Here is a 144,179-nt window from a genome sequence, read left to right on the forward strand (position 1 = left end):
ATTGGCAGCTAGGAAGAGCAGAATACAATTGATAAAAGTGTTAATAACAAAAGACTCAGGAGGCAGTGTTATTTTACACAAAATACATCTGTCTATATTCTGCAATAATTTGATATACATGACATCTGGCGTCCAATGCATTGAGAAGACAACGAAAGTGAAGTCTGGAATGTCAGGGCCAGAAATTACTTTGTTTCGTTTTGTTATGCAAAACAAAAACATTCTCAATTAGCGGAACTAATGTAAGTGATGATTGACGTAATTTACTCACTGGACGTCTGATGAGTGCCCTTATCATATGTTGGTCATACAACAGCCAGCGAACTTCAACACGCACAGCAGTCATTCATTTTCAGAAATGAGGAAACCACCGGTTTTGCTGTTGAAAGAGATTTACCATCCACTTCTTGCAGCTGTTAGTTTTCCAGGTAACCCCTTGATCTTGTTTATTTCTGGTTGATTTTGTAAGCGTCGAATACTCTAATTTTCCACGGTCAGTGTTCACAGAAGATTCCTGAAGAAAGGCCTGTGCCCGAAACGTCGAATCTTCTGTTCCCTAGATGCTGCCTGACCTGCTGTGCTGTTCCAGCAATAAAGTTTCAGCTTTGATCTCCAGCGTCTGCAGACCTCACTTTCTCCTTCACAGAAGATTATCAAACTAGCGTCTGAACACCTTCGACTTCACCATTTTATATGGAAGCATAACTAGTGTAACAACAATTGTCCACGAAGTGCTTCCTGCAAAGAGTCCTGTTGTTCTTCAGACATTCTGATAATACCAAACAAAATGATGACTACAGCAACATATTAGACATTTGCGTCAAGTTAATGTTTTGTAAATCACTCAGAATGTTTTCACTTCTTCTTAATAAATAACTTCACCTCTATTTCAATCATGCATTACAATATTGCCGACACTGTCTCTTATATATTTCTCTATTGCAACTAACATGATGACTGTTTTAATTCTTTTACGAGGAAACTGTGGTCTTTCCAAATGCATCTCTGCTTATATAGTGGCCATAGCGACATCGGATCTATTGGTCGTTATCAATAATGTCGTATTATATCGCGTTTTCAGTTATAACTTTCCATTTTCCTTCTTTTCCCATACGCCTGTTTGTACTCTCATTATATACATGACTGCCATCAGTCTCGATTTAACTGTTTGGTTCACTGTGTCCTTCACATTTGACAGATTTGTGATGATCTGCTGCCAGAGGTTTAAAACATTATATTGTAACGAAAAAAGTGCAACTACTGTATTAATAATCGTTTCGGTCTTGATCTTGTCAAAGAATATTCCAGTCTTGTTTGCATATGAGCCACAACAAATCATTAATAAAATCCAGTGGGGCTGCTGATCAAATATAAATTCAACTGCATGGATCGCGTTTAACTGGTTTTATAGCGTCTGGATTGGTTGGCTTCCATTTCTTTTAATTTTCTCGTTTAATTCTCTCACCATCCTTTGTATTGTGATGGCGAATAGAACTCGCGTTAGACTCCGTGGTCACAGAAAGAACAATGAAAGCAATGCAGAGACGGAGAACCGGAGGAAGTCCATCGTTTTATTATTCTCAGTATCTGTCAGTTTCATGTTGCTTTGGTTGACATATTCTGCTTCTTTGGTCATTACCAGACTGTTAAACCCGAATTATTACAGAGGTGACTTTAACGACTCTGAATATATTGCAACAGAAACAGGAAATATCCTCAAGTTGTTGAGTTGTTTCCTGAATCCCTGTATTTATGCCACAACCCAGAAAAAGATCAGAGCTGAACTGAATAATACAATGGAATCGCTATTGGAACCAGCTCTCAGATTAGTTATAAAAACTTCGGACAGGCGAAACATATTTTAATGGAATCCCTTTGTAGCTGAGGATGGATTTCACCCTGTATTCCGCAATGGGACACCCTTACTTCCCCGGGCAGTTCAAAATGTTTTTCATTGTTATTTCTTAGATTTTCAATCAGACATTTGATGTGTGCTATTTTCTGTTTTGTCCGATTTTTGTTTGAAATATACAGATTGCATATCCATTGAAAAGTGCATCAGGAGTCAATGTTCTAAAACATCTCTTGAGCAGTGATATTTTACACATAAATACATGAAAATAAAATGGGCACAGTAATCAAATACGTCATTTTAAAATCGTACTCATGTTTACTGCTGTCAGTAGAAATAATCAAAGATATTGTTGCTTCAAATTTGAAACTGGTTATTTTTGTTTAAATTTTGCAAGAAAGAGAATTGATATTCTGAAAAAATTATACATTGTAAGGCCATAGTCGACAACATCAAACAGATAAAAAGAAATAAAGGAAATGTTCGTTCGTGTGGTCGTGGCTCTTGTATGATACAGAACGGAGCATGAATTCATAAACAGACGGACCAGATAACCTTTGTCAATCAGTCCACTTTGTACACAGGAATGGTGCCGATAACACTCAGTGATGAGTACACTAACGTAGATTCATAGAGATATCAAAATTAAGGGAGATCATCCCTCTCAAGTCTGCTTTTTTTTTCGTAGTCTGTGCATGCATAAGCATCCCTGGAGCCCTCTGAAATACGCATTGCTATTTCTTTAATATATTTAATGAAATGACCACAACTGGTCTCTGGGACAGAGAACTCCACAGTCTCTGTTTGAAACCTCGCTCTAGATCCAGGGTGGCATGATGGCAGAGTGGTTAGTACTCCTGCCCCACAGTGCCAACGACCCGGGTTTATGGCCCGCCTAAGGTGACTCTGTGTGGAGTTTGAACATTTCCCCCGTGTCTGCGTGGGTTTATTCCAGCTTCCTCCTACAATCCAAAAAATGTGCAGGTAAGAATAATCGGACATGCTAAATTGCCCATAGTGTCAGGTGAAGGGGTAAATGTATGGGTCTGCGTGGGTTGTGCTTCGGTGTGGACTTGTTGGGCCGAAGGGCCTGTTTCCACACTGCAAGTAACCTAATCCCAGTCGTGAATATTCTGTCTCATTTTCTGAGACTGTGACACATGGCTCCAGCTCGCAGTAGCATTGTGGAATCTGATGGACCCTCCTTTTTTTGTTCTCAAACATAAAGAAAGGGTATCTAATGCAAACCCTAATACTTGATATTTTAGTCAAGTAGGCGAATTTCCAATCACTGTCTAAGACAAATGTAATTTCTCACGTTTTTTGCCTGCCTGAAAGTACATTGTACATTCTTCTTTTACTTCTGAAATTGTTATGGGAATACCAAATATGCTCATGCAGGGTCTTCAGATGGAGGAAAGGCATTTAGCGTTATTTCCCTTTATCTTTACATGCAGATAAAAATATCAATGAACGGTTGCTCTCAGACCATGAAAACATGATCACATAAATAATGCATAGTATCAGTCATATAGCACAAACGCAGAATCGTTCATCCAGCCAATTCATGCCAACCATAATCAAAACTAAACTAGTGCCACTTGTCTATGCTTGGCCCATCTACCTTCAAACAATTGTTATTATCATACTGACATAAATGACTTTCAAAAGTCGTCACTAGACGTCCAACTCTCCATGTCGAAGTTAATTCCATAAACGAACCACTCTTTGTGTAAAGAAATACCAGCATGTAATTTTAAATTTTACTCCTCTCACCTTAAGAATATGCGACGTTGTCTTAAACTTCCCCACATGATGGAAAACGCACCTGAAATTCTCCTCATCTATGCACCTCATGATTTTATAAACCTCTCTAATGTCATCTCTCAACGGCACAAACGTGATTGAAAATATTCCTGCATATCCCGTGAATACCGAAAAGTTAAACCCTTCATTTCCAGTAACGTCCCAGTTAATCCATTCTGCCCACTCTGCAGCTGAGCTACTAATCATACCCGGGTGCTTTGACTGGCTGAAACTGAGTACTCATTCTCTCAACATTACAGTCGTGGTAGACTTGTCAAACGAAGATTGTGAATTAATCGGTACCCAATTTCACGTGATGTACGTTGGCAGGACCAACCTCGACCCTCCTGAAAATAAGGTAAGGGGTCTATTCTGCTGTGATTCTAGTCAGCATTAACGGATCATCTCCAGTTGTAAATTTTAACACATCCAGGGCTACATTGTTAACCAATCGCATGATGATTTCGGTAAGATGACAGTTCACTTCCTCATTCATTGATGGAACTTTCGATGATGGATTGGGAATTGGTTCCCCATATCCTAACTTCTAAATAAAGGGGTATCTCAGGTATTGATTGGAGAGGAATTCTCCTTCTTTTGACGAAAATGCTATCAATGTTGAAAGAGACTGAGTAATGTTTCCTGATTTCTTTCTGTCATTTGTGGTAAAACTGCAATTCCTTACTTTCATACCTGACTCCTCATCGATCAATCACCTCTCTCCGCAGGGAGAGGAGATGCTGAAGGATTATCTCCCTTGCAAGAAACTGTTACGAAAACTCCACATAAAACAGGAAGCAGGAACGGTATTGGCCAATAAACTGAATAATATTGAGTGTTTGGTGGGCTCTCAGAATTGGATCAATGAAAAGTATGTTGTTGAGGTACGTTACTGGTGGTGTAGGGTCGTGGAAATTGTTTGGTTGAAGTTTTTTCTGTGTTGGCGAAAGGATTTTCATGTTATGTGGAGCGTGAAATATCGCTTTTAATATTGTATCAGTTATGGGTTATTATATTGGTGAAGGGGCATGTGACATGGCGTAGGGAGAAGGGTCTGTCCTGTTCGTTTGAGTACTTTGCATAACACACTTTTGCAGCAGAGATGTGAACAGGGCAAAACTCGGGATCTCCAAGAAGATCAAAGCAAATTTTCGACAGAGAACAAGGTAATCACAAGGTGTTGCCTTCATAAATAAAAAAAAAAATCACGCCGAATTCTTGATTCATTCTGTCAATGGATAAGGCCGAGGAATGGACGAATTCGTCTCTGTTAAATTACTTTGAAAACATATTATAATATGGGTCGAATGGCAGGTTGTTTTGAAGAAAATATAGGGAATATATTTAATGTCGTTCTCCAGAAGAAGATCATCTTGCCTCGTCTTTCAACTAAAACAGGAATAAAATGTATTTTTATAACTGTTTTGAAGGCATGAAACTCAACAGAGAATTCAGAGAGGATTTTATCCTCTCGGAGCTCACTGAGACTGTGAGGTTGGGAGACTGCAGAGGGAATAAATTTGATATATCTGTATTAGAATGTTGCCAGTATGTTGGAGGGAATATAATTGGAACAAGGGCCTGAATCATGAAGATTGTCGCATAGTAGCGCATAACTGGAAGAGGGGGTTCTGGATGAAGTCTGAATAAGCTCGTGTTTCTTGCCATGGAGCAACTTGGTGGAGAAATAACTGTCTATGCGAGGCATGGTCATGGTGATAAGGAAGTCGGTGACTCCTTTCGATCAAAGGACAATACAAAGGGGCACAGTTATCTTGGAAAACAGAATGTTTACCGGGAAATTGATGGCTAATCATTTAAACCCAGAAATTCTGGTATTTTCGAAATGATTGCCTCGGAGTTTATTTCAGAATGGTATCATTTAAACTTTTAGGGATACTTGCGTGAATACTTACAGTGCCATGACGTCCATGCCTGTTGACCAGGTCCGTAAGTTGGATATCTGTAGGTATGTCATAGTTAAGGTAGAGTTGAATCGATGGTCCGAAGTGACTCTTCTGCACTATGTTATTCCAAAATTCCGTAGAAGAGTTTGGGAGACATGGGATTGTGCATGAGCAAGGACTCACACTATATCAACACAGGTTGGAACATATTTGACGAAATTGTTGTTGTAAATTAAATGATGTTTGAAGAGGTAATACAATACAAAACCAAGAGTCTGAATATGCAAATAAACAAAATATCTTCTGTACCACAGAAAATGACATAAAGTATTCGGCTCACAGATATTAAAAGTTATCATAAAAAAACGTTGCACAGAGCAGTCACGTGCAAATTGCTCGAAAATTCAATTCAACTTTTCATTTGTTACAAGCTAGACTCTGGAAATGAAAATAAAGCTAATCAGAAAAAAATGCATTTTTCTCGTTGCTGAGATACCACAAGGGCAAAGGAATTTGACAATTCATTCTGAAAGGCAATCTTAATTGTTCAGACGCTGTATCAATACTTTTAACTGTATCCTTAACGTTATCTTTACTAAGACGTTGAAAGTCATAGATGCAATAGATAGACATAGACTGTTTCCCAAGATAGGCATATCTATCAAGAGGGGGAATACTTATCAGGCATTTCCACACAAGGCAATACTTCAGCCAGATGATGACCTTGAGATCATTGCCGATTTTCAGGCGAAAAAGAAACCAATTAAATCCTATTGACTGTTGTCCTTTAGGAAGGCATTAGCTGTTCTTGCCTGCAGGTTATACAAGTTCATTAACACTTTACTTAATTCTAAACACATCTATTGGCAAAATGGGTCTGGCAATCACTTCTGGAATAGGCAGCGACACACATGTCAGAGCAATAAGTAACAAGAAAAAGGAAACTATGGAGTTAGAATTCATGTAAGAGGCACGGCAGCACACCAGATGGGTACTATCGAAGTGACATGAGTTCTTCACTCGTCCCATGAGCTCCAATGTTATCGCATGTAAAGAAATCATACTAATATTTTCAATCAATGTCAGGTTTGGACCTCTGCGATCCGGTTGGCAATGCATTCCAAACACCCATGATACTCTGTGTGAAAAGTACTTTTCTTCAAAGCCCCTTCAAATCTGCTGCCATATTAAACGATGGCCCCTTGCTAAGCTCTCTTAAAATAAGATGAACAGCTGCGTCTCATGCACTCTGCCATTGCACCTCATAATATTATATTGTTGTATCAGGTCTTCACACTCTCAACTTCGCTTTTCCATAGAAGGTTATCTTGTGCCATCTCTGATGATGAATGACCTGTGCAACACATGGCTGAATTTGGTGTACACCAACTCCAGTGCAATCACATCCTTACCGTCAAGGTGTTATCAGCAATGCACGAAATACTCCAGTTGTTGTCTATTCAAAGTCCAATGCAACTCAAATATAATATCTCTGCTGAAAGTCTATGTCACATCTGAGTGTGCAGAAAAGGTTTCAACTGTGTAAGATTGGAGGAATTGAGTTATAAGAAGAAGCAGGATAGGTGGGGATAGCTTTCCCTTGGGGAGCAGAGGCTAAGGGAGGGTTTTATAGATTCGAAGAAATGATTAGATTTTTAAATGGCCAAGATATTTAAATTAATTATGGCATTCTTATCCTAGATGTCACGGAGTTAAGGGGAGAGAGGAGAAAATTAAGATATCTAAGGGACCAAGACGGCGGTCTGTATGCGGAACGAACTGATAAAGAAAGTGATAAATGCGAGTACAATGACAACATCTATGGAAAACAACTATACACATACATGGATAGGAAAAGCCTAGAGGAATTTTGGCCAAATGCAGACAAGGCTCGGTATGGAGTTGTTGGGGCGAAGGGCCTTTTTTCTACTCTGCATGTAATCTAATCTAACCTAATCTAAGTACGAATATTTCAGTTGAGATAGCCTGGAAAATCTTGTCTGAACAGTCTGTTTCCAAGTTTTATGAATCTGGGACTGTACTATTCTAAATGTATATGCAAGTTATAGCTGACAGCAAACTAGACATGCGACCAAGTAAGATGGCACTCATGAGCACAACTGTTATACATTTTCTGTTTCAATACACGCATAGTGGCTGTCAAAGTACTGCATTGTCTATTAGAGTCATACAGTGACAGAGATGTACAGCATGGAAATATATTAATGATATTGACTGCAGTCACAAGGTGTATCTGACGAATGTGATTGACATGATTTGGACATGCCAGTGTTGGACCGGGGTGTACAAAGTTAAAAATCAGACAACACCGGGTAAAGTCCAACAGGTTTATTGGACGCACACTAGCTTTCGGAGCGACGCTCCTTCATCAGGTGATTGTGGAGGGCTCGATCGTAACACAGAATTTATTGCAAAAATTTGAAGTGTGATGTAACTGAAATTATACATTGAAAAATTGATTGTCTGTTAAGCCTTTCATCTGTTAGAATACAGTGATAGTTTCACTTCTTTCATGTGTAAATCACAAAACCCTTTTTTTTAAAGTTGCATTCTCGGGTTAGCTGTTAACAATATTGATAGCTAGAAAATATGTTGAAGGTGTTAAACCCCTGTGTTCTCTGTCTATGACCTGATGTTTAGATTGATTCTAATCGAAAAAGTGAGATAACAGAGTTTTACATAAATTCATGCAGTTTTTGAGCTCAGAGTTCTACACGAATGTATACAGTTTTTGAGCAAAGTGCAATGTAACTCTGTAAGTACAAATTCACCACACAAAATATATGTATGCATGTGGGTCTTTGTCTGTCTCTGTGTGTGAGTCTGTCTGGGGTGGGGGTTGTGAGTGTGAGAACGTGTGTGTGTGTGCGTGTAATGCAGGGAGTGCAGAGTGTCTTAAGTCTGTGAGGGGGTGCATGTATGAGTATGGGCGTGTGCGTCTATAAGGAGAAAATGAGGACTGCAGATGCTGGAGATCATAGCTGCAATATGTGTTGCTTGAAAAGCGCAGCAGGTCAGGCAGCATCCAAGGAGCAGGAGAATCGACGTTTCGGACATTTTCAGCTCTGATCTCCTGCATCTGCAGTCTTCACTTTCTCCTCGAAGATTTTAACCTACTGTGAATTCTCTTGCAAGGATGCCTTCCTTGAAGAACTTCTCTTCCTCCCTCTACAAGGATTAAAAAAAAACTTCATTCCTGAAGAAGGGCTCATGCCCGAAACGTCGATTCTCTTGCTCCTTGGATTTTGCCTGATCTGCTGCGCTTTTCCAGCAACACATTTTCAGCTGTATGTCTATAAGGGTGTGTGTGGGTGTCTGTGTGCGCATCTGTGTGTACCTGTGTCCGTGTGTATCTGAGAGTGTTTGTGTGTGTAGGAATATCTGTGTGTTTGTAGTGCAATGGTGTGTAGTGGAATGTGACATGAACCCAAGGTCCCGGTTGAGGCCCTTCCTATGGGTACCGAACTTAGCTATCAGCCTATTCATGTAGAACTCTGAGCTCAAAAACTGCATGAATTTATGTAAAACACTGTTATCTCACTTTTTAGATGAGAATCAATTGAAACATCAAGTCATAGACAGAGAACACAGGGATCTAAAACCTTCAACATATTGTCTAGCTATCACCATTGTTAACAGCTAACCCGAGAATGCAACTTTAAAACAAAAGGGTTTTGTGATTTACACATGAAAGAAGTGAAACTATCACTGTATTCTAACAGATGAAAGGCTTAACAGACAATCAATTTTTCATTGTATAATTTCAGAAACATCAGACTGCAAATTTTTGCTACAAATTCTGTGTTACGATCGAGCACACGACAATCACCTGATGAAGGAGCGTCGCTCCGAAAGCTAGTGTGCTTCCAAAGAAACCTGTTGGACTATAACCTGGTGTTGTGTGATTTTTAACTGTGATTGACATGGTTAGAGTAACATAAGGACACAAGAACGGAGAGAAGAAGTCGGTCATCAGTCACCCCCGGATTCTGTGATTTACATTGAAAGAAATGAAACCAACATTGTCATTCTAAAAGATGAACGACTTAAAAAAACAATCCAGATGTTTTTCAATATGTCATTTCATTTGCATCGCACTGTAACGTTTTGTAATAATTTTTTTCCATTGCAACCTCAAAGTTCACAGCCACCTGATGAAGGAGGAACGCTCCTTCTTGGAATGCTCGTGCTTCCTAATAAAGGTTTGGGAGTATAACCTTGTATTCCGTGATGTTTAACTGAGTAAACCGTGGTCAAACACTTGCACCTCCAAATCATGACTGCACGGTCACGTTGCGTTCTTGGTTGTTCTGAAGTTCACCTTGGATGGTAATCACCCGAAAGTCTGAGACTGAATGTCGACTGGGAAGAAACACCTCTGCCTAGTGATTGTTGTGCGGTGTTCATTCATCAGTTGTCTGCTCCGTCTCACCAATGTACATTCCTCTATCGCAAATTGAAACAATCGCCAAATCACAAGGAGATCATTGTTCACAGCAAACTGCTCAGCTTTCAGGACGACATCGACCACAAAATCTTAAAAGACTGTCAGGGCAGACGCTGCAAAACGTGTCAGGATGTCGATACAGATCCCACAATTATACATGGTGACCTTCGCATCACCATCGTCCAAGGCACTCTTTGGAGGAAAAAAACAACCACGTTAAGTAACCGAGCAGAGGTTGATAGCCAAGTTGGTAACCTCAGAATGGTCTCAACAGGCAGTTTGGGTTCATGTCACACTACAGGTGACCCCACTGCATGATACACACACTCTTTCTTTCTCTCTCTCTCTCTCTCTCACACACACACACACACACACACACACACACACACACACACACACACACACACACACACACACACACACACACACACACACACACACACACACACACACACACACACACACACACACACACACACACACACGCTCACACACTTACTTACACACAAATGCTTACCACATGGAAACACTCAGATGCACACTCTGTGCCCCATGCACGCACACACGTGTAAGTCTATGGGCTGTATTTTATTTTTGCAGAATCTGTATTTTATTTTGCTCAAAATGAATAAGGTACTATCAATCCTTGTAAGATTCTATAAATTCTGACTCAAGATTTGAATTCAAACAGACTATAACGTCACACCTTTAATGGATTGTCTGAACTGAGATTACACTATTTGTTAGAAAATTTGAAGTTATCTTGAGAATATGACATAAAATGAGTTTTGGAATTTGAATATTGATGAACAGAAACTAGAAATCCTATTCCACATGCGATCAATATTTTTGAGCTGGATTTCAATTTTGTGTCTTTACGTGCAGTTCCACAAATACCTGATGAAGAGATAGCGCTTCGAAAGCTCGTGCTTACAAATACATCTGTTGTACTACATTCGAATGTTGTGTGATTGTTAACGTTATATGGTGACCAAAACTCTACGCAGCAATCCAGATGCAAATAAACCAATCCCTTGCATAGTTCAAAGAAAATTATTTGGTTTATGTTTACTTTCTTCTGCAATAATTTTATCTTCTTTCCTTTTCATCCATCGGACGATAATAATGTCGTGAACACTGAGAAATTCAGGATTATATTTCGGCAGACTTTGGCTGTTTCACAAAATGCGTAACCAAAAAGAAGATGACTGTTTTAACCTGGTTCTACATGTATGTAATCGATGGAACGTCGGAAAGAAATGCTGCAACTTCAAAAAACAAGAGAGAACAGGACGTCACGGGCCAATGTCAGCCTTTGCCAGGCATATAGGAGGAAGTGAGGACTGCAGATGCTGGAGATCAGACTCTTTGTCCATCATACGACTGGTCATATTGAAAAAAAGATAAAATGAAACATTCAGGATTTTTTATAAATATAAATAGGAGAAAAATTAAAATGTATGGTAATTCTGGATCGTTATTCTGAAGCTGTGTGATATGCTGCTGAAGGTTCTGTGATCTAACTCCAGAGCTGAGGAACGAATCTTATTGTCAAGTAATTAAATATTTTAGGCCCATACACTCTTGAGTTTTGAAGAATGAGAGAACATATAATTGAGATGATTAATGTGCTAAAGGAGTTAGCATAGTTCATAGTGTGTATTGACTTCATGTTTGGTAACCAGAACAATAAGGGTTAATGGGCATGACAATGAATATTTAATACATAGTGGAAAATTCACAAAAGTAGAACTGCTGAAATAAATAAAACATCCTGTTTTCAATAAGGTGTGGTTGGGGAAGCAAGTGCAACTGTATAATTTTGATAATCCATCGAAGTATTTCTTTTCATACTTTTCACAGAACCAACTGGAGTTAGTTGCACCTTGATTTCTGCAAAATAGAATATTCAAAATGGACTATAAGTGCAAAGAAACAGTAATACTGCACATATCTTGGTCTCAATAGAGTGGCTGTCGAAGGAGTGCAATGAATGTTTGCCAGTTTGTTTCCAGGGAGGCTGGCACTGATGTATGAGGAGAGATTGTTTGGTTAGGATTGTTTCACAAAGGTTCAAACGAATGAGGGGGGGGATGTCTCACAGAGTTATAAAATTCTACTAGAACTAGACAGGATAGATACAGGGAGGATGCTCCCGATGTTGTGTGTATGTGTTTCGAAAACACAGAGATCACAATCTGAGGGTCCAGGGTAAACTGTACCCCATCAGAGAAGAACGGGTACAGTTTACCCTGGACCCTCAGATTGTGATCTCTGTGTTTTCGAAACACATACACACAACATCGGGAGCATCTTCCCTGTATCTATCCTGTCTAGTTCTAGTAGAATTTTATAACTCTGTGAGACATCCCCCTTGTGGGAAGTTATTGTCTGTCTGTATCCAAATCTTGAGTCAGACTAGTTCTGCTTCTAAAGTGGAACTTACAGAATCTTTCAAGCATTGACGAGGACATAGACCCTCACAAGTTTGCACGATTCTCCTTGCATACATTTTGTGAAAACCTTAAGGAACCCATTCAGTCTGCCAGTACAGAACGTAAACATGTGAAAAAAATGGAGGAGGATGGCAGCCTGAAAACTAAGGTGAGGATGAATTGCCGTTCCAAAATGGTTGTAAAATTGCGGAATTCACTGGAGCATATTGAGGTGGCTTGTGCAATATTGAGACAATAGAAGGAGGAGTTTGACAGAATTGCAATTAGCAATTGGTTGAGGTGTTGCTAAGGGTGGTGAGGAAGGTGGACTTAGGTCTAGGGAGGAAGTGAGGACGGCAGATACTGGAGATCAGAATCGAGAAGGTAGTTCAGGCAAAGCATGGCAGCTCGGCCAACATCCAAGGAACAGGAGAATGGATGTTTCGGCAATAAGCGCTTCATCAGGAATGAGCTTTTGTTTCAGGGCTGAGAGATAACTGAGAGGGTGTGGTGTTGCGGGGAGGTAGTTGCAAAAGCGATTGGATGGTGAAGATGAAGTCAGATGGGGAGTGATGGACTGGTCTGGAGGGTGGTGCCGATTTAGATACTTGAGACTGAGATAATGTCGGGAGTCGGGAAGTGAGGAAGCTGTTGAAATCCACATTTATTCGTGTGGTTGTAGGGTCCCAAGGCCAAATTTGAGGCGTTGTTCTTCCAGGCCTCGGATGGTAATGGTTTGGTGGTGCAGGAGGCCAGCACCTGCATGTCATTGACGGAGTGGAAGGGGGAGTTCAAGTGCTCCATCTCGGGGCAATGGGGTTGCGAGTTGCGGGAGTGCCATTGAGGTTCTCTGAAACGATCCGCATGAAGGCTTCCTGGCTCCCCGATTTAGAGGAGACCACACCAGGTTACGTTTCAGTATCACGCCCTTTTGCAGAACTTGGCTGCCTCAGATACTCAAGAACTGGTTTGTGCATTCAGCAGACACAGGAATAGTCGAGCAGAGAGGCAACTACATGTAATGCATGGCAGCTCGTAAGGCTTAGAACCCGGTACTGAGACTTACCGTGGACGCCAAAAACAGCGAGAGTGTAATGATGAAAAAAAGGATAATCAGACGAGCAAACTCAATGCCATCTTCTAGCGTCGACCAATCTGCCCAAACATGATCAGACAAACAGGATACACTCCAGTATATTTCCTTGGAACTCGAGTTAAAGTCTCAAACTCTGACCCCTCGTGTAAACGTCTCAGTTTATGGCTCTCAGGTTTCAAGACCATCAAATCCCAGGAGCTGATAACTGACACGACACAATGTGAGTTATTATTGCAAGAATTGCCCACAAATGTAAGAGTAATACATTACGTGACTTAAGTGGAATGCTACAAGGTTAATTGCAACATGTTTTTTTGAGACCAGTAAATTAGTTTATAACTCATGCATCCACTAAAGTTCGCGACTGTTGTAAAATGCAACATGTGCCACCTGCTTGTGAAATCTAATTAGATGATTTTGTCAATGAATACTGCCAATTATGGAAGTAATAGTCAACAATTTCCAATTCAGATTAATTGGTGGAGAACGTGCAAGTGCATAAAAAGTGCAGAAGGGAGTAACCCTGTACATGGTGGTCGCAAATTCAAATTGAAAATGCACCCATAGTAAGTTAAAAGGGAACATCTAACGAGAAATGCTGATTTAAAATGTATTACAATATACTATTAAAATGAATATTGCACTCATTTTATAAGGGATGTCATAAAAGATCAGGATGAGAAATCAGAAAGTGTAAAGAGGCTGTCATGAAATAGTGTTCCCAATGGAATCGCTGGAAATATGTTGGATGTTATTATCAAGTAAACCTCAGCAAAACTCTATGTTCCAAAACAAGTGATACAAAGTCCTTCTAATTATGCGAACATAGTTTAACAGGCTTATAAGAGTATCTGTTGTTTTTATGGGGAAATAGCTTACCATACTTGCAAAGGTGTCCTGTGATCTTAGTTTGTATCATAATTATAAATCGCATTCAAAAAGTCACATCGATTATTTGCTGGGTCATTAACACATCTCGGTTTTGATTTTGCTGTAAATGTCAATGATGTCTATGATGTACTTGCAGAATATGAATTAAATGAACATTCCACAACCCTTACAAATTGTACGCTTACGGTAATATATGTTTACAATCAACGATGGACTATAACATTAGCAGAAAGGACAGAGTACCTTATCTTGCAATCATCACTTCTCGGATGCAAGGAAATAAAATTAGAATTTCCAATTTGATTCATGAACTATGAGATATTGGTGCAGAATAGATGTGTCACGGTTGACCTAGCGATGCGTTAGAAGACGAAAACGGTATATCCTAATTGCAGAAATGAAAGTACGACTGCTTTGATAGGGGACTGTATATTTTGTGCATGGCTTTCTTGCTTCTGAATTCTGAATCCTGCTTTGTGTGCGGTCTTACTCATTTTCCAAACTCTTAAAAACACGAGGCTTGTTTCATTTTGTTCCATTTCTAGTGATAACTTTAAATCTGGAAATTGTATCGCTTCTCCACAATCTTTGACCCAAATGTAACCTCCATGAAATTTCCTATGCCATTTCCACGTTTTTTTGGTCGCACACAAACAGGTTTCTGGGTCCGAATACAATATTATTATTAAGTTGCTTTGATGAAATTTCTCACTTTGATTCATCAGCTGTTCTATTATCTAATTCAGAGGCTAATCTAATTCACAAATGTCACTGTTAATTCTCTGTCGTTTTTACTTTCTTCAGTTAGCATGCGTACTTTTGATTTCGATAATCAATGCAAAAAGAAATATCAGACATGGGATACCGGAAACAATGTTTTAAATGACATCTCTGTACTGTCTGGTTCGGTTCATCAGCAGCTATTTTCAATGCTTTATTCTATACTCCCTACAGCATGACCACCAAAACAGACAACAAAGAACTGATGCAATCATAGCTGGAGAAAACAGATCCTGACACAATGTATGCAATGATTTAAGCATTCAATCTTCATCTGAAAACAGTAAGCTGGAATTTGCTGGCAATATGAGCTTGGACATTGGTTTATACTCAGTTCATTTTTTGATTTTTAAAATTTTAAATAATAATACCAATAACTCCGACGTACACAATCTTTTACCCTTAAGACGATTAAGTACTTAATCGCATCATGTCTGCCTTGTGTGCCCCTTTCAAATATCACCTGAAAAAAAATTAACAAGATCCAAACATTCTTGTAATTTGCTTCGACTCTACGTCTTTGTGGTGTCATTGTGAATATGTTTTCTGGTCGTTAATTGCATTTGAAAACAATATACAAAAAATGTTGCTCCAAACCCTTTGCAAAGACGGAAACCATTCAGATTTGTCCCTGTCAGAAGCCACGCAAAAGCCACCCACCCAATGATGAAGATTTTCACAGGAGGAAACCAAAACATTCAGAAACTTAATGATCTGTTCGACAGTGTCCTGAATTCCATGTTCTGTCCTGTTCAGAATTAATGCTGTCTTCTCCCATCTCTGTATTCTCGCACCCCATCTCAATTCATGAGGTGCATAAAGCCGCAGGGACGCCTTAGTTCAGCAGAGCTGAGAGGTAATGGTATTCCAATGATCTCCAAACCAAATTCCCATTTAACATTCCGTTTATAATTGCTAAGAAATTCATATCAGTTATGAAACACGTGTTCCTTGATCGACACAGTTTTTAATCCTGATCAAACGTAATATTCGGATGCTTGTAATGACGTTTCAAATTGACATCAACTTCAGTTTGAATTCTTATGTATTCTTTTCCATGTCTATTTCACATCATATTGCATTTGAGAAGAAATTGTGGTATGACATGTTGCTTTGCCCACTTAATTTCTATCACAAGTTATGCCAACCCGAAACAGATTTTTAACGATACTTGTTTGTAATTCGGGGGGTTTGGAAGATATTTGGAAGGGTGGAAACGTTGCTTCATCTGCTTTAGATCATTTATTCTGCGTGGCATGACACTGATGCCCTTCAGGTCTGATCATATATTCTGAAGAACGGAATCGGTGTTCAAAACATTAGGGGTGGCTTCTCTCCAAAAGAATTTGCTAGAACAGCTGAGTTTCATCAGGTTAACTTGTTTTTTTGTTTCGCCTATGTCTCCTACCATGCAGCAAATGCAATCAAAATCATTGATTTCACTGTCATGTGCCACACAATTATATCAAACTGACACACCTGTGTGCGTGTGCTTGCCTACTTTGATTCATTCTAAAGCAAGGTACTGTTTTACCAAGAAGTATTTCACTTTAAAAGTACGCCATTGTCTCATTGACATCTCGACGAAGGAGAAAAGTTTTTGTTTAACCGAGTCAATGCCATTCAAAATCGTGCATGCCTCTATCAGAGTCCCCACTCATGCTTCTCTGCTGCATTCCCAACCACAGATTACCCAGTACAAACCTTACCTGTGTCTCATCTAGCCATACGTCTTACTTATTGCACAATATTAAATTATGTGGGAAGATCAGAAGTTAAGTGAAGTTCCTTACCTTTGATGCATCAGATATGAGTGCTCGGTCCAATTTGGCAATGTCATATCCTGTCATTCCTGCATAGATTCCCATGTCGTGACCCATGCAGAGAGACTTACAAAGTTGGAATCACATTCCATAGATTGGTGTGTATATTCAACGATTTTTCGCTAAAGGGAAAGAATCGGAAAGCCATGCTCACTGCTCACATATCAGTTGACATGTTTCTGAGATGCATAGTGTCATGGGTAAAACAGCAATGAAAATGAACTTACGAAAATGTTCCTGCACTGTCCTATTGTCACTAATCCCACATTCCAACACTTGTCTGCCACCAGAGTTCAAGTGTTCCTGCTATAATTTTTAATATTGGTGAGGTTAAGCACTTTGAATGACCCCCACAATTTGGGGCAGCCACTTTCAGATATCCAAAACCCTTTGGCTGCGAAAAACAATCCTTGATGGCCTCTAAACACTTAACGTAAAATTATGTCCTCTTCGTTATTCACCCAAAAGTTGAATAAACAGCTACTTCATTCCACCACTCCCTTGCCTCTCATAACCTCGTAACCGTCAATGTGGAACCGCACAGCTCTCTCTGCTCTAAAGAAACCCCCCACGTCTATCCAAACTGTCTTTCTGGCTAACTTTCGTCTGTCCAGCTAATCCTTGGTGAATATGTGTTGCACCCCCGCCAGGGAATTCAAATCATCATAAAGCATGGCTAATGGAACTGCATACTGCAATCGAGCTCTGGCATATGCGAAGATTTGTACAATTCTAATAGAACGTCCCTGCTCTCTGCGTTGACGTGCACATGGCAGGAAAATGCAGCAGCTTTATTTGTTTTCTGAAATACACTTTCAACGTTTGGTTCAACTCGGAGAAAGTGAGGACTGCAGATGCTGGTGTACCAGAGTTGAAAAATGTGGTGCTGGAAAAAACACAGCAAGCCAGGCAGCATCCGACGAGCAGGAGAATCGACGTTTCGGGGATAACCCCTTCTTCAGAAATGAGGCTGGTGTGCCAAGCGGGCTGTGACAAAAGGTAGGGCGTAGGGAATTTGGGGGTGGGACGCTGGGAATACGATAAGTGGAAGGAGGTGAGGGTGAGCGTGATAGGCCAGAGAGGGGGTGGGGTCTGAGAGGTCGGGAAGAAGATTGCACATCAAGAAGGCGGTGCTGAATCCGAGGGTTGGGACTGAGATAAGATGGCGGGAGGGGAAATGAGGAAGCTGGAGAAATCTACATTCATCCCGTGTGGTTGAAGGGTTCCGAAGCGGAAGATGAGGCACTCTTCCTCCAGGCGTCATGTGGTTAAGGTCTGGCGATGGAGGAGGCCAAGTACCTGCATGTCATTGGCCGAGTGGGTCCCTCGTCAGGTCCACACCCCTCACCAACCCAACCTCCACTCCGGGCACCTTCCCCTGCAACCGCAAGTTGTCCACTCCTCCCCCTAACCTCCCTTCAAGGCCCCAATGGATCCTCCTATATCCATCGCAAATTCACCTGCACCTCCACGCACATCAATTACTGTAACCGCTGCACCCGATGTGGTCTCCTCTACATTGTGGAGACAGGCCGCCTACTTGCGGAACATTTCAGGGAACACCTCTGGACCCGCACCAACCAACCCAACCGCCGCGTGGCTGAACACTTTAACTCCCCCTCCCACTCCTCCAATGACATGCAGGTCATTGGCCTCCTCCATCGCCAGACTCTGGCCACACGACGCCCGGAGGAAGAGTACCTCATTTTCCGCCTAGGAACCCTCCAACTATAAGAGATGAAAATAGATTTCTCCAGCTTCCACATTTCCCCTACCCCCACCTTATCTCAGTCCCAACCCTCGGATTAGGCACCGCCCTCTTGACCTTCAGTCTTCTTCCCGACCTCTCCGCCCCCACCCCCTCTCTGGCCTATCACCCTCACCCTCACCTCCTTCCACCTAGCGTATTCTCAGCGCCCATCCCCCAAATTCCCTCCCCACCTATCTTTTATCTCAGCCCGCTTGGCACACCAGCCTCATTCCTGAAGAAGGGCTTATGTCCGAAACGTCGATTCTCCTGCTCCTCGGATGCTGCCTGGACTGCTGTGTTTTTCCAGCATCACATTTTTCAACGTTTGGTGCCAATTTCAATTATCAATGGACAAGGACCCCGAGCTCCCTTTGTTACTCAAAGCTTTCTAACGTCCTGCCATTTATTGAGTAATTGCTTGTCGTGTTACATCTTGCCAAGTGTATTATCTCACAGTTTTCATGGCAAATGTCGACCGCCTACCCATTTGACCAACCCGTGTAAAACTTCCTTGAACCTAACATCTGCTACTGCACATTTGACCACCCACAACGTCCTGCCATTTGCAAACCCATTTATTATCCCCATCCTCAACTTATCTATATCTTCCAAAAAATATTTTGTGTACTGTTTCGAAGTTGCACAGAACTATGCATCTGTGCAAATTAGTTTGGCATATTTCACTTGGTTGCTGGACTAGCAGGCTGAGTGATGCTACAAACGTCTCTGAACTATTCACCTTACCATTAAACGTTACATTCACGGCACTAGCTGAAAACACATAACTAGTTTTCTTTCTTCATCAAGTTATTGCTTTTGAGAGAGTTGAAGCAACTCTTGCTTTTGTGAAGATCTGATTACCTCTGAACGCTTTGTTCACAACCCAATCAGTTTAGCTTTTCACAGCCATAACATAGTTACTCTCAGCCAGAAGAATTTTGTCAACAATATATCAGAAATCCGCCGTTTAATCAGTTCTTACTTGTAAGGAGAAACTCCACATGTGCGCAGACTCAAGTTCCTCCCCATCGTAACGCTATCATGAACCAGGAGCTGCAAAACACAGGGCTGACAACGTGTGTCAAAAATGTGCATCAATCGTAACTTGAAGAAGGCTTCTTTTATTTTGGTTTAATGATTTGTTTTCCCAGTTCATCCGATAAACAAAGTGCAAATTAATATAAAATAGCTACCTTTTCAATGAGGGGAAGTTCAAGCAAAATTTCGGAGCTGGGGATGGAGTATAGAAAGTTGGAAGATCTGTATGGAGAACATGACTGAAGCTGGAGAGCATCCAAACGCTCCTCTCTCCTCCTCTACGAAAAGGGTATTACTGAATAGTATTGACCATTCTTTGTTATTCTGCTGACGAGGCATATCGAATTGGAAACGTTACCTCATTTCTCTTTGCATTGATCCTGCCACATCTGCTGGTTCACCAACTTTCCCCACGTTTCATCTCTCTGTTATCTGCTGTATTTCATTTAAATTTTCTTAGTGTTGTTTAGCTAATGCTTGTCTTATGGAAGGGAACCAGACGTGTTACATCTGTTTTAGGGTCGTGATAAAAATCTCAAAATCAAATTTGAGGAATAAACATTTTCCTACAACTTACTCACGCAAAAAAATATCCTTTTCTCATAAATAAACACCTTCAAAGCATTTGAAGAACGTGGCCCAAGCCCTAACTTTGCGACTTGTTTTAAGGAGGTTTACGGCGGATATCCCAAGAGGAATGCAGCTGGTTAAACCACTTAGTTTTAAACAAAACATAATTTATTTCTATAATTACTGAAGGAAACAAAAAAACAAAAGAGAACAGAACACAGAAACTCCAAATGTTTATCACAACATTCTCTTGTTGTTTCAATTGATTGCAACAATACCTTACATACCCCTTGACATAAAAGATAAAATCAAACAAAAGATCTCACAGGAGATAGGGCACAGAGAGTTGACAAGAATGGACCAGCAGCTTTTAATCTGTCTCACTGCTTTTAGCGAACAACGACACGACCAAACACTAAATGAAACCAGAGAAAAGCCCAGCTGGATAAAGAGGAACAACCGTTTACTCCACTTTCATTGTGCAGGTGTTTCTTCTAAAATCAAAGCATTTTTGCGTTCGGTGGTATCTGTTAGCTGTGGCCCTAAAAACCTTGAAACTTAAACGTTTTGTAGTCTATGTCCATGACAACCTCTCACTACCTTGTAGCCATGGCAGCAGCCGATCTCTTTGTTATTGTCACTGAGGACATCTTGAGTTATGTTAGTAATGATTGCGTCCCATTGTCCTTCCTGGATATCACTCTTGTGTGAGGTTTATTGCAGACCTTCTTCCTGCAGCCACAGGTTGTTTACTGTTATGTTTTCGTTAGAATGATTTGTTGTCATTTGTTGCCAGCAACTAAAAACAAGATATTCCAAGGCGACAAGAGTAGCTGGTGTTCTCGCACCAACGAGTGTTCTACACTGTTTGAAAAACATTGCTTTCTACTTTATATTTGATCTTCGGGTGATAATCAAAAATGTACACTGGTTCTGTTCTGCAAGCCAAGCTAATATACTAAACGTGGACGGATGTTTTTTTTTTCCGTTGCTTCTTTTTAAGAATTTAACTCACTCTCTACCATTCAATTTGGTGCTCTCGATTAATGCTCTGACAGTCAGACATGTTTGAGTAAGCAGTAGAGCCCGTAAGGGACTGAGGGGTCAAAGCAATGGAGTGAATCGTCGTGAAACAGAGATGGACAGAAGAAGGAAATCTGTAAATTTACATTTCAGCAAAATTCACATTGGTACCTTCTTGTGGTATATGTGTGCAACAGAAGTCATATAATAGTACATAGATGGAAGAGACCCCAGGGATTACTCACAATCTGAAATTAAATTTCAACATGTCAGAGGGATGGTGCTGAATTTGGACAACTGTACAAATATGTTTATTTATACACTGACACAGTTACGTTTCGGGAATTGCTCCAGTGTGTACTGAAATGTCCAGTCACATCTCTTTTTGAAATACAAAATAAACATCAAACCTGAACAACACTTCGTGGCATATTCCACCGTTAGCGAGCTCGCTCAAATGATTTGTTTGCAACCTCGCCGAAACGAAAATCTCCTCCTGTTGACTGACAGTTGCATCAGCAAATCAGGTACATAAGTCAATTCACGTTTTCTTACTGGGCTTACTTAGGAATCCATTCGATCAAGTTGTGATCGAACAAATGGAAAGTGCCATGTTTGAGAACACATCTTCCCGATTGTTTTTTTTTAATCCTCAATCTGTGCGTTCGAACTGACCGAATGAATGCCTGATCAAATGAATGGTTTGAAACTTTACTAAAAGTCCTGGAATTAAGTAAAAATAAAATCAAAATCAAAATTCCGAATTGTGGCTGAGCGTTTCACTGGATCACCAAAGCCCATGCCTGCCCAATTTGTTACAGATATTCCATTCAATCCATCGACGATCTTTCTTACTTATCTTTGATAAATCGCACTGTTCTGATGCTAAATCTGTCCACAGAGTCTTCTTCGTTGTCTCTGCATCTGGTTAGCATCCGTTTGTGTTGTTGCTGTCTCTGTGTGCACGTTTATAATCATGACGAATTATTTTGACTCTGCATTTGTAAGTGCATATCTTTGTCTTACTATGTGTTTTTACTTTATATTTATGTATGAGTTTATATCGCTGGTTCAATATTTACATGTCTGTGATAATGTAGCTTTGCCTGTGAATATACATATATATTTCACATTTATTGATGATTAATACTTTGCATATATCAGTATTCGATGTGAGACTGCGTGATATTGTCTCTGGTGTTTTATGTTTGTCTATGACTGTGTCATTTTTTTGAATGTTTAATAATGTTTATGCATATGTCTGTGTGTATCTTTGTTTCTCGCTATTTACATCCATGTATGTTTGTTCACACATATCCTTGCATATATTTGTGGATCCGTGTGTTTTCAGAAGATTTGTAGCTCAGGTTGAAGGTCTGGATGTCCGTTTGCTTGCTGAACTCGACGCTTCGTATTCATACGTTCTGTCACCATACTCGGTAACATCTTCAGTGAGCCTCCGAATGAAGCACTGGTGGTGTACCCCGTTTTCTATTTACATGTTTGAGTTTCCTAGGGATGGCGATATCATTTGCAGTGATGACATCATTTCCTATGGTGATATCATTTGCTGTTCTTTTTCTCAACGGGTAGTAAATGGGATCCATGTCAATGTGATCGTTGATAAAGCTCCCGTTGGCATTTCCGAACGTGTCTCTATTTGATTTGTTCAACAATGGCTGTGTTATCCCGGTCGATGTGGTGTCCATCCTCATCTGTATGTAAAGGGTAGTAGTGAGAGTGAGTATTGCCTTTTTTTGGACATTTAAATGTTAATTTTCTCGTCTGCACACATACGAAAGTGTCTGCATTTTAACGCACTTTTTCTTGTGTTTGTGGGTTTATACACAAAGGAAGAGAGAGCTGAAATCAGTCAGTCTTTCTCTTTTTGCATTCACAACACCGTCAAATTACAAAATTTCGCTATCCTCAAATGTATGAATAAGTTTCCAAACTAGACTTTAAAATCGCAAATCTCAGTCTTTGCTAGCACTCAATTCTAGACTTTTGTTTGTACCTTAAGCAAAATACTTAGCAATTTCTCCCAACCAGACCACATTCAGCTGGGTAAAATTAAACAACAACGTCACCTAATTGGTCAATGCAATGAACCAAAAAGGCTTTATTACCAGCAATATTCATTCAAGACAGGAAAATACACAATCATGTCAATAGATGAATGAAATAAAAGTATACACAAATTCGAACTCAGTACTTGGCCGTTTTGCACGATACATCATTCCGCAGGCATAGATAACCGTTTCCTGGTTGATTTTCTGAAGGAAATCTTTACAGTTCAACCAATACAAAGGGCATAAAACAAATATGGTAATTTTCTTTTCTCTGAAACTCCAAGATTCGTTCGGGGGATGTTAAACAAGGATCTTTCAAGGTTTTATGCTGCATCGAAAGCAAGGAATTGCTCTTATTAGAGGAACATATCCAAAAATCGTTTAAAAGCTTGCCGACTTACTGAGAGACTGACCATCTTCTGCACGAGTTTTCTTCCACCATTCATCATCTGTCATTTCCTTTATAATAAGGTCTTTTCTGGACGCAATTCCTGCTTAGGTCTTTTGTACAGGAAACAATCCGCGTTGGACGTTCAGCATGCACACCCAAATAGGCAAAAGCATGTTTGGTCTCTGTTCCTTTTAAGAGTTGCTGTTGTACATAGTCCAAACAGATCTTTAGCTAATTCTGTAGAGTTATCAGCTGCAAACCAAAATTGATTTTAAAAAGGCCAATGAGTTCTCCAATAGTATGTTTGTTTCCATTTCTATTTCGGCATGGCTCTCTTTTCCTGTGAGTTGATATATATTTTTGTGAATGTGTGTTCCTGTTGCTGAGCATTGCCCGTTTTCTGTCTGTGAATCTTTGACGCTGATTTTTTGAGTGTGTGTTAATGTGTGTGCAATTACATGGATCTTCATCGTGCTGTCTCTGTGTATGCATCTGGTCTGTCTGAGTATGGGAGTGTGTAAGTTTGTGAATGAATCTATGTCTCCATATCTGCCAGTGTCTGTGCCATGAGAGATAATGGGGATGATGGAAGAAGGTAAAAACAATGACTGCAGATGCTGGAAACCAGATTCTGGATCAGTGGTGCTGGAAGAGCACAGCAATTCAGGCAGCATCCGAGGACAGGCAAAATCGACTTTTCGGGCAAAGATGAAGGGCCTTTGCCCGAAACGTCGATTTTGCCTGTCCTCGGATGCTGCCTGATTTGCTGTGCTCTTCCAGCACCACTGATCCAGGATCCATGATGGAAGAACACAAGCGAGACAGCATCAGCAGGCAGATAATTCAACTTTTCGAGTGTAACCTTTCTTCTGGACTGGCTGTGGGTGAAACGGGCGTTGCACATAACGTGTTTGGGGTGGGCAGGATGGTGAAGTGGGGATGGGTAACCACGGGTAGAGGACATGACATCTTTGGCCGCTTAGAGAAAGAATCAGGTTGGTTCATGGAAGGGAGAACCGATGAGACGAATGAAAGTGAGGAGGAAGAAGACCCGGTGGGTATTGGTTTATGGGAAAGGACGTTATTTGAAATTGGAAAACTCAGCTGTGTGTAATCCTGACTGAATGATGCCGAGGTGGAAGATGAGGTGTTGTTCCCCCAATTTGCGTTTGATTTGTTGTGGCAATGGACCAGGTCAAGGCTGGTCATGTGGGAAGATAAACTAAAACTGGACCTGATTTGGAGATCATATCGGCCCGTGCAGGCCTGGCTGAGATCTTTGGTGAAACTTTCCGATAGTTTACGTTTTGTCCTCCAACAGAGAGAAGACGACATCGGGAGCGCCTGATGCAGTAAATTAGACGAGAAGAGATGCAGGTGAACCTTTGTCTAACTTGGAAAGGCAGTATCCGTCTATAGATGAAGCAAATGGGTGTAGTGTGCTGTCTAACCATGCCTTACAGTCTATGGTAGTGGGAAGCAATGGTTCAGAGACACTTTCCTGGTAAAATGTGATAGCTCTAAAACAGTCAGGCTAGAGGAGGTACACGCATTAGCAAAGTACATGCGGGACGAATGTTGGATGGTGAATCAGACTGGAAGTTTCTAAAGCAGTATAAAGCATCTGAGCAATTGTAGATTTATCACAGAGGAACTCCTTCTCCCAAAATATGAGAGATCTGTGGAATTCGCTGCACCAAAGTGCGATGGATGCTGGGACAGTGAGTCAATTTAATGACGAGTTAGGCGTGTTGTGCCATGATAATGGATTGAATGAATATGGAGAGAATGCAGAAAAATAAGAGTGGTGAAGGTATCAGCCATGATCCAATGGCGGAGCAGACTGGATAGACCGAATGGCCTAATTCTTCTCCATTATCTTATGAACTTATGCACTTATGTGAGAAGGGATGAGAAAAAATGGAAATATCGAGTGAAGGCCTGTCAAAATTGACTTTTCTTTTGGAAGGGGGACGAACAGACGGGAAAATGCATTCATTTTAAAAAATTCTCCCTGTATACCGTTCTCGCCATGACTATACAATTAAATGTTGGAAAGTACAAATCCCTTGTTTTCACAAACCATTTTGCTTTAACATTTGCCTCAAATTTGACAACAGGTCTGTTCTTCCATTTCTCACGGGCTGTTGTGGATGTTTGTAATACATTGCTGTTTCCTTTTTTTTTCAAACTTTTATGTATATGAGTTCAGCTGAGGAAATTTCAAAGATTCATCCCTTTGCTTTGCTGACATAAATTGTCTGATCAAGTTGACGTCACCTCATAAGATACGTTACGACATATTCTCACAGCTATTAAACTAATAGTGGCTCAGTGATGAGCACTGCTGCCTCATAGCATCAGGTTCGATTCCAGACTCGGTTGACTCTCGGTGTGAAGTTTGCACATGCTCCCCCTATCTGCGGGGGTTTCCTCTGGTTTCCTCCCACAGTCCAAAGATGTGCAGGTCAGGTGAATTGGCCATGCTAAGTTGCTCATAGTGCTACGTGCATCACTCATAGGGAAATGGGTCTGGATTGGATACCGTTCGGAGGTTCAGTGTGGACAGATTGTGCAGAAGGGTCTGCTTCCACACTGGAGGGAATCTAGCCTAAGTGGAAATGGACAGTGCGAAACAAAAGAGTTGACATCTAGCAAATCGTGTTTGAAAGGGAAGTGGATTATTTAAATGCATGTGGGGAGTTTCTCAAAGCACATATACAACAAATGCAAGCAGTCGCAAATTCTTTACACTAAATACAGTTGTACCGCCCATTCAGAAACATAGACGGAATTATAGAATCCCCAGAGCATGCAAATAGGCCATTCAGCCCCAAAATCCACACACACTATCCGGACAGCATCACACCCATGATCATCCCCACACTTCATCACAGTAAAGCTGCATTTCCACTGGTTGTAGTACCTAATATACACAGCCATGAACACTATTACCAACTTTACATGGCTAATTCAACTATCTTTCACCTCTTTGGACTGTGGGAGTAAAGTGGAATTTCCATTCAATCTGCTTATGCCTCTCCCTGGTGAACGCATTTTGCAACTGCGACTTGAAAAATTAAACCTGTCTATTGAGGAGCCTTAAACACCTTAGCATGTGACGACACTCCTGATATTAATGGATAAACTGAAATATTTCCATACGGGATCACAAAGCCGATCTGAAGGCCGACATTTCTCACCAGCTATCCTGAAACTTTAGTCCCCATGTGTCTGAAATTGAAAGCACATCCATAACCTCACGAATTTGACGTAGATGGACCAAAATCTTCAACAGAAGCCCGAATTAACTTAGTTTTGTATTTATAACGCGCAAAGAAGCCGCCACATTTCCCCCATCCCCCGCAAAATCTGCCTGACCAACCGCCCTGAAATTAGATGTTTATTGTCTTATTTCCCTTCTGTCTGGCCAGTTTACCAAAGTTGAAAGTGTCATTCATTGTGTTGTGAATTTCTTGCTCTCAGACATCTATCTTAATTGAATACTTAAGATGCAAGCAAAGAACGCTCTGTCCCCAGGAGCCTATTCAACGACTCAATATGATTATGGCTGTTTAACCAATACGTGAGATATTCAAAACATATAAGACTTGATTGAATTGGTGGAACTGGACAAAATGTTTCCTATTCGAAGGACAAAAGGTTCCATGAGCACTTGTTTTAAATTGGGCGACCATTTAAGATAGAAAAAAGGCATGTTCTGGTTGTGAAATCATAGGCCAGTGAGTCTTCGTTTTATTCCTTCCTCAAAGGTGATTGGATGTAGGCAATTTCAATATTTTGTTGAATGCTTATTGAATACTGAATGGATGAAAGATTACCAGAGGAATTTTGACCTGAGGTTAAAATCAGATCCGGGGAAAACATTGAATTGTTCAACAGGCTCAATTGACATCCTGGTTTGTTCGCTGGTTTGTTAAAATGGCCATCCATGTTCAAATGCGGCACATGATACGGAAAACATACTCAACAATAGAATAATTAAGAACTTTTCTATTCAAATCAGAACCCATTACTAATTGCTTGATCTGATTAGGTCGGAAGTATCAAGGCCAATCCAATAACAACTCCGTGATTATCGTGGCAAGGTGGTTCCCGGGTTTCAGGGACTCATGAATACGCTCAGTTTACTTCAGGTTCTGAAGCGAACACAGCCAAGCAATATGGCTCATCATGGACCAATTCCACATCGCGAGCGGCTCGCTCATTGATGATCTACTTAAGTTGCAGTGCACAGTGAAAAACAAGGTGTTTATATTCAGGATAGGAGATGAAGCAGAGTCAGAGATATGGTCAAAAGGAGGCCGGGGTCGGGAGGGGAATAAGGTAGGTTGTGAAGCTGAAAGTGTGATCTGGTATGAGAGACTGAGACAAGGAGTGTAGAAGAAAGAGGGGCAACGGCAGGATTTCGTAAAATCAGTGATTAGCCAAGAAACCTGCTTGAGAAACATACAGAAGTGGTGAGCGTGACCATAAATGCAAGATAAATAGAACACAAGAGTTGACAGGGGATTTAAAGCATCAAAACAAAAGAAAAAATGAATGACATTTAGCTCTCCTCTCGATTCAGCTCCATACGAAAAGTGCTGCTGCATGCAGCCATATCAACATCTTCAGCCTTAAGGAGGATCTTCGAACCCTCGAAGGACAGTACCTCTTTTGCTCAATCAATGTTTGGGTCCGTGTGACGCAAACGTACGACACGTTTATAATTGCTGAGCCCCTGCCTCCAAACAGTGATTGTGTACTGTGGTTGGTGGGAGTGTGGGAGTGCCACCTTGTGGGGTGGCACTGGGTGTGTTGAATCTGTGCTGCCCTCTTTGTTTGTGAAATCTCTTGCATTCATCATCGCGAATTTCTTCAGCACTTTAATGTCAATCTCTGCCTCCGAGGTGATCACCACATTAAACCACTGATGCGGAGTACCTTAATGCAATATTTACAACGTCAAACAAATCACACACACACACACACACATAGCTCAGGTCAGGGAATAGCGCTGATTTAAACGAAAGTTCCTCATCTGATTTGATTCACTTTCATCCTGCTCGGGAATTGTTTCTTCTCTCTGTATATCTGTTTATTGTTACTCTGGCTTCCATTCAATATTCTTATCTCCTCCTCTCTAATCTCTCAATTACTATTCTTCACTCTCTGCTTCTAAAGGGCTACTTTTCATTGCTTAAATTTCACAAGCATTTTATTTCCATCTGTACAATTCCTGACTTCAGTTTTTTCCCATCGTCTCGTGTTTGGAGTGATCAATAAAAGACACATGGGGCCATGGAGACACAGTTGGAGAGAGAAATATAAAGATGGGAAGACAAAATAGGGAGGATTTCTAAAGAAAGGACAGAACGTGGCTTTTGACAGTAAAGACAAAGCTTCGTGCACCGTTTTTAACGTTCTACAATAACCGTTCCACACTGCAGTATGTGCCCCAGTCAATATATTTGATTGCATTGCATTGATGTTCCAGCAGTCATTGCAAGGATACAGATGATACAAATGAATCAATGATTGTCAGAATGCAACCTCAGTCACTCCACCCTGGTACATTGGTGAATGTTCAAGAAACCAATGAAAGGAGCAAATCATCGGCATGAAAAAACACTGGTGATCCACTTACAGGTTAATCCAAAGATATTCCACAAATATATCAAGATGAAGCGAATAACCAGGGAATGATCAGTCCCGAATATGGAACAAATTGACAACATTTGCGACAACGTGGCACTCACCGGAAGGGTGTTAAATGAAACATATTTTTTGAATATGCAAGTCCACATAACCTTGCGAGCTGGAAGTCATGGCTAAGAAAGCTGGTTAATTATTTTCAGTTGGAAACCAAATGTTTGGCAGTTAATCGATTAATCGCCATTTCAGCAATAAATCTGATACAATCCAAAATGTAAGAAAGGCAAGAAGCTAAAATCGCAGAGGATCCAGAGGTCTTTGGGAATATCGATTTAAAAAAGCTCAGAATCAGACGCGATTGTTATGGTAAAGGACAGTTTATGAAACTGGCATTAATGGATACCACAGTGTCATTTTTGTGTCACTTAATCTTCGTGATATTCATAAATAACTGACATGAGGAGATGAGAACTTCGGAGTTGGATTACAATGCCATGCAAATTAAGGTTGCAGAGTATACAAAGATTAGCCAAGTAGCTGACAATTAATATAGTTTAAAAATTATTAGATGAATCGATTTTGCCTATTTGAATTTAAACCTGATACACAATGACGAATGAACAGACAAGGTGTTATGTATTGAATGGCAAGACAACTGGTTTCAGAGAGGCGAAAATTCATCTTGGTGCTCCTGAACACAGATCGAAGAATGTAACAGGAGAGTTCACGAGAGTAATTGAGAAGGGGTATAAGAGTCTTGCCATTTTGAGGCGTGCCACTGTTAGAACAACACGTTGGTCAATTTGGAGCTGCAAAAACATTTGCTTAGGTCATTGCTGAAGTTTGTGTGTAGATTTGGAAGCTGTGGGGGGTGAAAAGAATATGTTTCAGGAATATGTTGCCTTTGATGAAACTACATATGGATAATGAAATGTTTTTCTTTGAGCGTCGGTGGTCAAATGGGGACCACGGGCAGGTGGATGAGCGTAGCACAGGCATGAACAGGGTGAAGTCAAGGACGCTGTTTCTCTTCGTCGAAATATAAACATCAAGCGAAATAAATTTTTAAGTGTGAGGCAGAAGGCTGACAGAAACCTAAAGCTATCTATTGGTATGCGAGGAATTAAAGAATGACTCATGTCGGAATACGGCCAGCCAAAGACAGAAGTGGGGAGTTGTGTGTGGTCACTGTGGAGATCGCAGAGCTGCTAAGCATATATTTCTCATCAGATTTCACCCAGGAAAAGGAGCATATGGTAGAAGACAAGACTGTGATACGTGCTATTGAACTACAAATAATTGAGGTTAGTAAGGAGGACGTGTTATCGATTCTACAAGGTGTAAAAGTGCATAAGTTTACTGGGCTGTAAGGGATTTATCCGAGGATTCTCTGAGAATCAAGGGAGGAGATGACGGAGCCTTTAACCTTGATATTTGTGTCGTCATCTTCTGCAGGTTTCGAGGACTGAAGAACTGCAAATGTTGTGACCTTGCACACGAAGTATGGAGAGATGGCCCAGGCTATTATAGACCAGTAAGCATTACTCCTGTTGTCGTAAAAATGTTGGAAAGAATTACAAGAGATAGGATTCGTAATCATCGAACAAGCATCAATTTGATTGGAGACAGTCAACATGGTTTCGTCAAGGGCGGTCGTGTCTCACAAACTTCGTTGAGATTTTTCAGAAGGTGACCGAGTATATGAATGAGGGTAGGGTAGTTCATGTGCTGAACATAGACTTCAGTAAAGTCTTTTATATGGTTCCACGTGATAGGCTTTTGGAGAAAATGCGAAACCATGCGATTGAGGGTTATTTAGCAGTTTGGATTAGAAACTGGCTTTCCGTAAGAAGGCAGCAAGTGGTAGTTGATTGAAAATATTCATTCTGGATTCCGGTTACGAGCAATGTGCCACAAGGATCTGTTTTGGGCCCAATGATGTTTGTCATTTTTTTGTAAATGACTTGGCCGCTGGCCTATGTGGATGGATTAGTAAATGTTGCAGATGACACGAAAGTCCATGGAGTAATGGACAGTGTGGAAGAATGTGGCAAGTTGCAGGGTGATTTGGATAAACTGCAGAATTGGGCTGAGAAGTGCCAAAAGGAGTTCAAATGCAGATAAATATGAGTTGATTCACTCTTAGAAGGACAAAGGGAAGAGAGATACTGGGGCAATGGAAAGATTATTGGGAGTCTAGATCTGCAGACGGATTTTATTGCCCAGGTACAGAGGTCTCTGAAAGTTGCCAACCAGATTCATAGTGCTCTTAAAAGGCATACGATGAGTTAGGTTTTGTTAGGAGAAAGATTGAGGTCATGCTGCGACTGTACGAAATACTAATACGGCTTCCCCTGGAATATTACACCCAGTTCTTGAAGCCCCATTACAGGAAGGATGTGGAAGCATCGGAAAAAGAGTAGAGGTGATTTACCAGGACGTTGCCTCGTCTGGCGAGAAAATCTTATGAGTAATGTCTGGAGAGAAGAAGGCTAAGAGGGGATTTAATAGAGACATACAAGATGATCAGAGGATTCGTTAGGGCGGAATATGAAAAACTGTTCCCTCGGATGATGACGTCGGTTTGTACAAGGCGAAATAGGTACAAACTAAGGTATGAAAGATTTACGACAGATGTCAGAGGCAGGTTCTTTACTTAGATACTGGTAAGAACGTGGAACGGCATGTCTGTCAGTGTAGATAACTCAGAAACAATAGGGGTGTTTAAACAGTCCTTGGATAAGCATATGGATGACGATGGGACAGGGTAGGGAGATGGACTACGTTTCGTTCAAAGGTCGGCGCAACCTCGCGGGTTAAAGGGAGGGTTCTGCGTTGTATTGTTCTATGTTCTCTGTTCTGTTGTCCATGTTCGACGATTAAGACGGAATATAGTTTTCACCGGAGTGTCATTGCCGATTTGATTGCACTGTCAGCGAAGATAGTACTAGTGGGAAACGTAACAATCATTCGAAAGTATTTAGAGGATCACTCAAAGTGTCAAATGATTCAATACATGCGCCCAGTGCGGGAACGTTGCACTTGTGAAGTTGGTATTATTACTATTGTCAGTACCGATTTGAAGTGTCAAATAGGCTCTTGTATAATCTTTCATTCCCGTCTCCACTACTCTGAATCATTACTTTCTACACGCCTCAAATAATACTTTTCAAACTGCTCAGACATTAAATCGAACTGCACTTAGTCACTACATCCTACTTCCCTCAGTCACTGTCCAATCACCTTACTCACAACTTTCCAAGTCAGTTCAGCCAGTCAAGGAATCACTCTGGTAAAGTCACTGGCACTGCCTTTACAGCAAGTCCATCCTTTATCAGTTAAGTAGACCAAAACTGCATGCAGTATTCATTCGTGATCTCTTTTAAGCCGTATGCATTTGGCGCAAGATGTCGCTGACACTGCATTCGGTACTGTTTGCTCTGAAAGCCGACGTTACATTTTCCTTCTTCTTGTCCTACCTGCATGCTTTGCTTTTGCAACAAGGACAAGTAAGTGTCTTTGGACATCACACTTTCTCAATTTATCGCCATTTTGATTTAAAACTGTCTTCCCCCGTTTTGTTACCACAATGGATTTCATTCTGTATTCTTTTGTCCAATCATTCAACTTGTGCAACTGGTACGAAAGCTCTCTGCATCTTTTCCACAGGTCTCTCGCGCCTCACAGCTTTGGTGTTCAGATACTTTCCCTGAATTTTTACATAATCCAAAATTTCCTCAACTTGCTCAGAATCAATCTGAAGATTATATGCTTCTGCTGTGTTAGGTTGAGGAGTAAACGATTTCAAAGTCAAGGTCTCAGATCCTGTACAGATAGTCGAGGCAATGTCAATCAAAAATGTTGTCAATATGTCCTCGGATCAATGAGTTCGGAATGGGAATATTTGGCGTCGCCAGTTTGGCGCCGATCATTTGGCCCCGCCGTTTTGCCTCTGAACTGTTTTCGTGCTCTTTACTTTGGCGCAGAGCTGTTTTGGCGCCAATACATTTGGATAACCATCATGTGAAAATATTGGTTTGTCTCTCTTGCTTAGAATATTTTCAATGTTAAGACAGATAAGCTTAAGTATCGTCAAGGCAGTAGATGACTATTAACAATAGTTAAATGAGAAAATGATTACATAATGAGACTTGAATCTACAGCGGGCCATTACAGCTTTGACTATCAACTCTTGCAATTTGATAAAATCACATCGGGTCTCTTCTTTAACTAAACAAGACGTATTTTTTAATTCTGAATTGGCGCCAAAGTAATGAGCGCCCAAAAAAGTTTACAACCAAAACGGTGGGGCCAAATGATCGGCGCCAAAAGGGCAGTACCAAACCATACCCGACCCCCTGAGTTGTCTCTGTCTCTGCAATGGAAAGAAATGAAGGTGGCATATCATCTTTAAAAAAGGGTACAGTGTACGATTTTAGAGGAACACAAAACGATTATGTACTGCATTAATTTCTCAAAGAAATGCATCGTGTGTCTCATTAATGCACTGTCTGTGGGCGGTGTGATAGGATCTGATGAGTCATCACAACAGCACAAGTTGACAAGAAGTTCCCGGAAGCAAATGAACGCCTAAACAATTAAACGCTCGATAGATAAGTATGTAAAGAATTTACAGGGAGAGGCAAGTGGATAGAATAACGCTGACGGGTAGCATTAAGGAGAATATTCACGTATTTTACGATTATATCAAAAGGAACATTCAGGTAGGATTTGGTCCTGCTGAGTTCACAGAGCGCAATTGTTGCTTCAACTGAAGCACATTTATAAAATGTGAAGACATTACTTCGTAGTTGACTTTATTTCCAAGAAGAACAGCAGGTCAGGCAGCATCCGTGGAGAAGGAAAATCGATGTTTCAGTCCAGACCCCTTCATCGGGTCTTCTTTATAGAGAGAGAAGGAGAACTTCTTCAAGGTAGGCATCCTTGGAAGAGGCTTGGCAGTAAGGTTGAAATCGACTCGGAGACGATGGGGTCTGCAGATGGTAGAGATCAGGGTTCGGAGTGTGTTGCTGGAGAAGCACAGCAGGTCAGGCAGCATTCGAGGATCAGGAACATCGACCTTATGGGCCGGAGCCCTTCATCAGGAATATCAGCCTGAAAAGTCGATTTTTTTGATACTTGGATGCTGCCTGACCGGTTCTGCTTTTCCAGGAACGGACTCTTAACTGTAATCTCCAGCATCGGCAGACCTCACTGTCTCCTCCTTTATTCTGGAAAAGTAGAATGCAAGCAGAGAATGTTGTTGAATGGACTTCCCAGTTATTGATCAGATTTATGTTAAGATTGCGGAGGTCCAACGATTGGCCAAGTAACTACAGTGACGGGCAAGCTATTTGGTGACAAGTGGATACAAATGATTTCTCAGGGGGACGGTTGTGTACCAGACGAAATGTTACAGAGATATTTGTGTAATGATACAATTTCGAAGAAGGAAGAATGAATGGCTGGAAATTCGAAATCAGAGAGGAGCTGACATGTCTTGCTGTGTGTAGACACAGATTCGTGAATGTGTCAAGGCAGGTTCAGAAGGCAATTGATGAAGCACTTCGGATGGTTCCATTTCCCATGTGTCCTTTTCGCTCATAAACGCAGGGAAATTAAGTTTCGTCTGCAAATAACTTTGCTTGGGACATTCCTGGAGTTCTCAGAACAGCCTGCTCAATGCACAGCAAAAAGATTTGACAACAGTGGAGGGAGTGCACAGAAAATTTACCACGAATTTGCCTGAAATGGAGATTTGAAGGAGGGTGGGAATTGTCCGAGTCATCTTCTCTGGAGAGGAAGATATTGCTTGTAGGCCTGGCAGCGGAGTAGAAATTAGAAAGAGCATGGACATGCTGAAAGAATAAAACAAAACCTGTTTCCATTGATCGAAACTAATATAACAAAAAAAGCAATTTTGAAGGGAAAGATAGGAGTCTCATGAGGCTTTTCGAGTAAAAGCATATTTGCAGAAGCGGTATTGGTGTTTGTGCTGCATTAGCTGGGAGGACAGTTCAGGTGGGAAACATTTCAAACAGTAAAATATAGTGAAGCAACACTTGAAGTATCATAATATCCAAGACTATCGGTTTATTTGGAGAAAGTGAGATTTATGAAAGTGGTAGTATACCGTTGGTCGAATGGCCTCTTCATTACGACTGGAATCTAAAACTCTGTGTTCTCTCTCTTGAGTCATTACATTCAATTCACCTTTTTCACTGCATCCCGATCACCTCAGTCATTAAGTTCCACTCCATTGGGACACTACATCGCATTTCTCTCAGACGTGACTTCCCACCATTACCCACTCAGTTAAGTTTGCTCGCTGAGCTGGTAGGTTTGTTCTCAGAAGTTTAGGTCACCATTTGAGGGAACATCATCACTGAGCTCTGTTGAAGCGCTGGTGTTCTATCCTGTCTTCTATTTATTTATCTTCGTCTGTTAAGGTGGGTGATATCTTTTCTGGTTCTTTTTCTCAGAAGGTGGTAAATGGGATCCATTCAGATGTATTAAATGATGGAGTTCCGGTTTGAATGCCAGAGTTCAGAGAATTCCCATGCGTGTTACTGTTTAGCCTGTCCGAGGATGGATGTGATGTCCCAGTTGAAGGAGTGTCTTTCTTCGTCTGCGTATAAGGATACCAGTGATAGCTAGTCATGTCTTCTCGTGGCTAGTTGGTGTTAATGTATCCTTGAGTTTAGATGTCTGACTGTTTCTCCAACATAACGTTTCATGCTGTCCCTACAGTGCTTTTTGGAAATGGCATTCGTTTTGCTCGTTGTTTCTCAAGGGTGCTTTAGGCTCAAAAGTAGCAGTTTCATTTTGTTAGTAGATTTGTCGCTACCAGCACGCTATCGGACAGGCGGGAAACTAGCCACCAGGATACATGAACACTAAGTAGCAATCAAAACGCATGATCAGCTATCACTACTTTCCTGAAACAGAGATGAAGTAGGACATCACTACGATTTGACATCACATCCCATTCGGGGACAGGCTAAACAGAGACATGAACGGGAGTGCCTAATGGGCGTGGCATTCAAACAGCAACTCCATCAATAAACACATCGATTTGGATCCCATTTACCAACCTCTGAATAAAAGAAAACGAACCGGAATTTGTATCACTCACATTGGCAGACCAAGAGACAGAAATAAATAGCGCAGGTTATTACGAGCGTTTCACCTGAGGGTCACTGATGATGTTACCAAACATTGTGACGAAACGTCTGTGGACAAAGCCACCCTTTCAGCGAGCAAGTTACAACTTTACCCTTTTTCTCTGCTGTAATCTGTAGTGTGCCTCGGAGATGGAGTGTGAGTGACATGGAGAACAAATTATTTCCTCCGGAAAGTAGGAATAGGTTCATATCGTGACTAATCTCATTTTCGTGTGCTCATATGCAGGATGAAGGGTGTATGTAATATTGCAATGGCAAGACGTGATATCTCAGAATCATAGTGTGGGTGATTAATTTGATACGATGTACTTGCAAAATATCGAACATTACAGAACGGTGTCGGCTTCAACTCACACACAATGGAAGTGGAACAGTTCTTAATGATAATGTGAGAGACAGAGCTCATAGTATAATAAACTTCAGTCCGAGTCAAAATCTGAAGCAGCGAATTTTATTGAAACCTTCTTGCAAGAAGGGGTGACCAGTGGGCACACACATTCAGGGATTGCTTTACAATTTATTCAGTTTTAATTTTTGGTACTCTCCCTTTACCTCATAGGTCTTCATAGCTATCAATCTCCCTTATTGTGTTCTGCCACTACATAGCTGCGCTTCGCACTTATTTCTTCCCCTTCTCCAAGTTAGCGACCCTCCCCTCTGTAAGTGCTGACATAAGGGAGAGTTTGCTAAACTTGGATCTTGATGTCCTTTTCACTTTGTCTGTTTGCTTATAACATCTTCCATTGTTCATAGGTACATTGCATTCCTGAATATGCATTTGAACAATGTGTCTTTTCTTGCCTCGTTTATGCGTTTCAGTTATCTCAGCTAATTTGCTGAGACTGTAAATTATTTAAACTACTACGATGAAAGAAATTATTTGCTAGAATAATTATGCACTAAAGTTAGTCCCCAATTATCCAGTTATACACGAAAGTTAGTAAATATTTATCTAAATCCCACAATTATACACTAAAGTTAGTACTCAACTATACTTGCAGAGGTAACATTGTTTTACCTATATCCCACAATTTCCCCCTTGCTTTTTTATTATCTTTTGTTATCTTCTGCATCGTTGTTTTAATATGTTGCTTCCAAACTGACCCACAAATTTTCCCGAAATTTCATTTATTCTGGAATTCTTCCCGGGGTCACTTATTCCCTCATTGTTCAACAGGTAGAGCCCTTCCACCCGATTGTTCTTTAAAGGCATTCGTGTGGCTAAAATTGTTTCAATCAACCTTAGAATTAACCCCCGTGCGCAGGGTAAGATACAGCACCCTAGTGCATTTAGTACTCCCACCACTACGATCAAAGAGGCAAAGAGGTAAGGACTGAAACCACCACACCCTTCCATTTTCCAAACAACGATTCCAGCCACCCAGTGAATGATGTGCTCACTCCTGAATTTTCAGCTAGTTCTTCGGCTAGTGTTGTCAGACATTGCAGGGCTCGAGTAATCGATCCATCTGGGGCTGCGTTATTTGGAATATAAGTACAACAGCTTCCTCCTAACATTACACTTTTTCTGCTAGGAAGATATCAAGGGCCATTCTATTCTCCCATGCCATTCGTCTGGTTGCATCAAGTTGTTCAGCTATTCATTTAATTGCATCTCTCGTGTGATTGATAAACCTTTGCCTATTATAGAAAATATAATTTATCCAATCCACATTTTTGTTAACCGTTACCCACCAAAAGAGAACTGATTCAAAGCCTGCTGTGATCTGGTTATGAGCCTTGAACTCATCAAGTCACCCTGTTGGGACTCCTATAGGGTTTGGATATACCTGATCATCAAACAAAGTACCCAATAGTGAGCTCTTACTTCGTCCCCCTCCCTTTGCTATCTCTTCCTTTTCAAATGTCAGGGTGAATGGAATTGCCAATTGTACAATTGCACACATGCCCCTCCAATCTGGAAGTAGGTTGGGTCTCAATATTAGGTAAAAACAATGACTGCAGATGTTGGAAACCAGATTCTGGATTAGTGGTACTGGAAGACCACATCAGTTCAGGCAGCATCCAAGCAGCAGTAAAATCGACGTTTCGGGCAAAAGCCCTTCATCAGGTCTCAATATTATCCCTCCGCAGTCCCACCACAGATCCGCTCAGGGAATCCTTAATGCTGAGTAGTTCCCTGCCTCTTCCGTCACGTACTCATTCTCGGTACATGATTTAACTCCGCCAAATATCTGGATCGGTCGGTTCCTCGCCTGTTTATACACTATGTGTGATTTCCGACCACGGCGGAAAGCATGGGGTGAGGCGTCTTCAAGACTTGCTCCTTTAGAGGAAGGAACTTTAATAAAAGGGGCATGCAATCTTTATTACTTCATGTAGTTTCATCCTGATAAGGGCGATCATGCATGTCATGCCCCTCCTGTCTCGTTTCCACCCGAGCAGAAAGGGGAACACTTGGGCCATTGGTCTCTCAGAGGCACATGCAAAACAATTGATTTTATTCAAACTTTACACAGTGTACTTTACCCATTGAACCCAGACATTTGTATCCCCATATCATGTTTCTACTTCAATGGTCTGCTTTAAGTCCTATACCTCTACAATTTTTATCACCTTTAGGTCAGAGTGAGGGACTTTACTATTCCTTTCTCCTACTCGGGTTCTGTCTTTCACCTGTATTTTAAAACAACATCCCAGGAAATTCTTCCCGTCTGCTTTCATCTCTATCCCAAATATTTGGTCTAATTGGACCTAATGGGTTTCTCCCATAAAACTGTTTCATTCCATGAGGTTTTCTTTATTGTTAAATATATTGGGTTATACTTTTAAGCGGGACAGTCAAGAGCTGGCCGGAAGAGTCCTCGGTGTACTGTAACGAATGGATTATTTAAGAGATCACCTCTGAGATCTTCCTGCCTCCACCATTCTTTACTTTCTTAATCCCAAATATATCCCTTACACTTCTCTCTCCGGGACACTTTCATCCCGTTAGTTTTATCCCATGCACCCCAACCCCCACCTTTCGGGACCTTTTTCATAGAACCTGAGATGTATCTCTGAATTACTGTGTTCCCTTTGATTTTTTCTACATCTCCACAATCCACCGGGCTGCAGGCATCTGTTTCTACGACTTGTGCATTTGTACTTTGTGGAAACGTTATCACCAAGTAAGACGACCACACCATGGTCTGACAGAATCCAACGACTAGAAAAGCTAATATAGTGTACGTAAAGATTCTTCCCATTTTACAGTGGTATTGAAGCACCGAGAGAATTATTTCAGTCCTCCATCTTATGTTGTAACTTAGTTAATTTTTCTGAATGAAAAACATTATCTTTGTCCTCCACCTGTTCATGAGATGGCTCAAACATCCCACCAAACACGATTAAACACAGCTGTGGTTCTGTTCGCCGAGCTGGAAGTTTTTGTTGCAAACGTTTCGTCCCCTATCTAGGTTACATCCTCAGTGCTTGGGAACCTCCTGTGAAGGACTTTAGCTACGATGAATTTGCTCAACATCACTAACTTCTTAATTAAGTCTATCTTTCAACTTCACCTTCACCTATTTACGTCAACTTTCCCTCCAAAGTGCCAAATTGTGAAGACCAAACTCAATCCCTTTCTCCCCATTCTTTCTCTCTCTGTTCTCTTTCTTCTGTGAGGGCACTCTTCTCTTCTTTTCTTTTTCTGTGAGAGTGATTCGTTCCTTTTACTTTTTCTCCTGCCTTGAACTTAAGGCAAATTATTTCAGTTCAGGTTCATGTTCAACTTTCTTCATATGCAAGTGAATTCTAGTCAATTCCAAATTTTCCAACAAATTTAAATTTTTGGCTATTGCTGTAATTACCTCTCCTTTTCTCACAGACGAATGTGAAAACATTCCACCTTGTCTGTCCATTGCAGTCAGCCAGTTTCAGTACCTTTAATTTTATCTTTACCTTCTGTAACATCACCAAATCACTTCATTCTCCCCGCCGAAAATTCTCACTGACAGAAAGAGCCATTGCAGTTTAAAGCACTATTTAAACTCCGCGCATTGAAAACGCAGATCAAAAGAAACCGTCATCTACCACTCGCTTTTGAGGCCAACTACTCGAAAACCAAATTGAAATTAACAAAACATCGCAACAAAACGACCCAAGTGCAATGCACCATGCTTAACCCCCTCGAAGATTTTTTAGAAGGTGGTCCTGACTCGTTTTTTTTTTAAAAGGTTGATGTGAAGTGGTTGTTACAATCTGATACAAGTCTTCAAAGCACTCGATATTAAGAAAAACGAAGTCATTTAAGCATAACAGTTGAAGCACAAACAAAGGGAAACTGAATTTCGAATAACTTAACTGTTGAAAAACGTCACAAATCCGCTCCAACAGGTCTGAGTAATTAACTGTTCTAATACTTTAGCAGCCCATAAACATGCCCAAAACCTTCAATACAAAGTCTGAAAAATTCTTTCATGAAGTTTACAACTTCCCTGCACTCCACCATCTTGTGTCTGCTGCAGCTGAAACAAAGTGAAAAAAAAGGCATGAACTGAGAGAACCGGCCACTCCTTTTCCAGTGTTAAACTGAATGCTAATGCATCCAAATATATCTGTTGGACTATAACCTGGTGTTGTAGTCCAACAGCAACCCCTCCACCTCTGCCTTTCTGACCACTTTAGACAAAAGGACAGAATATAATTTATAAAGTGACAGCATTGTCACCAGCACAATACGTTTTTTTTCTGATTCTGCTTCTCTCGCAATGGTATTGGTATTTAATTCCAATACCATATACTTTATGATAAATAGTTTGCTTGAAGATTGTAGAACCCATGTATGTTTTCAGAAAGGAAAGTTGATATTCATTCAGTGCTCTGTGTCCACTCCCAGGCCTTCAGATGAGCCATAGTAAATTTTCAGCTGGTATGGAATATGCTACTGGCTACGAGCATGGCATTCATCACATGTGATGCATGAAAAAAATCTCCAATATGGTAAGTCAATCTCTTCGTGTTCATTTTTCCTCTATTCGTCACTAAGTATGCAATTTCAAAAACCTGAGAAATGTTCGAATTTGATGAGCTACAATAATTTGATATACATGACATCTGGCGTCCAATGCATTGAGAAGACAACGAAAGTGAAGTCTGGAATGTCAGAGCCAGATATTACTTTGTTTCGTTTTGTTATGCAAAACATAAACATTCTCAATTAGCGGAACTAATGTAAGTGATGATTTACGTAATTTACTCACTGGACGTCTGATGAGTGCCTAAATACAGGTTACCCTTTTCATATGTTGGTCATACAACAGCCAGCGAACTTCAACACGCACAGCAGTCATTCATTTTCAGAAATGAGGAAACCACCGGTTTTGCTGTTGAAAGAGATTTACCATCCACTTCTTGCAGCTGTTAGTTTTCCAGGTAACCCCTTGATCTTGTTTATTTCTGGTTGATTTTGTAAGCGTCGAATACTCTAATTTTCCACGGTCAGTGTTCACAGAAGATTATCAAACTAGTGTCTGAACACCTTCGACCTCACCATTTTATATGGAAGCATAACTAGTGTAACAACAATTGTCCATGAAGTGCTTCCTGCAAAGAGTCCTGTTGTTCTTCAGGCAGTCTGATAATACCAAACAAAATGATGACTACAGCAACATATTAGACATTTGCGTCAATTTAATGTTTTGTAAATCACTCAGAATGTTTTCACTTCTTCTTAATAAATAACTTCACCTCTATTTCAATCATGCATTACAATATTGCCGACACTGTCTCTTATATATTTCTCTATTGCAGCTAACATGATGACTGTTTTAATTCTTTTACGAGGAAACTGTGGTCTTTCCAAATGCATCTCTGCTTATATAGTGGCCATAGCGACATCGGATCTATTGGTCGTTATCAATAATGTCGTATTATATCGCGTTTTCAGTTATAACTTTCCATTTTCCTTCTTTTCCCATACGCCTGTTTGTACTCTCATTATATACATGACTGCCATCAGTCTCGATTTAACTGTTTGGTTCACTGTGTCCTTCACATTTGACAGATTTGTGATGATCTGCTGCCAGAGGTTTAAAACATTATATTGTAACGAAAAAAGTGCAACTACTGTATTAATAATCATTTCGGTCTTGATCATGTCAAAGAATATTCCAGTCTTATTTGCATATGAGCCACAACAAATCATTAATAAAATCCAGTGGGGCTGCTGATCAAATATAAATTCAACTGCATGGATAGCGTTTAACTGGTTTTATAGCGTCTGGATTGGTTGGCTTCCATTTCTTTTAATTTTCTCGTTTAATTCTCTCACCATCCTTTGTATTGTGATGGCGAATAGAACGCGCGTTAGACTCCGTGGTCACAGAAAGAACAATGAAAGCAATGCAGAGACGGAGAACCGGAGGAAGTCCATCGTTTTATTATTCTCAGTATCTGTCAGTTTCATGTTGCTTTGGTTGACATATTCTGCTTCTTTGGTCATTACCAGACTGTTAAACCCGAATTATTACAGAGGTGACTTTAACGACTCTGAATATATTGCAACAGAAACAGGAAATATCCTCAAGTTGTTGAGTTGTTTCCTGAATCCCTGTATTTATGCCACAACCCAGAAAAAGATCAGAGCTGAACTGAATAATACAATGGAATCGCTATTGGAACCAGCTCTCAGATTAGTTATAAAAACTTCGGACAGGAGAAACATATTTTAATGGTATCCCTTTGTAGCTGAGGATGGATTTCACCCTGTATTCCGCAATGGGACACCCTTACTTCCCCGGGCAGTTCAAAATGTTATTCATTGTTATTTCTTAGATTTTCAATCAGACATTTGATGTGTGCTATTTTCTGGTTTGTCCGATTTTTGTTTGAAATATACAGATTGCATATCCATTGAAAAGTGCACTCAGGAGTCAATGTTCTAAAACATCTCTTGAGCAGTGATATTTTACACATAATTACATGAAAATAAAATGGGCACAGTAATCAAATACGTCATTTTAAAATCGTACTCATGTTTACTGCTGTCAGTAGAAATAATCAAAGATATTGTTGCTTCAAATTTGAAACTGGCTATTTTTGTTTAAATTTTGCAAGAAAGAGAATTGATATTCTGAAAAAATTATACATTGTAAGGCCATTGTCGACAACATCAAACAGATAAAAAGAAATAAAGGAAATGTTCGTTCGTGTGGTCGTGGCTCTTGTATGATACAGAACGGAGCATGAACTCATACAACAGAGGGACCAGATAACCTTTGTCAATCAGTCCACTTTGTACACAGGAATGGTGCCGATAACACTCAGTGATGAGTACACTAACGTAGATTCATAGAGATATCAAAATTAAGGGAGATCATCCCTCTCAAGTCTGCTTTTTGTTCGGAGTCTGTGCATGCAGAATCATCCCTGGAGCCCTCAGAAATACGCATTGCTATTTCTTTAATATATTTAATGAAATGACCACAACTGGTCTCTGGGACAGAGAACTCCACAGTCTCTGTTTGAAACCTCGCTCTAGATCCAGGGTGGCATGATGGCAGAGTGTTTAGTACTCCTGCCTCACAGTGCCAACGACCCTGTGTGGAGTTTGAACATTTCCCCCGTGTCTGCGTGGGTTTATTCCAGCTTCCTCCCACAATCCAAAAAATGTGCAGTTAAGAATAATCGGACTTGCTAAATTGCCCATAGTGTCAGGTGAAGGGGTAAATGTATGGGTCTGCGTGGGTTGTGCTTCGGTGTGGACTTGTTGGGCCGAAGGGCCTGTTTCCACACTGCAAGTACCTAATCCCAGTCGTGAATATTCTATCTCATCTTCTGAGACTGTGACACATGGCTCCAGCTCGCAGTAGCATTGTGGAATCTGATGGACCATCCTTTTTTTTGTTCTCAAACATAAAGAAAGGGTATCTAATGCAAACCCTAATACTTGATATTTTAGTCAATTAGGCGAATTTCCAATCACTGTCTAAGACAAATGTAATTTCTCACGTTTTTTGCCTGCCTGAAAGTACATTGTACATTCTTCTTTTACTTCTGAAATTGTTATGGGAATACCAAATATGCTAATGCAGGGTCTTCAGATGGAGGAAAGGCATTTAGCGTTATTTCCCTTTATCTTTACATGCAGATAAAAATATCAATGAACGGTTGCTCTCAGACCATGAAAACATGATCACATAAATAATGCATAGTATCAGTCATATAGCACAAACGCAGAATCGTTTATCCAGCCAATTCATGCCAACCATAATCAAAACTAAACTAGTGCTACTTGTCTATGCTTGGCCCATCTACCTTCAAACAATTGTTATTATCATACTGACATAAATGACCTTCAAAAGTCGTCACTAGACGTCCAACTCTCCATGTCGAAGTTAATTCCACAAACGAACCACTCTTTGTGTAAAGAAATACCAGCATGTAATTTTAAATTTTACTCCTCTCACCTTAAGAATATGCGACGTTGTCTTAAACTTCCCCAGATGATGGAAAACGCACCTGAAATTCTCCTCATCTATGCACCTCATGATTTTATAAACCTCTCTAATGTCATCTCTCAACGGCACAAACTTGATTGAAAATATTCCTGCATATCCCGTGAATACCGAACAGTTCAACCCTTCATTTCCAGTAAAGTCCCAGTTAATCCCTTCTGCCCACTCTGCAGCTGAGCTACTAATCATACCCGGGTGCTTTGACTGGCTGAAACTGAGTACTCATTCTCTCAACATTACAGTCGTGGTAGACTTGTCAAACGAAGATTGTGAACTAATCGGTACCCAATTCCACGTGATGTACGTTGGCAGGACCAACCTCGACCCTCCTGAAAATAAGGTAAGGGGTCTATTCTGCTGTGATTCTAGTCATCATTAACGGATCATCTCCAGTTGTAAATTTTAACACATCCACGGCTACATTGTTAACCAATGGCATGATGATTTCGGGAAGATGACAGTTCACTTCCTCATTCATTGATGGAACTTTCGATGATGGATTGGGAATTGGTTCCACATATCCTAACTTCTAAAGAAACGGGTATCTCAGGTATTGATTGGGCAGGAATTCTCCTTCTTTTGACGAAAATGCTACCAATGTTGAAAGAGACTGATAATGTTTCCTGATTTCTTTCTGTCATTTGTGGTAAAACTGCAATTCCTTACTTTCATACCTAACTCCTCATCGATCAATCACCTCTCTCCGCAGGGAGAGGAGATGCTGAAGGATTATCTCCCTTGCAAGAAACTGTTACGAAAACTCCACATAAAACAGGAAGCAGGAACGGTATTGGACAATAAACTGAATAATATTGAGTGTTTGGTGGGCTCTCAGAATTGGATCAATGAAAAGTATGTTGTTGAGGTACGTTACTGGTGGTGTAGGGTCGTGGAAATTGTTTGGTTGAAGTTTTTTTCTGTGTTGGCGAAAGGATTTTCATGTTATGTGGAGCGTGAAATATCGCTTTTAATATTGTATCAGTTATGGGTTATTATATTGGTGAAGGGGCATGTGACATGGCGTAGGGAGAAGGGTCTGTCCTGTTCGTTTGAGTACTTTGCATAACACACTTTTGCAACAGAGATGTGAACAGGGCAAAACTCGGGATCTCAAAGAAGATCAAAGCAAATTTTCGACAGAGAACAATGTAATCACAAGGTGTTGCCTTCATAAATAAAAAAAAAAAATCACGCCGAATTCTTGATTCATTCTGTCAATGGATAAGGCCGAGGAATGGACGAATTCGTCTCTGTTAAATTACTTTGGAAACATATTATAATATGGGTCGAATGGCAGGTTTGTTTGAAGAAAATATAGGGAATATATTTAATGTCGTTCTCCAGAAGAAGATCATCTTGCCTCGTCTTTCAACTAAAAGAGGAATAAAATGTATTTTTATAACTGTTTTGAAGGCATGAAACTCAACAGAGAATTCAGAGAGGATTTTATCCTCTCGGAGCTCACTGAGACTGTGAGGTTGGGAGACTGCAGAGGGAATAAATTTGATATATCTGTATTAGAATGTTGCCAGTATGTTGGAGGGAATATAATTGGAACAAGGGCCTGAATCATGACGATTGTCGCATAGTAGCGCATAACTGGAAGAGGGGGCTCTGGATGAAGTCTGAATAAGCTCGTGTTTCTTGCCATGGAGCAACTTGGTGGAGAAATAACTGTCTATGCGAGGCATGGTCATGGTGATAAGGAAGTCGTTGACTCCTTTCGATCAAAGGACAATATAAAGGGGTACAGTTATCTTGGAAAACAGAATGTTTACCGGGAAATTGATGGCTAATCATTTAAACCCAGAAATTCTGGTATTTTCGAAATGATTGCCTCGGAGTTTATTTCAGAATGGTATCATTTAAACTTTTAGAGATACTTGCGTGAATACTTACAGCGCCATAACGTCCATGCCTGTTGACCAGGTCCGTAAGTTGGATATCTGTAGGTATGTCATAGTTAAGGTAGAGTAGAATCGATGGTCCGAAGTGACTCTTCTGCACTATGTTATTCCAAAATTCCGGAGAAGAGTTTGGGAGACATGGGATTGTGCATGAGCAAGGACTCACATTATATCAACACAGGTTGGAACATATTTGAGGAAATTGTTGTTGTAAATTAAATGATGGTTGAAGAGGTAATACAATACAAAACCAAGAGTTTGAATCAGCAAATAAACAAAATATCTTCTGTACCACAGAAAATGACATAAAGTATTCGGCTCACAGATATTAAAAGTTATCATAAAAAAACGTTGCACAGAGCAGTCACGTGCAAATTGCTCGAAAATTCAATTCAACTTTTCATTTGTTACATGGTTTGTTACTCTGGAAATGAAAATAAAGCTAATCAGAAAAAAAATGCATTTTTATAGTTGCTGAGATACCACAAGCGCAAAGGAATTTGACAATTCATTCTGAAAGGCAATCTTAATTGTTCAGACGCTGTATCAATACTTTTAACTGTATCCTTAACATTATCTTTACTAAGAAAATTCAGCAAATTGACAAAATCCTTCCATACTTTGGAAAATGTAATGTGGAATTCGTAATTTTGATGAACATCTTTAACATTTCTCTCAAAGTGACATGAACACTAATCGAAAGATAACGAACTAAAAATGCAAATTTCACATAATTTTATGGATTTTTGGTTATTTGCGTGGTTTGTTTATTTTGATGAATAGATTAATGAAGTCTCATGTTCAGTTCAGCAACTAACTTTGTATTGAAGCTATATTACTTAGAGATGATGTGCATGAAACGAAGCAAGGCGTTTACAAATGTTTACCATGGCAGGCTCATTCAGAAATTACGAGGCATTGGATACAGGGAAAGCTGTCTGCCTGGATGCCGAATTGGATGGCCCATAAAAGACAAAATGCAGACTTATATGTAAACTTTACTGGCTGGAGCTCGTTAACCAGTGCTGTTCCACAGGCTTCGGTTCAGGAACCTCTGTTCTTTCTGATTTTATTAATGACTTGGATGAGGAACTGGAAGGAAGGATTAGTTCGTTTGCCCATAACACGAAGATTCGTGGAATTGTGGGTAGTGTGTAGGGCTGCAGTAGGTTGGAAGAGAACATTAACAGATTGCAGAACTGGGCTGATCAGTGGCAGGTGGAGTGCAACGTCGAAACATCTGAAATTTTTCACATTGGAAGGTCGAATTTGAATGCAGAATACATGGTTCAATGCAACGTTCTTGACAGTGTGGAGTTAACAGAGGGATCTTAGGTCCATATTCATACATCCCTAAAAGTTGTTACTCATGTTAATTGGATTGTTAGGACGACATATGGGGTGCTGGTATTGATTCACAAGGGGGATTTTGTTTTAGATTTGCGAGGTTATGCTGCAGATCTGTAGAGTTTAGTTTGAACGCACTTAGAATACTGTGTTCAGTTGTGGTCACCTCATAACAGGAAAGATGTCGAAGCTTTCAGCAGGTACAGAGGAGATATAATGTTATGCTGCCTGGACTGGATGGCATGTCTTATGAAGAAAGGTTGAGCAAAAGAGGGCTATTCTCATCGGAGCGAAGGGGGATGAGAGATGATTTTATAGAGGTGTAGAAGACGTTGAAAGTCATAGATGCAATAGATAGACAGAGACTGTTTCCCAAGATAGGCATATCTATCAAGACGGGGAATACTTATCAGGCATTTCAACACAAGGAAATACTTCAGCCAGATGATGACCTTGAGACCATTGCCGATTTTCAGGCGAAAAAGAAACCAATTAAATCCTATTGACTGTTGTCCTTTAGGAAGGCATTAGCTGCTCTTGCCTGCAGGTTATACAAGATCATTATCACTTTACTTAATTCTAAACACATCTATTGGCAAAATGGGTCTGGCAATCACTTCTGGAATAGGCAGCGACACACATGTCAGATCAATAAGTAACAAGAAAAAGGAAACCATGGAGTGAGAATTCATGTAAGAGGCATGGCAGCACACCAGATGGGTACTATCGAAGTGACATGAGTTCTTCACTCGTCCCATGAGCTCCAATGTTATCACATGTGAAGAAATCATACTAATATTTTCAATCACTGTCAGGTTTGGACCTCTGCGATCCGGTTGGCAATGCATTCCAAACACCCATGATACTCTGTGTGAAAAGTACTTTTCTTCAAAGCCCCTTCAAATGTCCTGCCATATTAAACGATGGCCCCTTGCTAAGCTCTCTTCAAATAAGATGAACAGCTGCGTCTCATGCACTCTGCCGTTGCACCTCATAATATTATATTGTTGTATCAGGTCTTCACACTCTCAACTTCGCTTTTCCATAGAAGGTTATCTCGTGCCATCTCTGATGATGAATGACCTGTGCAACACATGGCTGAATTTGGTGTACACCAACTCCAGTGCAATCACATCCTTACCGTCAAGGTGTTATCAGGAATGCACGAAATACTCCAGTTGTTGTCTATTCAAAGTCCAATGCAACTCAAATATAATATCTCTGCTGAAAGTCTATGTCACATCTGAGTATGCAGAAAAACTTTCAACTGTGTAGTATTGGAGGAATTGAGTTATAAGAAGAAGCAGGATAGGTGGGGATAGCTTTCCCTTGGGGAGTAGAGGCTAAGGGAGGGTTTTATAGATTCGAAGAAATGATTAGATTTTTAAATGGCCAAGATACTTAAATTAATTATGGCATTCTTATCCTAGATGTCACGGAGTTAAGGGGAGAGAGGAGAAAATTAAGATATCTAAGGGACCAAGACGGCGGTCTGTATGCGGAACGAACTGATAAAGGAAGTGATAAATGCGAGTACAATAACAACATCTATGGAAAACAACTATACACATACATGGATAGGAAAAGCTTAGAGGAATCTTGGCCAAATGCAGACAAGGCTCGGTATGGAGTTGTTGGGGCGAAGGGCCTTTTTCTACTCTGCATGTAATCTAATCTAACCTAATCTAAGTACGAATATTTCAGTTGAGATAGCCTGGAAAATCTTGTCTGAACAGTCTGTTTCCAAGTTGTATGAATCTGGGACTGTACTATTCTAAATGTATATGCAAGTTATAGCTGACAGCAAGCTAGACATGCGACCAAGTAAGATGGCACTCATGAGCACAACTGTTATACATTTTCTGATTCAATACACGCATAGTGGCTGTCAAAGTACTGCATTGTCTATTCGAGTCATACAGTGACAGAGATGTACAGTATGGAAATATATTAATGATATTGACTGCAGTCACAAGGTGTATCTGACGAATGTGATTGACATGATTTGGACATGCCAGTGTTGGACTGGGGTGTACAAAGTTAAAAATCAGACAACACCGGGTAAAGTCCAACAGGTTTATTGGACGCACACTAGCTTTCGGAGCAACGCTCCTTCATCAGGTGATTGTGGAGGGCTCGATCGTAACACAGAATTTATTGCAAAAATTTGAAGTGTGATGTAACTGAAATTATACATTGAACAATTGATTGTCTGTTAAGCCTTTCATCTGTTAGAATACAGTGATAGTTTCACTTCTTTCATGTGTAAATCACAAAACCCTTTTTTTAAAAGTTGCATTCTCGGGTTAGCTGTTAACAATGTTGATAGCTAGAAAATATGTTGAAGGTGTTAAACCCCTGTGTTCTCTGTCTATGACCTGATGTTTAGATTGATTCTAATCGAAAAAGTGAGATCACAGAGTTTTACATAAATTCATGCAGTTTTTGAGCTCAGAGTTCTACATGAATGTATACAGTTTTTGAGCAAAGTGCAATGTAACTCTGCAAGTACAAATTCACCACACAAAATATATGTATGCATGTGGGTCTTTGTCTGTCTCTGTGTGTGCGTCTGTCTGGGATGGGGGTTGTGAGTGTGAGAAAGTGTGTGTGTGTGCGTGTAATGTAGTGAGTGCAGAGTGTCTTAAGTCTGTGAGGGGATGCATGTATGAGTGTGGGCGTGTGCGTGTATAAGGAGAAAATGAGGACTGCAGATGCTGGAGATCATAGCTGCAATATGTGTTGCTGGAAAAGCGCAGCAGGTCAGGCAGCATCCAAGGAGCAGGAGAATCGATGTTTCGGACATTTTCAGCTCTGATCTCCTGCATCTGCAGTCTTCACTTTCTCCTCGAAGATTTTAACCTACTGTGAATTCTCTTGCAAGGATGCCTTCCTTGAAGAAGCTCTCTTCCTCCCTCTACAAGGATTAAAAAAACTTCATTCCTGAAGAAGGGCTCATGCCCGAAACGTCGATTCTCTTGCTCCTTGGACTTTGCCTGATCTGCTGCGCTTTTCCAGCAACACATTTTCAGCTGTATGTCTATAAGGGTGTGTGTGGGTGTCTGTGTGCGCATCTGTGTGTACCTGTGTCCGTGTGTATGTGAGAGTGTTTGTGTGTGTAGGAATATCTGAGTGTTTGTAGTGCAATGGTGTGTAGTGGAATGCGACATGAACCCAAGGTCCCGGTTGAGGCCCTTCCTATGGGTAACGAACTTAGCTATCAGCCTTTTCATGTAGAACTCTGAGCTCAAAAACTGCATGAATTTATGTAAAACACTGTTATCTCACTTTTTAGATGAGAATCAATTGAAACATCAGGTCATAGACAGAGAACACAGGGATCTAAAACCTTCAACATATTGTCTAGCTATCACCATTGTTAACAGCTAACACGAGAAAGCAACTTTAAAACAAAAGGGTTTGTGATTTACACATGAAAGAAGTGAAACTATCACCGTATTCTAACAGATGAAAGGCTTAAAAGACAATCAATTTTTCATTTTATTATTTCAGAAACATCAGACTGCAAATTTTTGCTACAAATTCTGTGTTACGATCGAGCACACGACAATCACTCGATGAAGGAGCGTCGCTCCGAAAGCTAGTGTGCTTCCAATTAAACCTGTTGGACTATAACCTGGTGTTGTGTGATTTTTAACTGTGATTGACATGGTTAGAGTAACATAAGGACACAAGAACTGAGAGAAGAAGTAGGTCATCAGTCACCCCGGATTCTGTGATTTACATTGAAAGAAATGAAACCAACATTGTCATTCTAAAAGATGAACGACTTAAAAAAAAACAATCCAATTCAATATGTCATTTCATTTGCATCGCACTGTAACGTTTTGAAATATTTTTTTTCCATTGCGACCTCAAACTTCACAGCCACCTGATGAAGGAGGAACGCTCCTTCTTGGAATGCTCGTGCTTCCTAATCAAGGTTTGGGAGTATAACCTTGTATTCCGTGATGTTTAACTGAGTAAACCGTGGTCAAACACTTGCACCTCCAAATCATGACTGCACGGTCACGTTGCGTTCTTGGTTGTTCTGAAGTTCACCTTGGATGGTAATCACCCGAAAGTCTGAGACTGAATGTCGGCTGGGAGGAAACACCTCTGCCTAGTGATTGTTGTGCGGTGTTCATTCACCAGTTGTCTGCTCCGTCTCACCAATGTACATTCCTCTATCGCAAATTTAAACAATCGCCAAATCACAAGGAGATCATTGTTCACAGCAAACTGCTCAGCTTTCAGGACGACATCGACCACAACATCTTAAAAGACTGTCAGGGCAGACGCTGCAAAACGTGTCAGGATGTCGATACAGATCCCACAATTATACATGGTGACCTTCGCATCACCATCGTCCAAGGCACTCTTTGGAGGAAAAAAACAACCACGTTAAGTAACCGAGCAGCGGTTGATAGCCAAGTTGGTAACCTCAGAATGATCTCAACAGGCAGTTTGGGTTCATGTCACACTACAGGTGACCCCACTGCATGATACACACACTCTTTCTTTCTCTCTCTCTCTCTCTCTCTCTCTCTCTCTCTCTCTCTCTCTCTCACACACACACACACACACACACACACACACACACACACACACACACACACACACACACACACACACACACACACACACACACACACAAATGCTTACCACATGGAAACACTCAGATGCACACTCTGTGCCACATGCACGCACACACGTGTAAGTTTATGGGCTGTATTTTATTTTTGCAGAATCTGTATTTTATTTTGCTCAAAATGCATAAGGTACTATCAATCCTTGTAAGATTCTATAAATTCTGACTCAAGATTTGAATTCAAACAGACTATAACGTCACACCTTTAATGGATTGTCTGAACTGAGATTACACTATTTGTAAGAAAATTTGTAGTTATCTTGAGAATGTGACATAAAATGAGTTTTGGAATTTGCATATTGATGAACAGAAACTAGAAAATCCTATTCCACATGCGATCAATATATTTGAGCTGGATTTCAATTTTGTGTCTTTACGTGCAGCTCCACAAATACCTGAAGAAGAGATAGCGCTCCGAAAGCTCGTGCTTACAAATACATCTGTTGTACTACATTCGAATGTTGTGTGATTGTTAACGTTATATGGTGACCAAAACTCTTCGCAGCAATCCAGATGCAAATAAACCAATCCCTTGCATAGTTCAAAGAAAATTATTTGGTTTATGTTTACTTTCTTCTGCAATAATTTTATCTTCTTTCCTTTTCATCCAATGGACGATAATAATGTCGTGAACACTGAGAAATTCAGGATTATATTTCGGCAGACTTTGGCTGTTTCACAAAATGCGTAACCAAAAAGAAGATGACTGTTTTAACCTGGTTCTACATGTACGTAATCGATGGAACGTCGGAAAGAAATGCTGCAACTTCAAAAAACAAGAGAGAACAGGACGTCACGGACCAATGTCAGCCTTTGCCAGGCATATAGGAGGAAGTGAGGACTGCAGATGCTGGAGATCAGACTCTTTGTCCATCATACGACTGGTCATATTGAAAAAAAGATAAAATGAAACATTCAGGATTTTTTATAAATATAAATAGTAGAAAAATTAAAATGCATGGTAATTCTGGATCGTTATTCTGAAGCTGTGTGATATGCTGCTGAAGGTTCTCTGCTGTAACTCCAGAGCTGAGGAACGAATCTTATTGTCAAGTAATTAAATATTTTAGGCCCATACACTCTTGAGTTTTGAAGAATGAGAGAACATATAATTGAGATGATTAATGTGCTGAAGGAGTTAGCATAGTTCATAGTGTGTATTGACTTCATGTCTGGTAACCAGAACAATAAGGGTTAATGGGCATGACAATGAATATTTAATACGTAGTGGAAAATTCACAAAAGTAGAACTGCTGAAATAAATAAAACATCCTGTTTTCAATAAGGTGTGGTTGGGGAAGCAAGTGCAACTGTATAATTTTGATAATCCATCGAAGTATTTCTTTTCATACTTTTCACAGAACCAACTGGAGTTAGTTGCACCTTGATTTCTGCAAAAGAGAATATTCAAAATGGACTGTAAGTGCAAAGAAACAGTAATACTGCACATACCTTGGTCTCAATAGAATGGCTGTCGAAGGAGTGCAATGAATGTTTGCCAGTTTGTTTCCATGGAGGCTGGCACTGATGTATAAGGAGAGATTGTTTGGTTAGGATTGTTTCACAAAGGTTCAAGCGAATGATGGGGGAATGTCTCACAGAGTTATAAAATTCTACCAGAACTAGACAGGATAGATACAGGGAGGATGCTCCCGACGTTGTGTGTATGTGTTTCGAAAACACAGAGATCACAATCTGAGGGTCCAGGGTAAACTGTACCCCATCAGAGTAGAACGGGTTATATTCTGTTTGTGGGAAGTTATTGTCTGTCTGTATCCAAATCTTGAGTCAGACTACTTCTGCTTCTAAAGTGGAACTTACAGAATCTTTCAAGCATTGACGAGGACATAGACCCTCACAAGTTTGCTCGATTCTCCTTGCATGCATTTTGTGAAAACCTTAAGGAACCCATTCAGTCTGCCAGTACAGAAAGTAAACATGTGAAAAAAATGGAGGAGGATGGCAGCCTGAAAACTAAGGTGAGGATGAATTGCCGTTCCAAAATGGTTGTAAAATTGCGGAATTCACTGGAGCATATTGAGGTGGCTTGTGCAATATTGAGACAATAGAAGGAGGAGTTTGACGGAATTGCAATTAGCAATTGGTTGAGGTGTTGCTAAGGGTGGTGAGGAAGGTGGACTTAGGTCTAGGGAGGAAGTGAGGACGGCAGATACTGGAGATCAGAATCGAGAAGGTAGTTCAGGCAAAGCATCGCAGCTCGGCCAACATCCAAGGAACAGGAGAATGGATATTTCGGCAATAAGCGCTTCATCAGGAATGAGCTTTTGTTTCAGGGCTGAGAGATAACTGGGAGGGTGTGGTGTTGCGGGAAGGTAGTTGCAAAAGCGATTGGATGGTGAAGATGAAGTCAGATGGGGAGTGATGGACTGGTCTGGAGGGTGGTGCCGATTTAGATACTTGAGACTGGGATAATGTCGGGAGTCGGGAAGTGAAGAAGCTGTTGAAATCCACATTTATTCGTGTGGTTGTAGGGTCCCAAGGCCAAATTTGAGGCGTTGTTCTTCCAGGCCTCGGATGGTAATGGCTTGGTGGTGCAGGAGGCCAGCACCTGCATGTCATTGACGGAGTGGAAGGGGGAGTTCAAGTGCTCCATCTCGGGGCAATGGGGTTGCGAGTTGCGGGAGTGCCATTGAGGTTCTCTGAAACGATCCGCATGAAGGCTTCCTGGCTCCCCGATTTAGAGGAGACCACACCAGGTTACGTTTCGGTATCACGCCCTTTTGCAGGACTTGGCTGCCTCAGATACTCAAGAACTGGTTTGTGCATTCAGCAGACACAGGAATAGTCGAGCAGAGAGGCAACTACATGTAATGCATGGCAGCTCGTAAGGTTTAGAACCCGGTACTGAGACTTACCGTGGACGCCAAAAACAGCGAGAGTGTAATGATGAAAAAAAGGATAATCAGACGAGCAAACTCAATGCCATCTTCTAGCGTCGACCAATCTGCCCAAACATGATCAGACAAACAGGATACACTCCAATATATTTCCTTGGAACTCGAGTTAAAGTCTCAAACTCTGACCCCTCGTGTAAACGTCTCAGTTTATGGCTCTCAGGTTTCAATACCATCAAATCCCAGGAGCTGATAACTGACACGACACAATGTGAGATATTATTGCAAGAATTGCCCACAAATGTAAGAGTAATACATTACGTGACTTAAGTGGAATGCTACAAGGTTAATTGCAACATGTTTTCTTGAGACCAGTAAATTAGTTTATAACTCATGCATCCACTAAAGTTCACTACTGTTGTAAAATGCAACATGTGCCACCTGCTTGTGAAATCTAATTAGATTGTTTTGTCAATGAATACTGCCAATTATAGAAGTAATAGTCAACAATTTCCAATTCTGATTAATTGGTGGAGAACGTGCAAGTGCATAAAAAGTGCAGAAGGGAGTAACCCTGTACATGGTGGTCGCAAATTCAAATTGAAAATGCACCCATAGTAAGTTAAAAGGGAACATCTAATGAGAAATGCTGATTTAAAATGTATTACTATATACTATTAAAATGAATATTGCACTCATTTTATAAGGGTTGTCATAAAAGATCAGGATGAGAAATCAGAAAGTGTAAAGAGGCTGTCATGAAATAGTGTTCCCATGGAATCGCTGGAAATATGTTGGATGTTATTATCAAGTAAACCTCAGCAAAACTCTATGTTCCGAAACAAGTGATACAAAGTCCTTCTAATTATGCGAACATAGTTTAACAGGCTTATAAGAGTATCTGTTGTTTTTTTATGGGGAAATAGCTTACCATACTTGCAAAGGTGTCCTGTGATCTTAGTTTGTATCATAATTATAAATCGCATTCAAAAAGTCACATCGATTAGTTGCTGGGTCATTAACACATCTCGGTTTTGATTTTGCTGTAAATGTCAATGATGTCTATGACGTACTTGCAGAATATGAATTAAATGAACATTCCACAACCCTTACAAATTGTACGCTTACGGTAATATATGTATACAATCAACGATGGACTATAACATTAGCAGAAAGGACAGAGTACCTTATCTTGCAATCATCACTTCTCGGATGCAAGGCAATAAAATTAGAATTTCCAATTTGATTCATGAACTATGAGATATTGGTGCAGAATAGATGTGTCACGGTTGACCCAGCGATGCGTTAGAAGACGAAAACGGTATATGCTAATTACAGAAATGAAAGTACAACTGCTTTGATAGGGGACTGTATATTTTGTGCATGGCTTTCTTGCTTCTGAATTCTGAATCCTGCTTTTTGTGCGGTCTTACTCATTTTCCAAACTCTTAAAAACACGAGGCTTGTTTCATTTTGTTCCATTTCTAGTGATAACTTTAAATCTGGAAATTGTATCGCTTCTCCACAATCTTTGACCCAAATGTAACCTCCATGAAATTTCCTATGCCATTTCCACGATTTTTTGGTCGCACGCAAACAGGTTTCTGGGTCCGAATACAATATTATTATTAAGTTGCTTTGATGAAATTTCTCACTTTGATTCATCAGCTGTTCTACTATCTAATTCAGAGGCTAATCTAATTCACAAATGTCACTGTTAATTCTCTGTCGTTTTTACTTTCTTCAGTTAGCATGCGTACTTTTGATTTCTATAATCAATGCAAAAAGAAATATCAGACATGGGATACCGGAAACAATGTTTTAAATGACATCTCTATACTGTCTGGTTCGGTTCATCAGCAGCTATTTTCAATGCTTTATTCTATACTCCCTATAGCATGACCACCAAAACAGACAACAAAGAACTGATGCAATCATAGCTGGAGAAAACAGATCCTGACACAATGTATGCAATGATTTAAGCATTCAATCTTCATCTGAAAACAGTAAGCTGGAATTTGCTGGCAATATGAGCTTGGGCATTGGTTTATACTCAGTTCATTTTTTGATTTTTAAAATTTTAAATAATAATACCAATAACTCCGACGTACACAATCTTTTTCCCTTAAGACGATTAAGTACTTAATCGCATCAGGTCTGCCTTGTGTGCCCCTTTCAAATATCACCTGAAAAATAATTAACAAGATCCAAACATTCTTGTAATTTGCTTCGACTCTCCGTCTTTGTGGTGTCATTGTGAATATGTTTTCTGGTCGTTAATTGCATTTGAAAACAATATACAAAAAATGTTGCTCCAAACCCTTTGCAAAGACGGAAACCATTCAGATTTGTCCCTGTCAGAAGCCACGCAAAAGCCACCCACCCAATGATGAAGATTTTCACAAGAGGAAACCAAAACATTCAGAAACTTAATGATCTGTTCGACAGTGTCCTGAATTCCATGTTCTGTCCTGTTCAGAATTAATGCTGCCTTCTCCCATCTCTGTATTCTCGCACCCCATCTCAATTCATGAGGTGCATAAAGCCGCAGGGACGCCTTAGTTCAGCAGCGCTGAGAGGTAATGGTATTCCAATGATCTCCAAACCAAATTCCCATTTAACATTCCGTTTATAATTGCTAAGAAATTCATATCAGTTATGAAACAAGTGTTCCTTGATCGACACAGTTTTTAATCCTGATCAAACGTAATATTCGGATGCTTGTAATGACGTTTCAAATTGACATCAACTTCAGTTTGAATTCTTATGTATTCTTTTCCATGTCTATTTCACATCATATTGCGTTTGAGAAGAAATTGTGGTATTACATGTTGCTTTGCCCATTTAATTTCTATCCCAAGTTATGCCAACCCGAAACAGATTTTTAACGATACTGGTTTGTAATTCGGGGGGTTTGGAAGATATTTGGAAGGGTGGAAACGTTGCTTCATCTGCTTTAGATCATTTACTCTGCGTGGCATGACACTGATGCCCTTCAGGTCTGATTATATATTCTGAAGAACGGAATCGGTGTTCAAAACATTAGGGGTGGCTTCTCTCCAAAGAATTTGCTAGAACAGCTGAGTTTCATCAGGTGAACATGTTTTTTTGTTTCGCATATGTCTCCTACCATGCAGCAAATGCAATCAAAATCATTGATTTCACTGTAATGTGCCACACAATTATATCAAACTGACACACCTGTGTGCGTGTGCTTGCCTACTTTGATTCATTGTAAAGCAAGGTACTGTTTTACCAAGAAGTCTTTCACTTTAAAAGTACGCCATTGTCTCATTGACATCTCGACGAAGGAGAAAAGCTTTTGTTTAACCGAGTCAATGCCATTCAAAATCGTGCATGCCTCTATCAGAGTCCCCACTCATGCTTCTCTGCTGCATTTCCAACCACAGATTACCCAGTACAAACCTTACCTGTGTCTCTTCTAGCCATACGTCTTACTTATTGCACAATATTAAATTATGTGGGAAGATCACAAGTTAAGAGAAGTTCCTTACCTTTGATGCATCAGATATGAGTGCTCGGTCCAATTTGGCAATGTCATATCCTGTCATTCCTGCATCGATTCCCATGTCGTGACCCATGCAGAGAGACTTCCAAAGTTGAAATCACATTCCGTAGATTGGTGTGTATATTCAACGATTTTTCGCTAAAGGGAAAGAATCGGAAAGCCATGCTCACTGTTCACATATCAGTTGACATGTTTCTGAGATGCATAGTGTTTTGGGTAAAAGAGCAATGAAAATGAACTTCCGAAAATGTTCCTGCACTGTCCTATTGTCACTAATCCCACATTCCAACACTTGTCTGCCATCAGAGTTCAAGTGTTCCTGCTATAATTTTTAATATTGGTGAGGTTAAGCACTTTGCATGACCCCCACAATTTGGGGCAGCCACTTTCAGATATCCAAAACCCTTTGGCTGCGAAAAACAATCCTTGATGGCCTCTAAACACTTAACATAAAATTATGTCCTCTTCGTTATTCACCCAAAAGTTGAATAAACAGCTACTTCATTCCACCACACCCTTATCTCTCATAACCTCGTAACCGTCAATGTGGAACCGCACAGCTCTCTCTGCTCTAAAGAAACCCCTCACGTCTATCCAAACTGTCTTTCTGGCTAACTTTCGTCTGTCCAGCTAATCCTTGGTGAATATGTGTTGCACCCCCGCCAGGGAATTCAAATCATCATAAAGCATGGCTAATGGAACTGCATACTGCAATCGAGCTCTGGCATATGCGAAGATTTGTACAATTCTAATAGAACGTCCCTGCTCTCTGCGTTGACGTGCACATGGCAGGAAAATGTACACTTTCAACGTTTGGTTCAACTCGGAGAAAGTGAGGACTGCAGATGCTGGTGTACCAGAGTTGAAAAATGTGGTGTTGGAGAAAACACAGCAAGCCAGGCAGTATCCGAGGAGCAGGAGAATCGACGTTTCGGGCATAACCCCTTCTTCAGAAATGAGGCTGGTGTGCCAAGCGGGCTGTGATAAAAGGTAGGGCGTAGGGAATTTGGGGGTGGGACGCTGGGAATACGATAAGTGGAAGGGGGTGAGGGTGAGAGTGATAGGCCAGAGAGGGGGTGGGATCTGAGAGGTAGGGAAGAAGATTGCACATCAAGAAGGCGGTGCTGAATCCGAGGGTTGGGACTGAGATAAGATGGCGGGAGGGGAAATGAGGAAGCTGGAGAAATCTACATTCATCCCGTGTGGTTGAAGGGTTCCGAAGCGGAAGATGAGGCACTCTTCCTCCAGGCGTCATGTGGTCAAGGTCTGGCGATGGAGGAGGCCAAGTACCTGCATGTCATTGGCGGATTGGGTCCCTCGTCAGGTCCACACCCCCCAACAACCCAACCTCCACTCTGGGCACCTTCCCCTGCAACTGCAATTCGTGTCCACTCCTCCCCCTCACGTCCCTCCAAGGCCCCAATGGATCCTCCTATATCCATCGCAAATTCACCTGCACCTCCACGCACATCAATTACTGTAACCGCTGCACCCGATGTGGTCTCCTCTCCATTGTGGAGACAGGCCGCCTACTTGCGGAACATTTCAGGGAACACCTCTGGGACCCGCACCAACCAACCCAACCGCCGCGTGGCTGAACGCTTTAATTCCCCCTCCCGCTCCTCCAATGACATGCAGGTCATTGGCCTCCTCCATCGCCAGACTCTGGCCACACGACGCCTGGAGGAAGAGTACCTCATCTTCCGCCTAGGAACCCTCCAACTATAAGAGATGAAAATAGATTTCTCCAGCTTCCACGTTTCCCCTACCCCCACCTTATCTCAGTCCCAACCCTCGGATTCAGCACCGCCCTCTTGACCTTCAGTCTTCTTCCCGACCTGTCTGCCCCCACCCCCTCTCTGGCCTATCACCCTCACCCTCACCTCCTTCCACCTAGCGTATTCTCAGCGCCCATCCCCCAAATTCCCTCCCCACCTATCTTTTATTTCAGCCCGCTTGGCACACCAGCCTCATTCCTGAAGAAGGGCTTATGTCCGAAACGTCGATTCTCCTGCTCCTCGGATGCTGCCTGGACTGCTGTGTTTTTCCAGCATCACATTTTTCAACGTTTGGTGCCAATTTCAATTATCAATGGACAAGGACCCCGAGCTCCCTTTGTTACTCAAAGCTTTCTAACGTCCTGCCATTTATTGAGTAACTGCTTGTCGTGTTACATCTTGCCAAGTGTATTATCTCACAGTTTTCATGGCAAATGTCGATCGCCTACAGATCTACCGATTTGACCAACCCGTGTAAAACTTCCTTGAACCTAACATCTGCTACTGCACATTTGACCACCCACAACGTCCTGCCATTTGCAAACCCATTTATTATCCCCATCCTCAACTTATCTATATCTTCCAATAAAATATTTTGTGTACTGTTTCGAAGTTGCACAGAACTATGCATCTGTGCAAATTAGTTTGGCATATTTCACTTGGTTGCTGGACGTGCAGTCTGAGTGATGCTACAAACGTCTCTGAACTATTCACCTTACCATTAAACGTTACATTCACGGCACTAGCTGAAAACACATAACTAGTTTGCTTTCTTCATCAAGTTATTGCTTTTGAGAGAGTTGAAGCAACTCTTGCGTTTGTGAAGATCTGATTACCTCTGAACGCTTTGTTCACAACCCAAGCAGTTTAGCTTTTCACAGCCATAACATAGTTACTCTCAGCCAGAAGAATTTTGTCAACAATATATCCGAAATCCGCCGTTTAATCAGTTCTTACTTGTAACGAGAAACTCCACATGTGCGCAGACTCAAGTTCCTCCCCATCGTAACGCTATCATGAACCAGGCACTGCAAAACATAGGGCTGACAACGTGTCTCAAAAATGTGCATCAATCGTAACCTGAAGAAGGCTTCTTTTATTTTGATTTAATGATTTGTTTTCCCAGTTCATCCGATAAACAAAGTGAAAATTAACATAAAATAGCTACCTTTTCAATGAGGGGAAGTTCAAGCAAAATTTCGGAGCTGGGGATGGAGTATAGAACGTTGGAAGATCTGTATGGAGAACATGACTGAAGCTGGAGAGCATCCAAACGCTCCTCTCTCCTCCTCTACGAAAAGGGTATTACTGAATAGTATTGACCATTCTTTGTTATTCTGCTGACGAGGCATATCGAATTGGAAACGTTACCTCATTTCTCTTTGCATTGATCCTGCCACATCTGCTGTTTCACCAACTTTCCCCACGTTTCATCTCTCTGTTATCTGCTGTATTTCATTTAAATTTTCTTAGTGTTGTTTAGCTAATGCTTGTCTTATGGAAGGGAACCAGACGTGTTACATCTGTTTTCGGGTCGTGATAAAAATCTCAAATCAAATTTGAGGAATAAACATTTTCCTACAACTTACTCACGCAAATAATATCCTTTTCTCATAAATAAACACTGTTTTGGATCAGATCAGACAACTTCAAAGCATTTGAAGAACGTGGCCCAAGCCCTAACTTTGCGACTTGTTTTAAGGAGGTTTACGGCGGACATCCCAGGAGGAATGCAGCTGGTTAAACCACTTAGTTTTAAACAAAACATAATTTATTTCTATAATTACTGAAGGAAACAAAAAACAAAAGAGAGCAGAACACAGAAACTCCAAATGTTTATCACAACATTCTCTTGTTGTTTCAATTGATTGCAACAATACCTTACATACCCCTTGACATAAAAGATAAAATCAAACAAAAGATCTCACAGGAGATAGGGCACAGAGAGTTGACAAGAATGGACCAGCAGCTTTTAATCTGTCTCACTGCTTTTAGCGAACAACGACACGACCAAACACTAAATGAAACCAGAGAAAAGCCCAGCTGGATAAAGAGGAACAACCATTTACTCCACTTTCATTGTGCAGGTGTTTCTTCTAAAATCAAAGCATTTTTGCGTTCGGTGGTATCTGTTAGCTGTGGCCCTAAAAACCTTTAAACTTAAACGTTTTGTAGTCTATGTCCATGACAACCTCTCACTACCTTGTAACCATGGCAGCAGCCGATCTCTTTGTTATTGTCACTGAGGACATCTTGAGTTATGTTAGTAATGATTGCGTCCCATTGTCCTTCCTGGATATCACTCTTGTGTGAGGTTTATTGCAGACCTTCTTCCTGCAGCCACAGGTTGTTTACTGTTATGTGTTCGTTAGAATGATTTGTTGTCATTTGTTGCCAGCAACTAAAAACAAGATATTCCAAGGCGACAAGAGTAGCTGGTGTTCTCGCACCAACGAGTGTTCTACACTGTTTGAAAAACATTGCTTTCTACTTTATATTTGATCTTTGGGTGATAATCAAAAATGTACACTGGTTCTGTTCTGCAAGCCAAGCTAATATACTAAACGTGGACGGATGTTTTTTTTCCGTTGCTTCTTTTTAAGAATTTAACTCACTCTCTACCATTCAATTTGGTGCTCTCGATTAATGCTCTGACAGTCAGACATGTTTGAGTAAGCAGTAGAGCCCGTAAGGGACTGAAGGGTCAAAGCAATGGAGTGAATCGTCGTGAAACAGAGATGGACAGAAGAAGGAAATCTGTAAATTTACTTTTCAGCAAAATTCACATTGGTACCTTCTTGTGGTATATGTATGCAACAGAAGTCATATAATACTACATAGATGGAAGAGACCCCAGGGATTATTCACAATCTGAAATTAAATTTCAACATGTCAGAGGGATGGTGCTGAATTTGGACAACTGTACAAATATGTTTATTTATACAGTGACACAGTTACGTTTCGGGAATTGCTCCAGTGTGCACTGAAATGTCCAGTCACATCTCTTTTTGAAATACAAAATAAACATCAAACCTGAACAACACTTCGTGGCATATTCCACCGTTAGCGAGCTAGCTCAAATGATTTGTTTGCAACCTCGCCGAAACATAAATCTCCTCCTGTTGACTGACTGTTGCATCAGCAAATCAGGTACATAAGTCAATTCACGTTTTCTTACTTTCTTAGGAATCCATTCGATCAAGTTGTGATCGAACAAATGGAAAGTGCCATGTTTGAGAACACATCTTCCCGATTGTTTTTTTTTTAATCCTCAATGTGTGCGTTCGAACTGACCAAATGAATGCCTGATCAAATGAATGGTTTGAAACTTTACTAAAAGTCCTGGAATTAAGTAAAAATAAAATCAAAATCAAAATTCCGAATTGTGGCTGAGCGTTTCACTGGATCACCAAAGCCCATGCCTGCCCAATTTGTTACAGATATTCCATTCAATCCATCGACGATCTTTCTTACTTATCTTTGATAAATCGCACTGTTCTGATGCTAAATCTGTCCACAGAGTCTTCTTCGTTGTTTCTGCATCTGGTTAGCATCCGTTTGTGTTGTTGCTGTCTCTGTGTGCACGTTTATAATCATGACGAATTATTTTGACTCTGCATTTGTAAGTGCATATCTTTGTCTTACTATGTGTTTTTACTTTATATTTATGTATGAGTTTATATCGCTGGTTCGATATTTACATGTCTGTGATAATGTAGCTTTGCCTGTGAATATACATATATATTTCACATTTATTGATGATTAATACTTTGCATATATCAGTGTTCGATGTGAGACTGCGTGATATTGTCTCTGGTGTTTTATGTTTGTCTATGACTGTGTCATTTTTTTGAATGTTTAATAATGTTTATGCATATGTCTGTGTGTATCTTTGTTTCTCGCTATTTACATCCATGTATGTTTGTTCACACATATCCTTGCATATATTTGTGGATCCGTGTGTTTTCAGAAGATTTGTAGCTCAGGTTGAAGGTCTGGATGTCCGTTTGCTTGCTGAACTCGACGCTTCGTATTCATACGTTCTGTCACCATACTCGGTAACATCTTCAGTGAGCCTCCGAATGAAGCACTGGTGGTGTACCCCGTTTTCTATTTACATGTTTGAGTTTCCCAGGGATGGCGATATCATTTGCAGTGATGACATCATTTCCTATGGTGATATCATTTGCTATTCTTTTTCTCAACGGGTAGTAAATGGGATCCATGTCAATGTGATCGTTGATAAAGCTCCCGTTGGCATTTCCGAACGTGTCTCTATTTGATTTGTCCAACAATGGCTGTGTTATCCCGGTCGATGTGGTGTCCATCCTCATCTGTATGTAAGGGTAGTAGTGAGAGTGAGTATTGCCTTTTTTTGGACATTTAAATGTTAATTTTCTCGTCTGCACACATACGAAAGTGTCTGCAATTTAACGCACTTTTTCTTGTGTTTGTGGGTTTATACACAAAGGAAGAGAGAGCTGAAATCAGTCAGCCTTTCTCTTTTTGCATTCACAACACCATCAAATTACAAAATTTCGCTATCCTCAAATGTATGAATAAGTTTCCAAACTAGACTTTAAAATCGCAAATCTCAGTCTTTGCTAGCACTCAATTCTAGACTTTTGTTTGTACCTTAAGCAAAATACTTAGCAATTTCTCCCAACCACACCACATTCAGCTGGGTAAAATTAAACAACAACGTCACCTAATTGGTCAATGCAATGAACCAAAAAGGCTTTATTATCAGCAATATTCATTCAAGACAGGAACATACACAATCATGTTAATAGATTGTCAATGAAATAAAAGTATACACAAATTCGAACTCAGTACTTGGCCGTTTTGCACGATACATCATTCCGCAGGCATAGATAACCGTTTCCTGGTTGATTTTCTGAAGGAAATCTTTACAATTCAACCAATACAAAGGGCATAAAACAAATATGGTAATTTTCTTTTCTCTGAAACTCCAAGAGACGTTCGGGGGATGTTAAACAAGGATCTTTCAAGGTTTTATGCTGCATCGATAGCAAGGAATTGCCCTTATTAGAGGAACATATCCAAAAATCGTTTAAAAGCTTGCCGACTTACTGAGAGACTGACCATCTTCTGCACGAGTTTTCTTCCACCATTCATCATCTGTCATTTCCTTTATAATAAGGTCTTTTCTGGACGCAATTCCTGCTTAGGTCTTTTGTACAGGAAACAATCCGCGTTGGACGTTCAGCATGCACACCCAAATAGGCAAAAGCATGTTTGGTCTCTGTTCCTTTTAAGAGTTGCTGTTGTACATAGTCCAAACAGATCTTTAGCTTATTCTGTAGAGTTATCAGCTGCAAACCAAAATTGATTTTGAAAAGGCCAATGAGTTCTCCAAAAGTATGTTTGTTTCCATTTCTATTTCGGCATGGCTCCCTTTTCCTGTGAGTTGATGTATATTTTTGTGAATGTGTGTTCCTGTTGCTGAGCATTGCCCGTTTTCTGTCTGTGAATCTTTGATGCTGATTTTTTGAGTGTGTGTTAATGTGTGTGCAATTACATGGATCTTCATCGTGCTGTCTCTGTGTATGCATCTGGTCTGTCTGAGTGTGGGAGTGTGTAAGTTTGTGAATGAATCTATGTCTCCATATCTGCCAGTGTCTGTGCCATTAGAGATAATGGGGATAATGGAAGAACACAAGCGAGACAGCATCAGCAGGCAGATAATTCAAGTTTTCGAGTGTAACCTTTCTTCTGGACTGGCTGTGGGTGAAACGGGCGTTGCACATAACGGGTTTGGGGTGGGCAGGATGGTGAAGTGGGGATGGGTAACCACGGGAAGAGGACATGACATCTTTGGCCGCTTAGAGAAAGAATCAGGTTGGTTCATGGAAGGGAGAACCGATGAGACGAATGAAAATGAGGAGGAAGAAGACCCGGTAGGTATTGGTTTATGGGAAAAGACGTTATTTGAAATTGGAAAACTCAGCTGTGTGTAATCCTGACTGAATGATGCCGAGGTGGAAGATGAGGTGTTGTTCCCCCAATTTGCGTTTGATTTGTTGTGGCAATGGACCAGGTCAAGGCTGGTCATGTGGGAAGATAAACTAAAACTGGACCTGATTTGGAGATCATATCGGCCCGTGCAGGCCTGGCTGAGATCTTTGGTGAAACTTTCCGATAGTTTACGTTTTGTCCTCCAACAGAGAGAAGACGACATCGGGAGCGCCTGATGCAGTAAATTAGACGAGAAGAGATGCAGGTGAACCTTTGTCTAACTTGAAAAGGCAGTATCCGTCTCTAGATTAAGCAAATGGGTGTAGTGTGCTGTCTAACCATGCCTTACTGTCTATGGTAGTGGGAAGCAATGGTTCAGAGACACTTTCCTGGTAAAATGTGATAGCTCTAAAACAGTCAGGCTAGAGGAGGTACACGCATTAGCAAAGTACATGCGGGACGAATGTTGGATGGTGAATCAGACTGGAAGTTTCTAAAGCAGTATAAAGCATCTGAACAATTGTAGATTTATCACAGAGGAACGCCTTCTCCCAAAATATCAGAGATCTGTGGAATTCTTTGCACCAAAGTGCGATGGATGCTGGGACAGTGAGTCAATTTAATGACGAGTTAGACGTGTTGTGCCATGATAATGGATTGAATGAATATGGAGAGAATGCAGAAAAATAAGAGTGGTGAAGGTATCAGCCATGATCCAATGGCGGAGCAGACTGGATAGGCCGAATGGCCTAATTCTTCTACATTATCTTATGAACTTATGCACTTATGTGAGAAGGGATGAGAAAAAATGGAAATATCGAGTGAAGGCCTGTCAAAATGGACTTTTCTTTTGGAAAGGGGACGAACAGACGGGAAAATACATTCATTTTAAAAAATTCTCCCTGTATACCGTGCTCGCCATGACTATACAATTAAATGTTGGAAAGTACAAATCCCTTGTTTTCACAAACCATTTTGCTTTAACATTTGCCTCAAATTTAACAACAGGTCTGTTCTTCCATTTCTCACGGGCTGTTGTGGATGTTTGTAATACATTGCTGTTTCCTTTTTTTTTCAAACTTTTATGTATATGAGTTCAGCTGAGGAAATTTCAAAGATTCATCCCTTTGCTTTGCTGACATAAATTGTCTGATCAAGTTGACGTCACCTCATCAGATACGTTACGACATATTCTCACAGCTATTAAACTAATAGTGGCTCAGTGATGAGCACTGCTGCCTCATAGCATCAGGTTCGATTCCAGACTCGGTTGACTCTCGGTGTGAAGTTTGCACATGCTCCCCCTATCTGCGGGGGTTTCCTCTGGTTTCCTCCCACAGTCCAAAGATGTGCAGGTCAGGTGATTTGGCCATGCTAAGTTGCGCATAGTGCTACGTGCATCACTCATAGGGAAATGGGTCTGGATTGGATACCGTTCGGAGGTTCAGTGTGGACAGATTGTGCAGAAGGGTCTGCTTCCACACTGGAGGGAATCTAGCCTAAGTGGAAATGGACAGTGCGAAACAAAAGAGTTGACATCTAGCAAATCGTGTTTGAAAGGGAAGTGGATTATTTAAATGCATGTGGGGAGTTTCTCAAAGCACATATACAACAAATGCAAGCAGTCGCAAATTCTTTACACTAAATACAGTTGTACCGCCCATTCAGAAACATAGACGGAATTATAGAATCCCCAGAGCATGCAAATAGGCCATTCAGCCCCAAAATCCACACACACTATCCGGACAGCATCACACCCATGATCATCCCCACACTTCATCACAGTAAAGCTGCATTTCCACTGGTTGTAGTACCTAATATACACAGCCATGAACACTATTACCAACTTTACATGGCTAATTCAACGATCTTTCACCTCTTTGGACTGTGGGAGTAAAGTGGAATTTCCATTCAATCTGCTTATGACTCTCCCTGGTGAACGCATTTTGCAACTGCGACTTGAAAAATTAAACCTGTCTATTGAGGAGCCTTAAACACCTTAGCATGTGACGACACTCCTGATATTAATGGATAAACTGAAATATTTCCATACGGGATCACAAAGCCGATCTGAAGGCCGACATGTCTCACCAGCTATCCTGAAACTTTAGTCCCCATGTGTCTGAAATTGAAAGCACATCCATAACCTCACGAATTTGACGTAGATGGACCAAAATCTTCAACAGAAGCCCGAATTAACTTAGTTTTGTATTTATAACGCGCAAAGACGCCGCCACATTTCCCCCATCCCCCGCAAAATCTGCCTGACCAACCGCCCTGAAATTAGATGTTTATTGTCTTATTTCCCTTCTGTCTGACCAGTTTACCAAAGTTGAACGTGTCATTCATTGTGTTGTGAATTTCTTGCTCTCAGACATCTATCTTAATTGAATACTTAAGATGCAAGCAAAGAACGCTCTGTCCCCAGGAGCCTATTCAACGACTCAATATGATTATGGCTGTTTAACCAATACGTGAGATATTCAAAACATATAAGACCTGATTGAATTGGTGGAACTGAACAAAATGTTTCCTATTCTAAGGACAAAAGGTTCCATGAGCACTTGTTTTAAATTGGGCGACCATTTAAGATAGAAAAAAGGCATGTTCTGGTTGTTATATCATAGGCCAGTGAGTCTTCGTTTTATTCCTTCCTCAAAGGTGATTGGATGTAGTCAATTTCAATATTTTGTTGAATGCTTATTGAATACTGAATGGATGAAAGATTACCAGAGGAATTTTGACCTGAGGTTAAAATCAGATCCGGGGAAAACATTGAATTGTTCAACAGGCTCAATTGACATCCTGGTTTGTTCGCTGGTTTGTTAAAATGGCCATCCATGTTCAAATGCGGCACATGATGCGGAAAACATACTCAACAGTAGAATAATTAAGAACTTTTCTATTCAAATCAGAACCCATTACTAATTGCTTGATCTGATTAGGTCGGAAGTATCAAGGCCAATCCAATAACAACTCTGTGATTATCGTGGCAAGGTGATTCCCGGGTTTCAGGGACTCATGAATACGCTCAGTTTACTTCAGGTTCTGAAGCGAACACAGCCAAGCAATATGGCTCATCATGGACCAATTCCACATCGCGAGCGGCTCGCTCATTGATGATCTACTTAAGTTGCAGTGCACAGTGAAAAACAAGGTGTTTATATTCAGGATAGGAGATGAAGCAGAGTCAGAGATACGGTCAAAAGGAGGCGGGGGTCGGGAGGGGAATAAGGTAGGTTGTGAAGCTGAAAGTGTGATCTGGTATGAGAGACTGAGACAAGGAGTGTAGAAGAAAGAGGGGCAACGGCAGGATTTCGTAAAATCAGTGATTAGCCAAGAAACCTGCTTGAGAAACATACAGAAGTGGTGAGCGTGACCATAAATGCAAGATAAATAGAACACAAGAGTTGACAGGGGATTTAAAGCATCAAAACAAAAGAAAAAATGAATGACATTTAGCTCTCCTCTCGATTCAGCTCCATACGAAAAGTGCTGCTGCATGCAGCCATATCAACATCTTCAGCCTTAAGGAGGACCTTCGAACCCTCGAAGGACAGTACCTCTTTTGCTCAATCAATGTTTGGGTCCGTGTGACGCAAACGTACGACACGTTTATAATTGCTGAGCCCCTGCCTCCAAACAGTGATTGTGTACTGTGGTTGGTGGGAGTGTGGGAGTGCCACCTTGTGGGGTGGCACTGGGTGTGTTGAATCTGTGCTGCCCTCTTTGTTTGTGAAATCTCTTGCATTCATCATCGCGAATTTCTTCAGCACTTTAATGTCAATCTCTGCCTCCGAGGTGATCACCACATTAAACCACTGATGCGGAGTACCTAAATGCAATATTTACAACGTCAAACAAATCACACACACACACACACATAGCTCAGGTCAGGGAATAGCGCTGATTTAAACGAAAGTTCCTCATCTGATTTGATTCACTTTCATCCTGCTCGGGAATTGTTTCTTCTCTCTGTATATCTGTATATTGTTACTCTGGCTTCCATTCAATATTCTTATCTCCTCCTCTCTAATCTCTCAGTTACTATTCTTCACTCTCTGCTTCTAAAGGGCTACTTTTCATTGCTTAAATTTCACAAGCATTTTATTTCCATCTGTACAATTCCTGACTTCAGTTTTTTTCCCCTTGTCTCGTGTTTGGAGTGATCAATAAAAGACACATGGGGCCATGGAGACACAGTTGGAGAGAGAAATATAAAGATGGGAAGAAAAAATAAGGAGGATTTCTAAAGAAAGGACAGAACGTGGCTTTTGACATTAAAGACAAAGCTTCGTGCACCGTTTTTCACGTTCTACAATAACCGTTCCACACTGCAGTATGTGCCCCAGTCAATATATTTGATTCTATACGTTCGTAAAGGAACTGGATGCATTGCATTGATGTTCCAGCAGTCATTGCAAGGATACAGATGATACAAATGAATCAATGATTGTCAGAATGCAACCTCAGTCACTCCACCCTGGTACATTAGTGAATGTTCAAGAAACCAATGAAAGGAGCAAATCATCGGCATGAAAAAACACTGGTGATCCACTTACAGGTTAATCCAAAGATATTCCACAAATATATCAAGATGAAGCGAATAACCAGGGAATGATCAGTCCCGAATATGGAACAAATTGACAACATTTGCGACAACGTGGCACTCACCGGAAGGGTGTTAAATGAAACATATTTTTTGAATATGCAAGTCCACATAACCTTGCGAGCTGGAAGTCATGGCTAAGAAAGCTGGTTAATTATTTTCAGTTGGAAACCAAATGTTTGGCAGTTAATCGATTAATAGCCATTTCAGCAATAAATCTGATACAATCCCAAATGTAAGAAAGGCAAGAAGCTAAAATCGCAGAGGATCCAGAGGTCTTTGGGAATATCGATTTAAAAAAGCTCAGAATCAGACGCGATTGTTATGGTAAAGGACAGTTTATGAAACTGGCATTAATGGATACCACAGTGTCATTTTTGTGTCACTTAATCTTCGTGATATTCATAAATAACTGACATGAGGAGATGAGAACTTCGGAGTTGGATTACAATGCCATGCAAATTAAGCTTGCAGAGTATACAAAGATTAGCCAAGTAGCTGACAATTAATATAGTTAAAAAATTATTAGATGAATCGATTTTGCCTGTTTGAATTTAAACCTGATACACAATGACGAATGAACAGACAAGGTGTTATGTATTGAATGGCAAGACAACTGGTTTCAGAGAGGCGAAAATTCATCTTGGTGCTCCTGAACACAGATCGAAGAATATGACAGGAGAGTAATTGAGAAGGGGTATAAGAGTCTTGCCATTTTGAGGCGTGCCACTGTTAGAACAACACGTTGGTCAATTTGGAGCTGCAAAAACATTTGCTTAGGTCATTGCTGAAGTTTGTGTGTAGATTTGGAAGCTGTGGGGGTGAAAAGAATATGTTTCAGGAATATGTTGCCTTTGATGAAACTACATATGGATAATGAAATGTTTTTCTTTGAGCGTCGGTGGTCAAATGGGGACCACGGGCAGGTGGATGAGCGTAGCACAGGCATGAACAGGGTGAAGTCAAGGACGCTGTTTCTCTTCGTCGAAATATAAACATCAAGCGAAATAAATTTTTAAGTGTGAGGCAGAAGGCTGACAGAAACCTAAAGCTATCTATTGGTATGCGAGGAATTAAAGAATGACTCATGTCGGAATACGGCCAGCCAAAGACAGAAGTGGGGAGTTGTGTGTGGTCACTGTGGAGATCGCAGAGCTGCTAAGCATATATTTCTCATCAGATTTCACCCAGGAAAAGGAGCATATGGTAGAAGACAAGACTGTGATACGTGCTATTGAACTACAAATAATTGAGGTTAGTAAGGAGGACGTGTTATCGATTCTACAAGGTGTAAAAGTGCATAAGTTTACTGGGCTGTAAGGGATTTATCCGAGGATTCTCTGAGAATCAAGGGAGGAGATGACGGAGCCTTTAACCTTGATATTTGTGTCGTCATCTTCTGCAGGTTTCGAGGACTGAAGAACTGCAAATGTTGTGACCTTGCACACGAAGTATGGAGAGATGGCCCAGGCTATTATAGACCAGTAAGCATTACTCCTGTTGTCGTAAAAATGTTGGAAAGAATTACAAGAGATAGGATTCGTAATCATCGAACAAGCATCAATTTGATTGGAGACAGTCAACATGGTTTCGTCAAGGGCGGTCGTGTCTCACAAACTTCGTTGAGATTTTTCAGAAGGTGACCGAGTATATGAATGAGGGTAGGGTAGTTCATGTGCTGAACATAGACTTCAGTAAAGTCTTTTATATGGTTCCACGTGATAGGCTTTTGGAGAAAATGCGAAACCATGCGATTGAGGGTTATTTAGCAGTTTGGATTAGAAACTGGCTTTCCGTAAGAAGGCAGCAAGTGGTAGTTGATTGAAAATATTCATTCTGGATTCCGGTTACGAGCAATGTGCCACAAGGATCTGTTTTGGGCCCAATGATGTTTGTCATTTTTTTGTAAATGACTTGGCCGCTGGCCTATGTGGATGGATTAGTAAATGTTGCAGATGACACGAAAGTCCATGGAGTAATGGACAGTGTGGAAGAATGTGGCAAGTTGCAGGGTGATTTGGATAAACTGCAGAATTGGGCTGAGAAGTGCCAAAAGGAGTTCAAATGCAGATAAATATGAGTTGATTCACTCTTAGAAGGACAAAGGGAAGAGAGATACTGGGGCAATGGAAAGATTATTGGGAGTCTAGATCTGCAGACGGATTTTATTGCCCAGGTACAGAGGTCTCTGAAAGTTGCCAACCAGATTCATAGTGCTCTTAAAAGGCATACGATGAGTTAGGTTTTGTTAGGAGAGAGATTGAGGTCATGCTGCGACTGTAAGAAATACTAATACGGCTTCCCCTGGAATATTACACCCAGTTCTTGAAGCCCCATTACAGGAAGAATGTGGAAGCATCGGAAAAAGAGTAGAGGTGATTTACCAGGACGTTGCCTCGTCTGGCGAGAAAATCTTATGAGTAATGTCTGGAGAGAAGAAGGCTAAGAGGGGATTTAATAGAGACATACAAGATGATCAGAGGATTCGTTAGGGCGGAATATGAAAAACTGTTCCCTCGGATGATGACGTCGGTTTGTACAAGGCGAAATAGGTACAAACTAAGGTATGAAAGATTTACGACAGATGTCAGAGGCAGGTTCTTTACTTAGATACTGGTAAGAACGTGGAACGGCATGTCTGTCAGTGTAGATAACTCAGAAACAATAGGGGTGTTTAAACAGTCCTTGGATAAGCATATGGATGACGATGGGACAGGGTAGGGAGATGGACTACGTTTCGTTCAAAGGTCGGCGCAACCTCGCGGGTTAAAGGGAGGGTTCTGCGTTGTATTGTTCTATGTTCTCTGTTCTGTTGTCCATGTTCGACGATTAAGACGGAATATAGTTTTCACCGGAGTGTCATTGCCGATTTGATTGCACTGTCAGCGAAGATAGTACTAGTGGGAAACGTAACAATCATTCGAAAGTATTTAGAGGATCACTCAAAGTGTCAAATGATTCAATACATGCGCCCAGTGCGGGAACGTTGCACTTGTGAAGTTGGTATTATTACTATTGTCAGTACCGATTTGAAGTGTCAAATAGGCTCTTGTATAATCTTTCATTCCCGTCTCCACTACTCTGAATCATTACTTTCTACACGCCTCAAATAATACTTTTCAAACTGCTCAGACATTAAATCGAACTGCACTTAGTCACTACATCCTACTTCCCTCAGTCACTGTCCAATCACCTTACTCACAACTTTCCAAGTCAGTTCAGCCAGTCAAGGAATCACTCTGGTAAAGTCACTGGCACTGCCTTTACAGCAAGTCCATCCTTTATCAGTTAAGTAGACCAAAACTGCATGCAGTATTCATTCGTGATCTCTTTTAAGCCGTATGCATTTGGCGCAAGATGTCGCTGACACTGCATTCGGTACTGTTTGCTCTGAAAGCCGACGTTACATTTTCCTTCTTCTTGTCCTACCTGCATGCTTTGCTTTTGCAACAAGGACAAGTAAGTGTCTTTGGACATCACACTTTCTCAATTTATCGCCATTTTGATTTAAAACTGTCTTCCCCCGTTTTGTTACCACAATGGATTTCATTCTGTATTCTTTTGTCCAATCATTCAACTTGTGCAACTGGTACGAAAGCTCTCTGCATCTTTTCCACAGGTCTCTCGCGCCTCACAGCTTTGGTGTTCAGATACTTTCCCTGAATTTTTACATAATCCAAAATTTCCTCAACTTGCTCAGAATCAATCTGAAGATTATATGCTTCTGCTGTGTTAGGTTGAGGAGTAAACGATTTCAAAGTCAAGGTCTCAGATCCTGTACAGATAGTCGAGGCAATGTCAATCAAAAATGTTGTCAATATGTCCTCGGATCAATGAGTTCGGAATGGGAATATTTGGCGTCGCCAGTTTGGCGCCGATCATTTGCCCCGCCGTTTTGCCTCTGAACTGTTTTCGTGCTCTTTACTTTGGCGCAGAGCTGTTTTGGCGCCAATACATTTGGATAACCATCATGTGAAAATATTGGTTTGTCTCTCTTGCTTAGAATATTTTCAATGTTAAGACAGATAAGCTTAAGTATCGTCAAGGCAGTAGATGACTATTAACAATAGTTAAATGAGAAAATGATTACATAATGAGACTTGAATCTACAGCGGGCCATTACAGCTTTGACTATCAACTCTTGCAATTTGATAAAATCACATCGGGTCTCTTCTTTAACTAAACAAGACGTATTTTTTAATTCTGAATTGGCGCCAAAGTAATGAGCGCCCAAAAAAGTTTACAACCAAAACGGTGGGGCCAAATGATCGGCGCCAAAAGGGCAGTACCAAACCATACCCGACCCCCTGAGTTGTCTCTGTCTCTGCAATGGAAAGAAATGAAGGTGGCATATCATCTTTAAAAAAGGGTACAGTGTACGATTTTAGAGGAACACAAAACGATTATGTACTGCATTAATTTCTCAAAGAAATGCATCGTGTGTCTCATTAATGCACTGTCTGTGGGCGGTGTGATAGGATCTGATGAGTCATCACAACAGCACAAGTTGACAAGAAGTTCCCGGAAGCAAATGAACGCCTAAACAATTAAACGCTCGATAGATAAGTATGTAAAGAATTTACAGGGAGAGGCAAGTGGATAGAATAACGCTGACGGGTAGCATTAAGGAGAATATTCACGTATTTTACGATTATATCAAAAGGAACATTCAGGTAGGATTTGGTCCTGCTGAGTTCACAGAGCGCAATTGTTGCTTCAACTGAAGCACATTTATAAAATGTGAAGACATTACTTCGTAGTTGACTTTATTTCCAAGAAGAACAGCAGGTCAGGCAGCATCCGTGGAGAAGGAAAATCGATGTTTCAGTCCAGACCCCTTCATCGGGTCTTCTTTATAGAGAGAGAAGGAGAACTTCTTCAAGGTAGGCATCCTTGGAAGAGGCTTGGCAGTAAGGTTGAAATCGACTCGGAGACGATGGGGTCTGCAGATGGTAGAGATCAGGGTTCGGAGTGTGTTGCTGGAGAAGCACAGCAGGTCAGGCAGCATTCGAGGATCAGGAACATCGACCTTATGGGCCGGAGCCCTTCATCAGGAATATCAGCCTGAAAAGTCGATTTTTTTGATACTTGGATGCTGCCTGACCGGTTCTGCTTTTCCAGGAACGGACTCTTAACTGTAATCTCCAGCATCGGCAGACCTCACTGTCTCCTCCTTTATTCTGGAAAAGTAGAATGCAAGCAGAGAATGTTGTTGAATGGACTTCCCAGTTATTGATCAGATTTATGTTAAGATTGCGGAGGTCCAACGATTGGCCAAGTAACTACAGTGACGGGCAAGCTATTTGGTGACAAGTGGATACAAATGATTTCTCAGGGGGACGGTTGTGTACCAGACGAAATGTTACAGAGATATTTGTGTAATGATACAATTTCGAAGAAGGAAGAATGAATGGCTGGAAATTCGAAATCAGAGAGGAGCTGACATGTCTTGCTGTGTGTAGACACAGATTCGTGAATGTGTCAAGGCAGGTTCAGAAGGCAATTGATGAAGCACTTCGGATGGTTCCATTTCCCATGTGTCCTTTTCGCTCATAAACGCAGGGAAATTAAGTTTCGTCTGCAAATAACTTTGCTTGGGACATTCCTGGAGTTCTCAGAACAGCCTGCTCAATGCACAGCAAAAAGATTTGACAACAGTGGAGGGAGTGCACAGAAAATTTACCACGAATTTGCCTGAAATGGAGATTTGAAGGAGGGTGGGAATTGTCCGAGTCATCTTCTCTGGAGAGGAAGATATTGCTTGTAGGCCTGGCAGCGGAGTAGAAATTAGAAAGAGCATGGACATGCTGAAAGAATAAAACAAAACCTGTTTCCATTGATCGAAACTAATATAACAAAAAAAGCAATTTTGAAGGGAAAGATAGGAGTCTCATGAGGCTTTTCGAGTAAAAGCATATTTGCAGAAGCGGTATTGGTGTTTGTGCTGCATTAGCTGGGAGGACAGTTCAGGTGGGAAACATTTCAAACAGTAAAATATAGTGAAGCAACACTTGAAGTATCATAATATCCAAGACTATCGGTTTATTTGGAGAAAGTGAGATTTATGAAAGTGGTAGTATACCGTTGGTCGAATGGCCTCTTCATTACGACTGGAATCTAAAACTCTGTGTTCTCTCTCTTGAGTCATTACATTCAATTCACCTTTTTCACTGCATCCCGATCACCTCAGTCATTAAGTTCCACTCCATTGGGACACTACATCGCATTTCTCTCAGACGTGACTTCCCACCATTACCCACTCAGTTAAGTTTGCTCGCTGAGCTGGTAGGTTTGTTCTCAGAAGTTTAGGTCACCATTTGAGGGAACATCATCACTGAGCTCTGTTGAAGCGCTGGTGTTCTATCCTGTCTTCTATTTATTTATCTTCGTCTGTTAAGGTGGGTGATATCTTTTCTGGTTCTTTTTCTCAGAAGGTGGTAAATGGGATCCATTCAGATGTATTAAATGATGGAGTTCCGGTTTGAATGCCAGAGTTCAGAGAATTCCCATGCGTGTTACTGTTTAGCCTGTCCGAGGATGGATGTGATGTCCCAGTTGAAGGAGTGTCTTTCTTCGTCTGCGTATAAGGATACCAGTGATAGCTAGTCATGTCTTCTCGTGGCTAGTTGGTGTTAATGTATCCTTGAGTTTAGATGTCTGACTGTTTCTCCAACATAACGTTTCATGCTGTCCCTACAGTGCTTTTTGGAAATGGCATTCGTTTTGCTCGTTGTTTCTCAAGGGTGCTTTAGGCTCAAAAGTAGCAGTTTCATTTTGTTAGTAGATTTGTCGCTACCAGCACGCTATCGGACAGGCGGGAAACTAGCCACCAGGATACATGAACACTAAGTAGCAATCAAAACGCATGATCAGCTATCACTACTTTCCTGAAACAGAGATGAAGTAGGACATCACTACGATTTGACATCACATCCCATTCGGGGACAGGCTAAACAGAGACATGAACGGGAGTGCCTAATGGGCGTGGCATTCAAACAGCAACTCCATCAATAAACACATCGATTTGGATCCCATTTACCAACCTCTGAATAAAAGAAAACGAACCGGAATTTGTATCACTCACATTGGCAGACCAAGAGACAGAAATAAATAGCGCAGGTTATTACGAGCGTTTCACCTGAGGGTCACTGATGATGTTACCAAACATTGTGACGAAACGTCTGTGGACAAAGCCACCCTTTCAGCGAGCAAGTTACAACTTTACCCTTTTTCTCTGCTGTAATCTGTAGTGTGCCTCGGAGATGGAGTGTGAGTGACATGGAGAACAAATTATTTCCTCCGGAAAGTAGGAATAGGTTCATATCGTGACTAATCTCATTTTCGTGTGCTCATATGCAGGATGAAGGGTGTATGTAATATTGCAATGGCAAGACGTGATATCTCAGAATCATAGTGTGGGTGATTAATTTGATACGATGTACTTGCAAAATATCGAACATTACAGAACGGTGTCGGCTTCAACTCACACACAATGGAAGTGGAACAGTTCTTAATGATAATGTGAGAGACAGAGCTCATAGTATAATAAACTTCAGTCCGAGTCAAAATCTGAAGCAGCGAATTTTATTGAAACCTTCTTGCAAGAAGGGGTGACCAGTGGGCACACACATTCAGGGATTGCTTTACAATTTATTCAGTTTTAATTTTTGGTACTCTCCCTTTACCTCATAGGTCTTCATAGCTATCAATCTCCCTTATTGTGTTCTGCCACTACATAGCTGCGCTTCGCACTTATTTCTTCCCCTTCTCCAAGTTAGCGACCCTCCCCTCTGTAAGTGCTGACATAAGGGAGAGTTTGCTAAACTTGGATCTTGATGTCCTTTTCACTTTGTCTGTTTGCTTATAACATCTTCCATTGTTCATAGGTACATTGCATTCCTGAATATGCATTTGAACAATGTGTCTTTTCTTGCCTCGTTTATGCGTTTCAGTTATCTCAGCTAATTTGCTGAGACTGTAAATTATTTAAACTACTACGATGAAAGAAATTATTTGCTAGAATAATTATGCACTAAAGTTAGTCCCCAATTATCCAGTTATACACGAAAGTTAGTAAATATTTATCTAAATCCCACAATTATACACTAAAGTTAGTACTCAACTATACTTGCAGAGGTAACATTGTTTTACCTATATCCCACAATTTCCCCCTTGCTTTTTTATTATCTTTTGTTATCTTCTGCATCGTTGTTTTAATATGTTGCTTCCAAACTGACCCACAAATTTTCCCGAAATTTCATTTATTCTGGAATTCTTCCCGGGGTCACTTATTCCCTCATTGTTCAACAGGTAGAGCCCTTCCACCCGATTGTTCTTTAAAGGCATTCGTGTGGCTAAAATTGTTTCAATCAACCTTAGAATTAACCCCCGTGCGCAGGGTAAGATACAGCACCCTAGTGCATTTAGTACTCCCACCACTACGATCAAAGAGGCAAAGAGGTAAGGACTGAAACCACCACACCCTTCCATTTTCCAAACAACGATTCCAGCCACCCAGTGAATGATGTGCTCACTCCTGAATTTTCAGCTAGTTCTTCGGCTAGTGTTGTCAGACATTGCAGGGCTCGAGTAATCGATCCATCTGGGGCTGCGTTATTTGGAATATAAGTACAACAGCTTCCTCCTAACATTACACTTTTTCTGCTAGGAAGATATCAAGGGCCATTCTATTCTCCCATGCCATTCGTCTGGTTGCATCAAGTTGTTCAGCTATTCATTTAATTGCATCTCTCGTGTGATTGATAAACCTTTGCCTATTATAGAAAATATAATTTATCCAATCCACATTTTTGTTAACCGTTACCCACCAAAAGAGAACTGATTCAAAGCCTGCTGTGATCTGGTTATGAGCCTTGAACTCATCAGGTCACCCTGTTGGGACTCCTATAGGGTTTGGATATACCTGATCATCAAACAAAGTACCCAATAGTGAGCTCTTACTTCGTCCCCCTCCCTTTGCTATCTCTTCCTTTTCAAATGTCAGGGTGAATGGAATTGCCAATTGTACAATTGCACACATGCCCCTCCAATCTGGAAGTAGGTTGGGTCTCAATATTAGGTAAAAACAATGACTGCAGATGTTGGAAACCAGATTCTGGATTAGTGGTACTGGAAGACCACATCAGTTCAGGCAGCATCCAAGCAGCAGTAAAATCGACGTTTCGGGCAAAAGCCCTTCATCAGGTCTCAATATTATCCCTCCGCAGTCCCACCACAGATCCGCTCAGGGAATCCTTAATGCTGAGTAGTTCCCTGCCTCTTCCGTCACGTACTCATTCTCGGTACATGATTTAACTCCGCCAAATATCTGGATCGGTCGGTTCCTCGCCTGTTTATACACTATGTGTGATTTCCGACCACGGCGGAAAGCATGGGGTGAGGCGTCTTCAAGACTTGCTCCTTTAGAGGAAGGAACTTTAATAAAAGGGGCATGCAATCTTTATTACTTCATGTAGTTTCATCCTGATAAGGGCGATCATGCATGTCATGCCCCTCCTGTCTCGTTTCCACCCGAGCAGAAAGGGGAACACTTGGGCCATTGGTCTCTCAGAGGCACATGCAAAACAATTGATTTTATTCAAACTTTACACAGTGTACTTTACCCATTGAACCCAGACATTTGTATCCCCATATCATGTTTCTACTTCAATGGTCTGCTTTAAGTCCTATACCTCTACAATTTTTATCACCTTTAGGTCAGAGTGAGGGACTTTACTATTCCTTTCTCCTACTCGGGTTCTGTCTTTCACCTGTATTTTAAAACAACATCCCAGGAAATTCTTCCCGTCTGCTTTCATCTCTATCCCAAATATTTGGTCTAATTGGACCTAATGGGTTTCTCCCATAAAACTGTTTCATTCCATGAGGTTTTCTTTATTGTTAAATATATTGGGTTATACTTTTAAGCGGGACAGTCAAGAGCTGGCCGGAAGAGTCCTCGGTGTACTGTAACGAATGGATTATTTAAGAGATCACCTCTGAGATCTTCCTGCCTCCGCCATTCTTTACATTCTTAATCCCAAATATATCCCTTACACTTCTCTCTCCGGGACACTTTCATCCCGTTAGTTTTATCCCATGCACCCCAACCCCCACCTTTCGGGACCTTTTTCATAGAACCTGAGATGTATCTCTGAATTACTGTGTTCCCTTTGATTTTTTCTACATCTCCACAATCCACCGGGCTGCAGGCATCTGTTTCTACGACTTGTGCATTTGTACTTTGTGGAAACGTTATCACCAAGTAAGACGACCACACCATGGTCTGACAGAATCCAACGACTAGAAAAGCTAATATAGTGTACGTAAAGATTCTTCCCATTTTACAGTGGTATTGAAGCACCGAGAGAATTAGCATACAATAGTTCAGAAACTATCCCGCGCTCGCACCGCTACTGTATAATCAGTTATTTAAAGTCTTTACAAATTAAGTTTAAGTGGCTCTTCTGTCGATTCAGTTGTCCAGACTTCTGTCTCCACTGGAAATTCAATCAGATCATGGCTGATCATGCTCAACCTCACTTTTCTGTCTGGCCCAGGGGTCCGAGTCATACAGCATGGATACAGACCCTTCGGTCCAACCAGTTCACACTGACTGTGATCCCAAAATAAACTAGACCTACCTGTCTGCACATGGCTCATATCCCACCAAATCTTTCATATTCATGAACTCATCCAAATGTATTTTAAATGTTGTAACTATATCTACATCCACTCCTTTCTCTAGCAGTTCATTCCACATGTTGTCTAAAAAACGTTGCCCCTCATATCATTTTAAAATCTTTCTCCTCTCACCTTAAATGTATGATTCTTAGTATTGAATTCCCCCATTCTAGGGAAAAGACCCTAGTCATCCACCTTATCTATGCCCCTCATGATTTTAAAAAGCTCTATAAAGTCACCCCTCAAACTCCTATGATCTAGTGAAAGAAGTCCCAGCCTTTCCAATCTATTTTTATATTGCAAATCCTCCATTTCCTGCAACATCCTGGTTAATGGATGGTAGAAACTGTTGTCTGTCGACATTTAAAGTTTCACACTTCTCACCTCTTGGTGAGCTGTGCAGCAGAGGAGTTCTCTGAAAGTGTTTTAATAGCTAAAAGCTGAGCCAGTAATTTCACTAGAGTAGTTTGAACCCTCGCCCAAATACCAGCCTTGGTTGCTCCCTCTCTGAATGTCATGTGACCCATCTAATGTCATTCTAATAATATACAAGCCAGAAACAGCTACTTTCTGAATCCTCTGCAGTTTAATATCCTTCCTATAATAGGGCAACCAGAACTGCATACATTAGTTCAGTAGAGGCTTCACCAACATCATGTCCAACCTCAACATGACATCCCAACTCCTGTTCCCAAAGGTCATATATCCCTTTGCATCCATATTTCCTTAAGACTAAATCACACATTGCTTGCACTCTCCAGTGACTCCAATGTTGTAGCGCAGCCATAATCTCTTGCATCATCATTTTATTCAACATTTCCCTCCCGTCGGGTAATATCCAGCGTCCATCTGCTGTCTTTGCAGCTCCTAAATCTTTTAGTTCCTTTTCATGCTTTGCAGTAAACAACAGGGTACCCTGAAGACCTGGAATTGCAGGAATGAGGGAGTATATCACTGCTCCCTGTAAATTCAGTACGGCTTCTTTAACTACCTCACCGGCCAGTCTATTTCCCCTTACTTCCGGTTCATTCCCTTTCTGGTGTCTGTTTGTATGAACTGCCGCTATTTCTGTCGGGAGTAACAGAGGTTCCAGCATTTGTTTTATCAATTCCTCATGTGCTAATTATTTTCCTCGGCTATTTATCAGTCCTCTATCTTGCCAATGTTTTCCGTAGATATGTCCCACTCCAGACGCATAATTGGAGTCTGTATATATATCGTTCCTATTTTTGTTTCCTAAGGTTCTGAGAGCACTTTCTAGGCCAGAGCGTTCACAATTTTGGGCTGACCAGCCGTCAGGTAGCATTTCAGCCTCAATAACGCTTCCCTCTATCCCATCTACTCTAGCATATCCATTGTGCCTTTTCCCCTTAATCACCCAGGAGCACCCGCCGATAAACAACCAAGCTCCTGCATGCAACGGTAAGTCTCTTAAGTCCATTCACACTTTAGTCTGATATTCAATAATACTAAGGCAGTCGTGTTCTGCATTGTCAAAGGCCACCCCCTCTCCCCAAAACAGAAATGCAGCTGGATTCAAGCAACTGTCTGTGACTAGCACAAGGTCATCCTGTTCTATTAAAATTGCATCGTATTTCAAGATCCTAGAGACTGTGAGCCATCTTCCTGCTTTCTGATTTCATTTGATCCGTACCTGATGTGGGGTGCTGAATACTAAGGCTTCCCCAAAATTAAGTTTCCGACTCACCACTACCAGTAAGGCTGTTGCTGCCACGGCCTGCACACATTCCGGCCTGGAATGTAGCTTTCCATTCTTTAATTAACAGTGAATTAAAGCAGTTAATGTTTTAAGTTAACCATGAATCAATATGACAGGTCACTGAGAATGTGTGAAAGAATCCTGCCAATTAATATTGATTCAGCCTAATTTAATTGATTTATATATATATATTAATTAGCAATTATATATATATTAAATAATTCATGGTGGAAACGCAACAAGTGAGCGAAACATTTTAAAAACTATAATTGCGCAGTTCTGTTTGTTTATCAGTCACTTGCGACTTCTCATTCTGTTTCTGTAATCGTTTTGCTCGAGCACATTCATTTCTAAGTACCTCAACAGATTTCATAGCACCATTTGCATTTAATTCAATTCCCAATTTGGTGGCAGTATCTTGCCATGAGCGCAAAACACATTCTTCGTGCTGCTCATCTCAAAACTGTCACCATAATCCAATTAACATTTTTGTTCCCGCTCCCTTGGGCTAAAAATTTAAGGATTACATTGCTGCCCCCGTATCGATTCGGAAAATTACGCCCATATTGTAAGATCCCACCTTTAAACTTATCAAGGGTTCCTGGTGGGTCCCCGGGGGGCAGGAACCTCTGATACCCCTTTTCTACACCAAGGTTAATAAACGGCACTGCCTTTTCTTCCTTTTTCAGATCTGGGCACTCTCTCTTAAAGTTATCAGTTCTTCCACAGTAATAATATCCCGCCTGTGGGGATTTCCACTTTGATCCATGTTCCTGTCTACCAGACCCCTTAACATCTCCTCCACGATGTGTTCTCCTCCCTTTATTTTCAACATGTTGCCCACCACCATTCCGGTTTCCTTCTCCTTTTAGTTTTGCCCTTTCCTTCATTACCTCATCAAGCATGGCTATATTTATTTTTGCCTTCTGTTTCTGCTTCTCATGTTACGTTGCTAGATCAATTGCTGAGCCTATTTAACCAATTGAACAGCTTTAGGACCACCTAATGGCCATTCCCTATCACCCAATGTTTTATTTAGCCTTTGAGTTTTATAAAAGAAATATTGCAATATTTCTTGCTCCCTGTAACCTCAAATACGACGAGCCTCTTTCCCCTTGTAATCTCACATACAATTTTTCAATTTATGCTTGTCTAACGTTAACGCATGTTCCCAACTATATATTTTGGAATTTTACTTGTAAACACATATTTATATATTATAAACTTATTTATTCAGTGTTTAATATTTAAAATGTAAAATGCACACAGTTCCCAACTTTGAAATCCACTATAATTGCCCGGATTTAGTCCCTTGATTTAAATCCAAAATTAGTTTTCTTAAATAGACCTGACCGGTCATTGCTCAATTACAATGCTATAAGTCGTGAAATAACCAGAGCTGCCTTAAAAATGAGTTCTCTATTCAAGTTTTTAAAAATTATAATGCATAAATAATGGCCGATTCCAAGATCACCGATATTAACCATAGAATTTTTTTTTGATTTATTACAATCTAATATTGAACTGAGACTTAAACTGTCGTCCATAAATCGCTTTTATGTGAGGATAAAATAGATTAGTTAGAAACTGATATTAAGGCAGTCATGACCTTTAAAAGAACAGGAGCGAAAATTTTATTTCATAATCTGCAAAATCCTTAACGTTAAAAGAAATCGTGTTAAAATTTCCATCATAGAAATTTGATACAAAATAGTCCTGGATCTCAAGCTCCAGGGAACAAAGCACAAACATTCAATCACCAACAAACAAATGTACATTCAAACCGAATCACAAAGGGTTAAACTTTATTTTAGCTGCACAGCTCTTTCTCTCTCACACACACACAGACACCATATCTCACAGACACTTTGAGTTTCCCGCAACAACTCCTCTAGCTTTTGAATATTTTTCTGAATGTCTGTCCAGAAGTTAATTGCGAAGTGTACACTCAGTAGCCCTTCAGCTACTAGCCCTTCAAGACATGAAGCATAATCTTATTCCACCAGACTGTAAGGTTGTTTTCCGTTGACACACCGAGTCTTCATCTGACCCATACTTTGGCCAGAAGACGGCAGGACGAAGAATGGATTGCTCAGTGTATACAAAGCAACAATATTTAATCATCTTTTTCCTATCTTTTCCCCTTGTAAAAGTGCTATTTTTTTCCAATTCCACAATATCCTGCCCAACGGACTTTCTGGTGGTTTGTTGTCAAGGACCCCGCCTCCGTTTCCATTTTATTTTTCTTGGAGGCTTTTTCCTTACCCACGGCACAGCCCATATTGAGTTCCTTCGTTAGTCCCTTACTAACTACTAGAATTCAATCCCAGCCACAAAGGCAGTACTTAAAAGTCAATTTTCTTACAGAGTTGCCTGGCTCACTAAGCCTACTTACAACCTTTCGCCTGGATCACGTAGACAATCATCGGATCTCGATCAGTCAACCAGAAGGGGGAGCCCACTGCCAAGGAACACGGGTCCATTCTAAAAGGAATGGGACGCATCTTCCCAGCCGTCAATGGTGCTTTACCCTGCCGTGATGAAGGACATCCCGGACGAAGCCCCCAAATTGTGAGAAGCAGAGCTCACAGTATAATAACTTCCAGTCTGAGTCAAAATCTGAAGCAGCGAATTTTATTGAAACCTTCTTGCATGAAGGGGTGACCAGTGGGCACACACATTCACACAAATTGCTTTACAATTGTTTCAGTTTTAATTTTTGGTACTCCCCGTTTACCTCATAGATCTTCATACCTATCAATCATACCTTTGAGTGCGAGCAGCAGCTAAGGTAAGACAGTTTGTTTTAAAATTACTTACCGGTAGCGGGCAGCGGTGTTTTTTTCTCTCTTGACAGAAAGAGCGGGAGCAGCAGGGGGAAGTGACGAAGACTGGAGGGGCAGCCGGGTAGGTTTTTTCCCCTTTAAAAGCGCACAGGAGAAGAACCCGAGGCACTACAGAGGTAGTGTCTCCCAACCGCCCTCCTCCTCTAAACTAAATAATAAGACCCGTTGTGGTAAGTAGGTAAGTGCTGCATTTTGCTTGTTCCATTCTTTAGACCTAGTTTTTTTTTTAACAAAAGGTTACTTTCAGAGGGATGGCAGTGAAGGCAGTGCAATGTTCCTCTTGCAACATGTTTGAGGTGAGGGATGCCATGGACGTCCCTGCTGAAAACACTTGCAGGAAGTGCACCCATCTCCAGCTCCTCCAAGACCGTGTTAGGGAACTGGAGCTGGAGTTGGATGAACGCAGGATCATTCGGGAGGCAGAGGGGGTCATAGATCGGAGCTTCAGGGAAGTAGTAACTCCAAAGATGGCAGATAGATGGGTGACAGTGAGGGGGACTGGGAGGAAGCAGCCAGTGCAGGAACCCTCTGCGGCCGTTCCCCTCAAGAACAAGTGTACCGTTTTGGATACTTGCGGGCGGGGGGGGGGGGGGGACTTACCAGGGGCAAGTAACGGGGCTCAGGCCTCTGGCACGGAACCTGTCCCCGTTACTCAGAAGGGAAGGGTGGAGAAGAGCAGAGCAATAGTAATTGGGGACTCGATAGTTCGGGGCACAGATAGGCGGTTTTGTGGGAACGAGAGAGACTCACGTTTGGTATGTTGCCTCCCAGGTGCAACGGTACGTGATGTCTCTGATCGTGTTTTCCGGGTCCTGGAGGGGGAGGGGGAGCAGCCCGAAGTCGTGGTCCACATTGGCACCAATGACATAGGTAGGAGGAGCGCTGAGGATGTTAGGCAGGCTTTCAGGGAACTCGGTTGGAAGCTCAGAGTTGGAACGAACAGAGTTGTTGTCTCTGGTTTGTTACCCATGCCACGTGATAGAGAGTCGAGGAACAGGGAGAGAGAACAGTTAAATGCGTGGCGACAGGGATGGTGCAGGAGGGAGGGATTCCGGTATTTGGATAACTGGGGTTCTTTCTGGGGAAGGTGGGACCTCTATAAACAGGATGGTCTACACCTGAACCTGAGGGGCACCAGTATCCTTGGTGGGAGGTTTGCTAGTGCTCTTGGGGGTGTTTAAACTAACTCTGCAGGGGCATGGGAACCCAGACTGTAGCTTTAGGGTGCAGGACCTGGAGTGTAGGGAGATTAGGAACATGGCATCAATTTCAAAGGAGGGTGCCTGTAAACAGGAAAGTGGTTTGAAGAGTGTGTACTTCAATGCAAGAAGTATACGAAATAAGGTAGGTGAACTTGCAGCGTGGGTTGGTACCTGGGACTTCGATGTTGTGGCTATTATGGAGACATGGGTAGAACAGGGACAGGATTGGCTGTTGCAGGTTCCAGGGTTTAAATGTTTTAGTAGGGTCAGAGGTGGGGGTAAAAGAGGGGGAGGTGTGGCATTGCTTGTCAAAGATAGTATTACAGCTGTGGAAAGGACGATGGATGAAGACTCGCCATCTGAGGTAGTTTGGGCTGAGGTTAGGAATAGGAAAGGTGAGATCACCCTGTTAGGAGGTTTTTACAGGCCTCCTAATAGTCCTAGAAACGTAGAAGAAAGGATTGCGAGGATGATTCAAGAGAAGAGTGAAAGTAATCGGGTGGTTGTTATGGGGGACTTTAACTTTCCTGATATTAATTGGGAAAGCTATAGCTCAAGTTCGTTAGATGGGTCAGTGTTTGTCCAATGTGTGCAGGAGGGTTTTCTGACACAATATGCAGATAGGCCAACAAGAGGTGAGGCCATACTGGATTTGGTTCTGGGTAATGAACCAGGCCAGGTGTTAGAATTAGAGGTAGGTGAGCACTTTGGGGACAGTGACCACAATTCGGTGACCTTTACTCTAGTGATGGAGAGGGATAAGTGTGTACTACAGGGCAAGAGTTATAGATGGGGGCAGGGAAATTATGATGCTGTGAGGCATGACTTAGGATGTGTGGCCTGGAAAAGTAAGCTTCAAGGCAAGGGTGTAATTGATATGTGGAGCTTGTTCAAGGAGCAACTATTGAGTGTCCTTGATAAGTATGTAACCGTCAGGCAGGGAGGAAAGGGTCGTGTGAGGGAGCCGTGATTTAATAAGGAATTGGAATCCCTTGTTAAATGGAAGAGGGCGGCCTATCTAAAGATGAGGCGTGAAGGTTCAATTGGGGCGATTGAGAGTTATAAGGTAGCCAGGAAGGACCTGAAGAGAGAGCTAAGAGCAGCAAGGAGGGGACATGAAAGGTCCTTAGTTGGTAGGATTAGGGAAAACCCTAAGGCTTTCTATAGGTATGTCAGGAATAAAAGAATGACTAGGGTAGGAATAGGTCCAGTCAAGGATAGTAGTGTAAGTTGCGTGTGGAGGCTGAAGAGATTGGGGAGACACTGAATGAATACTTTTCGTCAGTATTCAATCAGGAACAGGACATTGTTGTCAATGTGAGTACTGAGTCACTATTAAGTAGAATGGATGGCTTTGAGGTATGTAGAGAAGAGGTGTTGGAAATTCTGGAAAGTGTGAAAATAGATAAGTCCCCTGGGCCTGATGGCATTTATCCTAGGATTCTCTGGGAAGCAAGGGAGGAGATTGCAGAGCCATTGGCCTTGATTTTTATGTCCTCGTTGTCTACAGGAGTAGTGCCAGAAGATTGGAGGCGAGCAAATGTGGTTCCCTTGTTCAAGAAGGAGAGTAGGGATAACCCTAGTAACTATAGGCCGGTGAGTCTCAAAATCTTCGAGAGAATTGTAAGGAAAAGGATTTATGAACATCTGGATCGGAATAATGTGATCAAGTATAGTCAGCATGGTTTTGTGAAGGGCAGGTCGTGCAGCACAAACCTTGTTGAATTCTTTGAGAAGGTGACTAAGGAGGTGGACGAGGGGAAAGCAGTAGATGTGGTGTATATGGATTTTAGTAAGGCGTTTGATAAGGTTCCCCATAGTAGACTACTGCAAAAAATACGGAGGTATGGCATTGAGGGTGAGTTGGAGGTTTGGATTAGGAGTTGGCTGGCTGGAAGAAGACAGAGGGTAGTAGTTGATGGCAAAGGTTCATCTTGGAGTGCCGTCCCTAGCGGTGTTCCCCAAGGATCTGTTTTGGGACCATTGCTGTTTGTCAGTTTTATAAATGACCTGGAGGAGTGGTTAGAAGGTTGGGTGAGCAAGTTTGCGGATGATACGAAAGTCGGAGGAGTTGTAGACAGTGAGGAAGGATGTGGCAGGTTACAGCGGGATATAGATAAGCTGCAGAACTGGGCAGAAAGATGGCAAATGGAGTTCAATGTCGCTAAGTGTGAGGTGATTCACTTTGGTAAGAGTAATAAAAAGATGGGGTACTGGGCTAACGGTCGGATACTTGGTAGTGTGGATGAGCAGAGGGATCTTGGTGTCCATGTACACAAATCTTTGAAAGTTGCCACCCAGGTAAATAGTGCGGTGAAGAAGGCATATGGCGTACTGGCTTTTATTGGTAGAGGAATTGAGTTCCGTAGTACTGAGGTCATGTTGCAGTTGTATAGGACTCTGGTGCGGCCACATCTGGAGTATTGTGTGCAGTTTTGGTCGCCATACTATAGGAAGAATGTGGAGGCACTGGAACGGGTGCAGAGGAGGTTTACCAGGATGTTGCCTGGTATGGTAGAAACATCGTATGAGGAAAGGCTGAGGCACTTGGGGTTATTTTCATTGGAGAAAAGAAGGTTTAGGGGTGACCTGACAAAGGTGTATAAGATGATTAGGGGTTTAGATAGGGTCGACAGTGAGAATCTTTTTCCTCGTATGGAGTCAGCTATTACAAGGGGGCATAGCTTTAAATTAAGGGGGCGTAGGTATAGGACAGATGTTAGGGGTAGGTTCTTTACTCAGCGAGTCGTGAGTTCATGGAATGCCCTGCCAGTAGCAGTGGTGGACTCTCCCTCATTATGGGCATTTAAGCGGGCATTGGATAGGCATATGGAGGATAGTGGGCTAGTGTAGGTCAGGTGGGCTTGGATCGGCTCAACATCGAGGGCCGAAGGGCCTGTACTGCGCTGTATTCTTCTATGTTCTATGTTCTAATCTCCCTTATTGTGTTCTGCCATTAACCAGCTGTGCTCCGCCATTATGACTTCCCCCCTTCTCCAATTTGGCGACCCTCCCCTCTGTAAGTGCTGACATAAGGGGGATTTTGCAAAACTTGGATCTTGATGTTCTTTTCACTTTATCTGTTTGCTTGTAACATCTTCCATTGTTCATAGGTACATTCCATTCCTGAATATACATTTTAAAAATGTGGTTTTTTTCTTGCCTTGTTTATGCGTGTCAGCTATCTCAGCTATTTTGCTTAGACTGTAAGTTATTTAAACTATCATGATGAAAGAAATTATTTGCTGGAATAATTATGCACTAAAGTTATTACCCAATTTTCAACAATTAAAAACAAAAATTAGGAATTATTTACCTTATTCCCACAATTATACACTAAAGTTAGTACTCAATTCTACTTGCAGAAGTAACACTATTTACCTATATCCCACAATTTTGTATTGGTTGCTATAACAGTTAAGCTGATTCCAATTAAACCAGAAGTTCCTGCTTACCTACTCTTCAGTCACACAGGGTTGATGGCTTGCAAAACAAGGCAAGGAAATGATGGAAAGTGCTGGATGGAGAACTGCATATGATAGTTTAATATGTCCTTAAGCCATTTAACAAGCCTGTACTCCATTTGTAGCAGTGATCAATTGGGATAACATTCTTTGGAATCATCCATCCACCAAAACTAAGATAAAAATCACACAGTCAGCTCCTGACCTGATCACATATGCTACTTGATTAATAGAATTGCCGAGAGATCCAAAATCTGTGCCCCTTTTGTGTATGTCCACGCAGTGTGAAATAATGCCCTTCATCCCGGGTATCTCTTGCTCGTCCTTGTCCCAGTTTCAAATATTTTCAGGTTTTTACGGAGCATTTAGTGCATAGAAAGTGGTCATTCCTTCCAATGACTTTTTTCAACTGTTTATACTCACAGGAGCTTTCAAACATGAACTACAAATGTCCACTCATCGATATTAATCTCTCGTCTTCTACCTCAAATCTTTATCGAGCTTTATCCAATTAAACACATAAGAGAGATTCACGTCAATATCCGTCCATGTGGTTGTGATACCAACATTCAGAGTATTCACTTGATAGAGAAGTCTGTCGAGAATAATACATTGCCTCATAATTAACTCTCTCACATCGAATATCTCATTCACATTTGGCTGAATCACTTTGAAATAGGACACTGTCCTATTCGTGTTAATTAATAGATTAACGCGAATACCAGAGTAGAGCACAGTGCTCCTCGTTTGCATAATCAGAGTGACAAATGGTTGTGCTGCAAATGCGGATTATTGTTGGTGAATAGTCACCAGATTGACACAAATATTTAAAACCAGAAAACAAATATTTGCATCGATTGACAAATAATGACATTCCAAAATACAGATGAATTGTTCTCCCCAGCTATTGGCTTATATCAGGAATGTTGGCCCAGTCGTCTGATGTGGGCAAAGTCAATCCAGGTATTCAAGGTGGAATTGGATTCGTATCGGAACAGGAAGGAGGTGAATGGTTATGAAGTGATTGCAGAAAATTGATACCTGGCGAACGACACATTCTGAGCAGAAGAGAGTCAAAGTATGTTTGCTGGCCTCCTCCTCTTCTATAACGATTCTATTGGCACCTGTGCACAGGATGCATATGAATCTGCGAACAACATTTTTAATTGATTTGTTTCATTCAGAAAGGCCACTATTGTGTCCTTTCTGAAATAATCAAAATCATTGTGCGAACGGTGAACAACAAGGGAGATCATTCGATAGAGTTGTGCCCATTCCGTATATTACGCCTGTTTTTTTTTTCTCTCTGTAAGATGATATCTTCCAGGTACTGCAAATAGAATAGCCTTTTGAATAAAGTCATAAAAGCACCACGGGTGGTGTTTCTGAGTGATTAAAATAGCTAAAACAGGATGAAGTCTGAATGAATGTCAAAGGATGTAGTCATAAAACTGACATCCAGCAGTGGAGACCACATGCCACTGTGCGATATTCTGGAACTGTGAACAGAGAATTACTATTAGAAAGCGCCGATAGAAGAGGGAAAGGATAGAAGATAAATTAAGAATTAGCCATCCTTGGACATTAATGATGTTGAGTGTGTTCCCGCACTGGAGCAACTGCAGAAACAATAAGATGCTCCTCTATGTCTGGCGTGGACTTCCACAAACTGCGTGTGATCGAACTTTCTTTATGACTGTTATCATCAACGGAGTTATCACTAACTCTCTGACAGCATAAAGTCTGCGTATGCACGTCCTTACATCTTCCATCTTATGTGTACAAATGTCGTTTTTTTCACGGTAATTGTTTTCCGAACATCGCATAATTACAAGAACCCCAACTGACTTGAATGTTCTGCTCTGAATAGTCAAACAGCTCCTTCCCTTGCATCATTACCTGGGAATCCGTGAGAACAGGTACAATTGCTAAGACCGCAAACAGGATAGGGCAAACGGTTCACCCATAACCAAATCAAACGAACATAAGTGACACATTTCTGAGCTTCTTGACAAATTCCTCTAGTTCCTCCACGCTTACCTGTCGCTTTGAAGTCGGTCTCGCTCTCGTGTATTCCAGTTCGGCTGCTACCTTTCTCGGCTCATCTAAGCTCCTCTATGCGTTGCGCCAGTTGACCAGATGCTCGCCCAACATCTTCATGAAACTCTGAACAAAGTGATGGTTTGCTGCATAATTTTCATTCATCAATACTATAAATTGTAGCAAAATCAATTCAAGTTTAATATTTTCCATGAAATAGCAGACAGAAAGAGAACAAGGAAACATCTTTCGTGGAGTTTAGTACTGGTTTAATGGTTGTGGCTGTTTGGTTACATTTGTTTGAAATGGCCCCTGCATTTCGCAACACCCACACTCCCCACACCCTTCCACAAATGGTGCAGGAATATTAGTATTGGCAGAGTATACGACCATGCCATACACGGCAATGTCAACGCATCCTCTATTTAGTGGCTCCTATTCTGGCACTTACAACGGATTTATAGCTCCAGCAGCAGACCTGAATACTTGCTGCGTTTGAGAGACCAGGGGCCTGACAAGGCCGACCAGGCTGTATACTGGTGATAGTCAATAAACACTGCAGCCCGGGCCCATGATGTTGTAAAGGCCAACATCACATTCGTTCCATGTTCACTGTTAGACTCGGAGACTGTCTTCATCAATGTAACGTCGTCTAGTCCAATTAGGTTCTCAAATGGTGATAGCGTCTGAATAAGCATAATAGTACTATTCGTGGCAAGTTGCAAAATAGTGTAAGAGGTCGTTTCCCGTTTAAGGTCTTTATAATTATCAGGAAACATGTTATTACCCGGTTATATATTAATTTAAGGATGGTATAAATTTCTGGCTCTGTCCTCGAAGCATGGTCGATACAGATTCTGAAAATGTGTTGCTGGAAAAGCGCAGCAGGTCAGGCAGCATCCAACCTGCTGCGCTTTTCCAGCAACACATTTTCAGCTCTGATCTCCAGCATCTGCAGTCCTCACTTTCTCCTCGATACAGATTCTGTAAGTTTCAGCACCTGTCTCTGGTTTAGGGTCGTTGTCATTTTCACAGTCAACATTTGTGCAAGTTGTACTTTAATTGAAAAGCTTGCATTACATTTTGGCTTTGTATCAATTTTAAAGCCCGTATTAATTCTGAGTCTGGATCAGTTTCAGGATCAGTAGGACTTTTACAGGATCCACATTATTTTCTGTACCTGCATCAGATTCAGGGACGCATTCCTTTCAGGACTGTATGAGTATCAGAATCTGCATTTGGAAGCGTATAGGATTTAATATGTGCATTAGTTTCAGAGTCTGTATCAGGTACAACGTCTAAATGTGAATCAGGGACCATGTCAGTTTCACGATCTGTTCTCTATTCAAGGCCTGACTTGCTTTTAGAGTGTTTATTGCAGGGTTTACATCACTTTCAAGTTTTGTATTAGTTTCTGTTTTATGTTGTGTATTAGTTTCAAGACCTGTGCCACTTACGTTGTAAGTTTCAGTTGTTATTCGATTCAGTAATGTATCAAGTTCAGCTAATTTAATTGCGTCAGGATCAGTAATATATTTATATCTGTATCGGTTTCAGGTTTTGGATTCGATTCAGGCTGTTCCTTAATTTCAGGAATGGTATGACTTTCAGGTTACCTAATCGGGTAAGGATCTGCATTACGTTCAATGCATATATCTATCTCATAGTATATATCAATTTGACTGGCTGATTTCGATTCATCTGTATTAGTTTCTTACTGAGTATGAATATTATCTCATCATTCCCTCAGGTAACGTGCTGCCAATTAAGCTCCACTCCTCGAACTACTCCACACGAAAGTATAACGGAATCCTTCATATTCTCTCCGTTTGTTACACAGCAAGTTTTCATTTAAATATACTCACAATTTTTCGCGACTTTATATTTTCAATGTTACTCAATGCAGTGCAGTCAGTATTTTAGGCTTTGCGTTCTGTTCACGATTACCACAAACCTGCATGTTCTGAAAAAATCAGACACTATAGCAGCTCTTTCACTCTCTGCTCTTTTATTTGAATTTGTTGCTGAATGTGTTTTCTGCAATCCTTTATTCATTAATACCATATGAATTCACAATTGTTCTCATTCTATCAATATTCTGTGAGCAAACATAAACTAAATTCCAATATTGACTGAGCAAGTGTGTCTTTAAATCCTGAGCTCCCCAATCAACGAAGATTAACCCTCTTACCTTTCTTTACTTTCAGAGTGTTTATTGCTTTCAGTGTTTCATTTTTAGGGTCTGCATCACGTTCATGAAATGCAAGTTTCCAAGATTTTCCTTACATTTATGTTTTGTATTATTTTCTCTTTTTGGGCCTGTGCTAGTTTCAATACCTATGTTACTGACTCTGCAAGTTGCGCAAAACCTATTGAACTCAGGAGTGGAATTACTTTGAACATCTGCATAGGTTTCAGAATCAGAAACAATATCAAGCAGAGAAGTTCCAAATTCTCTAGTAGATTAAAAAGCTGCATTAGTTTCATGGAATAGATTAATTTCAGTGCGGACATTAATTTCACTGTCTGATAGATCTTTAATATACGCAGGAGTTTCCTGTTCTGGATAGTTTCGCCGTCTCTGTTAGAATTGTGGAGATTTATAGTTTCGGAGTGTATATCAGTACAAGGGTAACCACAAGTTAGGAAATGCGCTTTCAATTTAGCCTCGGTCCTCTATGCACTCAACACCCGAACTGAAATTTAAAATTCCATTAATTATTCGTTGGTGACACAGTGAGTTTTGATAAATAAAATGACCGCTTCACAAGAGATTGTATTCCCAGTATTATTCAGTGCATACCAGTCAGTGTGTTGGTTTGTGCATTTTGTTCAGGAGTTCCACAACTTCACAAGTTCTGAACAAGTAATCTTCGAGCTCTTTCGCTTTCTCTTCTTTTACTTACACTTGTGCGTATTACGTTTTGTAAACTCCCTCAGTTCAGAATTCCATGTCAATTGAAAATTGTTCTCGAATTCTCAATATTCTGCCATGATAAATAAAAAGGCAAAACCCAAAACGTACACAACAATCACATGGTTAAATCCTGAGCTTCGAGATCAAGGAAGGTCGACTTTCTTCTTTTTTGCCTTTTTACTTTAAACCTTTTCGGCTAATTTCTACACTTCAAAACAAAGAAGAAATACGGAGCCTGTGACGATTGTGACATGTCTTCTGACTATTTGAATACGTTCTTTTCAAGTCTGTGCTCTGCTATCTCTTCCCACTTCCAAACAACGCCTGTCCCTCAAAAGGAGCAACTTCAGATTTGAATAAAAATAACAGCATCTCATTTGTTACACAATGGCCCGGAGGGGCTTCTTATTTGCTTGTTTCTCCGAGCTCTATCTCTCTGCACCTTCTAATTTGCACGAGTGCGACTCATTCCGACTTTCAGTCGTGTTGCCTGTCAAAAATTCAATGACGTGGGTAGCGATGGAAGCATTGTACCTGATCTTGACTGTGATGGTTACACAGGCATGTGTACCCGGATGGGCCCCAGCTACGCCTGCCTCTTTGTTGGCCATATCGAACAGTCCCGCTTCAGCACTTGGATAGGCACGGCACCTCAACGTTTCCAACGTTAAATCGATGACTTGAAGGTGCAGCGTCCTGCACACAGTCTGAACTGGAGCATTTAATCGATTTCACCCACATCTCCCTCAGCACCCTCAAATTCTCGGAAACCTCCTGCCAATTTCCTGACTTCACCATTCACATTACTGGCGAGAGAATTCAAACGGACATCTACTGCAGACTACCTGAACATTCCCTCATTCCACCCCATATCCTGCAAGAACTGCATCCCATTCGCCTAATTGCACCGCCTCCGTTGTTTCCGCTTGGACGAGGTGCCATTCCAGTCGAAATCATCACAGTAGTCAAGCTATTTTGAACATCGTGCTATTGCTGACTCCATCATCCGTCCAGCCCTTCACCGCACCGATTCTATTCCCAATCGACCATTCTGAATGCACGCACTCCCTACGTAATAAGGAGAGAGTCCCACTTGTCGTCCTATCACTCCACCAGTCTTTGCATGCATCGCATCATCCTCGAACACTTCCACGAACCACAAATGAACCTCACCAACAAGAACATGTCCCGACCCCTGTCATATTTCCGCAAGGCCTGTTCCCTCTGTCGTGCCTCAGTTAACGGCACCCCCGCCACTGTACCTTCCTCTGCAACCAGAAAAAAATGCTTAAGATGAAAGTATACAACCAACAGCAGGTTCATCCAGGACCCAAAACATACAAACGTTCATCTGTCTCTCTCCCAATATAGATTAATGCATCTGGAGCTCCCAGCGTGATATCAACACTGGAGAGACAGAAGCAAAATTAGTGAATGGCTCACCAAGCATCCCAGCAGAGTTCACAGGGAGTATCAGACCTCATGGTTAACCCCCATTTCAATTCCCCAAACCACTCCGTTTCTGACATGACTTTGGCCTCCTCCATTGCCAAACAAACCAAAGCGACTGTTGGAGAAAAAACACTTTATCTTCAGCTTAAGCACTCTATGGACCGGAGGACTCCACTTTGAGTTCTTCAATTTCAAATAACTTCGCTCGCCATCCTCCACGCTCTGCCCTGTCCCTCGCACTTCCTGACAATTGTCCCTGCCAACTATTGTATTAATTCATCCCATTGACCAACCAGGTCGCGCCCTCCAACTTTCTTGCCCTCTCCCCAAATCACCACTCTGACCCTGCCTATTCCTTCATTTGTAGCTCTTCCAAACCCACACTCAGTCCTGATGAATGGTCACACCCGAAACATCGATGTCTCCACCTCTGTGGCTGCCTGGCTTGCTGTGTTCTTCCAGATTCCTGCCTGTCTACTTTGTATTCCTGAATTTGCAGAGTTTTGTTTTTCTTCTCTTGACTGCGAGGACCAAACGTTCGACCCAGAAATGAGGAGGGAATAATTTAATTAAATACACTGTCCCTCAGATTTTGTAACTTGGACGAATATCACTGAAACACACGCTCAGTCAGATGTTTTTGGTACTGAATTAAAATGCCAGCAATTTTACATTCTTAAGACAGACCCAACAGAGTTGAAAGCATAGACAGATTCAAACAGAAGGAAGGTGTCTGTGAATCTTCAACGTGGATTCTCTACAGTTAAAAAGTCTAAGTTCATCAGGTGAACGGGAATGTATCTGAGATATCTAATTGCCATCAATTGCCGACTCCTTCATACATCTGTCTCAATGGTAGTTCGGTTAGGATCAATGTCCTTGCTCCGACCGTGTGTGTTATATGTAATCAAGTTCTACCCAAATGAAGAAACGTAAGGCTAAGGATGATGAAACGGTTGTGGTGTCGGTAAACAATGAGGAGGGTAACTTGGGATCACAAGAGGACGTAGACAGCGGGTCAGAATGTCTGTTCCATGGCAAATAAAACTCAAGCCGAGCAAGCGTGACATGATGCACCTGGGCAGACAAACAAGGAAAGGGATTGCATGATGAATAGAAGACATGTGGAAAGTATGCCCACCCATCCAAGGTGTCCACGGGCAGGTAGGAAAGTGGTGAAGCAGGCATATAGGACAATTGTGATTAAGATGTTTAAAATTATGAGGGACATAGACAGATTTGATACGATTAAAGATTTCCTTTGGCATAGAAATCAATGACGAAAGCGTCAAAATTTATAAAATGAGTAGAAGGTTACAAGGCAATCGCAGAACACTTTTTTTTTTAAAAAAAGCAGACGCTGATCGGAATCCAGAACTCTCTGTCTCTAATTCTGGACAAGACAGGCGACCGAGGAACACTGAACACAATGTAAATGTGTACTTATAATGCAAATGCATGCAAGACAATGTGCCGAATGCTGGACATTCGGCCAGAATAATTTGATGGTTGATGTTTATCAGCTACGATTCAATAAGCCGAAAGGCCACCTGCTGTTTTCTTCACATCTCTGAATTTTTGACACTTTAATCCCAAATACTGGCTGACCAATCAATTTTCCTCCAGGTTTAGCCTTACAGGATAGAATATCCACCAAATATAGCCTCAGTGAGAGAATGCAGTCTGCATCAATGTTGAGTTTATATTTTTTGCACGGAGACTAATTGTGCCCTGATGAAGTTAGAATAACGAACTAAAGAAAAAAATATCTAAATGGTCAGTGTAGAATGAGATTGCTGATTGAAAGGCAACTTATGTGATCGAGACTTTGAAATCGGGAATGCAACAGCTGTTGAAACCTACTTAATTTCCCCAATTAATTTAAAATTTAAACAAGAAGCCAAACTCAGATGAATGCTACTTATGTAAAAATATCTGTTAACGTTATTACAGTCAGAATACGCATTAACGTCGGCTTTCATGTTAAATCAGAATATCTAACAGTTTCAGAACGTTCCGTTGTGTGACGATTTCTGTAAGTATCCAAATTTCTGTTTGAATTAGTGCCTCTGTGGTCTGAGCCTCGATGGGCATCAGTATATGAATTCAGTGTTATGTATACTGTTGTGGCTAGACTCTGTAGCAGCTTCAGCATTTTGTTGGCTGTACCTTATTATTCTTCAATCAAATTCTGAGTCTTATCAGTGACTACTGAAAGAAAATGCCAGGCAACAGTTTTTGCAGTTGTTTAATTACTGTACCACTTGATCTTCCAGTAACAGCAACGTGAAATTCCGCAAGGTTAATTTCATGGTGCACAAAGGCTTTAGCTTTGAATGTGTCACACGGAATGGATCTGTTTGTTGGCCATTGTAGGGGCATGGTTTAACTTAGAACTGATTCTCCCGCTTCGAAGTCTAAGAGCCAAATGTCCTTCTGCACTAATGCAAATACTAAGTCAATGTCAAAAAACAGTGTTATAATTTATTCTTTTCACAATCTCTTGTCACAAACCGATTCGCTGATATCCACTTGTTATGAAACTCGGTCCCGTTCCGTTCTTTTCTGCTTCACCTACATCCCCATGCTCATGTGAGTCTTGACATATTCTCTTTGGATTTGTAAAGTTCATTTCACTTGAACCCGGTACCGACATCTTTTTTCTCTCCTTGGAGCCCGTCTGCAAACCTATGGATATGTTTGGACAGGACACTAGTCCCAGCATGGTTCCAGTTGCTTTTAATTGATGCTTGGGATGTGGGTTTTCCAATTGACCAGCATTCATTGGCCGTCCCTCGCTGCACTTGAACAAAGTGAATTTCTCGGCCATTTCAGAAGGCAGTTGAGAGTGAACTACATGCCTGCGAATCTGGAGACATATGGGCAGACGAGCTGCCTATAACATATTTACTTTCTTAAAGGATATTAGTTAGTCAGATGTGTATCTGAGAATGTAGAATTAGTGTCTGGATTAACAATATAGTAAGAATAACATCAGGCAGAATAACACCTGCCCCACTCATAGCTCACTCAGCCCTAAGTACTGATGACAGCGCACCATTATTCAAACCCTTTCCTCCGAACAATTATGTGATCCTGATACCTGCACGAACTCTGGGGATATCACTCGGATAGTCTTCACAGTGTATGACTAAATGCTGCCACTGACTGCATCTTTTGTATTTACTCCAGATCCAGAGCCAATACAATTCTATGAGGCAGCACGGGCCACAGTTAAAGACTGGGAATGTCCAGATCTCTTTGGGACTCAATGCCATTCTACATCTGTCCCACTCATTGCACCAGTCTATTTTGAGTTTTTCTCCTGTGGGTATTCAGGAATTTCCTGAAGCAGCAGTATTCCTCACCACTGTCCCCTCCATCATCATATTGAAGATAGTTTAGCAGCCACAAAGAAAGGGCAGGGAGATGTGGGGACTTCAATAAATCCTGCAGCGTGATATGATCGCTCACAGATAACAGAACAGAGAGCATTTAAAGGACGAGATAATTCTGCCCTCAAGACATGACAGAGATATCGTGCTGAAGGGTGAACACAGAGCGGAAACATCCCATGCTGAAATGCTACCCTCTTGTAAGAGGATTGTTCTACAGTTGTGATACTGATCCTTCCCGTGACAGCATTGCAAGCTCACGGTTATCAATCCAGGCATGTGCTGCCTTAGTGTGGATCAAGAAACAGAGGTGAATGAATGTTTCCATTTAGAAGGTGGTAGAAAACATTAGATCTTTCTGTTCTCTATTCCATCTTCAGGACTCTCTGTGTTCATGTCACAGAGTCACACGGCAAGGAAAAATACCTTTCGCTCCACCTCATCTGCTCCAGCGCCTTGAATGTTTCCAACTCCCTGGACAATCCCTTTCTCTTTAACCTCCTATCCCCACAGTCCCTCCGTATATATGAAACGTACTCCAATGCGACTTGTACTCCCTGGCTCTTTAAATTGCTCCAGTCTCAAAAACATGCACAACCTCAATAACCTTCGACTCCAGTCACTACTATAACCGCTATTTCTCTACATTTTTCCAATACGTCGAGCCCACTGTTTCTCTGTAACAGCCTCCAGCCCGCACCAACCTGCCCATGTGTGCCACTTGCAGAAGTCCCTCTAGAATTTGGTACCACTGAAACGATCTCCAGGCGCTATAGCTGTCTGGTGTCCTACAGAATTGTGATTTCCTCGAATCCCAGGGGCGGCAATTACTGCTTTATATGCTGTTGAATTATGTTGGAACGTTGTGGAAAGAAGTCAAAACACCAGCAGTTTTAAATAGGAGAAGAACAGACAAAGGAAGCATATGCAGGGGTCAGTGCAGGAGAGAGAGTGAGAGTGAGATAGAAAGAAACTGACACCACAGTGAATCTGCACAGTTACTGTCTTTGCTGTTTGAATTCATGTATCGCTGGACATCGCAGTGCATCTGGGAAAATTAAGAAACAGTGAAAGTTTCAACTGATCTTGTCGGAACTGTTTGGGCGAAGTTTACAGCACAGAATCAGATAAGTTAATTGTTTTAACTGGCCGACAGAAAGCTTGCTGTAGTGAGTAGAGTTGATTCTTTCTTGATTTTTTTTTTATATATGTTTCTTGATTAAACTTAAAATAAAAGTCAAAACTATTAATTTAACCTGGGGCAGTGTTTTGTAGATGAAAAAGATGGTGTTATTTTCTGGGTCAGTAAACTGTGAAGGATCAAAAATGTTCTTTAGTAGAGTGATATGTACTTCTTGTGAGACGTGGGAGTGTAAAGAGAGTTTAAGGTTTACTGCGGATTATATCTCCAATAAATGTTGTTGGTTGCGAATCTTATCAGATCAAATGGATCGGTTGGAGAGACAGTTAGAAACAATGAGGAATTTGCAACAGCAACAGTATGTGATGCATGGCAGTTATACGAAGTGTGTGGGGGTAAGTCCCAGATACAGTCACATAAATGGGTTAACCCCAGAAAAGGTAAGAGAGGTAGGCAACTCGTGCAGGAGCCTACTGTGGCTATACACATTCCAAACCAGCATGCTGTTTTTTGTAAAACGCACGAGGTGATGGATTCTCATGCCAGTGGAGCAGGAACAGCCAACTTCCTGTTATTGACAATGGCTCTAATGCAACGAGGAGTACGTCGTGTTCCAGGAGATCAATTCTGTTGGGGGATTCTCTAGTTTTAGGTACAGACAGACGTTTCTTTGGCTAGCAGCGAAAAACTGGAACGGTGTTTGCTTCCCTGGTGCCAGGAGCAAGATGTTTCGGAGAGAATGCAGAATGATCTCACAGGGAAGAGGGCACAGCAAGAGGTAATTTTCCATATTGGAACTAAATACATATGAAGGAAAGAGGTTGAGATTCTGAAGGGTGATTACAGACAGGCAGGAATTTAAAAAGGAGGTCCTCGAGAGTAGTAATATCTGGATTACTCCCGGTGCTGCGAGCTAATGAGGGAAGATTAGGAGGATACAGCAGATGAATGTATTGCTGAGGAGCTGCTGCACGGGAGAAGAATTCACATGTTTGGATCATTGGAATCTCTTTTGGGGTAGATGTAATCTGTAGAAGAAGGGTGGATTGCCCCTAAATTGGAAGGGGCGAATATATTGGCAGGGAGATTTGCTGGAGCTGAGTGGGAGATTTTAAACTAGTAAGGTGGGCAGAGGAGCGGTGGGACCCAGGCAACTCGTGAGGAAATAGATCAAGCCTTCAGAAATGAGATAACAAGAATCCGGAGAAAGGAAAAGCCATTAGTTAAAGGAAATGCTGGATGACTAAGAAATTGATGTTTTGGTTCAGAAAAAGAAGGAAACATATGTAAGGCAACATCTGAATAGATCGGGTGAATCCTTAGAAGACTATAAAGGCAGTAAGAGGTTGCTTCAGATGTAAATAAGGAGGGGAAAGGGGGACATGAGATGACTTCAGACAATATAATTAAGGAGAATGCAATACGTTTTTAGAAATACATTAAGGACAAAATGGTAACTAGGGAGAGAATAGTGCCCCTCAAACATCAGGAAAGCGGCCTTGGTGTGGAGCCACAGAAAATGGGGCAGATACGATACGCATATTTTGCATCAGTATTTACTGTGGAACAGGAGATGGAAGATATAGAAAGTAGGGAAATAAATGGTGCCACCTTGCAACGTGCCCATATTGCCGAGGAGGAAGTGCTGAATGTCTTGAAACGCATAAAGATTAGATTAGATTACTTACAGTGTGGAAACAGGCCCTTCGGCCCAACAAGTCCACACCGACCCGCCGATGCGTAGCCCACCCATTCCCCTACATTTACCCCTTCACCTAACACCTAGCATAGTTTATTCACCTGACCTGCACATCTTTGGACTGTGGGAGGAAACCGGAGCACCCGGAGGAAACCCACGCAGACACGGGGAGAATGTGCAAACTCTACACAGTCAGTCGTCTGAGTCAGGAATTGAACGCGGGTCTCTGGCGCTGTGAGGCAGCAGTGCTAACCACTGTACCACCGTGTTTGATAAATCCCCACTGCCTGATCAGGTGTACACGAGAACTCTGTGTGAAGCTAGTGAAGTGATTGCTAGGCCTCTTGCTGAGATATTTTTATCATTGATAGTCACAGGTGAGGTGCCAGTGGACTGGAGGTTGGCTAACGTGGTGACACTGTTGAAGAAGGGTGGCCGGGACAAACCACGGATTTATAGACCATTAACCCTGACGTCGGCGGTGAGAAGTTGTTGCAGCGAATCCTGAGGGACAGGATGTACGTGTAATTGGAAAGGCAAGGACTGTGAGGGATCGTCAACATGGCTTTGTGTGTGGGAAGTCATGCCTCACAAACTTGATTGAGTATTTTGAAGAAGTAGCAAAGAAAATGGATGAGGACAGAGCGAAAGATGTGATCAATGTGGACTCTAGTAAGGCGTTCGACAAGGTTCCTCATGGGAGACTGGTTAGCAAGGTTTGATCTCACGGAATACAGGGAAATCTAGCCATTTGGATACAGAGCTGGCTCAAAGGTAGAAGACAGAGGGTGATGGTGGAGGGTTGTCTTCAGTCTGGTGGCCAGTGACCAGTAGAATGCCACAAGGATCGGTGCTGGGTCCTCGACTTTTTTTCATTTACATAAAGGAACTGGAAGTGAGCATGTATGCATAGTTAGTACGTTTGCAGATTACATCCGATTTGGAGGTATAGTGGACAGCGAAGACGGTTACCTCAGATTAAAACAGGATCTTGATCAGATGGGCCAATAGGCTGAGACGTGGCAGATGGAGTTTAATTCAGAAAAATGTGAGGCGCTACATTTTGTAAAAACAAATCTTAGCAGGATTTATACATTTAATGGTAAGGTGCTCGTGAGCGTTGCTGAACAAAGAGAACTTGGAGTGCAGGTTCATAGCTTCTTGGTCGTGCAGTCTCAGGTAGATAGGATAATGATGAAGGCATTTGGTATGCTTTCTTTTATTGGTTAATGTATTGAGTACAGGAGTTGGGAGGTCATGCTATGGCTGTAGACGGCATTGCTCAGGCAAATGATGGAATATTGCGTGCAATTCTGGTCTACTTCCGATGGGAAAGATGTTGTGAAACTTGAAAAAGTTCAGAAAAGATTTCCAAGTACGTTGCGAGGGTTGGAGGATTTGCACGAGAGGGGGAGGCTGAAAAATCTGGGTCTGTTTTTCCTGAAGTGTCAGAGGCTGATGGGTGACCTTGTAGAGATTTACAAAATCATGCCGGACATAGATAGGATAAATAGGCAAGGTCTTTTTCTTGCGCTTTGGAAGTCCAAAACGTAGAGGGCTTCGGGTTCGGGTGAGAGGAAAATGATATAAAAGAGACCTAAGACGCAACCTTTTCACGCAGGGGGTGGCACATGTATGGAATGAGCTGCCCGAGGAAGTGGTGGAGGCTGGTAACATTGAAGCATTTAAAAGGTATTTGAATGTGTATGTGAATAGAAAGTGTTTGGAGGGATATTGGCCGGGTGCTGGCAGGTGGGTCTAGATTGGTTTGGGATATCTGGTCCACATGGACGCGTTGGACCGACGGATCTGTTTCTATGATGTAGATCTATATGACTCTATAAGTACATGACCTCTCTAACTATCTCCCATTCCTCCCAACTTCTCTATCTGTATAAATTCATCTCGTCCCTTTCCCAGCCACAACGACACTCCACATTTCTGTTTGATCCTCCATGACCTGTAGCTCACCCAAAACCTCAAAGATTCTCTCCTTGTGAACGTCTACAACGCTTCCTTTGCCGATCAAGGTATTCCTCTGTCCATAAACAGTTGCAAATCATCCAAACTTCCCTATCTCCGTAAACTCCTACAGCTCCAATATCACTGCATTTTTATGTTGCCTCTTCCTGTTCTGAAACTCTCTCAAAGTGTGAAGACTCGACGATGATCCCTATCTATGTAAACATTTCTGTAGCCTGCAACCCTCCAGACCTGAAGCATCCACTCCAATGCCTTTGACTCTCCCGTTTCAGTTCCAACAAACTCACAATTTACTTAACATCCTCCCTGTGCTATCACGAATCCTGTCAATGTCAGCACCTACAGTATCCTCATCCATCTGCTCACCTATACAACCTTCTCCAGCTTTTATACCTCGATTTGTGTAAACCTCATGCGCCCCTCCAACGATCCCTACCGCAGGAAACTCCTCCAGATTTTGCAATGCTCCATAACTGTGTAGTTCTCTCCAGCCGCAATTGCTGTTGCTGTGCCGATCAGCTGTGCCAAACTCGCCCGCCTTCCGCTCTGTGCAACCTTCAGAATGTAAACATCCGATGTCAGCAAATACAATCATTAACTGCAAATTCCATATTCCTGATAGTCCCTCACTACTATATAGCCCTCCACATCTCTGAAATTCTTCAATCCATAAAATATTCCATGTCTGTGTAAAGGTCATCCATCCGAAACCACAGGGCCTCACTGCCGTTTTTATCAGCTGCAATCCCTTCAGATATCCCTGTATCTTCCATAACTCCATTAGAACAGCTTCTTTCATGTTACAATGCTTCTCTCTCATGTCAGTCGCCACCTTTGTGATATTCTTCAGTCACTGCGATTCTCGTTTTCTCACTCCAGACCTTCCAATCTGCCTGACTAATGTCAGGCTATTTATCCCTTTCAACATTTTACTACCTGTTGCGAACTCCAACCCTTCAACCCACCCTGTCTCTGCAACCTCCACAACTACTATAGCTCACGGTGTATTAACATTTGGCAACATCTGCAAAACTCTCGATTTCCATAACTCCCCCCTCCAACAGCACTTCACATCCCGGCAAGACTGATAGCAATGCAGCAGACATTACTTCACAGCCCTCACGAATACTCTGAATTTCTGCAGTCCAACAACCCTCAGACTCTCAGGCTCCTCCAATCCGCACACCTCTTCCTGGCTGTGTGAACTAATTCAGTCTTTTGGAAACTCACTACCACAGTCAACACCTGCAACTCCACCAACCACCCCATCTTTGTAATCTCCAGCCTCGACAACCCACTCTATCTCTACAACTCTAACGATAATCACTCTCCTTGAATTATCCAATCGGTCCAATCCTCCCTATCTCTAATTCCTGAAATTCCGCTTACCATCCGTGCCTGTGAGCTCTTCAGTCCTTACAAATTTCGCTATCTCTAACGCCTTCAGCTCTAAATACCATCCCTATCTGTGTAATGTCCAGTCGCTTTAAAACTCTATTTCTTTGTACGTCCTTGAGAACTGCGAACCCTGTACTTCTACATGACATATATCATCCTAGCAACCTATGTCATCTCCATCCACCAACAGTCATCTCAAAACACCCGATCTTCCCCCGCTCTCTACAATCCATCTATTCTATGTAACTTTCTCTAATGGCTGCAGTCGCTTTATCTCCGGTTATAGGTCCTTGTTCAGAGGAACAATTGTCGAAGCACCGATCCTGTAAGAAGACATGGATCTTCGTGTATCAGTAAACTTGCCTCATCTTCTAAGTTCTAATGACTTCAAGCTCGATTTTTCCACCTCTTCAATTCAATATCAAGGCATTGAGAATCAGTCTGGTGAGTTTTTTTCTCTGCTGCCTTCAAAACAATCATATTTTCCTGCTAGTTAGATGACCAAACCTGTTGACAGTATTTCGGTTTGGGCAGACTGGAGCCCTCTCAATTATTACAAACGTTCCCAATTTTATTCTCCTTTCCATTTGTAATCAATGCCAGCATTCCAGTTACCGTCTTTATGACCGTCTTTCTGAGATTTATGCGCACGGTTTTGAAGTTACTTTATGGTGTGTTTTCGGCAGTTGATCGGAAACCAAGAGGTGACAGTAAAAATCAAGAACATGTCGGAATGAGTCATACGTGATACGCCAGAAACAAAAATGCACACTTATAAACCAATGAAATAAGCAAAAACCGTAAGAACATCATTGTTTCAACAAAGCAGTGCGGTGGCTGGTGGTGGGGCGGGGGGGGGGGGGTGAGTACTGCTTAGTCACAACGTCAAGGACGCGGGGTCGATTGTCCGAGAACGTTCTCCCCATGCCTGCGTGGGTTTCCTCTTAGTATTCTCTTTTCTCGCCACAGGTAGATGATTTGGCGAAGCGGATGGAACCTTGCTAAATTACCCATAATGGTCAGGATATCTGTGCGTGGACACATTCGTCGGTGAAATATACAGTAATAGCGTGGGGGAATGGGTCTGTGTGGTATTCTCTACGGACAGTCAGTAAGGACCTGATTCTGTGATGCTATGGTCAGATATTGGAGTAGGTCATTTGGACCATCGAGTCAATTCGGCCATTCGATTATGGTTAATCTTTTTTCTCAATCTCATTTCCCACTCGCCCCGTCTAAATTTTGATCCCCTTAATTGTCAACAGCCCATCTATCTCTGAGATAAATACATTGAATTAATCAGCATTTAGTTGCTAGTTGGTATTGGTGAATGCGGATTGGTAATTGTCTACCTGTTTGTTATGCTACCTTGAAGAAAATCTCGGAACGGACAGACAGAATTCTCTGACCACTGGGACTCATGAAAGCCCATTAACCGACAGACACCCTCAGGCAACAGCACAACAGGTCAAAGACAAATCCTATACCGATCATGTGTAAGAAACTCAGAATTTACAAGATTCCATGGAAAGATATCATATAATACTACATGGGACAAACAGGGAGACACCTCGTAATCCGAGTCCACCACGAAACACCAGGACAAGCTGTCTCTCGTCGCCATATGCACAGATGACAGGGACCACAAATTCGACTCGGGAAACACAACGATCATAGGACAAGATAAACAGGGACAGCGAGAGAAGATCTAGATGCCTGGCACTAACCCGCAGTTCTATCAACGAACACATTGACCTGGACACAATATCAGCCATTACAGTAAACAATCGGAACCAGAAAGTGGAAGAAGCAGTAACGTAACCAAATAAAATCCAGAACACACGGTACAGGAGCGCTTCACAGATGGCTCCTAAGTATGAAGATGTTACCGAGACTGGGACGAAACTTCCCAGCTCAGCAAACATAACCACAAACATGTCAACTAGCTCCCGTGCCACAATATTTGCACAAACCATGAACAGAGAAAGAATTTGGAATTTGCCTGATTGGTTCTGTGTTTCAAGATGGATAATAAAGCATTTGAGATGCAAACACATCAGCCCATGACCGAGCCTGGTATCTGGTTGTTTTGGCTACGGGGCCCAGTACTCTCCACAGGCTGGGGAGACAGTCTATGATCTTCCTGGTCAGATTTGGAGCACAGTTCTAGGATAGATGAGAGCAGCTGACCATGCCCCGGTAGGAGAGAGAACTTGGGATCTTACAGATCTCCTTGTGGGTCTCTTTTCCAGACTGGATATGCGAAGCTGCAAATATCTAATTTACTGGTGCTTGTTCAGTTCTGAATGTATTTACCAGTTCTACGTCGATGTTTCAGAATATGATTCTGAAATGAAACTATTACACAGGCAGGAATAAATGCAGCAACAACTCCCAGATATGAATTCCAGACCAGTGTTTTGCTTAACAGAGCTTCTGATCAGAATATTTTTTCACTCCCTGAAATGTTACAATTCAAAAGCTAAGTTATTTCAGCTGGTGAGAGTTGCATGTACATCAATGACAATAATCTGTAAATATAGACAGTTCACCTTTCCAGTCAGATTGTGGGATACATCTACACGCTTCATGTACCCGTTTGCCCTTCCACTGCCTCCCATTTTATATCTTCTGTAGATAAATACAGGGAACTAAGTCACACGGCATTTTGTCCCGGTATCATGTTAATTAAGCGTTTCCGTTTAAAATGCTCTTATTCACAGAATATTCATGTGGCTGGTCCAGCTCCGTTTTCACTTCAAACAAAACGTAAAACCCTTGTCGCTGTAATCTCCTTCAGCCCAGACAACAAGCCCTATCACTGTAATATCCACAAGCCTTAACGCACATTCATATCTCTCTCAGCTCCGCTGGACCCTACCGCCATCCCCATCTCTGGCACTTGCTGCGATCATTCAATTCCTTCCTAATTTTTCAATAATGCAAACGAATTGATAGCTTTAACAGGAGAAACCAGGTCAGATGCAGCTGTCATTTTGGAGATGTGCCTGCAATGTGACCAAGACTGAGCACTGAATACTCAAGGGTTTTCAAAATTTATGCAGGAAGGACAAATTGTCCAACACAGTGAAGTAGTATAGCGTAAAAAGGATGGGATCAGTATTGTTTTGATGTTAATCAATTTACACACTGCTCCGATCTGCACTCTCCGCTCTGCCCTGCATATCTAAGCAAACAGATATTGGCAACAGTTGAAAAATCAGAATATAGCAAATACAGATGAAATCATTCTGAACACTGCCTGCATTGGACAAAACATACTGCTGTTTTCAAACCCTCGTTGTGACACCCTCGAGACTACTGGAGTTCGGTGCAGATGTCGGCACCTTTTTAATATGATTTGAGAGTTTCTGCCTCTACTTCGCATCCTTGCGTTACTTCCATGTCATTACGATACACTGGACGAAATAACAACTTGCCTCACCACATCTCCAACAATTCAATCAATTACATGAAACATTTGCCGCTGGTAACTGAGCCCTCCAACATGAATAATGTATTCACTCCCTCTCTACCCCGGCACCTGACAACATGTACACCCCAATTAAAATACCTCTCAGCAACTTCCAATCAAATCTTTCCATGTTGCAGGGTAATGAATCTCCTCTGTACATATTCCAGTCCAATTTCATTCTTCCGCGTGATGGGGTGACCAGACATGCACACAATACACAAGCTGTGACTGAACTCGTTATTTATATGGTTCCAGCATAAGCATCCTGCGCTTATATTCTGACATTGGCAGATATAGGGAATGATGCCATGTGCTACGTAATGAGATTATTGGTGTGTCCGACTACCATCAGGCATCTGTGCACACTGACCGTAATTTCACTTATTTTGCATTTCTCTCGGTTGTTGATGTCACCAAATGCCTTGCATTGCATTTTTCAGCGTTTCATGCTACATTCACCTGTACCCTGTAGATTCTGCTTTTAAAATATATGTCACGTGATCTATTGTTAAATCCAAGAAAGTCACATTAAGTTACAAGTTACTGCCTTAATCCATCTGAGTCAGATTAATTACAAACTGTCTTCGTTGAACAAATAAAGATACACTGTACTGGAATCCGCGAAACTTCCGCACTGACTGTTTTCCTGCGTCTCAGAATTGCAGCCTCAATCAATTCAGTAACTTCCTGTTCCATATTAAACAAACCTCCGGTGTTTGCCATTCTCAGTTCCTCTGGCACCATCCCTGTATCCATCAAAGAAACGATAATGAATGACTGTTATCTGAGACTCCCGTTGACTCACTGTGCAGGGAAACCTGATTGACTCGGAGCAATGATATCAAGCTTCCTGGTTTTGTGGCTGTGCTAGATCACAAGGCAATACAGCAGTTGGATGAGCATTGGAAATAATGCTAAAAGCAGGGTAAGACAAGGCAATAATTCCGTGAGCATTCAAGTGAATATAAAGTGAGTGTGCAGACTACAGGTGCAGTCCAGGAGCCTGGTGTATATGCCTTAGCACAGTGTTCTTTCAGCAGCATTACAAAAGAGTTGTCAGTGCACCCTGAGCTGCAGAATTGAAGTACAGAAGCGTAATCTCAATGGGTCGGAGATGTGCTGCGATGGCATGGCGAGGCTACCATATGACAGATGCCAGCATTGGTGAGTGTAGAGAACCTGCCGCTTCTATCTGTTCAGTGTCCCCTGAGACATTGATGTCCAAGATAGAAGTCTGCAGGAGCGAGGGGCGAGATGGAGTCACCAGTTACCAGCTCTGACTTTCAAGTCAAATTCTCAATATTGAGTTTCCTCACAGTGGGAGGGATGATTTGAAGCTACAAATTTATGAGGAGATATCTACATTCATGCGTCTGTTGATCATCAGTAATGAATCAATCAGCAGCTGACCACTATCTTGCTGAAATCCTGTCATAAAGAACAGTACAGCACAAGAACTGGCCATGCAGCCCACCAAGATGTCAACTGAAATATGATGCCTTCCGGAAGGTATAAGAAGACCTATCATTTTATTTCCATTTTACTTCTGTTGTTGTCAAGACATCTCTTCGCCATTGCTATTGTATCTTCTTCTACAACCTCCATTATCAGTGCATTTCAGGCTCTTTCACATTCTCTCTGGAACAGAAAAAAAAACTTACTTCTCCTATATCCTTCAAACCTTCCCACTTTTACGTACAAACTATGCCCCCGAATAATTGCCAAATTTAATCTGAAAAAAAGTCTCTCACTGTCTATTCTATCCATACCTCTCAGGGTTTTGTGAACCTCTAGAAGGTAGCCCTTAGCCACTGATATCCAATTGAGAACAAGCCAATTTTGTTCAGTTTCTCTCAGGACGAATATCCTCCCAATTACAGAACATCTTAGTAAACGCTTTTTAAAAAACCTTCTCCAACACCTCTACATCCTTTTGCTGATCTTGGTACCAGTATTCTACATAATATCCCAAAAATAGCCGAAATAAACTCCCATCCAGCTGCAACATGACATTCCAATTTTGATATTCTATGGTATGATTGATGTATGCAAGCATGTGATAGGTCTTCTTAACCACACTGTTCACTTGTGTTGCCACATTCAGGGAAATGTGGACCTGCATGCCCAGGTCTCTTCGGATGTTGAAGCTACTTGGAGTTCTTTCATTTACTGTATTAGTTTCTCCTGCAGCAGCCCTTCTAAACTGCATCACTACGCAGTTGTCCAGGTTAAATTCTATTTGCATTTTCCCCAAACAAGTCTCCAGCCTAGTTAGATCCTGTTACATTCTCTGTCAATCATCTTCACAATCCGCAAATCCGCAATCTATTTAAAAGTTTACAATTAGAAAAAACACCCTTACATCACTGCACTGTCTTCTTTGATCTAGCAGTTCTGGATCCACTTTACCAACGGACCGCTAATTCAATTTTACTTCGCTTTATGTATGAGCCTGCCATAGGAACCGTATCATTGGACTTGAAAAGACCATATGGCGAACATCCAGCTCTATGCCCGCATCAATTACCTTTGTCACTTTCGCAAAATATACAATCTATTTTGTGAGGCACGATCTTCCCCACACAAAGCCATGTTGCCTTCCGCGAGTCAAACAATGTTTTTCGCAATGTGAGTCAGTCCTATCTCCATGAATCTTCAATAATGTTCCTAACACTGACGCAAGACTCATACCCTGAAATTTATTCGCTTAACCCTTTTGCCCTTCTTCAACTAAGGAAAGAAGATTAGCTATTCTCCAGTTCTTTGCAACATTTCCTGTCACTGAAGAGCATATAAACAGTGCACACAAGGCCCCAGCAATTCACTCGCTCGCTTACCGCAGTATCCTTCAATTTATTGCGTCACATTCTGGAGACTTGACTACTTCAATGCTTTTTTTCGAAACGGACAGCATATCCTCCATTTTTAAATGTCGCAAGGCTCTGGAATGTCAGCATATCCTTCTCTCGACTCACCATCCACCATGTCCTTCTTCCTTTTTGAAAACCGGTGCAAAGTGTTCATAAAGTACTTCACCTTCTTCCTCCACGCATGAATTTCCTCATTTATCCATCAGACGGTCTGCTCATTCCTTGGCTACCCTCTTAAGCCAGATAAAACGGTTTAGGAATTTCCTGAATCCTGTTTACCAAAGATATATTATGTTGCCTTTTCGCCCTCCTAACCCCTTGTTTACTTATTTTCTATTTTTATTTCTGTTTTTGAGGCCTTCAATTGTCTTCTGCTTCCAAACGTTTAGATGCGCTTCCTTTCTCTATTGACTGAGCTCATCGTTTCTCCAAAGTCCTGGTGTTTTTAAATCTTGTCATCCTTACCACTATGTCTCAGTGACTAGATGTATATCGGAAACGGAGTATATCACGGATGTTCTGATGGACATCTCAGTCAATTCTCCCAGACTCATCATGACAGCCCACATTGGTGAAGTCCCTTTAATGTTCAATTCAAATTCAGAATCATATACAAACCTTCTGCATCTACAGGTGGCTTCTATTGTTTGCCTTTTATGTTCCTTCCTCTACTTATTTTAGTTCTCTGCATTGAAAATAAATCTGCTAAAAATTGTTTGATGTACCTTGCCTACATCATTTCACGCACACTATTTGCTTCCTAATTTCGTTTTGAATGTTACCCCGCCATATTCCGCACTCCTCTCGGCTTTCTGCAGTATTGAGTTCCCACAGTCTGATAGAAATTCTCCCGTTCTGTTTGCTTGTGTCTAAACGTCCGGGGAGCTCTGCATTTAACAGCCTACCATTTCATATGTGAGAATACATTTTCTCGGAACGACTTTAATCTCCCTTCATAATATCAGCCACGTCTCTTATTCTGTTTAATCTTCTCGTTATTGTTTCCTGTTCACTTGAATGAAATCTTTTCTCAGTTAAATAAAATGGAATTCGGTTATACGAAGACTCCAGCTTTTATCTAAATATGTTCTTGACATACTTCTGTTTGAATGAAATGAATGATGACTACTATTCCCCACTTACTGCCCGTTTTCTTCCAGGTGGCAGTGGCAATGAGTGTGAATATCCCCTGTGAGAAGTACCACGGTAATCACACCTGCGGGTTAGTGTCGGTAGTGGACGGAGGGCGTGATTATAGACGGGGCCCATTCAACTGTTTTAGCACTATTGGAGTTGCATTCATTCAGTTATTCCAACGTATTCCTGACGTGGTGATATTGGACAGGCTTTGGCAAGACAGGAGAAAATTTGCTAGCAACAGGATTCCCAACTTCTGTTCTCATGGTTTCACCCTAGCAGAGATATGGTCTTGGGTATACCTGAGAATGTTAGTGCCAATGAATTCAGGAATGGTACTAACTTTGATTGTTGAAGAGCGATGATAAGATGCTTTATTATGGTCATTGTTGGCGTTTGTGTCGCACAAATGTTAATTGTCACTTGTCAACCCAAACCTGGCGGTTTTTCGAGTATTTCTGTATTTGGACTGAATTTGTGATCTGAGGAGTTGAAAGTTAAAAACACATGAGGAAACCTCATCACATCTGACAATGCGAAGGAGTCAGCTTGCTGATACCTGGTGTTCCACAGTGCCTGATGCCCGTGTTCCTCCAGATGGCAGTGTTTTTAGAAGGTGCTGTCTCATAAGTTGTGGTGCAGTGAATATTGCAGATGATACGTACTGATTCGACTGAGCGTCAGTGGTCGACGGCATGGTAGGTCGTGCAACTGATAGCAATTAAACGGGCTCCTTTTGTCCGGTATTAGTCCTGGGATGTAAACCGTCAAAGGCTTTGGGGAGTCAGCATGTGAATTACTCACTGCAGAATTACTGGCTTCTGACCTGCTCTTGAGAACAGTGTTATTTGTATGCCAAGTGCAGGACAATTTCTGGTCATTGATAACATCCAGAATTCTGATGCTGATAAATACTGTGGTGGGGTCTCAGTGATGTTAATGCCATTGAAAATCAAAGAAGGAATGGTTTGCTTCTTTATTATCTTATTTGACTGATATTTATGCGGAGTGATCATTACTTGCCATTTGTAAGACTAAACCTGAATATTTTCCATGTCTTGTTGTATTTGACATGGACAGTTTCAGGAATTGTATAATCAATGAACATTCCCACGTCTGATCTTATGATGGAGAGCGGGTCATTGCAGCAGCTGAAAATGGTTGAGCTTCAGATAATCTCTTCCCTGAGGAATGGCTGCCGAGTTGTCATGGAGTTCCTTTTACTGATACTGACAACAATCATTTTCTTTTGCTCATGAAAATTCCAACCAGTAGTGTACACCCCCCAGATTCTGATTAAGTATAATGTTACCTCGTTTCCTATTGTTACACACTGTTAAATGGTATTTTAGTGTTAAGAGTAATTACTCTCACTGCTCCGTCAGAGATCCATTTTGTTGATCAAAGCTTGCAATGGTGTCAGATGCTGAGTGAGCTTGATGGGACAATAACTGAATGACACTGCTCAGGTTATTGCTGATTGGTCACATTATTGCTGACATCCTCCTTCATATTTACATGCTAGACTGTACACCAATGGTTCATTGACTGGCTGCAATGCAAGTGCCCAGCTTAATTGTTTAAATTACATACTTGGGCATGATATCACATTGTTGACGTGAGAGTTCTTGCTGAAATGGAACTGCTTGGCATGAGATGTGGTAATCTCTGGAGTTAAATCACAATGGCCTCCAGCCACTGATATTGACATCGTGTGGAGTGAATCGAATTGTCTGAAGACTGAGGTCTGTGACGCTGGGGCCTACTGAGGGAGGCGGAAATGGATCATTTGCACAGCCCTTCTGGCTGAAGATTGTTACAAATGAAGCAGCTTTATTTTCTTTTTCCCTGATGTGCCACGGTCCCCCATAACTGGGAATTCCATTGCTGGAGAGCAGCCTGCTCTTCCAATGGTGACTTTCATTGTCCATTAACTTTTATGACTAAATGTGGCAGGACCACACCGATAGATCTGAACCATTATCTGGGTGATCACTGAACTCTGTCCATGTCCTGCTGCAGAGCTTTCTCGCAACCACTGGATGCATAATCAATGCCGACTGTTTTATCTACTATATATCATGGAGCTGACCCCTCTGCCTGGCTGTGTCGTGTCAGTGGGATAGAACCTACGAGAGAGTGTGTGACGTGGCCTGGGAAATAGTCCTTCCCACAGAATACTGCTTTACAGACAATGGCTGACTGATGCTTGATGAGTCAACAGAAAATACATGTTAGATTCCTTCACATTACATACCTTTCGCACAACGAAGATTTAATACCACTTTATTTCTTACACAGTTAAAATAAACAAAACATAATTGTTTTTCAATTGAAAAAATTGTGGCGATCAACAGTTAAATTATCAGAGTACACACCTAACTGTTGCGCAGTTCAGTGACTGCAATAAGCACTGAGTCATGTTCAAATCGGTGAATGCAAGCTGTTGAAATGACTTTGAAAAAACAAACTCTGAATTCAGACACAGTGCTACTGGGCCTCACCTCGACCTTCAAAATCTGTCCTGGCAGCTTTCAAACTGGAGCTGGATAGTTATTCACACAATCTCTCACAACACACCACTCAGAAACATACCTGACCAACATGGAAATGTGTGGGGCAGACTGTACAATGGACAGACACAGGACTCTGTGCTGGCCATAAAGCAGTTCAACCTTCAATAATCACTTGACAATAAGTATATCCTGCAGGCTTGTCTATTCTTTTGTGCAACCTAAACACTGTAATTCTACACCTTGAACAAAATCCTGAATTAAAGTGTTATTAAGGAGATGGACTCCTGCAGCCCATAGAGTCTGACATTGAATCCATCATTAACCATATCCGGTGCACGCGAGCTCCACAACATCACTATCCAAACAGAATTATGCATCTCCATTAATGGCCAGCATATTCCCAGCCCAGCGTCCTTTTTACATGGCTCAGGATACAAATTTCTGTGTAAAAGCTTTCAACATTGTTCAGACCATTAATGTTAAAGTCATCCTTTGCTTATATACACTTTTTGATTTTCCAATAAGCTCAAACTCCACCGATGTTTTCAGTTCATTCTAAGGCAACAATATAATGAAAACAGTGCACAAATAATGGTAAAGTTCTTTGAAAAGATTATTCTTATTGCCACAGCCCAAACCATAATATTATCAAATGCAAGTGATTGGAAAATGTGCAGTTATTTTCGCTTGTACTAATGTAGCATTCTAATATTCACACAATCATTTAGATAGCAACAATATTACCGAGTGTCTCAGCATTCTCCAGTCAGATATGAGTGCATTTTCAATTGCTTCTGTCTATCTCACAGCTCAGTAATGTGATATGTGAATATGAGTGTCTGTGTGAAACTAGGTGGGCAAATGATGCCTCTGACAGACTGACAGATTGCTACAAACAACGTACGCTTCAACTGTTCACAACAAGCAAGGCACTGACTGGACCCAACCAGCCTGTGCTCACAAAACCCAAAACTCTGTGCCCAGTTTTCGGCATGCAGAGTCAATATTGTTCGTTGTAATTTATTCATTGAATGTTATTGGGTCAGTATTCATTGACCATCCCTTGTTGCCCTGCACTTCTTCCTATCTCTCTCACGCCTGCTTCAGCCTCTCCACCCGTCCCTATCACAATGACCGCATCCAGCCGTGCCATTCCTCCTTTTATCTGTCACCTCTTCCAGAACCTCCAAACCTCCTTCTCTCTCTCTGACATCCTCCAGCCTCTGCGCCATTCCCTATCTCTGTAACATACCTCCAGCAGTAACATCCTTCCCAATTACTGTAACCTCCAGCAGCTACACCTCACCACAATCCTGTGAATGAATAAAAACAATCTCAGTGGCTTTTCCAACACGCGTATGCCTTGATGTTTCTGAAACATCCTCCAGTCAAAATCAACGATTACCTCCTCAAGATTCCATTCCAGTTTGTCTCTGTAAAACTCTCCAGCATCTACATCGCTCCTCAATGCTTTCTTCATCCCTACTCTGTTCCAATCATCTCCCAGGAAAATCCTCTCGCATTTACTTCGCTTTGTGTCACTTCCAACCTCCATATCCATCCCTATCTCTGTAATATCACTAAACCTCTACAATCTTCCTTATCTCTGTATAGTCTTCCAGACACGACACAACACGCTGCCTATATTGTCTCGCCAAAATCAATGTGCCTCCTTATTTCTGTAAGTTCCTCCAGTCCCACACACCTCCCTATCTCTAAAACCTCCAGCCCCATGCACCCCTTCCTATTTCTCTGACTTCCTTCAACCCCTTTACCCTTCTCTGTCTCCCTGTCTCCAGAAACTCTACCTGTCCCTCCACCTCTTCCGATATGTCTGATCTCCTCCAGCCTTTAAAAAATTCCTATAAATCTAAAATCCAGAACAGACAATGTTCCCGATCAATCTCAACTCGTTTAGACCCCACACCTCTTCCGATCTTTTGAACATACTCCAGCCTCTACACCCCTCTCTATCTCTCCAATGTCCAGCCCCTACCCCCTCCTTCTATCTGGAGCATAGCAACAGAGGAGATCAGTCACTCATCAAATCAATCACGTATAGTTTGGTATGGATTGGACAATGCTCATGAAAAATACGCCTGGGTACAAAAGATTCTCCTCCTTTCAATTTACAGAGGTTCCCCTCTCTGAAACTTTTGCTTCATCTATTGGCATTGTTGCAGACCCAGATTCACTGTCAGTACAGGCCCGACATCTCACCCAGAGATGGTTCACGAAATCCTCCGGTCCCCCTGACTGCAATATTTCCCAGGAGAAAGTGAGGACAGCAGATGCTGGAGATCAGAGCTGAAAATGTGTTGCTGGAAAAGCGCAGCAGGTCAGGCAGCATCCAAAGAGCAGGAGAATCGACGGTTCGGGCATGAACCTTTCTTCCTGATTGCCCAAATCGTATTCTGAACCTGAAAGTTATTCTGCTCAAACATTCTGTTGGCAATGGGATTTCCTCCTGGAACTTATGGATTTGGCCGGATTTACTTTGATTCAGACAGTGGGGAATTTCCACTGAATCTTCAATAGGAATCCTCTACATGTGGTAAAGAAAATGAAAAGTTTTCAGTTCCCCCAATTTGGGGTGAGGAGGAACAAGGAACGACAGAGCGAGCAGTAGACCATTCCCTCTCAATTTTCAAACTCTTTGAGCTGAAACATACAATAATGTTACTCAACCCCCAAATTGGAACATGTTGAGGAAAGCGGGGGGAGCTATTACTGCGCCACAGTTTGGAATGTTTGAATGGCTTCGTCTCTTGCTTTGTAATTACGTAAATAGTTGGCTCACTCATGACTCGTAGTTAGCACCTGCATACAGTACTTAAGTTCAAGTACCCAATTGATCGAAGCTAGGCACGTCAAATGGAAACCTCACTCAATCACTGGCATGTATCCACTGGTAAGCATTTCATGTGTTGCCAAGTTATTCATGCGGTTAGTATGCACATGGGTAGCTCAGTAATGCCAGTGGCGGTACACCGAACCAGGTACCATAGGTACTTGCACACACTAAATTTAACTCAGCTTCCAAAGTACGAATAATCCGTTCCACCATACCCCGCGACTGAGGATGGCACACATAGCCGAACCTCTGCTTAATCCGCAAAATCTGCAGAATCAACTCAATCATCTTCTGGATAAAGGCAGACTCTTTATCTGATGTGATGTCAGACGGCATGCCAAACGTCGGAATAACTTAAGATGATAACATCTTCAGTGTCTGCCCCTGAATCTCTCGACGGGGTCGGTTCTACCCATCTACTAAAACTGTCAATGACGACCAACATACATCTCTTCCTTCGCATTGTCTTTATAATGTCCACATAGTAAATCATCAAATGCTTAAATCGCCCCTCAGGTACAGGTATATGTCCTATCGGCGTCATTATCACCGTTCTGACATTAGATTGAGCAAAAACGTTACTTTGCAATAATGTGTAATCCACTGAATCCCGCAAGTAACGTGACCAAAAGTCATCCCTCCTGACCTTCCGCAGTATTTCGCCTCAAGCAGTGTTCCAACCCATGTGCCTTTGAGGTACAAATGAGCAATGAAGGGGTAAGTGCCACGCACAAACCTTCCGCTGCGCACCACACGCCTTCCTGGTTATGCCGGGTCCCTTTTCGTCCCTGCAATAGCTGCTCAGCAATGATCACTTCACCCTGCATTGCAATGATGAGGACTATAGGTGGCTCCGGATGTAAATGACAGGTGCAATGACAGATAAAGCACACCCAGAAACAAGTGTAGCTGCTTCATCTGCAGCATGATTAGCCGTGACCACGAAATTAATACCTTTCCTGTGTGCCTGACACTTTATAATAGCTATAGCTTCAGGCATCAACAGTACAGTCGTCAACCCGACAATCAGCTTACAATGTTGTAAGGGATCCCCATTGCTCGGCCAGAAGCACCTGTGCTTCCTTATCAGTATAGTTAGCCTCTGTAAATGCTGCGGGTGACAATCCCACAGTGACAACACTCGCCCAAACTATGAACTCGCCTAAGACTTCCCGCGGCATCTCGTCAAACATCACTGTTCAGTACAGCTCAGATAAGAGTGGCTCAGCCAAAGACAATCAAGCTAAAACATCATTCCTCCATTTTTCCCAAGTTTCCTAAAGATAGCCACCTATGTCACCTATCCAATATACATCGACCTTCCTTGCACCCTGCAACACCAATTGATAATTCTCTCTGTCGACAGTAAACCTCTTTTATGTACAGTACAATTCTAATTCAAATTTAAATAAAGCATCCCTACCCAGCAAATTAATTGGTGTCCCCTTCGAGACCAGTACAAGGAAAACGACTATTTTACTATCCATTTGCCAACTTACTGGAGCGGTGAACCTTGTCAACTGCTGTCTCCCCAAGAACCCACTCCTCTTAATAAATGTACCTGGTGTGATATGGTATGAGGCATACTATGATTTGACACATGTATACGTAGTTCCAGTATCTATCAACACAGGCTTCAACTGAACTTCTGCACTGGTATTCGATCTCCTGTAGAACAGATTCCTGTTAGCCTGTTATCATAGGGTATAGTCCATTCCCACTTGCGTGCTCTGAGCAACCCTCAAACATCCTATATTAATTTAGAGGCTCGTTCGGGACTGGAGGGATTTGTGACGAGACAACCGGTCATTGTTGACTCAGAGACTTACCCTGGGGCCAGGAGGGCCAGCGCCAATATAGAAAATCTATCCTTAAATGGCCAACTCTCAGCACCCTACTCCGGATCCTCTCTGAATCTACCGTCTCACCATATTATTTGGCCCTCCCACGCCTTTGTTCCTGTCCATGGCGACCCCAGTTCCGCCTCGGCTATTAGTTTATTTCATATTAGACTTGGCATGGTATCTGTGGAAAACATCCTCCAAAAATAGTTATCATCGGCATGGGGTTCTGTGGCTCTTGCCAAGTGTCTTTCCAAGGTTCTCTCTGTTCCTTCGTGTCGATCAACCAAATGGCACAGACAAGATTGTCTTGCTTTTCTCTCTTCCTTTCTTGGAAGGTTCTTCAAGCTGGAGTAATGCCAATATTGTTTGCACCTCCTCAAGCTATTCACCAAGAATATTTTTTGTCCTTTTATTATCTTACTACCGCATGGACCACATGATCTCTAAATTTCTGGCGGGTTACAGACGTTAGCCACACTACCTCCTCTAACTTAGATTGAAGACACATTACCTAAATGATAGCGGTCCGAAAAATTGTGCTGAACTGCTGACTATCTTCCACATCTTGTTCCAGTTCAAGTTGCCACCTATTCAACGGAATTTCCAAAGGCTGCTGTGTTTTCAATGTCTCCCCTCTCAAAGCTTCGGGATCGTTCTTAGGCAGATGACAATAGCTATGTGCCCACCATACGTTTTGCTTCACTCGATCAAACACAGTGCCATCAATCATCGGATTACCCACCACATTCTTCTCGCGAGCTGGATCCATTATCTCTCTTAGTTTCGAGATTATCGTCAGCTTTATAAGCAGTGCCTCCAAATCCCATATCGCCAACAAACTGTAGTCTCGTCCTCCACGGCTCGAATCCACTTTCCAGCTCCATCATGCAAACTGGGCAATACATTTGTCCGCCTTTCCAGAACCGGGATTCCTCAACTAATGTGTTGCAACTGTCTCCCCCCTTTCATAAACAATGACAGCATCTTCCCCTGTGGGAGCTTCTTTCCCTTACTAAAATTGTTACATTGGATTCCTCATCAGACTCCAATTCTATCCTATCTTGCATTTTCTGCCGATGTTACTGCCTCCTCTGCTCTCTTCCCCCATCACTCTCTGCCTGTCTCTGCTGAATATTTCTGGAATAACTTAGATGTGCCTCATAATGTCTGTGTTCTCTTAACGTGCATAACGTCTGAATTTCACCTCACAAGCTCTCTTTTTCCAATTGAAAGTTTTCTAATTATGTTTGCCTCTTCGCCTGTCCTGCCTCTCGTTTCCGTTTTGACAGTCTGCTCTGGGCCAGTTACATTCAAATCCAATTCCCCCTCTAAATCTACTGTCCACCTTATTACAGCACATTGTTCGATATTCTCTTCACCCGGTTTGGGGGGACGTGGATGGTGAGGATGTACTTTCAAATATCGAAATCGGGTTTCATAAGTATTTTGTTTTACTGAACTTTCATACCCAAAGGCTCTTTGCACTGCTCTAAACACGAGGAGACTTTCAGTTCCAAAATCTTGGTTTCCAAAAGCTGCTCATTCTGCTCTGTGGAACCTCCCTGGCCATAACTGGTGCCGAAAAGGTTTTTATTTCCCTATTACATTATCTACAGCCCTTCAGCCCAACAAGTCCACACTGACCCATTCCCCCACCCAACATATACATACCCGACCAATGTGCCTAACGTTATGGGCAATTTAGCAAAGCCAATTCACCTGACGTGCACATCTTTGGACCGTGGGACGAAACTGGAGCACGCAGAGGAAACGCACACAGACATGGGGAGAATCTTTAAACTCCACACAGACAGCCGCACAAGTTTGGAATTGAAACCAGTCATGAGTTTGGAATTAAACCCGGTCACTGGTGTAATGAAACAGTAGTGCTAACCACTGAGCCCCCCAGTCACGCCAATTAATTGCCAATTATTTACCACCATTATTAATTCCACAGATGCTGAAGAGTTACCATTATAATTGACATTCATGTCACAAAAAAATGTACTGCATTATAGGTAGTCCAACCAACGTTACAATTTCTAAATACCTCAGAGACACGATCGATCCAAAGATGAATCTGAAACACCATGCAAGTACCGTAACTATTGTAGCAGGTAATAGGTTAAGAATATTGCAATGAGTAAAACATTTCCTGACTCCCACATCTTTTCGATCATCTACAATGTACACATCCATGGAATTATCGTAATTGTCTGCGAGACTTAACTCAAAAAAAGTCAAGAATTTGGAAAGCACCATGCAAAAGTAGCCACATTAATGAACAAAATAACGCACATTTAAAATATAAAATCAAAGGAGAACGTGCTGGCGAAATGCAACATTCCTGGAAGAATCTGTGGTGAGAGATGAAGTGTCAACATTTCAATTCCAACATAAAACTTCTTCCAAATAGTTATACATGACTCATGTAGGAACAGAAACTTCGATTCTCTTTCTCAATTGTCAGATTTTGACATGCCTGCTAAACTTCCCGGAGCGTTTCTATGTCATGATTAAAGAGCCAGTTTGATTGACACCATACATACAAAAACGTAAGTCATCCACTATCAACACAACTGTGAACCAGTGACAAGTTTCACTGCAGGTATTCATCAATGCTTTTAGGGTGTAGGTTTGCTTGCTAAGCTGTAGGTTTGAAATACAGACGTTTCATTACCTAGCTCGGTAACATCATCAGTGTCGACATCCAAGTGAAGCGAAGCTGTTGTCTCCTGCTTTCTTTTGAGATCTTTCCCCTGGATGGGGTTCCTGGTGTTTGTGGTGATGTCATTTCCTGTTCGTTTTCTGAGGAGTTGATAGATAGCATCGAGATCTATGTGTTTGTTTATGGCATTGTGGTTGGAGTGCCAGGCTTCTAGGAAATCTCTGGCATGTCTTAGCTTAGCCTGTCCCACGATAGATGTTTGGTCTCAGTCGAAACGGTCGCTTTTTTCATCCGTGTGTAGGGCTACGAGGGAGAGGGGGTCGTGTCTTTTCGTTGCTAGCTGGTGTTCGTGCGTGAATCCTAGTATATTCAGACTTTCAATGCAATCCGATCCAATGTGGGAACTAAAGCACAATGACGTTGATATTCTGCATCACAAACCAACTATCTAGCCAATTGTACTTCAATGGCGAGATCAGTTCATTTTGCAGCTCAGTTTGTTAAATCCAGAGAGGTATGTTGAAAGGAAAAGAGGTAAACTCACCATCAGTTCTCTCTCATTCTTTCTCTCTCTCTCTCTTTCTCTCCCTCTCTCTCTCTCTCTCTCTCTCTCTCTATCTCTCTCTCTCTCTCTCTCTCTCTCTCTCTCTCTCTCTCTCTCTCTCTCTCTCTCTCTCTATCTCTCTATCTCTCTGTGTATTTGTGTGTAAGAGAATTGGCATTTCAGACGAAGTTGTTTCCTTTGATCCATCTTGGTCAGAATTGTGGATGCTTCACGCCCCGTTCGCCTGGCAAGTGCATGGTACATGTTGTAACACTGCAAGGAATGCAACTGAACAAGAAGACAGCATACCGCTACATTCTCAAAGGCCATTAATGATTGGCAGTAAATTTTGGCAGGGGCCGGCCCTGAATGATTTTCATTGAAAAGGTCCTAAATTGTGAAGCAATTCATGACCGCAACATGAAGAACTTGCTTCTCGATATAACAGGCTATGAAATCCACGGTCTGACTAGTAGGTATGACTGCTTTTCATCCGAAACAATTGTCTTGTATTTGGTCAGTCCTTATTTCTCAGACACACATATATCGCTGGAAGTCCAACATTGCTAAATTCATGTAGTCGAAAGAAATAAAACATTGTGATCACAGTAACAATGCAGCAAGTTAATCAACAAACAAAGCAACAAGAGTGTGTTCCAGAAGCAGTGCTGAATTTCTTTTGTCTCTGGTAGAACCGAGGGACACATCAGCAAAATTTACGGTCAGCATTTTCAAACTAGAACCAATTAAGTTTAATAACTGTATGGAGAATGGTCAGACATAAATGAGAGGAGAGCTCTTTGTATTTTGGTTGCTCTGTAAAAGCAGATCAGCCGATGGTCTACGCTTTTATGTTCTTAGAAAACTACAAAACTCAGCAATCGAAAACATGCCAAATGAGCATGTGTCGGTAAGTGTCAAGTAATGAGCGCAAACATCTGCATGTAACCGAAGTTGCAATTCATAATGTTAAAGTCGAATTGATTCACAAATTAGAAACAAATATCCACATTTTTAACTCAGTGAACGTCAGATAAATTGAAAAAAGAAGAAATTACATTTTATCCGTTTGAGAAATCTTATGGATGTTTACCTCAGTCGTTCAAATTTTAAAAAAAGCAAATGTGTCATAAAATAGTCATCAAGGCAGCATATAATGCTTATGATTTGCACGGAAAATTTAGCAACAAAAACAGTGAAATTCATAAACATTTAAACATTCAGTAAGTTTTTCCCCAATACGATTCAGTAAACCAAATCCTAGGGGGCTGTAGGTGTGAGGGAGAAAAAAATCTACATGAAGTTTCTCCTTTGGAGAGATATGTTACCTTTCTGTCATAGATGTTAAGGACCCCATGAAACACAACACTTTATGCGATCCAGAACTTTGCTTCGTTTGGCAACTTTTGGTAAACTCGTTAAAAATCTAAAAAGATGGCATGGCTTGCTTTAAAAAAACAACAGATGTTTTCATCTGTAGCTTTACAAAATTAGGAAGTATTTTCTGCATCTCAAAGAGGGGATGTCTTCAAATACATTCTTAGAATTAGATTTATGACTATGTAAAATCGTCATGGATTAGATATCACATTCCTGGAAACGGGGGGCAGGTGGACAATACCTCAGTCAAGCAAAATAAAGTTGTATTTCACAGACACGAGAAAATACAAGTATAATTGGGATACAACATATCTATGGTTCTTTAAAATTATCGTCGTCCTACTCCTACCAATTATCAGCTGCTCTCTCACTGAAGAGAGGTAACTGTTGATGGTTAAACCTGAGAGTCACTATACCTCAGAAGAGCGGACAATGACGACTAAAAGATCAAGGCCAAAGGCTCCAAAGTCTCCTCCCTAACTTTCCATGGACTCCTCAGATAACTCTCATCCAGCCGTGGGCACTTGCCTCATTTCACTCCTTCTAGAATTGGTATCACCTCCTCCTTACTAACTATGAACATTTCTAGTATAATATCCCATATCACATTCTTCTCTTCTACAGTATTCTGCTATTCTGACTGAAAAAAAAGATGAGAAACATTCGTTTAGCACCTCTCCGATTTCGACAGGGTCCACGCACAACTTTCCACATCTGTTTTTGATTGGCCCTATTCCTAATCTCGTCATCCTTTTATTACTCACATATCTATCGATAGCTTTCGGGCTCTGCATCTTTGTAATTGCTAAAGACTGCTCATGCCCTCTCCTTGTACTTCTAACTCGCTCTTTCAATCCTTCCTTGCTAATCTGTAACTCTCTGTCGCTTCATCTGAACCATCTCTTCTCAAACTCTCATAAGCCTCCTTTTTCTGATAAACAAGTGATGCAATTTCTTTATTAAACCACTGCTCCTTTAGCTTTTCACTTCCTCCCCGCTTGACAGGGACATACCTGTCAAGGACACGCAATATCAGTTCCTTAAACGAGCTCCACATTTCGATTGCCCCGTCCCCTGCATTTTCCTACCCCATTCTTGTGCATGCTAAGTCTTGCCTCATGGCATTATACTTGATTAGATTAGATTACTTACAGTGTGGAAAAAGGCCCTCCGGGCCAACAAATCCACACCGACCTCGCCGAAAAGCAACTCATGCAGACCCATTCCCCTACATTTACTCCTTCAACCAACAGTGCAGGCAATTTACATAGCCCGTACATTTCGGTACTTTGGGAGAAAACCGGAGCAAACCCACGCAGACACGGGTGGAATGTGCAAACTTCACACAGACATTTGCCTGAGTCAGGAATTGAAGCTGGGTTTCTGGCGCTGTGAGACCGCAGTGCTAACCACTGTACCACTCTTCCCCCATGTATACTTCATGCCCTGTGGCATCTACCTATCCCTTCCCATCGCTAAACTAAATGCAACTGAATTATGATCACTCTCTCCAAAGTGCTCACCTACCAGCAAATCAAACACCTGGTTCATGACCAAGCACCAGATCTCGTGTGGTCTACCCTCTTGTCGGCCCATCGACATACTGTGTCAGGAAACCATCCTGCACAAATTGTACAAAAACTGATCCATCCGACATACCAGAGTGATGGCATTTCCAGTCAATGCTGGGGAAGTTATTTTCCGCATAATGACCACTCTGTTCCTTTCTCTATGGAGGCACTTTCAAAAACCCGCCCAGCAGTGTGACCCCTATTGTCCTGTTTCTAACCTCAGGCCATACCACCGCAGTCGTCGAATCCTTGTCAAATGTTCTTTCAGGCACCGTTATTCTGTCATTGACTGACAAGGCCAGACCTCACTCTATTTTACGGCCTAACCTGTTGTTAATGGAAGATCTAAATACTGGAACCTGCAACAGGCATTCCTGACCCTGCTCTATCCATGCCTCTGGAATAGCTGATGCATCGAAGCCCCTTCTACAATCCATGCTGCCAGCTCACTTACTTTATTTCAGCTACTTCTAGCGTTGAGGTAGACACACTTCAATCCAGCTTGTAGTCTGCTAGCACATTCCCGTGACCGTGAAATCCTGCCCTTGCCCTCCCTACTCTCATCCTTCTGTGCACTGGAACGATACCGCAGGTTCCCATCCTCCTGCTGAGCTAGTTTAAACCCAGCCGATGATGAAATGATGAAAACAGTCGACCCAGCACCGCTGAACAGAGATCCTGTAAATGAGCTGCCTTGTTGACATTGCTGCCATCCTGATCACGGATTGTACATGTGGATGTAAGTATCTGCTCTGCATGATTGCAGACATTGATCGTGCGTTTTACAGGTAGTGGGAAAGTAATGATACACTGTTATGCATTAGAGCAAACGGCCTCATGATCGTTTATGAAAGTTGCTTCGGCCCTATCTTCGGATTTTTAAAGACAATTGAGCAGTTGCTAAAGATGCAACGCAACTGCTGCATCTCGTCGACATTTAGCAAAACACACTTTATTTAAACACTGTGGTCAAAATACAACAAACGATAAATGAATATCAAATAACAATTCGTTTGGAAAATCTTACTATGTAATTAATGATGCATCTATCACGAATTAATTGTTTCAACATTGAAATATCCCTAAGACACAATCTTTGTAACAAAAGAAAAAATGAAATCAGGCACAGATTCCCACATGCATCATCATTCAAGGAGAAAAGAATATAAAGAAAAATCCAGACATAGAAGCTGCCAGAAGACATTCACTGCAGCTTCCAAATCTGTGGAGAGCGCAAAGGTTTCTGATGCTGCAGTTAATGAAAAACAATCGCTCGCAATTCTTGTCTGTGAGATGTGGCTTTAATCATTCAGGTCATTGGAAATGAAACTAAACCCTCCGAAGCTGTAGAGTCAATGGTCTTAAGTAACCAGACCTTCACTTTCGTACAATTTCTCTTAGAGGAAATAAGAACATAATAACTTATTACAGTGACAGAATTCTCACCGCCCCCTCCCCTGCTTCAAAAATCTCCAGCACGACACAGGATGGCTGCATTTTTAAAAACATGTCGTCTTACTCTGTCAGGACATTGCAACACATTTATATTACTTTCACTCAAAGCATGCAAACATTCGCTACTACATTCTTTTTCAGTCCATTCTTTATCCCTGACATCGAACACGTTTGCCTTTCTTCATCAGAGTCACAAAACGCGTTTATAATTGTATGTTTTCTTAGCCTGCCACGTATACAGCTTGCAATGTGAATTGCTGGAACAATAAGATACATTTAACCATTCTGGGAAGTGTTTCGGACACATTTCTCGCAAGCTAAATTTTGAAAGGTTGGAACGGCAGCAACAAGCTCAACTTTACCTTCGGAATCGTGGGAAATTTCCATTAATGATCATTCAGCTTTCTGGAAAAATACCTAATCGATCTTTGAATCTTTATGCTATCTTTATGCAAGATGAAAGCATCGACATCCGCTTCACTTGCATCGATATTCACCTTGAAAACCGTTATGTAATTCGTTGTATTTAACACTGGGGCAATAGTTCACACTGAGGCGTTGATTAACGCAGCTTTCTGGCTGTCGAATGCCTTCTGACAGTACACTACCCTTTTTAAATTTTGTGAGCCTCTTTCAAGAGTTACTGAGTGGAATACTACTAAATTTCAATACAAACTTTCAAAATAACCACTCGATCTTACGAATCGCATCACTGTTCTCCGCATCGTTGGTATGTGAAATTTCCCAAGAATCTTTCCTTTCACATCCCGTGGGGGCATTTGAACATGCCTAAATGCGTGTATCTGGAAGGTGAACTGGGATTTTGCGGCTCATTCTTCGCCAGTTTTATTCGAAAGCATGACCCAATAATTCGATCAAACAATTCAGAAACATACTGCAAAAAGGTCCTTGCATTTGTGATTAAAAATCACCAGGTCATCCATATACACCACACAATTGGATAATCCAGAAATTACTTTATTGGTTAGTATTTAAAATGTGTCTGGCCCATGCTTCCAACGAAAGGGTAGGAGTTTAAATTTATACAGCTCATTCAAGATCACAAAAACCAAAATTAATTTCACTCTTTCAGACAAAGGTTCCCAGCAGTATGCTCTGCAAAAGTTCAACTTAGAAATGTAAGTTGATTGTCTCATTTTCTCAGTAAAATTTTCCAAACGTGGAAAAACACATGCATCAGAAATTCTGACTGCCCAAACTTTGTAATAGACCACACATAATCACTGTTATTTGGTGCCATTATCATGGCTGAGTCCCAGTCACTGCAACTCATGCCACTTGTGTTGCAATTGTGATTTGGTGAATATGTTTTTGATCTGCGCCAAACTTGGAGGATTATTCAGGAAGAATGTTCTATAATTTGTACAGCTATCCCGATATCCCCAACCTGCATATCTCGCCTGTTAATTTCAATAACTGTGTCAGATAATTTCGATTTTCCTCTGAAAAATAGCTCAATATTTTATTCATCCTTTCGAGGACTTCCTCATTTTCTAATTTATTTTGAGGAAAATCCAATGCAGAATCGCCTGAACTCGACAATTCACTTTGTGTTGTAGCAATCAAATACCTTTTGACCAAATTCACATGGCGCACCCGATGAGATTTCTTCCTATTTGTCATTCTTAACAAATATTTAACATCAAACGATTACCTTTCGACTTGATAAAGCGTGCCAAACATTGCTTTGAAAGGCTCGTCTGTCGCTGGATGGATCACTAACACGTTATGGTCATTCGCAAAATTCCAAACCACCTTCCTGCTTGCCGGTGTAATCTTGTGATCTTGGAAGGTCATTTCTGACCTCAATGCTCTCAAAACCCTGCATATTAGAACTACAATTCAGCATCACCCTGCTGAATTAGTTTAAACCTTCCCGAAGAGCATGAACAAAATCATCCTCGGATCCCGTTATCACTCTGATTTAGGTTTTGGCCAGTCCTGGTTGTAGTCGTCCCACCTGCCCCAGAATGAGATGCAATTGTCCAGAATAAGACCAGAAGCGAATTACAAAATATGATAATGAGATTATAACAGAATACAGACACAACAGAATAGGATAATATGAATATAATTAATAAGAACATAAGGGAATGAGAACATAAGAACAAAACAGATCAGCACCATAGCACATAACTGAGCAAGAAAACAAACGGAGCAAGAACATAAAATAGTCAGAACAAAAGAGAAGAATGACATAAGCTGACAAAATAATAAGAACATAAGTGAATAGGAACTTAGGAGCATGGGAACTTGAAGTCAAAAGCGAACAAGAAGATAAGAACATCAGTGAATCAGAACATAAATTAATATTTGAATAAGAATATCAGAGCGTAGGAGCGTATAAAAATATAAATGCATAGCAGGATAAGAGCAAAAGAGCATAAGGACATAAGAGTATTTTCGAATATGGAAATAAGAACAGAAGACAATAATATCACAATAACTCAAATAGAAAGAAGTAAATATGAATAAAAACATGAGAGACGAGGAACAAAAGAACATGAGTAAATGGCAAGAGAAGAGAATAAGAACATATGTGAACATGAACATTACGCATACGAGAATATGAACATGAACAATAGCTTTCGAGAACAAGAGAAAAGTAATCGAAGTGAATAAGAACATAAGCAAATAAAACATGATAGAATAAGAGAATAAGAGTGCATGATTAACAAAATAACTGCATAGCAGAATAACAACGAAGCGAATACGATCATAAGGATAAGAAAATAACAGAATGACAACGAACAAAAGAGCAGAAGAGAATACGGGAATAAGATTATAACTGATTAATAACGTTGGGGAGTGAGAAAATAGACCAAAAGAGATTAAGAACATGTAACATAGAACAACGCAGTACAGGTCTTTCGGTCCAAGATGTTGCACCAAACTGTGGAAACAATCTGGGTTGGAAAGAGACACACAAAGGAGGCCATCCCGATAAGTCTTTGAGGTCCATCGGGCACCATTCCAAGCCTAACAGACTAAGGGTTGGCCAAAAAAAAGCATTTTACTGATAGCTCGAATTAAATTCGGTCGAGTGAGGGAGGTCATGGGGACACAAGAGTGCAGTAAAGTTTCTGAAAGGTTTCTCCAAGCCAAAAACCGAAAAGTCTGTTGATAAATTGAAATTTGAGGATACTCAGATTGGTCAAGAAAACAGCGCAGTTGTGTAACTGGGAATAGAAATTAGTAATTTTCTGAAATAAATTTACATGCTGTGTTGGCAAATGCCTCTGCATACCGCCTCGCAGGTAACGGGGGACTGTACAGATTGTACAGAATAGAAGGGCAGGTTAGATTTTCCTGCAGATACAACCCTGGAAAAGTAAAAGTCTGTACAGGCAGAACCAATAAAGGTAGATTGTCTTTATTGTCTTTATTAATTGGTTGTAACCTGGGAAGTTTGGAGACGGACAGATTAATAAGAGAAAAATACAAATAGTCGAGTTAACGAATGCTGATAATAAATGACGAGGTGCGAGCGGAGATTTAAGACAATGGGGAGTGAAACTTGAGAACAAGGACAATACATTGCTGGACTGAAATATATGTCAGGATGAGTCAAAGAAATGCAGTTGAAATATGAGGTATAAATTCCCAATATCAAAAAATGGCGTTTTGAAAGTTTCCGGAAACTGGGGGGAAAACATATTCAAAACGTATTAAACAAGTGGCGAAATGAAGGTAGTTTTGGCATAATTATGTCTGATGAGATGGAAGGATTAATTAAAAAAACCAAACCAAAAGATAATTCGAAAAAGCGGAAAATTAAACGGGAGCAGCAGGCAGAAATATTCAATCTTTTCAGACAAAAGGGAGAAAAATTGATAAAAGCATACAAAGTACTTGTTGTGACCAGACAGGATGCCAAAGAACAACAAAAGCACCTGTGCAAACTGAAGGTCAGGGAGACAAACTTGTTTTCTGTACAGACTTGCAGAAGCTGGGCAGACCTGCTCCCTACTCAAATACAGAAAAAACCAAAGCAGTGTCCTTGGTTAAAAGGGAACGGTGGAAACAGAAGGTGAAATTGAATGCGTTGTGGACAAGGCCGTGAAAAATAAACTGAACCAGAGAATGAAGGAAGTGAAGAAGTTAATCTTGGAAAAGCAGAACGAGACAAAGATGTTGCGGGAGGAAGTCGAGAAATAAAACACAAGGGGAGAATTAGGAGGAGGAACTCAGATTACTGCAGACAATACCAGAATAAAAACAAATCGAAGAGTTTCGAAGCTACAAAAGGGTATCGAAGGGAGTCAGATGGAAAGTGACCCATGGAAGGGGCAAAATGGAGTAGAATGGCATGTACTGAGGAGGGCCTGCTGGAAATATTAGGGGACGGATAGGATGAGTTGGAGATGGAATGGTGGTTAGAATCGGATGCGGAATCGCTGGATAAGGATCATAGCAGGGAAAAAGCCCCCGAATGGCAAAAGAATGATGCATTTCCTCATAAAAGTTGAGGGGGGAGTCAGGAGAGTCACTTGTTTCCCAGACTAATGCAGAGGCATGAAGAACTTGACTTGAAAATATTGTTACAGTTGCAAATGGAATGACTGAGAGAAATTCAGATTTTGTCTCGTTGGTTAAGCAGCTATGATTCACAACCAAGATCAATGAGGCTAAATTTCCTAACTTCGACTGTCTTGGAATATAATTGCCTCATTACCTTACAAGCACGGAATAAACTGAAAAGAAAACTGAGGTCGTGAGAAAGTTGAAAAATGATCTTCTTTGTGTGTGTGTTTGCGTATGTGTGCCCTCTTCATGATGTCCACAGAATCACCCATGACACTTTGAAACCAATTCCAATCGCTACACGAGAATTCAGAAAACACCACAATAGAATACATGCAACAAAGGCAATGGCCCTGACTTCCTACATGCAAAAGGACTGAATGCTTTTGCTGCACAAATAGTTGCGCCTCTGGAGAAGATGTTCCATTCCAACTCCAACTCAAACATCTACCAGACAATTTGGAAAATTGCTCAAATATATCCATTTCTGTTAGTGGAGAATAATTAAAGTCTGATCAATTGCCACACCCTCAGTCCTATCATGAAAATCAAAGTTCCTTTGACAGAGCTGTCAAACACGACAGAAATAATCTGTTTTGTGTGGTTTCCAGTAGCTTCCCCTTGCAGAGATGGAGCCTTTGTGGAAATGTCATTGGATTATACATTCAGACCAGGCCAATGACCTGGAAACTAGTGGAAGTTAAAAACAATTAATTAAATATGGAGATCTAAAATCTGGTATCAGTAAAACTGACCTTGACGGCAATGGTGTTAATTGTAACACCAATGTATTTCACAAGTATACTTTCAGAAGTGAATTCTACCGCAATTCCCTGGTTAGGTTGGAAGTGACTCCAGACAATTATACATGCGATGAACTCTTCAATGGTATCTGAAATGGCCAGCAAGGCACTCAATTCTATAAAACTGTTCCGGGGTTTTAAAGAATGAAACCGGACAGAACACCCGGAACCAGACTCTGATTTAGAAAACAGAATGGATAAAACAGTCCTGGCGACATTTCAGAGGCCTCCTTTTTAAAATCTGAGAACATGTGACAACATTTACAGAGCTTTCCCACAAACTGGACAGAAGCTAGCGAATGAGGTGAATAATCCAACACATTGGGATTCCACCATTTCGAGTTCATGGCAAACATTTCCTCAATGACTTTATACCCACAACGTGCATATAACTAAATGTGATTAACCGTCAGAAGGATATCAAATACAACCTTGAGAAGTCTCTTCGTTCCATCAATTTTTCTCCCTTGTTCAATACAATAACGGGCTATCCTTTATCTCCACATTATACTCCTTTCCATCGTCATCACTTTACTGTCCAAAAATGCTTACTCGTATTCACTTCCATGCCTTCAACAGTCTATATAATAGTGAACTCCAGAGTTTCAACAGTCTTTGAGTGCAGACCTTTATTCACATCGCAATGCAGAGTGGCCTGCCTGTCCCTAATTCTGGCTCCTTATTTCGACGTCCCAGCTCGGGGAATTATAATCCGTTCTTCTAATCCGTTTCTTCTTGTCAGAGTTTCATATATTTCACTGAGATGCTCACTCATTCTTTAAATCGTCATGGAATACAGGTCCAGTCGACTGAAACTCAGCTCACAAAACAAGCCTGTCATCTCAGCAATCAGTCCGACCATCCTTCGCTGCTCACAAAGTGTATTAAGGACGTGGAATGCCCTGCTTGCAACAGTAGTAGCTTTGTCAAATTTTACGACATGTAAATGGTCATTAGATAAATAGATGGATCATTATTGAATAGAGAAGGTTAGATCGACATCGTATTGTTTTCCCATGTCGGCAAATCATCGAGGGCCGAAGGTCCTGTACTGTGTTGTAATGTTTTGATGATATCACATCTGGAGAAGTGAGTACAGATTTATTCTCCTTACTGAAGAAACGTCAATGTTTCATTGGGAGCAGCTCACAGATAGTTCCCTCAAGTGATTCCAAAAATGGAGAGTGTTAACCTATTTGGAAAAATTGACTAGGTTGGTCCAATAACCACGGGATATTATAGGATGAAAGATGATCTTCTTCTTTCCTGGTGCACTAAAATGAGTCAGCAACAGACGTCAATTACACCGGAAATGGAGGAATTCGTTCTGCTTCTCCAGCCCGCTACACAGGAAAATCAGCAATCAGCTTCGACAATGTTATGCCGGAACAGCATGAGGCTATCTAGATCCTTGAGCCTGATTACCGTGATAGGAGGAAGTCAGTCAACAACTTAAATGTGTTATGGAGGTACGTGAGAAAACCTCAAACTGTTAGGCAGCAAAAGAAAATTCCGTCAGCCCTCAAGCCTCTGACACGTCAACAGGAAGAGGACGAACAGACCTTGAGTCTCTTACTCAGGAACAGGTGCAGCAAACTCATGCCATGAAGCTATATTGGACGAATATCAGGAGAACTTTCAGCCCCATTACTTTGTCAACCAGGAACACAACGAGTCCTTTCGGACATTCATATCTGTTACACAGCAATCAGGACATTTGTGTTACACTGTTAGGCCCATTACACAGGAAGTGAAAGAAAACGTAGAGTTTAAAGAAAATTAAAAAAAACACAGAATTGTCATCTTCACTCTGCAATGCAATTAGTGAGCAAACTATTAGTTTCCAAGGCATTTTGATAATCTATGATCGAGGAATTAATGTCAGTGGTATTGCGAAGTAAAACCGCAACCCGTTAGAACAGTGTGGCTTTATGAAAATAACTCGTGCTTGAATATTTTACTCAAGTTCATTAAAGATTGACATTACACAAGATTGATAATGGGAGCCTGGAGATGTAAAGTTTCTGGACTTCAGAAAACATTGAGTCAGGTGACGCTCTTAGACTAATTGGCAAAATAAGAGCACGTGCAGTTTGGACAAATGTATCAGTTTGTATCGAGGATTGGTGAATCAACAAAATACAATGAGATGAAATAGATGGATCGTTTTCTGATTAGCAACTTGTGGGTTGCAACAGAGTCCAGTCCTCAGGCCCCAACTATTTGTAATCTAAATTATCACTTCCAGTTAGAAAACAAATTACAAGCAAATTTTCAGATGGCACTAAAATGGGGGGAGCAATAGTTTGCAAAATCGATACAGGAAATTTCAAACGGTTATGAATAATTTTGGTGAATGGACAACATTTAGAAGTGAAATTTCATGTGTATAAGTGTGTTGTCATCCATTTTGATCAGCAAAATATAAAGGCAACATATGATTTGGATGGAGAGAAACATCAGACTATTCGGGTGCAGAGGAATCTGGGTGTCACTGAAATTTTACATGCAGGTACAGCAGGTAATAAAAAAGGCAAGTGCGATTTCTCAATGCATGTGGTATAAAAGTATAGAAGTATTGTGCCAACCATCAAGACATTTTTAAGGGTCTGCAGCTGGAGTATTCTGTACAACTGCAACTGGGTATCAAACAGGAAGCAGACACTTACGGTAAATCAGTCTTAATCCATTTTACTCAATGTATCCACTGCAGACTATTGAGTAGCTCGGCATCCATAACAACCCATATCAATGATGTCAAGGAGCGGACTGGAGGCATTGTATGATGACACTGAGATAAGCAGGATATTAGATTAACAAGAGACTATGGAGAGAGTGCGAATAGATATAAACAGATAAATTCAATGTACCGTAGTTCGGTTGCTGGAAATTTCATATCTTATACAAGCACTATCTGTTTTTCAGGAAGAATGGGAAGACGTATGCTACTGAAAAGGAGAGACAGAGCAGGACTTACTAGAACAATGTGCACTGGGGAGTTCACTCTAACACGTTCACCCACTCGGACGTGTTACTCCATTTCCCTGATCATCTGCTACCTGCCGTTCCCAGTGAACACAAAGCTGTCAGTACGCAAGGGATATTGTGATGTAATTGGTTGGAGGTGGAAAGTGGCCAAGGAGAGGGACGTTTAATGGGAGGCCTTTATCCAAGATGCTAAGCATTCTAAAGACGTAGAAACTCGAAGACGATGGGAAAGGCTGATTGCGTCGGATCGGAGATGCTGTGGCTACTGTCAGGCAGCCGATATTAAACAACATAATGTACTGTGCATGGTAACACTGCAATATCTGTGGAGGGACAGTTCATTCGGGTCCTCTACGAATTCCCACTGACAGACGGAAATCACAGAGTCATTAAAACCATCAGTAATCCCTCTACATTGCGAAAACAAGGATACATACAACAGATGCACGTTGAGGGCGAAAACATCATGTATATCTCATCCAACATATATTATTGATATATCATCCAAAACCGATTGCTGATACGGATGTCTACATACTGCCAGATGATGGGTATGTCAACCACGCCTGCATGGAAAGTTCTATATCACAAAACCTGAAGAAAACCCAACCCTAATAGCCACTGGTCCAATCGTGCTCCATCTGCTGTGAGGTTTCAGATCATGTTGAAGGAGGTGACACAGCTCTATGTCCAGCTCATTGTTTAATCAACGTCCCTCACACTCTGTTCCTGGGTTAAGAGTAACTTGTGAAAATGTCTTGGAAAATCCCAGTGGTTATGGCAGATCACCTTCCCAATGGTTTTAGAGCTTCCCCCGCTGTTGCTCATGTTGCAGACCATGGTGCTACAATTATAGAGGCCATTATCCTTTCAGAGTTGGTTACAAATAATGTCTGAGGCGAATCACAGCACAAGTCCCAGCAAAAGATCTCCAACACATCTGCAAACATTTCAAGAACAGGAATCAGTCAAACGCCCCTCAGCTGCAAGTATTATGGGTAAGGCCAGCATCCTCTAAATGGTTTCAAAAGTTAGCTCGGCACTAACGTTTTCTTATTGAAAGATAGAGGGGGAAGTGACGACGACCAGAGGGGCAGCCGAGACCCGGAAGCAGTTAGTGTAAGCTTACCTGGGTAGGTTTTTCCCTCTTTAAAAGCGCGAAGGAGAGGAACCCGACGCACTACACGGGTAGTGCCTCCCACCCGCCCTCCTCCTCTAACCTAATAATAACACCTGTTGTGGTAAGTAGGTAAGTGCTGAATTTTGCTTGTTTTATTCTTTAGACCCAGTTTTTTTTAATAAAAGTTAGCTTTAGAGGGATGGCAGTGAAGGCAGTGCAATGTTCCTCCTGCAACATGTATGAGGTGAGGGATGCCATCGACGTCCCTGCCGATTACACTTGCAGGAAGTGCACCCATCTCCAGCTCCTCCAAGACCGTGTTAGGGAACTGGAGCTGGAGTTGGATGAACTTCGGATCATTCGGGAGGCAGAGGGGGTCATAGATCAGAGTTATAGGGAAGTAGTAACTCCAAAGATGGCAGATAGATGGGTGACAGTGAGGGGGACTGGGAGGAAGCAGCCAGTGCAGGGACCCCCTGCGGCTATTCCCCTCAAGAACAAGTATACCGTTTTGGATACTTGTGGGGGGGATGACTTACCAGGGGTAAGTAACGGGGCTCAGGTCTCTGGCACGGAGCCTGTCCCCGTTACTCAGAAGGGAAGGGTGAAGAAGAGCAGAGCAGTAGTAATTGGGGACTCGATAGTTCGGGGCACAGATAGGCGGTTTTGTGGGAACGAGAGAGACTCACGTTTGGTATGTTGCCTCCCAGGTGCAAGGGTACGTGATGTCTCTGATCGTGTTTTCCAGGTCCTTAAGGGGGAGTGGGAGCAGCCCGAAGTCGTGGTCCATATTTTCACCAACGACATAGGTAGGAGGAGTGCCGAGGATGTTAGACAGGCTTTCAGGGAGCTAGGTTGGAAGCTCAGAGTTAGAACGAACAGAGTTGTTGTATCTGGTTTGTTACCCGTGCCACGTGATAGAGATTCGAGGAATAGGGAAAGAGAACACTTAAATGCGTGGCTACAGGGATGGTGCAGGAGGGAGGGATTCCGGTTTTTGGATAACTGGGGTTGTTTCTGGGGACGGTGGGACCTCTATAAACAGGATGGTCTACACCTGAACCTGAGGGGCACCAGTATCCTTGGAGGGAGGTTTGCTAGTGCTCTTGGGGGGGGGGGGGGGTTTAAACTAACTCTGCAGGGGCATGGGAACCCAGATTGTAGCTTCAGGGTGCAGGGCCTGGAGTGTAGGGAGGTTAGGAACATGGCATCAATTTCAAAGGAGAGTGCCTGTAAACAGGAAAGTGGCTTGAAGTGTGTATACTTCAATGCTAGAAGTATACGAAATAAGGTAGGTGAACCTGCAGCGTGGGTTGGTACCTGGGACTTCGATGTTGTGGCTATTACGGAGACATGGCTAGAACAGGGACAGGATTGACTGTTGCAGGTTCCAGGATTTAAATGTTTTAGTAGGGTCAGAGGTTGGGGTAAAAGAGGGGGAGTGTGGCATTGCTTGTCAAAGATAGTATTACAGTGGTGGAAAGGACGATGGATGAAGACTTGCCATCTGAGGTAGTTTGGGCTGAGGTTAGGAATAGGAAAGGTGAGGTCACCGTGTTAGGAGTCTTTTACAGGCCTCCTAATAGTCCTAGAATCATTGAAGAAAGGATAGGGAAGGTGATTCAGGAGATGAGTGACAGTAATAGTGTGGTTGTTATGGGGGACTTTAACTTTCCTGATAATGATTGGGAAAGCTATAGCTCAAGTTGGTTAGATGGGTCAGTGTTTGTTCAATGTGTGCAGGAGAGTTTCCTGACACAATATGTAGTCAGGCCAACAAGAGGTGAGGCCATACTGGATTTGGTTCTGGGTAACGAACCAGGCCAGGTGTTAGAATTAGAGGTAGGTGAGCACTTTGGGGATAGTGACCATAATTCGGTGATTTTTACTCTCGTGATGGAGAGGGATAAGTGTGTACTACAGGGCAAGAGTTATAGCTGGGGTCAGGGAAATTATGATGCGGTGAGGCATGACGTAGGATGTGTGGCTTGGAAAAGTAGACTCCAAGGCAAGAGTGTAAATGATATGTGGAGCTTGTTCAAGGAGCAACAATTGAGTGTCCTTGATAATTATGTACCTGTCAGGCAGGGAGGAAAGGGTCGTGCGAGGGAGCCGTGGTTTAATAAGGAATTGGAATCCCTTGTTAAATGGAAGAGGGCGGCCTATCCCAAGATGAGACGTGAAGGTTCAATTGGGGCGATTGAGAGTTATAGGGTAGCCAGGAAGGACCTGAAGAGAGAGCTAAGAGCAGCAAGGAGGGGACATGAAAGGTCCTTAGTCGGTAGGATTAGGGAAAACCCTAAGGCTTTCTATAGGTATGTTAGGAATAAAAGAATGACTAGGGTAGGAATAGGTCCAGTCAAGGATAGCAGTGGGAAGTTGCGTGTGGAGGCGGAAGAGATTGGGGAGACACTGAATGAATACTTTTCTTCAGTATTTACTCAGGAACAGGGCATTGTCGTCGATGTGAATACTGAGTCACAAATAAGTAGAATGGATGGCTTTGAGGTATGTAGAGAAGAGGTGTTGGAAATCCTGGAAAAGGTGAAAATAGATAAGTCCCCTGGGCCTGATGGCATTTATCCTAGGATTCTCTGGGAAGCAAGGGAGGAGATTGCAGAGACATTGGCCTTGATTTTTATGTCCTCTTTGTCTACAGGAGTAGTGCCAGAAGACTGGAGGATAGCAAATGTGGTTCCCTTGTTCAAAAAGGGGAGTAGGGAAACCCTGGTAACTATAGGCCGGTGAGTCTCACTTCTGTTGTGGGCAAAGTCTTAGAGAGAATTGTAAGGGATAGGATTTATGCACATCTGGATAGGAATAATGTGATCAAGGATAGTCAGCATGGTTTTGTGAAGGGCAGGTCGTGCCTCACAAACCTTATTGAATTCTTTGAAAAGGTGACGAAGGAGGTTGATGAGGGGAAAGCGGTAGATGTGGTATATATGGATTTTAGTAAGGCGTTTGATAAGGTTCCCCATGGTAGGCTACTTCAAAAAATACGGAGGTATGGCATTGAGGGTGAGTTGGAGGTTGGATTAGGAATTGGCTGGATGGAAGAAGACAGAGGGTAGTAGTTGATGGTAAAGGTTCATCTTGGAGTGCAGTTACTAGCGGTGTTCCGCAAGGATCTGTTTTGGGACCATTGCTGTTTGTCATTTTTATAAATGACCTGGAAGAGTGGTTGGAAGGTTGGGTGAGCAAGTTTGCGGATGATACGAAAGTCGGAGGAGTTGTTGACAGTGAGGAAGGATGTGGCAGGTTACAGCAGGATATAGAGAAGCTGCAGAGCTGGGCAGAAAGGTGGCAAATGGAATTCAATGTAGCTAAGTGTGAGGTGATTCACTTTGGGAAGAATAACAAAAAGATGGGGTACTGGGCTAATGGTCGGATACTTGGTAGTGTGGATGAGCAGAGGGATCTTGGTGTCCATGTACACAGATCTCTGAAAGTTGCCACCCAGGTAAATAGTGCGGTGAGGAAGGCATATGGCGTACTGGCTTTTATTGGTAGAGGAATTGAGTTCCGGAGTCCTGAGGTCATGATGCAGTTGTATAAGACTCTGGTGCGGCCGCATCTGGAATATTGTGTGCAGTTTTGGTCGCCATACGATAGGAAGGATGTGGAGGCACTGGAACGGGTGCAGAGGAGGTTTACCAGGATGTTGCCTGGTATGGAAGGAAGATCGTATGAGGAAAGACTGAGACACTTGGGGCTGTTTTCATTAGAGAAAAGAAGGTTTAGGGGTGACTTGATTGAGGTGTACAAGATGATTAGGGGGTTAGATAGGGTTGACAGTGTGAACATTTTCCCGCATATGGAGTCGGGTATTACAAGGGGGCATAGCTTTAAATTAAGGGGGGGTAGATATAGGACTGAAGTTAGGGGTAGGTTCTTCACTCAGCGAGTCGTAAGTTCATGGAATGCCCTGCCAGTAGCAGTGGTGGACTCTCCCTCTTTATGGGCATTTAAGCGGGCATTGGATAGGTATATGGAGGATAGTGGGTTAGTATAGATTAGGTGGGCTTGGATCGGCGCAACATCGAGGGCCAAAGGGCCTGTACTGCGCTGTATTCTTCTATGTTCTATGTTCTATGTTCTATGTGTTCAGGCCAGATGCGACTTCTCAAACTATTCAACACAGGCAGGTGTAGCCGATTTAAGCATGATAAGATTAGATTATTTACAGCGTGGAAACAGGCACTTCGGCCCAACAAGTCCACACCGACCTTCCGAAGTGCAACCTAGCCAGACTCAATCACTACATATACCCCTTCAGCTAACACTACGGACAATTTAACATGGCCAATTCACCTAACCTGCACATCTTTGGACTGTGGGAGGAAACCAGAGCATCCAGACGAAACCCATGCAGACACGGGGACAATGTGCTAACACCACACAGTCAGTCGCTCGAAGCAGGAATTTAACCCGTGTCTCAGGCGCTGTGAAACAGCAGTGCTAACCTCTGTGTCACCGTGCCGCCCATTATTATTAGTTAAAATAAAAACAAAGGGAATAGGAACTTATTATAGCCTAACTATTATAAAACGTAACACAGTAACAGATATAGCATCTTGTATGCATGAATGGTTACATTATTGTAACATT

The sequence above is a fragment of the Chiloscyllium plagiosum genome, unplaced genomic scaffold, assembly GCF_037043375.1.
Source record: "Chiloscyllium plagiosum isolate Xiang-an unplaced genomic scaffold, Cpla_swu_hap1 HiC_scaffold_46, whole genome shotgun sequence".
Taxonomy (NCBI): domain Eukaryota; kingdom Metazoa; phylum Chordata; class Chondrichthyes; order Orectolobiformes; family Hemiscylliidae; genus Chiloscyllium; species Chiloscyllium plagiosum.